Source organism: Protopterus annectens, chromosome 5.part0 (genome assembly GCF_019279795.1).
Source record: "Protopterus annectens isolate FY-2018-M chromosome 5.part0, PAN1.0, whole genome shotgun sequence".
NCBI classification, from domain to species: Eukaryota; Metazoa; Chordata; order Ceratodontiformes; family Protopteridae; genus Protopterus; species Protopterus annectens.
Window position 1 is genome coordinate 1787117554 of NC_056735.1, and position 144179 is coordinate 1787261732.

Consider the following 144179-nt stretch of genomic DNA (forward strand, 5'->3'; position numbering starts at 1 on the left):
CAATATTTTATTCTATTAGCAATAATGAGTTTGAGTAAATGCTCATATACAAGCAATTCAAGGTTTTTTTTGGAAGCTGTTAACTGTATTTACATGACAGAAAATAGATGCATCCTAATATATGTAATGTCTGAATCATATTAGCCAAAGTTTTTGATTTAAATGAATGTTAGAACTTATTTTTCTCTCCTCTTGATTTCTAACATCAAGATTATTTGAATACAAGTGTTTTATATTACATGGATGTATATAGTAGTATGAACAGTTTTTTTAAAAAAAAAAAGGTTTATTTTAGTTTATATGATGCTGTTTTACCAAATGTGTAGTCTTGTCTTGCTAGATAATTGAATTGAAAACTGTTAACTTCAGTTAAATATAACTAGTATTAAATTGATAAGGTGGTAGCTGACGTACTGCTGCTTAGGGTAGGGGGTTAACTTGAGTGGTAAATACTACTCTAAGTTGGAGTTTATAACTCCAGGCTGGATGCAAGGTTTAATCCTTACATTATTTTCACTTGTTCATTGTTATTTGTATATAGTTTTGACATCCACAATATATTTTGTACATTCATTGTCACTACAAACAAAATTTAATCCTATCTAAATCCCATAAGAGATTCAATAAATACAGCTATATTTAAAGGTACACCTAAAGGAGGAGATGTAACATTACTTATCTTGTTATTTGTTATTTTGATCATAAGATTCTTAAGTTTTAAAATGCCAAATGACATCTTTAAAAGAAATTTCTTTAAACATTAATGGATTGAATAATCCATGTAAAAGGGCAAGCCTAATAAGATACATTAATTTACATAAGGCTAACTTAGTCTTCCTACAAGAAACCCATCTCTTGAAAAAAGATATTGATAAACTAGCCACAAACAAATATACAGTATTGGTTAGTTCAAGACACTCAGAAAAAGAGGAGTGGCTATTTTATGGAATAAAAGTATGCCCATTCCTAAAACCATTAAGTCTTATCAGGATGACAAAGGAATGTTTTGTATGGTTACAATACAAATTAATGGGAAGACTTACACTTTAATTAATGTATATTGGATACCTGGAATTGGTATTAATACAGTGAAACATCATCTTGATAAGATCATATCATTCTCCATAGGATATATTATTTTAGCTGGTGACTTTAATTGTATACTACATGAAAGTGATACTACCACTATAGGAAAGAGAAGAATTACATCTAATGCAAAACATTTAAAGGATTTTGCTAATTCTTATCATTTGAATGATATTAATAATCAGATAGATTCAAAATCATTACCATACACCTTTTTTTCTAACAGATACAAAACTTATTCAAAAATAGATAGGGTCTTTATTTCTAACCAGATGGTAACAGATTTAATTAATTCCAAAATCATTTCATGTCCTATATCTGATCATAATTCAATTGTTTTTGAATTCATGATAAAAATACTCATAATCTTCAGATCAAAAGGATACCAGCATACTTAACTCAACTAAAAGACTATAAAGAATATATACTTTCAGAAGTAAAACATTTTTTAGACATAAATAACACTCCTGAAGTCTCCATTGTTTATGTTTGGGATGCCTTAAAATCATATCTATATGGACAAAGTATCAGATGGTATAATAATAAAAGGAAATCTTGGGATAAGGAATTGTTAGATATTCAAAGTAAATTAGACTCTTATAAACATAATAATAAAGAAAATATTATGGACAAGAAAGTTATTGAAGAAATAAACAAACTAAATGAGAAATACAAAGAAATTTTAACTCATAAAGTTAAAATAACTTTAGAGAATACAAGTTTTTGTCTTATTCAATAAGCCCCAAATACTTACATAGACTTAAAAATAAAACAAAAGGTTGAATAAACAAAACCATATCAAAGAAATCTTTTCTCTAAGGAAAAGAAGAATGTTTCTAGTATACCAGAAATACTAGATGAATTTAGAAATCACTTTCACAAAATTAACCATAATAATATTAACATGGAACCTAAAGATAAAATAAAGGAGTTTATAACCACAAATATGAATAAAAAGCTTAATAAACAACAGATTAAACTATTGGACAAGAGTATTTCATATACAGAAGTTATTACACAAATAAATAAGCTTAAATCAAACAAAGCACCGGGTAATGATGGTATTATACCAGAGATATATAAAATCCTTTCTAAAAATACATATTCATTAATACATAAGGTTTTTATTTTGGCCCAAACTGAGTTAATAACCCCCCCCATCTTGGCAATATACATTTATTTCGCCAATTTTAAAACCTAATAAAGATCCAACTAGATGTTCTTCATATCGGCCCATCTCATTACTTAATGTTGATTATAAAATGTTTATGAATATCTTTGCTGATAGATTGAAGACAATCATTCCCGGCATTATAGATATAGATCAGACAGGCTTCATTGTAAATAGAAATACTTTTGATAACATAAGAAGAACTTTAACATTAATAGATTTTGCAAATAGGAAAAAGAAAGATTTAACACTTATTAGTCTTGATATAAGTTCAGCATTTGATTCAGTAAGTTGGGACTATCTGTTTACCTTAATGAAGTGCACAAACTTCTCGGATGCATTTGTAAATCTAATTGAACATTTATACAAAGGAATGTTGGCTTATATTAAGGTAGGAACATATGTTTCATAAAAAATACCCATTCTTAAAGGTACAAAACAAGGATGTCCACTTTCTCCACTATTATTCACTTTAGTAATGGAGCCTTGGGCTAATTTGATCAGAAACAGTACTGACATAGAGGGTTTTGAAATAGATGAAAATACAACATCCAAAATTCAACTTTTGCAGATGATGTTCTAATTACATCAGCAGGATCTAATTCTTCTATACAGTCTCTATTTGATAACATGATGAATTTTAAAAGTATTTCTGGTTTAATATTCAATGAAGAAAAAACTAAAATACTACCTATATATACACGAACAAATATTCTCATTAGTGATTTTACTAAATATGTACCCAATTCAGGTCAGATAACTTATTTAGGTATAATACTATCTAAAGATATTAAATCTATTATATATAATAATTATAATACCTGTTTTCTTAATATACAAAATCTTTTTAATACCTGGAATAATATGTTTTTTACTATGGAGGAGAGACTTACAATTATTAAAATGATAATATTCCCCAAGATTTTATACTTAATACAATCAATAATACTTCCACCTACAAAAATAATTATCAAGAAACTGAACACACTAATGTTAAATTTCTTATGGGCACCTAATAGACCTAGGACTGCATTAAAGAAACATACTAATAGCTGGTCTCAAGGGGGTATTTCTTTTCCAGACTTTAATTTATATACTATCTCTTCTATTGTAAAAGTTATTACTTTATTAATAGATCAGTCATATGTCACAAAATGGAAAGATTATTGGGAGCTAATTAGTATACACTTCATGAAAATCTCCTTAACACATAAAAATATGATTGTAAATAACTCCATGTTATGGTTACTAAAGGAATTTTGTACTTCACCTATTACACCTAAACATATGGTTTGTTACCCATTAAATATTATTATTAGTTATCGTAACTTTATATTTATACACCCTAAGTATAGGGAATGGAATTTTATTGTATTTCCTATAATGTATACTCAGGGTATGCTTTTGTCATCTACTTCTGAAGGAACTCATTTAGCTATAGATAATGATCTAAAGTACTGGTATCAGTTGATATCTGATAATAAAGTTAAAAATCTAGATTTCTTAAAACAAGAATTTGATCTAAGAGAAACTTGCTGGTTAGAGGTTCAGACCTTTAGACAACATCTCATTAATAAAATAGATTTAATGTCTATAACTGTTAAAGAATCTATTCCAACACTGATTGATTACTTGATAAATTTACAACATAAAGTTTCTGATAAAGGTAAACTTTCATACATACATAAAGTTATCAGACAAGAAACTTTTTACAGTGTAGATTCATACTGGAATTATTTCACTTCTATTAATGGGGACCCACCAAATCAACAAGATAAACAATATATATTGGAATCTGCTTATAGAACTACGTCTTCCATTGTCTGGAGACTTTATACATGGAATTTTTTACATAGATCTTTTTATACACCTTTGATGATGAATAAAATAAATGATAAAGATAATCTATGTAAGAGATGTAATGTAGAAATTAATGCTGACTGGGCTCATATGTTTTATGACTGTATAAAATTGAAAGAATACTGGAAGTCAATTAATGAATTTTTGCAGGCTCTTTTTACAGATAATTTCATTATTTCTAAATCTCTTATATTATTCAACACACCTGGACCTCAAAGTGTTAAAAGGTTAAGCTTCCCTTGTTATGGTCTATTCTAGCAGTGGCTAGGAAAATAATAACTAGAAATTGGATTTCAGATACACCTCCTTCGTTCAATGAATTTAAAAATGTTATGAATATAGTGTGCCATATGGAAATAAACCCAATTAGGACTAGAACAAATAGAAAAACATCTTATTTTATTGTATGGGATAATTTACAAAATTTGTTAAAAAAATTTTAATTTCAATAACATGGTATTTTAGTTTAATTAATTGATCTGATTGTAGTGGATGTCTTTGTAAATACTTTAGTTGTTTTGTTGAATATTATAATAATACCTATTTTTAATTACTTGTATAAAATTGTTATGATATTTCTCTTGTATGTTAAAACAATAAACCTGTTTTGGAAAACAAATGCCTCAACCAAACAGATGCCCAAGATCCAACTTCCAAAATCTTATTGATCTACACAAACCCATTCATCCACCAGGCAAACATCTCCTATCCTTCTCTGTAGCATGCCATTGGAACTCCCTGCCACCACATATCTGTACCACTAGCAAACTCTCTGCTTTCAAAACTTTACTCCACTCCCATCTAAACACCGTGGGAATGCTCCTGCTCTCACCATACATAGCTTTCTCAACCACAGTTACTCTCCGCAAGCTAATACATCTGCTATGAGCATTCTGTTATGCAATACTCTTAACAAGGAACACCCATATCTTACAAGAATTGCAATCTAAATTTTTATTTAAACTTGCTTCTCAGTATCTTCTTGCAATTATATTTGTATCATATTGTATTTGTCTTATTGCTATGTATAATATATTAATTTGTTGTTGTATATTTTGTACTACTCTGGAGCTTTTCTCCCCAGGACTCCATTGAAAATGGGCTCCTTGTGGACCAATGGACCATCCTGGCAAACAAACAAATAAATCAAAACAGCCTCATTTTACCATTTTCAAGTACACAACTAACCATTTACAGTGATGCAGATACACAAGCAATCTCAGCAAAGAAAAGTTCAGTCCAAGATGAAAAACTTTTTTCCAGTTTTTAGTTGCAGTGTTTGTTTGTTTTAATAATACACACTGACAGTCAATAAAACAAATGTATTCCAAGATTAAATACATAAATACGGTACATTTCATGACTGCAGTGTGCAACAGGTATAAAAAAGCATATTGAAGGAAGGAGACAGAAGGTTTGGATCAGGCAATAAACTTTGTTGCTACCCTGGTCAAAAAGAAAAACACCCAAAATTACCATACAACATGCCTTTCAACTGTCCCTAATTTTTATTGCGCTCTTTGATGTACCTCTTATTTTCTGATAGTTCACCAAGGACTAAATCTAGACAATAATTCCAGACATATTTTTTGTAATTATAGGTACATAGGTTGGTACTAGGGTATTGGCCCTAGGGCCTATACAAGCCTAGCCATAACAATTCCCTGGCTATTTCTTCCCACAGTATTTACTTCCTGGAAAACACATATTGACACAAAACACTGTTGTATTTAGTTTAAGTAAATTAATGTTATGTTTAGCATCCCCTCATTGTACCTCTCAACTGTCTACATTTGTGCAGAATGCCCAGATTTTTGCATTTTCAGTCTGTTCCCCATAGAGTTTTGCTTTTCTGGGCAATCTTTGGCAACTCAGTGAGGACCAAAATCTGAAAATACTGACAGCCATTTAGTTTCAGACTTCATGTTTATTTATTTATTTTATTTTACATTTGATTACCGGGATGGTCCAACTGGACACAAGTCCATTTTCAGCAGAGGCCCGGGCAGAAAAGCTCCACATTAGAACAGTTTAGACAAGGAAAAATACAGTATACAGCAGTCTGGAGAAACAAGACATGTAGCATACAGCAGTATGCAATAACAAGACCTATGGATTACAGCAGTATACAGTAGCAAGACAAATATATACATATATATTTATTTATTTCCAGTTTGATGACTGGGGAGGTCCACTGGGCTCAGGGAGCCCATTTTCAGTGGATGCCTGGGGAGAAAAGCTCCACATTACATAGTTTAGTTACATATACAATCATAGTAAAGAAGACACAATTACAATTTCATGCTAGAGAACACGAAAAATTTCTTTGGTTACATAGTATCTAAATATTTAGGATGGCAGTGGTAACTTTATTTATTTTATTTAAATTTGTTGACTGGGAGTGTCCGACTGGACATAGGTCCATTTTCAGCGGAGGCCCGGGGAGAAAAGCTCCACAGTAAAATAAACAGACAGTAGTTACATTGGATTACATAGCGATTAACAATTTAACATAGCAATTACTTACAACATATTTACAAATGAAGAACATAGTACATCTGTGAAGTACATAACGGACATTAACAAATGTTAAATGAGAAGTTCCTGCTGTATAATAAGTACTAGGCTTATGAGCATCTGAGCTTGCTATAATCAAGGTAGTTAGTGGAGTGGAAAGAAAGGTAGTGGTTGGATGGGGTGGATGATATTAGAGTGGGAGTTGCAAGGGCATAGCCAGCATGTTTTTAGGTGCGCTTTTAGTAAAGTTTTGAAGTGGGTGCATGATGGTACGGAGGTAATTGTGGGTGGGAGTGAGTTCCATAATTTGGCTATGGCGCAAGAGAATAGTGCTTCACCAGCAGAGTTATTAGCGATCTGCAAGTGATTTTTGTTTCTGGATCTTAGTGGTCTGGTGGTGCGATAGGGTTGGAGTAGATTCTGGAGGGATGGGACATTTAGTGGAAGGTTTACTAGTTTGTGGGCGAGTGAGAGTTGATACCACTGAAGGAGGTGAGGGAGTTCAAGCCAGTCCAGTTCAACAAGTGAGAGAGAGTGGTGACTATGGTAGGATACCCCTGTGGCGAATTTGGCGATTCTGTTGTAGCAGGTCTCTAGCTTGTTTAGATCACATTGCCTTAGGTTGGTATATATTGGAGAGGCATAAAGTAGGGTGGAGATAAGATGGGAAATTGCTATTGAAATCTTTGCTGCTTTGGTGAGAAATTGCTTATTTCTGTATAACGCTCCTAGTTTTTTTTGTGGAATTTTTTTATGGTCATGGATATGTGAATGTCAAATTTTAGTTTATTGTCTATTTCCACTCCTAGCAATTTGGTGTGTTCAGTTGGGTATATAGTGGTGTTGTCTTTTGCTGTGATGTTAAAGTGAGAGTTGTTTTGAGTAGGTTTGGTGGGTTGGAAGATGAGTAGTTTAGTTTTGTTTGGGTTGAGTATTAATTGGGCATTGGATAACCATGTTTCAACAGAGGAAAAGGCTTCCTGTGTGACTTTTTGCAGTTTGGGTAGGGACTGGGCTGAGCAGATGATGGTCGAGTCATCTGTGTATTGTATGAGTGTGCCATGTTTGGTGGCAGAGGCTAGATTATTGGTGTAAACAGAGAAGAGTAGGGGTCCAAAGATGGATCCTTGGGGAACCCCTATGGAGACAGGTAGTTGGGGAGATGTGTCATTCTGCCATACAACGGATTGTTGGCGGTCAGACAGGTAACTCTGAAACCAGTTGGTGACCGATTGTGAGAAGGATAGGTTATTGAGGACAGAGATAAGTTGTGTGGGACCATGTCAAATGCGTTAGATAGGTCTAGGAAAGTAGCAGAGGAGAGAGAGACATTGTTTTTATGCTGAAGGATAGTGTTAGTACAGGAGAGTAAGGCAGTGGTGGTGCTATCGTTTGGTCGGAAACCATGCTGAGTACTGGAAAGGAGGTTGCTAGTAAGGAGGTAGTCTGAGACCTGAGAGTGTATGCATCTCTCTAGTATTTTGGGGAGTGGAGAGAGAATAGCTATGGGGCGGTAATTGGTTAGTTCTTTGGAGGGTCCGCCTTTGTGGAGGGGAATTATATGTGATACTTTCCACAGTGTGGGAACGTAACTTTCTGACAGAGATTGGTTAATCAAGATGGATACTGGGTAGGCCAGAGCATCAGCTGCGATTTGTAGGTATTACCTTGGGAGGTTGTCTGCTGCTAATTTGGTGGGTTTAAGTTTAGTTAAGAGGTTTTTTTATGTTGGAGGTAGGTACAGGAGAAAAAGAGAAGGCAGTAGGGAGAGTACTAGTTGAAGGTGTGGGTTGGAGGGGAGGGGGGTTGTGTTGTTTAGCTAGTGATAGTATGGTTTGGGTGAAGTGTGTGTCGAATGAGGTAGCAATATTTTCTGAGGAGTGAGGGATGTTAGGAGGAGGGGTACTGACTTTACCTGGGTGGAGGATGGAGTTTATGGAGGACCAGAATTGTTTGGGGCTGTGTTGTGAGGAGTCTAGGGCAGACTGGTAGTATTGGAATTTGTCCTGTTTTATTAGCTTTTTGACTCTACTGCGTAGTTCTAGGAATTTCTGTCTAGCTGAGGGGGTTTTGGTTTTGCGCCAGTGCTCCCAGGCTTTATCCCCATTTTTCATTTCTGACTTAGTAGTTTTCTGTAGCCATGGGGAGGGTTGTGCTTTGGTTCTGGAAAATCTTATGGGGGTATGGTAATTAAGGATGTTCAGGAAGGTAGTATTAAAAAATTCAACTGCGTCATCTAGACTGAGATACTTTAGAGGTTGCCAGTTACATTCTTTGAGGGATGAGATGAATGTGAGTGGGTTAAAGTTTAGTTTTTTACGTATTTGACAGTAGATGACAGGTTTAGCTTGGTATAGGTATTTTTTGAGTAGGAATGTTGGGGAGTGATCACTGAGGCTATCTGATAAGCAGCCTGTTATATATGACTGGGGGCTCTTACTGACTAGTATCCAATCCAGGGTAGTGTGCTTGCTGGAGTTTTTATTTATCCTGGTTGGTGACTGGACTAGTTGGGTGAAGCCATGAAGGTGTACATGATGGGTTGGATTGGTGCCAGAACAGGATTGCCAATCAATATTGAAATCACCTAAGATGATAGTTTCTTGGGGGAGATGGTGGGTAGACCAGCTGAGGAGGTTTTCTAGTGGAGGGATGTTTTGGCCAGGTGGGAAGTAGCATCCAATTATGTTGATTGTTTTGTTTTGGTTAATCTTGAGGTTGGTATATATTACTTCTTCATTGCCTATTTGTGGAGCTGATGATTTTAAGATCTGGATGTTTAGATGCTGTTTAAATATTATAGCTACACCACCTCCTTTTTTGTTTAGCCGGTCTACTCTTAATATGCCGTAACCTGTAGGGAGTATTTGCTCACTGGTAATGTGAGGTTTTAGCCAGGTTTCTGTCAGGATGACTATATCTGGGGAGTACAAGTCTATGGTGACATGGAGTTCATGAACTTTGTTATACTTCTAATATTTAGGCTTAGTAGAAGGAAGTCACTTGGCTTTCTATTGGCTGTAATATGGGAGAAGTTGTGGTTTCTAGTCTAATTATGAGGACTGGGGTTGGAGATGGTAGGGCCAGGGTTGGAGGTCTCCACTTAGGGCTAGTTTTGATATGCATGAGATTATTAGTTTTCTCAGTTTTTGAATGGGTTTGTTTATAAGGGAAACTTTATGATTGTGCTCTGTGGGTAATAGGTATGGTGGGAGGGTTACTATGTTAAGTTGTAGGGATGCTTTATGTTTGAGTAATATAGTTGGTAGAATATGTGCGGGGTGCATAGGAATGGTTCTTGAGCTGAGTGTGGGTGAGACATGAGTGGTGGTGTGAGTAGTAGTGTAGTGGTAGTGGTTGAGTGGGGGAACGATGGAGCTTTGGTAGGATGTAAGATATGCAAGGAGAGTGCATGCAGTGAGCAAAGGAAATGTATGCTTGTACAGGTTAGTTGAGGAGGTATGATAGTAGAGGGAAGAACTTGAAAATAAAGACTTAGAAGAAAGACAGAGAAAAAAAAAGGTGGGATGGGTTATTTATAATACCTTCAATTGTGTTGTTTACAATTTGTACATTTGTGTTATGTTAGCTTGTACTCAGAATTAGTTAGGAGTTTAAGGGGTGGGTTGATTATTAGACTAGGTGGGGAGAGTGCAGTTGAATTTCCTGTTAGAGAAAATGTAGGAATGTAGCGGAGTTTTAAAGCTTTCACAAGTCCTTAGAGAGGAAAGAAACAACTCAAGTTAATAGAAAACACGGTAGTCTAACGACTTTCTACATTTGCAAGAGCAATATGCAGCCATCTGAAAATAAACAGTCTGCGTAGCTTTCAAACAATCGGGGATCGAGGAAAATATCCAGAATTTAGTGCGGACATCAAGGGATACTTTTACAATATTAGTACTATTAACTTCAAACACTGACAGAATAAGACAAATACGAATTACTGACCTTTTCGAAGGTAAAACAAATACATAACTCTAGCTATCATAATTAAGTGCAATTCACCACCTTATTTTCAAAGGTAAGTAGTTGGCGGAAGTAGTAAAAGAAAGAGAGACAGCTAAAATGTGAGTAAAAAATCAGGAACAGTCGAGAGTGACAGACTCTCAGCAATCTACATTTACCACCAACGTGTAACGGCAGCATAAACGAGTTGATTAACAAATATACAATACGACTTAAGAAATCATACAAATTTAATGACTTGATCTTGATTAAACGTTACATTTAAACGCAGCCCTTGGGAAAGGGGTTAAACGGTAATTATTATTACAACAAAGACATACATTAAAAAAAATACTACTTTTCAAAAATATAGTAACAATATTAATCATGAGACAGAAGAACCATAATATGCCCAATCATAGACACTTGAAATTCCTAGGATCTTCTCCAGCACGTAATAGTACTTGCCTTCTCAACAAAACAAGGCCACACTCAAACCCTACTTAAAAAAAAAAACTACCATTCCAACCAACGTCAGCAAACAGGCGGGAAGGTAATCAAAGAAGGACATATTTTTCATCCAGTAAGTCAGTAGAAAGGCGGAAATACTTTGTATACTGCTGTGCCAATCATGTCACAAAAATATGTTTCTTGGGGAATAGTCGTTATTATTAACCAATAGCGCAAACAAGAGTGTTGCGGTCCTTTTAGATACGAGCCAATTGTAGCGGGCAGAGGGCGGAGATTTCCTAGCGCTTTTCTGAGATTGTTGAGAACATTATTGCCAGTTCGATCGGTAGAGGGAGCGGAAACAGGAGAAAAGAGTGCCTGACGGCAGCAGCCCCACCGCCGGCCGAAAGTACCATCCAGCACCGGGAAACACCAACGAGCCAAGCCGGCCCGAGTCACCATCACTGAACATGAGCAGCGAGGCCGAGACCCAGCCACAGCCAGCAACCGCCGCCGCCAGCAGCGAGGGCAAGGCCAGCCCGGCACCGGCTAACGGCAATGCCATCGCCGTGGGGGAGAAGAAGGTCATCGGTAAGGGAGGGAGGGTGGGGATAAAATAATTAATTGTGGTAATGTCGTGTTATGTGAGGGGACCGTTTGGTTTTATAGCACTAGTCTTGTGCTGTGCGACGAGAGCATGTGGCTTCATTTATCGTCGATAAACGGCCATTCTATTCTGTTATTTGCGCGTGCGTGACTTATGCTCGTACCCGACAGAAGAAGTCTAGTTCTCTTTGCGAGGCCTTTGTTAATGAGATTTTTAACAAGCAGGCCAGAGCCATGTGGTATACTTTTGAGCTTTGAAGTTTGTATAGATGGCTGTTGGTAAAGTAAGGATATCTTGCTTGTTTCAAGGCGGCTGAAGTAACTAGAGGGTGAAGGTGTATAATTTAGCTGAGAGTTTGTACTCGCGACTAATAAATGTGATAGCCTTTTAGTGCTGAAAAGTTAGTCTCTTGAAGACCTTTTCAGTTCTCAGTTGGTGTGCTGGCGCTTTCTGCATCAGCTACTATGGTGGTAGTATAATGTTAACTTTTGTAGTAGATTAGTTACTTTCATTTTACCCTGCCGAGACGCACTTTTAAGTGCTGGGGGGTGTGTTTGTGGTGTTTATATTAAGTATGTGTGGTCTGTGTACGACCTCATACGCTCAGAGGGACGTGAATAATTTTGGGTAGTAACAGATGTTTCATGTGATGCTATGTAGCAAGTACTGTAGTTAGTTGAATTAAGCCATTCATTTAATTCCTCTGTTCTGCACAGTCCTGAGTGAGCAATGTTGAGTGGGTGTTTGACATATGTGTTGATCCTTTAGTAATCGGTAATATTACTGTTGCTATACCGATCTAATGGTAGTACAACATGTACGTGTATGTATAAATATATATATATATATATATGATGTTTCTATGGTGCTTGTCTCCACGCTTTTAAAGTGAGTAACGTGAGCTAAATGGACTAGTAAAGTCTGTAGTTGAACTGGACGCTGTAATATCCATTGTGGGCGGGGTCATAGTACAGGAATGTCACTAGTCGTGTTCGTTAAGCTAAGATGGCGGTTGTACTGTCTACTGTTGGGACAACTACTTTTCAGTAGTAGAATGTGATAGGGGTGGGGCAGTGATGATTGCTGAATTTCGATGTTACACTACTAGATAAAACAACACTTCAACATGAATGTCAACTTTGAGTTTATACTTTTTTTTGCGGCTCGCAAGTAAGGTATTAGGAGTGTCGCATACATTCAGAAGCTTCCGAGTCAATGTTAAGTTCAGGTATTACAAACTTGACACTGGCGAGAGTTTAAGGGGCGTTACTGCCCCTCCCCTTAACGGGCAAACAGCAGAGCTGGTTGCTGCATCTTGTCCTGTGTTGAAGTCCTACAGTTGTATTAACATTCTTTGTTCTACTCGCGTTGCACGTTCAAGTTTTATGAAAAGTCAAATCTATACTTGTCTCTCAGTTCGTGAGTAATGTAATGGGGAGGCAAAAGACCCCCAAAACGGTATACGAACAATACTAAAATTAAACATTTTGTTAGAATAACGGGTTTGTGTTGACATGCATTCTCTGAAACATACGAAGTCTGAAACGCATGTTACTGGCTAGTGATTTACCAGTGAACCTCAAAATTTTGAGAAGACCGAAAATGCAGAATACCCATATTTTTCCTTACAAATGTTGCGTCGACTAGTAGGAGTACAGCGCTGTAATACTTTTGTCAAGCGGTGCTGCTGTGTATTGTTTGGAAAAGGCGTTCGTGTGGTTCCGCGAGGGGCGGTGCTTGTTACTGTAGGAGGGGTGCTACTGTGTATTGTTTGGCAAAGACGTTCGTGTGGTTCCGCGAGGGGCGGTGCTTGTTACTGTAGGAGGGAGTGTAGTGCTAATGTGACTTGGTAATGTCATCTGTTCATGTTTTGAGTCAAGATCTGCATCAACATTTTCTGTATTTTAGATTGCTGCGGTTGTATTGATTTTATTTTAGGGTTTTCTTGTGATACACAGTTGTATGCAAGTTTGGCACGTTATTTGTTAATGCCAAATCTGCCACCTGTCAGTGGGGTACGTTTGAGGTAGCAAAGTAGGTACCGTGGAGAAGCTTCAGTGCTTTTATCTTGGTTATTGTTCACCAGGTTATTTGTCGATTTATTCCTTGACTTTAATCAAATTTATTCTGTTAGCTGTATTCATTTTTTTTCCATTGTGCGTGTGTGCGCTCATACTCTTAGGTTTGTAAGGTTTTAAGTTTGCGATGCCTCTTACTTTTTATGGGGATGCACTTCATCAAGCCTGCTCTGACCTCTCCTGAGCCTGTTGCTTTGCTTGACTTAAATTTTATTTAGTGCCGTTCCTTATTGGATGGTAATGCCGCTGGTCAAATTCTGTTTGGCGCAGGGTACCGTGATCTCTGGGGATGCATGATGATGCAAGGTTAGGAATTTGATTTTGTAGCTGTGGAGATGTTTGCATGCCTTTATTATTGTGGCCTGATGGCCATGTTATTACCTGCATCCTTTAAGGTGCCTGTCTATTTTTTTTCTCTGCTATTCAACCAAGTTTTTGTGAAACGCTACTGGTATTAAACTGAACAGAGTCGCAAAGTTGATGCAAGCAGATAATCTGCACCAACTTGAAGACCAATTTTAATACTCGATGTATGGACTTGCAAGAAACGCGACCGCACTGCAACAGCAAGAAACGCGACCGATACAGGATAAACTTACTTCTCAGAAGAGCCACATTCTCATTGAGGCACCTTTTTTAGAGAAGCTGGGCATGCTAAAATATGGAACCAGTTGTTGCCAGACGTGTCACTAGATAAGTTTAGTGATGTCTTGTTGAAAAAAATAGCTAAGTAGTCTCTCGTGTCAGTAGTAAAGCAGTCAACATAACATTGCTCACACTAAGGGTGTGTGACCTTGTAGGTAAACCCTGCTACTTGTGTGGAATATTTTGATGACCTTTATTGTGATGGGGATGACCACCACACTGAGTCCACCCTGTGTGTCTATTGGGTAAGTTAACTGGTTTACAGCACAAAGGATTAGTAGGCTGATTCACAGTAGCTATTTTTTCATGTAGGCTGATTCACAGTAGCTATTTTTTCATTGGCAGAATGGTGTAGGGCGGTAGGCTGATGTTGCAATGTGGAAGTTTTAATGGTTAATGTCATGCAGCCTGAAGGTAGTGGCACACTATATTACAAAGTCAACAGGGAGCCCCCTCTCACACACAGTCCATGATTCTAGCAGGATTGAAGATGGGTCAAATGTTGCTTCCTAGGTTTTGCCTTTACCAGGAGGGTTGAATGCCCACCTCATTGCAGCTTGACAGTCATAGCTGGCTCCAGGTGCAGACAACTAAGATGATTGTAATAGTGAAAAATGTCAGGGCATTGTCCAGGTACAGGCTGTTATACTGATAGAGTAGTGAGGACTTTTTTCACTGGTATTTGAGAATGGTGGAGGGCAAGGAACAGTTACACAATTTTTCTTCCTGTGGTGGTGTGTAGTTGCTTACACTGCACCTGTGTCACATCTCTGCACGTGTGAGAACCTTGCCAGACATGTCCGGAGGGGGCCGACGTCTGGTCTGCATGCATGAAATCCGCATCAGTTTGAAGGGGTAATACCCAATTAACACGTCCTGCTGAGAAATTTGTGCCCCACCATATGCTCAAAAATATGCCAAAGCCAGAACCTTTCCTGATGCCCTCAGTGACCATCTCCCTGCCTATATCCAGAGAACCCAAGTTCAAGTTGGTAAACCACGGTCTATGAATCTCTAGAAATCTTCCACATTTCGACCCACAACTGGTACCCAGCCAAAATACTTCCACTAGATGCATCAGCTACTTTAATGCTCTAAATATCCTTATCCCCTATACATGCAAAAAGAACAAAGCCTAACCACGACCCCTGACTAATAAAACCGACTAAGCAACTAACGCCTGGAAAGAATGGTACCAGAATAAAACCTCACAAAACAAACTGAAATATAAGCAACTTCGCAATGTCATGTAGTGGGGGCTGCTATTTCTCCTCAAAACTTTCGATCCAACAAATCAACCCCAAAATGATGTTCTGGAAATCAGTTTCCTCTCTCAAAACCTGGAACTCAACATAACCCTTTCCATCTGAATATCTCATATGTCCCACAACTCTGGTAAAAAGTACTCCTTTACTTAGAGGTGATAATACCAGTGACCTTTCTATCTCCATACTTTTCACCTCTGTCCAAAATCCTAGAAAAGAGTGTATTCACTTAACGACTGCTCAAACATCTGACAATCTCCTAGCACCGGGTGTATACCACTACGTCTAATAAGGGTGAATGCTCTTGTATTGCACCCTTAAACATTGACACACGGAACAGAGCTCCCCCCCCCCCCCAGGACTTTGCCATTTCCTTCACTGTGGTGTGTGGTGCGATCTCTGAGTTGGTATGTTTAAGTAGGGGGGTATGGCGGGCAAAGCCCCCCGCACTTTTCTGTTGGGATTTTTGTAGAGCAGCACCCCCCCCCTGTAAAGAAATCCCTGTTCCATGTGTTTGACGTTCAGTGCTCTCTATTTTTAGGGTTCAATCTTCACAACAGAGAACATATTCTGAATACCTTATCAATAATACAGGAGTCTCCCAAGGGTCAGTTCTTGGACCCCCTCCCCTGCTCTTTAATGTATTCATCTCTCTATAAAGCTTTCCAGCTAAGTGTACTCATTCAATACAGACTATTTGACTAATTCTCTAACAACTTCCCATTCTCAATAGGCTCTCCCTTTTCTCTCCTCTATGCTACAGTGCAGTGAAGTATTTGCCCCTTCCTGATTTCTTATTTCTTTGCATGTTTGTCACACCGTAAATGTTTCAGGTCATCAAACTTAAATATTAGACCAAACTAACCCAAGTGAACATGCAATGCAGTTTAAGTTATTTAGTTTATTTATTTATTAAGGGAAAGATATATCCTACATGGTCCTATGTGAAAAAGCCCCCCCCCCTTAAATCATGAAAACTGTGGTTAATCAGATTTTTGGGAAAGCTGTTCAATTTCACTAGCCGCACCCAGGCCTGATTACTGCCAGACCTGTTGAATCAAGAGATCACTTAAATAGAACCTGCAAAATGAAGTAGGCCACAAGATCCCAAAAAGGGAGACATGCCTCAATCTAAAATTCCAGAACAGATGACAAAGTAATTGACATCAGTCTGGAAAAGGTTACAAAGCCATTTCTAAAGCTTTGGGACTCCAGCAAACCATGGTAAGAGCCATTATCCACAAATGGAGGAAACCTGCAACAGTGGTGTACCTTCCCAGGAGTGTCTGGCCTACAAAAATTACCCCCAAGAGGTCACAAAAAAACCCAGAACAACATCTAGAGAACTGCAGGCCTCAGTTAAGGTCAGTGTTCATGACTCAACCATAAGAAAGAGACTGGGCAAAAATGGCATGCATGGCAGAGTTCCAAGGCGAAAACCGCTGCTAACCAAAATTTGCCAAAAGACATCTTGATGATCCCCAGCACTTCCGGGAAAATGTTGAAACAAAAGCTGAACCTTTTGGGAGGTGTGCATCCCTTTACATCTGACACAAGTACGCATCATTTCAGAAAAAATATCATACAAACAGTCAAATGTGATGGTCTGGGGCTGCTTTGCTGCTTCTGGCCCTGGCAAATTGCTGTGATTGATGGAACTATGAATTCTGCCCTCTAACATCATGAAGAAGAATGTCTGGCCATCAGTTCGTGACCTCAAGCTGAAGCACACTTTCGAGTTCTGCAAGTCCCACCTCCTGATTTTTTACATAGACTTATGTAGACTAGGATATTTTTTTTCCTTTAAAAATCACCACTTAAAAACTGTTTACTTGAGTTATCTTTGTCTAAAATTTATATTTGCTTGATCTGAAACATTTTAAATGTGACAAACATGCAAAAAAAAGGGGGCAAATACATTTCCATTGCACTGTAGCACCATTTTAATTACACACTCGTCTCCAATTACAGTCATACTACTACAAATGTTGGGTCTCCATTACGCCAACACGCACTCTTCACTGCCTGACCAATTGGTTCGAATTCCCCCTCTACCAGTTTTATACCCAACTAACTATTGACCATAAATTACTTTACAATCCCAAATATTGCCCTTCTCTTCAAACCACGATAATGCACACTCCAGCTAGAACTGATGTTCTAGCAAACAATACCTAACCGTAACGTAACCAAGCCCAATAAAAGAGCTGGCTGCCTTTATTCCTGTGCTGTCACCAGTTAGACTCTAGTTTCAAAACAGCACTGAAAGGTTTCAAAACAGCACTGAAAGACCACTAACTACCATCTCCGCTACTGTTAACACGATTAAACCACCCTGAGTTTTTGGTCCTTGGTCTGCGACCCCTACTGTACTCCATTTCTATAAACCATTGTCTGTTAGCATTCAAACAGGTGTGCACAATTAGAAAATTATGTATCTGATTTAATTTGTGATTATTGTGTGCATCTGCATATGGATAGAGATTGCATGGCTGTGTGTGCGTGTGTATGATGTATATATGTGTGTGTGCGTGTGTATGTTCTACGCATTTGCTCGAAAAAAGTAGATACCCACTTCAGCGAAAGTGCACTTTTGCTGAAGTGTACTCGGCAGATCCCTAACAGAAACCACAAACACACAAATCTTAACCACAAACACACAAATCTTTTGCAGGGGGGAAGTCCCCCTGCACCTCCCCCACACCCCCTACTTACTCCGAGATTGCACTACAGTGGTGGGGGGGGGTATTCCCTTATCCCATCCCCACTTAACCATCTCTGCTCTAGTTTGCTTAATTGTACATCAACACTAAACATTGATGTACAACTAAGATGACCTACAAACTGCATGCTTTTATAACTAATTTAATCTTTGACAAAATGCCCTTTTGCGGAAGTGCGCTCGCAAATTTGTTTCTTTGAAATGTAAATTCGTTGTGACCAGATCCTGTGTAGAAGGAGAAAAATATTTTCTGTAACTGTTTTTTGGAGCTTTTCTCCACTGGAAATGGGCCCTTGGCTCAGTGGACTTTTACTTTCCCAGTCAACAAATGTCAAGTAAATGTTTAGTTCTTGTCTGTTTTGTGACTGCTGTCACTGCTGTGTTGAGTGACTTAGTGGATGCAGAAAAGCATCTAGTGGATTTTTATTCTCTTATTTGGAGGGTACTCCTGAAACATGTTTTGAAAATGTTAAATGCCTTTCAGGTTCAAAGATGACTGCCGTTCTGTGAACATCACTAATCTACAGCTCTCCATACAATCGGAGGAAAATCTAACCCTGAGGATTTATTTAACATTCTTTTTCACAGAAAATCTAAACAAAACCACTAACTTCAACCGAATAACATACAGGAGGTGATCGGAACTGAAAAGCAAACTAATCGGGCAGGATTACAACAGATCTTTTGTCTCTGAAGAGAGTCTCAGACAAAGGAACCTTGTGCTCAGGAGTACTGACCTAACTACACTGATCTTACACCAAGTTTCTTTGTTGATCTAGGATGTCGAAAGAAGTAAACATATCAACACAACAACTTCAAAAACTAAACTTTCTGAACTTTTATCGCCAGAAAAAGATTTAAATTCGAAAAGACAGTTACAAAACAGGAACCTTTAAAGCCAGGGAATAAAAATAAACCGGAGCAAATGGCAAACATGGAGGATATTAAAGCAGCTTTACTTCCCATGCAAGATGCGATCAAATGACTATATAATCAAGTGCAATCATTTGGAATTTCTTGCAGTCAAATTCTGGAAAGAATGGACAAAAATGATGCTCTAATTGCTGAGAATGAAGATAAACTAGCACTGCTAGTCAAAAAATCTTGAGTCACACGAACAGGACATTCGTTCTATACAAGCCAAAATCATTGACCTAGAGGCGAGAGGTCTAGGAGGAATACCGGAATCTGTTAAAATGATTTAATTTCCATCAATCATGCAAATAATTCACAGCATTATTCAGTGACTCAGTAACAGCACAATAAATAGAGCGAGCACACAGAGCCCTGAGGGAATTACAAGCTTCCAACATGCCACAACCTGTTTATGCAAAAATTCTATAAACTTTCAAGATGTAAACAAAAAAAAAAAAACCTGCCTCTGCAGATTAGGCAAGCTGGAAAATATGAAGGTCTCTCCAAGCGCCATTATATTGGGCGACTTCAACTACCCAAACATAAACTGGGAGCATTACTCTAGCTCCAACACCCTAGCCCAAAGGTTCCTAGAATTCATAAACTCAAATGCTATGGAACAACTTGTTACCACTCCCACAAGCGGGGTAAACATACTGGACCTGATCATCGCCAACATGGGGACTCTATGCTCCAGACCAGAAGTGTATCCCTCGCTGGTAAGATCAGACCATAAACTGATCTCACTGGATATTCATATCCCGACACCACCCCCTGCCCAGAAAACCACAGTGAAAAACTTCTCTAAAGCAAATTTCACACTCCTCAAAACCGAGGTGGAATCCTTCAAAGCCCCTGGGCCTGTGGAAAATACGGCCCAGACCGCAGAATCCTTTATAAATGCATTCTATGAACACCTTCAGGAATGCATGGATCATGCAATCCCAAATAAAACCAAAAGCAGACGTCCTGTCTGGTGGACCCCAGCCATAAACAAACTATACAATAGAAGGGGGAAGCTACTACACGATAGAGCAAAATCCCAAAAAGGGAAGGCATCTCTGATCGGTATTAGCAAAAAACTACGGGCACTCATAAAATTGCCAGCTTCGAGAGAGAAATTGCGCATGACACTAAGGATAATCACAAGGCTTTCTTTAGTTATGTTTGGAACCTGGGTGGGAATTCCCAGATATGCTCAGAATTAGTCCAAAATGACAAAATACACCAAACCCACAGGCATTGCCAACATCCTAGCTGACAGGTTCAGCGCAAACCCCCCCCCCCCACCAAAAGGGCAAATGTCTATCCCAGCAGAGTGCTGCGCCCCTGACATCTCAGATGCTCAGGTAAGAGCCGCCCTCTCCAAAGCGCAAAATACGGCATCAATGGGACCAAACGGTGTCCCGGGCTGCGTCCTACATGAACTCCAAGAAGAGATAAACCCAAACATAAAACTACTGTTCAATCTCAGCCTTACTACAGGATATGTACACAGAGTAGCGTACAGCAACAGTGGTCCCTCTCCACAAAGGTGGTGCCTCCACGGCCTTCTCCCCATAAGCCTGACTAGCTTGGTCTGCAAAGCTATGGAAAGGATCATCATGGACCTCATAAATAAAGATATTGGGGACCTACAGACACTGGATCCTACCCAGTTCTGCTTTAAGGGCAGATCCTGCCTCTTAAACCTGGTCGACTTCTTTGAAACAGTCACCAAGGCCATTGACTAAGGGAAGGTGGTCCACACAGCCTACCTGGACCTCGCAAAAGCCTTTGATACAGTACCCCACTCGGGCATTATAGATAGGGGTTAAACCCCTATGTCACTAGATGGGTTGCAAACTGGCTCAAGGACAGAACCCACGTGGTTAGAATTGCTGTAACCATATCAGACTCCAAATCAGTGGCGTCCCACAAGGCTCAGTCCTGGTACCTCTCTTGTTCGGTATATATTTCTCGGAGGTACAGGCCAACACAGAAGGACTGTGGCTGACCAAGTTTGCAGATGACTGCAAACTGGGCGCCATAATTGCCTCTCCAGCCGACAAGCATCCTCCAAAAGGGCATCATAGAAACAGACAACTGGTGCCAGAGCCGGCCTCAAGCTAAACGCCAGAAAGTGTATGGTCATCCCCTTTGTCAAAAAGTGCCCACAAATTACCACATAGGTGATAATCCATTAAGTACAGAAAAAGTAATTGGGGAACCTGGGGACCCAAGTTGATGTCAATCTCATTTGACAACCACGTGGCCAAAGTGGTTAGAAAAACATTTTATATAGCCCACCTAATCCTGAAGGGATTCACATCTAGATTAGGGGGAGGTCATCGTGCCTCTTTACTCATCCCTCATCAGGCCCATAATAGAGTACAATGCCCCTTTTGGGATGTACCTTGCCAAACACCTGCAGCAACTGGAAAGACCCCAAAAGTACCTCACCAAGAGGATCAAAGGGCTCAAACAGATGCCATATGCTGCCCGGTTAAAGAAACTCCAGCTCTACTCAGTGGCATACCGCCTGCTCAGAGGCGACCTGTGCCTGACGTATAATGTCCAACCCTAAGGGACATGTTGCACCTCCAAAAATCCAAATCCCATCGAGCTACACGCTCGACAGACTAACCTCAGCACTGAAATAAATAGGACATGCTGGAGGGACAGATTCATAACCCCCTTCACAAGAGTGGATTGGAGATCGTAGATTTACCCCGGGTATCACTTAATGTGGTCTAGAGTAGACTTTTTTTTCTAATTTCTGAAACCTTGATTAATTATGATCCCGTAGTAGCCATACATGCTCGTCTTATCAGATCATTCAAAAATTTCATTAAGTTTTGCCAAAGGTCTTAGAAATAGTAGAATACACAGTTATAATTGGTCCTTAAATCCAAATTTCTTAAATAAAAAAAGAAATCATGGAAATTCAAGAAATTTAAAATTCTGCACTTGATAGATTACTTAAACATCAACATATAACTGATATTGAATGGGCGGCAACTAAAGCTCAGGTAAGGGGGGGGGGTTCCTTAAAAAGCCTCTTATTATAAAAAATTCAGCTCAAAGAAGAACAAATCTTAGAGGCTAAAATGGATCAGGAATTAAGGCAAAATCATAACACAAACAGAATTATTTAAATGTCAGGAAGATCTTTTCCTAAGTCAAAATAATAGGTTAGCATTTCATGAAACCAAAATGCTGGCAAGATATGCTAATCGTATTCAAACTCCATCTAGGGCTTTAGCTCGAATTATTAACCAATCTAAATCGCCCTCTCAAATTACTTTACAATGATACAATTTATACAAGATCTGAAGATATTAATTCATTTGAATTGATATACTCTCAAATTTATGGTGAGTTAGATGAGTCGCGTATAAATGAGACTTGAGTATTTTATTCAAATTTAATTTTCCGAAATTAGAAGACAATTTCCATAGAGATTTAACCAAACCAATTTCTACAGAAGAACTATCAACAATAAACAAGTTAAAATTACATAAGGCTCCGGGTCCAGATGGTCTTACTTCTGAGTTTTACAAAACGTTTAGTGATACGATTGTGAAAATACTAGCATACACTTTTAACTATATTAAAAATAAAATAAACAACCCTCATTTTAATGCATCCAAAACTTATTTTAATACGTAAAGAAAATTCGAATCACCAAAACCCGGATAATTATAGGCCTATTGATACTAAATATAGGCCTATTGATACTAAAATTATGACTACTTTTTTAGCTAACAGACTGAAGAAAATAATGAAGTTTATAATTTCAAATGAACAAACAGGTTTTTTTAACTTCGAGGCAAACTTGTGACAATACTTTAACTCTACATACATTAATCGCTTAATCAGAAGAACTAAGTTTGTATGCTCTCATTATTGATGCACAAAAAGCCTGTGATGGTGACCCATCAAGGTTGTCCTCTATCACCTCATATTATTTAATTTATATTTGGAGCCATTATTTTTGCATATCAAACAATATACATCGTAATGCCCAATACTTTGATACCAAGATTTCTACGGCAGCTTTTGCAGATTATCTCTATGTATATTGTACAACTCCAGTTACTGATACCAAGAAATTATTAACTGCTATCAAAACGTACAACTCCAGTTACTGATACCAAGAAATTATTAACAGCTATCAAAACTTAGCAGTAATATCTAACTATATAAAATAAACCTTAAAAAAAAAATCAAGATATTTCCACTAAAAACTCCGAAACCCTTTTCGCTTTTACCATTGGTAGGGCAAATAAAATCGGAGGAAAAGATTACATATCTAGGTATTACATTTTCCACAAAGACTTATGTCAAATTGATTTGGGATAAGACCTTATTGGACCTAAGGAGATGGAATAAACTAAAATTACCACCGTTGGTTAAGATTTCAATTATTAAAATGAATATATTCCCCAGGTTATTATAGATCTTTAGAGCTGCTCTGGTTTTAATCCCGAAGAAGCTCTTTAAACAAATACACACGGAAGATGCTACATTTATTTGGGAACCTAGGAAACCTAGAATTTCATACGATAAAATTGACAACCCCTAAAGACAGAGGGGGTTTAAAATTACCCAATTTTGAAAAATATTATTTAATTGTAAATGCCAATAGAATTTTAAGAATCGCTAATCATGATACACATAGCAAGAAATGGTCCCCGAATTGGTTAAAATTGGACCATAAACCTGTTGAGAGTCTGAATATTAATCCTAAAGCATTACCCGTTCTAAGGAAAGTTGCGTTTAAATCAATGGCTTTAATGGAGCATATTAAAATACAAATCACTCTATTACAAAATCTTTTCACTTCATTAAATCTCGCCCAATACCTTATGATTTTACAACCTTTTCATAGAAATCCAAACTTGAGAATTAATAATCAATTTAATTGAACTAAAAAACTTCCCGCTTATTATTAATTTAACATTATGGGAGATATACCCTTATTTGAAAAATTCACCTCATGAAATAAGACAACAATGGAACCTTCCCAAATCATACTTAATATCGAGACAGATCAAAGATTTATCTATAAATAATTAATAATGAGGGTTTAACGAAATGTACCTATCTTTGGCATGCCCTCCTGCAAGAGAATAAATATACATCTTTATATAAACTAATAAAAGAAATAAAATATCAAGATCAAGTTCTTATCAAAGTATTGGAAAGAAAAAATACCTTTGATTTTCTAGTTAAGTTAATTGCTTTTAATATTTTACTATTTTCAACCAAATGAAACGGCAGATCTCCTCCATATGTTCTGGAGCTGTAAGTGTGTGTATATAAACTATGGAATTCCTTGAAACTACAATTGCAGAAAGTGGGTTATCAAGCTTCTAGTCCCAAATGACCATACTTCTTTTTGTTAAAACTCTATATAGCAACCAATTGGTTGAATCCACTACAAACTTCATGGGATAACTTTAAGATTCTAGTGATAAAAGGCATTCTAGCCCACAAATTACTAATTACTGAACATACCAAACACATTGATCGGAAAATTTGGGAACAAATTTTTAATATATTGGCTTAATGTGTAGAACCCAGGATAACCCTTGGATACGAAGACTGTAAAGTAAACTTTAAGAGTAACCAAATTATTATAGGATATATTACTTATTGTTTAGGCTCTTCAGATGTCTTTTCGGGTGTAAGTGAAAGCATTCATGTATATATATGTTCTTTTTTTTTTTTTTTTCCTCCAGTAATGTGTGGAAACTTACTGTATACATTAAGCTCAAATGTATGTTTGATCAATTGTAAAAGCAATAAAGAATTATTATTGGGGGGGAGGAAAGAAAATGTTAAATGCCTTTGATATCCTTCTCGTTCCATGCTGTAAGATGATGATCTTTCTAAGGCTGTCCCCCCCCCCCCTTTTTTTTCAGTATAATTTAATGCTGGTGTGGTGACATCTGAAAAGCCTCACATCTTCGTGCTCTAATATGGATTGGCTATTTTGAGCTGAATTTTAATGCAAATTTTTTTTTTCACACCATGATGCAAGTTGGTAAAACTTTTAAGATCCCATGTGGTGGTAGTCACTAGACACGTTGACATTGATTGCATTCAGTCTGCTGATTTTTAACGTGTTCATTTTGCTGTGTAGCTGTAATAAGCTCTCAGCTGTTTTCCTTTTAAGCATTATTGTTTGCATAAAGTAAGGCATGATTTGGTAGTGCCCAGTGTTTAACAACTTTGAATAGTTTTCAATGTTAGTTTAGGCAGCAAAAGCTTAAAATGACTACCCTTTTTCCCCTTAGCAACAAAAGTCTTGGGGACCGTGAAATGGTTCAATGTGAGGAACGGCTATGGATTCATAAACAGGTGAGTGGGTTCTACCTTATTGCACTAACATTTGCTGACCATGTACAGGTGGAAAATGTTTTTGCATGACTGCTGCTAACACTTACTACTTTTGCTTAAAATTTCACTCTGTAGGCCTGATTTCTTTTCCTCGCATTCTTATGTTCTTTCCTGCGCTACTTGTCTGTTTCCCTTGTGTCCAGTTTGTCTTAATTTCTCATTACATTCCTACACCTCAGTGCTTTGCACCCCCCACTTATGATGTCCCCCAATACATGGTGTTATTACACTTTCTGACAACTTCTCCACCCACCAGGCCAGTATTGCACCTTTCTTTCCCACTTCTGCCTCTTATGTAGAGCAGTGTTGTTCCGCTGTCCTTTGGTTCAGTCAGCTTTCTTTACATCCTTTTTGTAAGTTTTCACATGACTATGCACACAAGGTGTTCCAAGTCCACTTGTTTACTGCTATCCCCCTATTTCTGCCTAAGCTTACTCATTTTAGTCTGGCATCTTCTGCCTTTTGCAGTCTACATATATGAATCCTCCATATGAACTGAAATGCTTCTTCCTCTGTAGCAGTGCTGGGACTTATCATATTTTATATATATATATATATATATATATATATATATATATATATATATATATATATATATATATATATATATATATATATATATATAATATATTTAGTAGACGCCAACTAGCATTTGGCAGCCGCTACCTTGAGTGGGGGGGGGGGTGGCGTTGCTGAGCATACTGCTGAACATCAAAATCAAAGTAGCATGGTTTGAGAAGTTTTTTGCCTTGTGCCCATGTCAACTATTGTAATACTACTCTTTAACCCAAAAGTACAGTGCTCCTTAGTATCTTAAGAAGTATCTGTCAATTTATTTGTCATGGTCTTGCCAACTTATTCAGTAATCCCCACACACACCTTGCTCCCCTGGCCCCGGTTGATCCAGGTGACATTTTTCTAAGACCTTAGGGCTTTTGTCTTTTTGGAAATTTATCTTCAGCCCATGGTCTAGTTTCTCCATCTTGACTTAGTTGCAAAAGCTTCTACAAGCAACTTCAGGTACTGTGGCTGTTGCTTTCAGGTTTCTTTTAAGGCTGTAACCATGGATGACTATTTTTCTAAATTGCCTTGAATTGTTACACAGCTTTAGTCTCCCACTTAGTCTTGCATAGCCTGAGTTCATGTCTGCCTTATTTTTGTCAGTGTGCCTCTGACTTCATGTAACTTGTACAGCTGTTAGTTGTATTCTGCCAAGCTCAATCATTGGGGGGGGGGGTTTCATTCCATTAGGGGTCCTTGATTGTATGGTTTATTAAGTCTTGGAAGGTGAAGTGTGATGGCACATCTGTACTGGAAAGAAGCTTTGTATATGGAGCTTCTCGTGAGATTTGAATTGTCCAGCGTTGAAGCCCTTTTTTCCTCTCATCCAAGCAAAGTCCTGTTTAAGTGCTGTGGAATCTCCTGAATTTAAGCCTTAGCTGGTAGTTGGGCTATGTTGATGCAGAGGTGACTACTGCAAGCTGTTAACGCTATGTGCCATGGCATTTGCTGATCTTTGCAGTATACTGTTACTGTCTAGGTTTTGAGATTTTCTAGAAGCTGTACATATGCCCCATTCCTGATTGTCTGCAGATGACTTGGATTTTTTATTCCACTGTTTGGTGTTTGAGGGTCATTAGGCTAAGCCAGCATTTCATCCCAATTACCGGCATGAGCCTACCAAGCAGGGCCAATAGTAACTGGCTTTGCAGGCTCACTGTATGTACAAGTACCTAAGCACTGTACAATAAGCAGCAAGTCTGGAAGAACAGCAACTAAAAAAATGAACTGCACAACTCCAAAGCCAATAATAAATAGCTTAGTACATCACCCCTTTCACTTTTTTAATTGTGTAGTCTGTGTCCGCTGTGGCTCGGTTGCTTACCTGGTTGTCAAGTGAAGTGGCACTGTCCATGCTGAAGTGGAGCTTTTTCACACTACTAATCCAGTGTGTTAACAGTCTTGACAGGCTAGATCAGAGTTAAATGAAGTTTAATTCTTCAGTGAGCGAATTGAAGAAAACTGCAGTACCCAGGGAAATCCTGTGCAGGCAGTGAGAAGAGCACAAAACTTTATTAAATTTATTTTTAAAACACTTCCTGGTTGCTCCGTTTTTAGATTTTGGTACTTGAAAACAAAGGGAATGGCCATCTCTTAACATTCTAGAAAATTGACTTTTGTAAGACTGGCTTTATGTTGGTCTAAAATCCCTCGACTGCCTTTAGAGGCACCCAAGGATCACTCTGCTAAACCCACTACTGCTAGTTTGCAACTTGGTGTGCATTCCCATTCTGCCTGAAGTCACCTGCAAGATAACTCTGCTAGCACCCCTTTCTTTTTTAGGTGTTTACACTCCTTTAACCATCATAATGAAAGTCTGTTCAGGCAACTTGAGGAAAGAGGTGGTGCTGTGAAGGTGGTAGTTTTGAGATGCAACAGTGTGCAAAGTGGGAAATCCTGACTCTTTGGATGCCTCTCAACTTGGTTGATTAAACAGAGTTTGAAAACTTGTAAGGTAAAATGTTTTGAACAGTAGCTGTATAATTTGCTGAATGAAGTTTTTACATATGCCTGAGCATAGCACATTTCGTAAGTACAATCAACTGACTTTCTCCTTTCTTTTTAGGAATGATACTAAAGAAGATGTATTTGTTCATCAGGTAAGTGACTGCGGTTTATTTGGTGTTTGTGATCTGGATGGACTGCTTAGATCGGCTTGGTTTTTCTCTAGTGTGTGTGTTTAAGCCTTTTGGTGAGAAACTTCCCCAAATTAAAAAAAAAAAAATCCTGAGGTCAAATTCCTTGTCTAAGGGACAGGGATTGAATTTAACCCGAGTGACTGAACCCCCCCCTCCCCCATCCTCAGTTCCCTCATGAAGTTAGCTTTTCGTGATGCTTTTGCCAGGATGGAGTTAGTGGGATTAAAACAAATTTGCAAAGGTTCCTCAGACCCATGTTTCTCTTTCAAACTGTATACTACACCCCACAGTGATTTCTCTGACAATCATCTGACACCTCTTTTGGCAGCTAGCTATATTCTTCATACAACAAAGGAAAGTATAAACTTCCTAGTCGTAACAATAACGACTTGTCAGGCTCATCTGTCTGTGTCTGCTGGCTTCCTTTGACAACCAAGAAGCATCTGAATTCTGTAATTTCTTGTGTTTAACCAAACACGGAAATACCCTTATGAATACTGGTGGTGCTGTTGTCTTGTTGCTACTGCCAGTGATTTTGCATGGGTATGTTCAACGATCTAGCAAAGCTGATAATTGCAGTCACTAACTTTACTTTCACAGACTTAGATCTGCTTGTAACACCAGTATTAAAAGGGACAACCTACATTTCTGTTAGTCTTAAACAGACCAAAATAAGCATACACAGCACTCTGCTGTGAGGAATGTGTATGCACCGAGTGAATGTCTTCCATCACAGAAGAGAATCCTTACAAAAAACTGCTACCTGGAGTTGTAGTTCGGCAGATGGTTAACATTTGTGGACTGCCTGGATAATGCATACTGGAAGTAACAGTAGGATGCTTTGCTGTTTTAAATTCTGTGTGAGTGGCTGAGATGTCCTTGTTTAGTGTGAACTGTTGCCTAAGCAATTTAGTTTGAAAGGTCTTCAGAAGAGTAATCTTTTTTTTTTTTAATTTCATCTTTTTTTATTGCATCAGATGTAGCTTTACAGTAGAACACATTTGAACATGTAACCTGGGGTTGTAGTCCGTTTTGTGAAAACGGTGTGTTCATTTGATTAGTACTACAGTAGCCATAGCTGTACAAATTGTGTCCTGCCAAGGATACAAAGGCCTGCCATTCTTAAAGCTTTCAATCATGTGTCCAGACTTCTATGCCTTGAGCTCTTGTGTGGAGAACAGTAGCCTGTGTGCCAAAATAACTATTACTTTCTTGCCTGCCATAAGAGCATTTCCTCCTGGATTTGAGTATTGACTCCTGTCTTCCATTGCTAGGTGGATCTTTCCCTTTTGGGGAGACCCCAAGTGTACAGGCGCTGTCCAACAATACCATTGCTGGACTGTTGTATGGGGGGGGGGGGGGTATTTTATGGCAGAGTAGCTCTGATTGTGTTGTGTGGAGCTGGTATTCTAATTTTGAGTTTTTTGCTTGTGTACACTTATAGGCACCTCTAAATATACTCCTCCTAGGTCTCTTCAGCAGGGTTCAGACTTTAGATCTTTGCTTGAAAATGATTTTTACCCACTGTACAGAATGAGTCCTTTCCAGTCCTGTGTTCATTCAGTGCCTTGGCCATTGAGCGACTGGCTGTTTTGTTCCTCACGCCAAGACTCTAGTATAGTCTCTGTTAACAGTGGCCAAGGAGTTTGCTATGTTTCATCAGAAGGTAGGTCAGAATTTTTTTTTCCTTTTCATCGCACTTAAATGTTTTCGGATCATCTAACAAATTTAAATATTAGAATTAAAAACAAAATGCAGTTTTTGATTTTAAGGGGGGAAAAAACTATCCTTCATGGCCCTGTGTGAAAAAGTAATTGGCCTCCCTTAAGTCGTGAAGTAACTGGTTAATCACATTATGGGGAAAGCAGAGTTCAATTTCACTAGTCACTGCCAGACCTGTTGAGTCAGGAGATCACTTAAATAGAGCCTGTCAAGTAGGCCAAAATATCCCAAAAAGGAAAACAGTCGTGCCACGATCTAAAGAAATTCTGGAAGGCTCCGACTCGGCATGCTTATGCTATAGAGCGAGGCCTCTTATTGGCTGAGCTATCTTTATCCCAGGATGCACCACCACTAATCCCCCAGATCTCGTTTGCCGCTTACAAAGCTTAGACGTGGTCTCAACTTGGCTGGGCTAAGTACTAATTATTTAGGCTTTTTCCTGTCAGAAATTTGCTTGATTTAAATCCAAAAGCTGTTTTAACAGCTATTGTTGTTATATGAGTGTGCATTGGTAGTTTTGGTAGAGGATTTCGTGTTTTTTCCTGTCAGGGAAGGTTTCCCGTTCCCCTGTTGTTTCTACTACCTTGGTTTTTTGTGTGTGGGTCAAGTACCCGTTTAAGTTAGAGGGTCTTGACCCTCTCTATCTCTCTTCTGTAAAAAAAAAATATATATAATATATATATATATATATGTATATAATGTGTGTGTGTGTGTGTGTGTATATATATATATATATATATATATATATATATATATATATGTATGTATGTATGTATGTATGTATATATATATATATATATATATATATATATATATATATATATATATGTTTTATTTAAAATATTAAAGTAGGGATATTTTATTTGCTGTAACCCTTCTTTTTGTTGTAGACAACTGTTTGACCTTTTTGGCTAGGTCTAAAGAACACAAACCCTCCGGGTTTAAGAAATGCACGAGGTGTGGTTTCAAAATGTCCATAACTGACTACCACTCCTCGTGCGTCTATTGCTTAGGCACCAAGCACCTACAAGAATCGTGTAGCGTGTGTCACGCCTTTTCATCAACAGTCCTCCAGGAGAGGAAGAACAAATTAATCCTGAAAGGGTTAATCAAGCCATCCTTCGAGGAGGCTTTATCTTCCTCTCCTTCTAAAAAGAAGAAAGCGTCTGCTTAGACCAGTCAGTCGGAACCGACTGCAAAAAAATCTAAGCGGACTTCTCCATCGGCTCCACGGACTTCGGAGCCGAGGGCGGAACGGTCTGCCTCGATGCCTCCAGCCTCGACCCCTCTGGTTTCGGAGCCGAGCACTCGACCCCTCTGGTTTCGGAGCCGAGGACTGATATTGGAGCCGATAAGAGTTACCGGCTCAGACTCTTCCACTTCGGAGCCGAAGTCCTTATCGGCACCGAGGGAAATTACCTTGAGATCTCCCTCGGAGCCGATAGTGGTAGAGTCCATTCGGAGCCGATGGAGAAATCGGTTCGGGCCCAATCGGTATCCTCTAGATCATCCAAGATGTCTGATTCGGACATCGACAGGGTGCTCCTTAGACTCTTCCAGTCTCCGGTGTTCCAAAAGCTAGTTTCGGCTTCGGAGCCGATGGTCCAGTCCCCTACTGTGGTTCCTCCTCCAACAGCTTCGGCACCGTTGGAGCCGGCACTGATGGAACCGGTGGAGGTTTTAGGGTCTGGCCCGACCCTTGCTCCAACTCCGGCTCTTGGGTCGGAGTTCAGTACACGGACATCTTCCTTCGGCCCTGGGGGGGGGAGGCTTCGGGATTGATGCTTTTGGTCCCAAGTCTCCCTCTTGGTGCGACGGCAGGAGTGCCGTCCACTGTCGTGGTGGTCCCGCCTTCAGGGCTATGAGGAGTGCATTAGCCAAATCTTCCTTGGCTACCTCCACGGTTTCCCCAGCGCCTTCCCTGCATACGGAGACTGGGTCTTTGGCAGTCCCCCTGTCCTTAGACAGCGGAGCCCCTGGGCCTCAGGTTACCCCCGCTGGGGTCCCCCCCCCCCGGAGGTCCTTCTGAAGCCTCTTCGGAAGAACCCCCCAGGAAGAGATCGTGCAAGAGGAAGCACGTGGACTCCCCTGATGAGTCTCTTACATCAGACACTGATCGCGATGATGCAGAGGGGTCCCCTAAGTCGTCCTTGGATGATGTCTCCTTTGTAGACATCCTGGAAGCCCTAAAACAACGAGGCGGCTGGCAGTCCAAACCTCCCTCTGCTGATGAGTCAGTGTTCCTGAAGGCCTTCGGGGCTCAGCCCTCCGCCTCCTGGGGGTGTCTGCCCTCCGATGAGCTCTTGGATTTGATCTGTCGAAGGGCGTGGGAACACCCAGACTCTGTGGAACCGGTGCCTGCTCGTCCGAATAAGTTCTTCTCGGCACCCCCTGAAAAAGAGTTTCTAACTAAAGGTGTGGCTGTAGATTGGCTTCGACGTCCGTCCATCCTCCTAATAAGGAGTCTAGGAGCATGGATCGGTACGGCAAGCGCACCCTCAGTTCAGCGGCCTTTACATTGAGGTCCTTGAACTACCTTACGCACTTACCAGATTTCAGAGGGATCTGATTAAAATCCGATAGCCTCTTGGGTAACCTGCCTGAGGAGCTGGCCCAGACGGTTGGCTCTCAGCTGGCTACAATGTCAAACTCGTCCATGAGGCTCATTTCTTATGTGGCCGAAGGGGTGAATAGAGCGGCGGGTACAGGCATTGCTTTACGGAGACAAGCCTGGCTCCGCCTGTGTCATTTCGCGGAGGCCTTCAAGTCTTCCTTTGCCGACGCCCCCTTTAATGGGTCCTCCCTGTTTGGACCCAAGGTAAAGGACACACTAACCCGCTGTGAACAGGAGGGTAAGACTCTGACTGCCGTAGGGGCACGATTTTCCACTCCCTTTCGGCCTTATCCCAAGGCTAAAAGAGGAGGGAAGATGTGGTTCCGTAGATCTCAGAAGCCTTACCCCTCTCAGCAGGAGGATTCCCCTTCCAGCAGCAGAGGAGGGGGAAATTCTTCCGGAAGACGCCGTCCCAGAGGCGGCAGAGGCCCTCGCAACACTGGAGACCATGAGTCCTTTTCGTGGCTCTTCTTCATAGTCCCTGAGGATTGTCCCGCTGTTGTGCTCGGTGCTGGGGGGGGTCGAGCCAGTCGGGTCCCTGGGAAGGTATCACTCCAGGACCGATGGGTGCTCAATTATCGCCGGAGGTCCCCCTTTCAGTCCAAAAAAATCTCCAACCGCCACCCAGTCAGCGGAGGATGCAGGATACTTTAGGTTTAAAGCTGCTGCAAAAAGAGTCATCAACCCGTCCTCGCGAGCGGATTAGGGACTTACTCAAGATTCTTTTTGGTGCCAAAAAAGACCGGGGACTGAGGCCCATTTTGGACCTCAGCATCATAAACCGTTCAGTCAGAAAGTCCAAGTTCCGAATGGTCACCCTACAAACCATTCTCCCATTGCTGGAGAAGGGTGTTTGGATGTGCTCCATAGATCTCAAGGACGCTTATCATATCATGGTACATCAAGCTTCCAGGAGACATTTGCGCTTCAGCCTAGGAGGCAGTCATTTTCAGTTCCGTGCGCTGCCCTTTGGTCTCACCACAGCCCCCAGGGTGTTCACCAAGTGTTTGGCAGTCGTGACTGCTCACCTGAGAAGTCTAGGATTCCAGGTGTTTCCATATCTAACTACTGGCTCCTAACTGCCACCTCCGGACATCTACTACTGCAGCCTCCAAGCCACTATATCACTGGGCAGTTCCCTTGGAATCACCTTCAATTGGCCAAAGTCTGTGTTGCTGCCATCTCAACGCATAAGATTCATAGGGGTAGAGAGAGACTCAAACGAATGCAGGTCTATCTACCGACGGACAGAATACAAACTATACAGACTCAAGTTCGAGCCTTACTTCCCAGGCCCAAAGCTCCAGCCAGGATGGTCCTGCAGCTATTGGGATCCATGTCCGCCACGGTTCTTCTAGTCCCCTTGGCAAGGTTGCACATGAGAAGGCTTCTTTCAGCTCAGTGGTCCTTTCAAGAACTCCCCCTCAGTCACCTCGTATGGATCACGGAATCTTGCAAACAGGACCTTCGCTGGTGGCTAGTGCCCTCCAACTTGGATAAAGGACGACCCTTTGTTCTACCTTCTCCGGCAGCCACTTTGACCACGGATGCCTCCCAGATGGGGTGGGGGGGGGGCATTCCCTGGGCAGGTCAGTCCAAGGCAAATGGCACCCGGAAGAGACTTTACTTCATATCAACATCTTAGAAATGAGGGCAGTACTTCTGTCCCTTCAAGCCCTTCACGATTATCTCCCTCAGGGCGTAATTGCTGTTCACTCATAGTTGTCTGGTACCTGAACAAACAGGGAGGGACCAGATCCTATCCTCTTTGCAGAGAAGCCATGAGAGTTTGGGAATGGGCAGTCTCGACCAAACGCTTCCTAGTGGCTACTCACATACTGGGCAAGTCCAATGTGATAGCCGACAGATTGAGCAGAACCATCCTCTGTCCTCACGAATGGTCACTGAATATGACAGTTGCAAGTCAGATTTTCAGCAAATGGGGAGTTCCGTGTTGCGACCTCTTCGCGACTCCTCTGAATGCAAAGTGCAAAGAATTCTTCTCCCTAACCCCGGCTCCGGGGAAGAGCCCCATGGATGCACTAGTCCGTCCTTGGCCCACCGGCTTGCTTTATGCCTTCCCTCCAGTTCCTCTCCTTCCCAAGGTGATTCAAAAGGCATCTCTCTTGGGGAGCAAAATGATCTTAATTGCTCCTTACTGGCCTCGTCAAGTGTGGTTCCCCTATCTTCGGAAACATGCTCTGGAAGGTCCATGGTTCCTGGATCAGATCCCAGACCTATTGGTTCATCAGTCGGGACTATTCCACCAGTCCCTACACACCTTAAAATTGACGGCTTGGCTCCTCCTCGTCCGACGATAGTCAGTCATACATTGGATCCAGATGTTGTGCACATATTATCTTCGGCCCATAAGTCTGCTACAAAGAAACTGTATTCTAGCAAATGGAAAAGATTTGCTGGACCCCATTTCTGTTCCCGTGGCAGAAGTACTAAAATTTTTGACTTCTCTTTTCAATCAAGGTTCTTCAGTTTCTACCATCAAGGTACAATTGGCAGCAATTTTTAATTTTCACGAATCCATAGACCCACCTTTAATGAGCAACAGATTGTGTAAGACCTTCTTGAAAGGTGCTGCTCTATTAAGACCTCAGATTTCTCATCCTGCACCTCCATGGGATCTCGATATAGTGTTACGCGCCTTGACTTCTTTCCCCTTTGAACCGGCAGCTACATGTGATCTAAAGTTTCTATCATGGAAGACAGCCTTTCTGGTGGTGATTACTTCTGCCAGAAGAGTTTCAGAGCTTCAGGCTTTGTCAGTAAAACCCCCATACTTGGTTTTTCACAAAGACAGAGTATCCCTCAGGCCAAATCCTTCCTTTGTCCCTAAAGTTTGTTCTAGTTTCTGCTTACAACAATCGTTGGAGCTTCCAGTTTTTTTCCCAAAATACTCTTAACAAAACGGGAGTTCATATTCCACACACTAGATGTCCACTGACTGCCAAATGGATCAGGGACTGTATTACTCAAGCTTATTTTTATTCTAACAAAGAGCTTACCACCTCTGTCAAAGCTTATTCTACAAGGGCTATGGCTACTTCGATAGCATTTCATTCTAAGCTTGCCATTAGTGACATTTGTGCTGCGGCTACATGGTCTTCCCCGCACACTTTCATTTCCCACTACAAATTGGATGTGGCATCTAGAGGACGAGCTTCATTTGGTTCCACAGTGCTCAGGAGTGTTTTCCAATGAGCCACCCGGGATTCGGGTGCTAGGGACGCTGTCCCATCAGTACAGAATGTAGGCGAGATAGGATCACATAACATCTTTTAGTTATGTACTCACCATAACTTTAGATGTTTGGGATCCATCTCACCTACATTCCTAATAACCCACCCTCCTTCCCCCTTCCTTGGAGATCAGAGGATATCAGAAGGTCCGAATCCTGTTTCATCTTGAAACCTCTAACAATGTTATATAAACAAGTTGTGCATGTGTGCATGAATGCGGACAAACAAGATCTGGGGGATTAGTGGCGGTGCATCCTGGGATAAAGATAGCTCAGCCAATAAGAGGCCTCGCTCTATAGCATAAGCGTGCCGAGTCAGAGCCGAGGGATCGGCTCCGAGCCCATCAGTACAGAATGTAGGTGAGATGGATCCCAAACATCTAAAGTTATGGTGAGTACATAACTAAAAGTTCGTCTCACTTTTGCCGAAAAACATCTTTATCCCCAAGACTTTTGGGAAAACTTTTCTGTGGACTGAATAAACAAAACTTTTTGGGAGGTGTGTGCATCCTGTTGCATCTGGCCTGGGGCTGCTTTGCTGCTTCTGGACCTGGGCAACTTTCTGATGTTGATGAACCACTGAAAGGAGAATGTCCGGCTAGCAGTTCGTGACCTCAAGCTAAACTGCACATGGGTTCTGCAGTAGGACAATGATCCAAAACACAAGTCTACCTCTGGCTTAAAAACAAAATGAAGGTTTTGGAGTGGCCTAGTCCAAGTCTTGAATTCGATTTGAGATGCTGTGGGAATGAAGGTTTTGGAGTGGCCTAGTCCAAGTCTTGAATTCAATTTGAGATGCTGTGGGATGACCGTAAAGGCAGTAATGCTGTGAAACCCATCAATATGGCTGAATAAAAACAATTCTGCAGAGTGTGGGCCAAAATTCCTCAACAGTGATGTGAAAGACACCTTGTCAGTTATCGCAAACACTTGTAGTTGCCACTGCTGCTGCTAAGGGTGGCGCAGTCAGTTATTGGGTTTAGGGGGCAATTACTTTTTCACATAGGACCATGAAGGTTTGGATGATAAGTGGTCATCACTTAACTGCATTTTGTTTACTTGGGTTATCTTTGTCTAATATTTACATTTGTTTGATCTAAAGTGTAACAAATGTGCAAAGAAAAAGAAATCTGGGCAAATACTATCATGTGTGTGTGTGTGTGTGTGTGTGTGTGTGTGTATATATACACACTTTCACTAATACCAAAACAGCTGCAGTGCAAACTTTGTCCAGCAAAGCGGCTAATGTGATTATTCTATTCGTATGCCGCTGTGCCCATAACATGAGGGAGTCTGCCTCTGGTTGACTTCACACTTTTGCCCATTTTACAAAAGATGGCTGCTATTGTGACTTGTACATGCAATAGTCTGCATCATTCAGTGGACGTTTGGTATATAGCAGATGTTGGTGCACACCTACCTTGTAACTGCCAGCTCCAGTCGTTGCTCGCTTAGGTAAGTGACTGTCCTCTATTCAACCATACCTCTCGAGGTCGGTGAAGGCCTGGAGTCTGAGTCGGAAGCTGCGGACCTTCCACTGACTGGTACCTGGGAGAAAGCAGTCAAGCTGCCAGCATGTCCAGAGGTAGTCGCGGGCATCCAACTGCCCTTGCATAGGACCTTCTGTTCCACCCCTAAGGGGAAACGTCTGGCTGATACACCTCCAAAATTGCATCCTCTTGGCCATGCTTCTCCAGAGAAACTATTGTTCAAGTGAAGGACTTTTTTTTTTTTTTTTTTTTTTTTTTTTTTTTTTTTATAATGGGACTGCAGTCAGGTTACCGAGACTCGTGCGGTATTACTTACAAGCGAGTCCCCAAACCAGTGTGCAGTTATCCTGCCGGAGCCCAGACACTCCTCTCTGCCAGAGTCTGTCTCTGTCCTTCACTCCTCTCTGCTTGGAAAAGGATAACCCTGAGTCCTCTCAATCATAAAGGTTTTATTTCATGGTGTTGAGCCCAGACCAACCCTCAGGCATTCTCTTCCCCTTCGAGACCAAATGGCTTTCTTTCCCCTGGTACTGCAGGCCGTTCTTTCACAAGGTGCATCAGGAAGTTCCCTCCCAATTAAGAGGACAAGGATTGTACTCCAGAATGTTCTTGGTCCCCAAGAAGGAAGGTCCCTGGAGACCAGAGTTGTCCCGCTTAAATACCTTCCTTCCACAGGATTGCATGGTGTGCTTGGATATAAGGGATGCATACCTGCATATCCCAATTCACCCACAGTGGGTTCTGCACATTTTCAGTTCTGTGCTTTGCCATTTTGGTAGGCCCCAAGCATACCTGGACTTGGCTAAGGCCTTCGACACAATACCCCACTCAGGCATCATAGATGAGCTAAACAGCTTAAAAGTAAACCCTTACGTCACTAGATGGGTTGCAAACTGGCTAAAGGACAGAACCCATAAAGTTAAAATCGCTGGAGCAATGTCAGACTCGAAGCCAGTCACAAGTGGTGTCCCACAGGGATCTGTCCTGGGACCCCTCTTGTTCGGCATTTATTTCTCAGATGTTAAAGCAAACATTGGAGTGCTGTGGCTGAGAAGTTTGCAGATGACTGCAAACTAGGCGCCATAGTCGATACACCAGCAGAGAGACGCATCCTACAAAAAAGGCCTCACTGAAACGGACAACTGGTGCCATAGTCACGGCCTTAAACTGAATGCCAAAAAATGTATAGTCATCCCTTTTGGAAAAAACAAAGTACCCACAAATTATCACATAGACTGCAACCCACTGAGTATGGAAAAAGTAATGAGACTTGGGGACTCAAGTAGACGGCGACCTCTCATTTGACACCCACGTTGCCAAATTGGTTAGAAAAACATTCTACCTTGCACACCTCCTCATGAAGGGATTCACATCCAGATCCAAGGATGTCATTGTACCCCTATATTCCTCCCTCATCAGACCCATGATCGAGTACAATGCCCCATTTGGTATGTACCTCACCCGGCATTTGCAACAGCTGGAGAGACCACAAAAGTACCTCACCAAAAGGATCAAACATATGTCTTATTCTGCCAGGCTAAAGAAACTTCAGCTCTATTCAGTAGCATACCGCCTGCTCAGAGGTGATATCTGCCTGACGTACAAGGCCATGTCCAATCACGATCTGATGGACATGCTCCACCTCAAAAATCCAAATCCATCAGGACCACGAGAGCTAAAGACTTAAAACCTCGGCACAAGTATGAATAGGACATGCTGGAGGGATAGATTCATAACCCAGAGGCTTCCCATGCTTTGGAACAGGATCCCAGTTCGTATTGGGCAGAGCCCCTTACTGACTCTCTTCAAGAGAAATCTTGAGTGGATGGGAGATCGTAAGTTTACCCCAGGGGTCACATCTGTGTCACTGCTAGACAGGGGCACAGTAAATTAATTCTATTATATAAGGAGACCTTCATTGTGTCACTACTAGACAGAGGCACAGTATTCTAGATTTATTCTGTACATTTTTGTACCATTTCATGGGGTGGCAAAAGCCGCATCACTATGGCTAGGCTTACAAAAATGCCCCAGGGCAGATGGCCTAGAACTACACTATGAAACTATGAAGAGTGTTCATGAAGTATCTAGCCCCAGTCATTGCTTTTTGCCAGAATGCAGGGGGTCCAACTCTTACCTTATCTGGATGATGCCTTCATCATGACATTACCTGTACAGCAGCATCTGCACTTCACCATCTCCCTCTTGAGGTGCATGGGGTTTATTGTAAATCTTCAAATATCCTCCCTGACCCCCCTGTCAGGCTTGTGTGTTCCTAGGATGCAAGATTCTAACAGGACAAGTGATGCCCCCCCCAATCATGTCTCACCCTGTCTGCTAGAAAGTTTGAGGCTCCTGGGATTCATGGCCTCTGTCATTCCCATGGTACACTTAAGGCTACACATGAGGTTTCAATGATCGAGGACAATCTGGAAACACCTGTACCCTTGCTCCCCTGCCTTTCCAGGGAACACAGTTGGTTGATTGCTCAGATCTCTGCCAGTCCAGGTCTTCCCCTACTTCCCCTCTCCCCAAAGCAGGATCTGTGCACAGATGCTTCAGACTCTGGGTAGGGAGCAACCTTAGGAGAGTGGGTTTCTTGGACCGGATCTGTGCACAGATGCTTCGGACTCTGGGTAGGGCGCAACCTTAGGAGAGTGGGTTTCTTGGACCATTTCCCAATACTGGGAACACATCGGTATCTAGGAGATGAGAGCCTTGAAAATTTATCCTTCAAGTTCAAAGCTGATTCTCTCAGGTGTGCTGAGATGGTACACAGACAATACCATGGTGCTGTGCTACGTCCAACAGGGGGATGGGGACAAAGTCTGCAGGAGTGGGAGATGGTCCTTCACAGATGAGTAAGCCTAGAATGGGATGGCAGATGTTTTAAGCAGGACCATAACCCAATCCCACAAGTTGATGCTCAACAGGGATGTGTCTCTGGACCTGGTGATGGGGGGTATACCTCAAGTAAACCTTTTTGCCTCCCCAATTAACAGGCAACCCCCAAACGTCTCCAGGATACCCTCTGCCTTGGCATGGAAGGGTGGATCCTCTCCTTCCCATGGAAGGGGATGTTCACTTATGCATTCTCCCCTTCTCTCTCATTCAAAAAGATTCAGAAGTGCCTCGAATCTTGTTGGTGCCCCCCCCCCTCCCCATTGGCCAAGGCACCATGGTTTCCCTCCTAAATCTAGCCAAGGGCACTCGCCGCACATTAACCCACAGGAAGGACCTGCTCACACAGGAGACAAGAACCCTCATACACCCCTGATTCCAGCCTGCATCTTACACTGGGTGATTGCATTGATTTCCTTTGGACGCGTGCATCAGGTTCTGTCAGATGCCAGAAAATCCTATATCCAAGTAGATTGTTTTCTGTTTTTAAAACAATTTTCAACCACTGGCTTGTACGGCCCCCTGTAATGTCTTACTTTAGCCAGAGTTCATACATCTGCCATCTCAGCATGCTTACTTCTCACCCCTCTAAAAGTGGTACTACACATTTGACCCCCAAGGAAACCAATCTTCCCTTCGCCACAGACTTTAGGAGAGAGGATCCTTCACTCCTTAGTATCTCAGTTGTCTGAACTTTTAATTGGCCAGTACCAAATCCATTTGTAAATCAGAAGGGGGGGGGGGGGTCCATTACCCAAGAGCCCTGGGACTCCCGGTTTCCAAGCAAGCCATTTTTTTTCCCCTGGATCTGTCTGAGGGAAGGATCTGGCGATGGCTTCTCTGCATAGCCGGACAGGGATGGCTTTCCCTGGGTTTGGTTTGACCGGAAGTCTACTTGTAAAACTTTTTAAGGCTTGGTTCAGGCTCTCTGACTCTTCTGGTATTGCTGTTAAGTATTTGTGTGTAGAGTACTTTCACCAGGATATTTTTATTTTGTGGGGTCAACTACTGTTTTTTTTTTTTTTTTTCCCAGTTTTGAAGTGCTTTTTCTGGTAGTCCTTTTAGAATTTTAACTCCATCCAGAATGAATCTCTTCAGTGGGAACATGAAAATGTTTCCTATTAAATTATTTGTCTTATTAAAATCAAGGTTGAGGTTCGCTCTTCGGCTTATTAGAAAGGGTTAAATTCTAAAAGCAGTAACTTGGTCCTGTACTAAAAAGTACTGTCCTCCAGGTCTGACAGTTTTTGCTAGGACTGTTCTCCAGGAGCACCTCACCCCCCATCCTTCTCTTCCAGCTATTTATCTTAAGTTGATGCAGCTGTGATGGGTGAAGTACACTTGCCATAATGGTGGATGTTCTAATGGTTACTGTGAGTAGCTACCCCACTCTTTCATCCTCACTTTTGCCCATTTTTATGCCAGGGTGAGCTCAAGGTAATGGTTTGGACTTGTGGAAGGTGCCCTTAAGCTCAAAGCTGGCCAGCTGTTGTATCCTATGCATTACACATAACTAAGGCTGCATCAGCAGTGATCTTTCGAGTGTCTGCTGTTGTGGTTTAGTTCTCCCAACTCTACTTTTTTGGCTTTGGGGAGAAGAAAAATGGTTACTTGCAGGGAGCACTACTCGAGTTGTGAATTTTCTTTGGTATGTTTTTGGGGGGTGGGTGTTGTCTGATTTTGTGTGTATCAAAGAATGTTAGTTGCAGCTTTTTTTTTTTTCTGATTTTATTTTTTTTATCTTCAGACTGCCATTAAGAAGAACAACCCAAGAAAATACCTTCGCAGTGTAGGGGATGGAGAAACTGTAGAGTTTGATGTTGTCGAAGGGGAAAAGGTACTGCTTTTATTTTTTTCCCAGGTAGTGGCTGACCTAGAAGACCATAAAGATGTACTTGGAAGCAGTTTTGAAAGTCCTTGCACAGGTTTTGCAGATTTTTAACAAATGTATGTAGTTGCTATTGATTCTCCATTTTCACTATTGCCTCATTACCATAGTGTAATGGTCAAAATTTCTGCATCATATTTTTAGGTTCCCATCATTGGTTTGTTGGTCTGCACTTGTTCTTTGGATGTGTTAGTTTGGGCAAAATATCCATAGATGCTTATAAATTGTATATGAAATATTGTATTTGTATATTGGCAGTGTTTTGTAGATGCACATCTTAATTCTGATGCTTGCTTTTTTTAGTTCCTTTCCTCATTCATTGCGTCTGTCTAGCCCACATTTTAGTTGCTAATAACACCAGTTGGAATAATTTGTGCTAATTTGCAAGCTAACCATTTCTTTTGACCCTGCACCCCACCCCAACAAGGGCAGAATCAGTCTACCTACAGTTTGTGTACAAATTGGTGCCAAAGATTTTTTTAAACTAATGCTGGTTCGCACGCTGCTTGTTCTGACTGCAGGCAGAATGGGTAGCACTTAATAGCAGCTTTTGGCAGAGGTGCAAAAGCCCACCCAGAGGCTGTTATGATCAACCCCAGTTCATTGCACCTGCTGAAATGTGTGGTGGTGTGTTTTCGTTTTGCCATTCGAGAGAGGTCTCTTGATCAGATGGGGGATGAAGGCCTTCCTTCACTTTTTCACTACTGTGGAAGGCAGAGAACTTCTAGAGGGATGAGCTCTCAAAGCTGCACTATAGGTTACATTTTGGTCCTCAGTCTACAGATCTCTAAAACGTGAACTAGAAGCAGAGTGGGGTTTCCCATTGTATCTCCACCCAGGAAAGTAACCTCTGCCCACATTGCTCAGCTGATCTCCAGTGCCTACTACACAATAGTGGGCCATTCTAGAACAGGTCACAGCTCAAAGAGCCGATCTGATCACGTATCGTTTTACTCTCCCCGTCCTTTTTTTCATCACTTGGGGTATCCGGGAGCTGAGGTGGGTTCTTGGTCATCTTGTTTCTTCCCGAACTCCACGTTTACCTCAGATACAGGTTCTAGTCTCATGTTAGCAGATGGGTTTGAGCTCTTATTCCCCTGAGGCCTGCTTGCCTCTGGAAGGAGCAACCAATGGAAAGGTGGGTCTTGGTAGGGCCTTCTTTGTCACAGGAGGCCCGGACCTCGCAGATGAGCCCCCACCCTCTCCCAAGGCAAGTTTTTTTTTTTTTTTTAACAGAGCCCAAGTATCTAACTGCCTGCCTAGACGTGTGTTTACTGGAACACCTTTGGGCTTTTTTGCTGATGTTTTAGCAATATGCTTTTGTTTTATGTGATTGTGTTTTTTTTTGTCTCTTGTTTGGCTCTTGTATGCCATGTGTAATTTCTACTTTCTGGCTTGGGTGGATTCTTAAGTGCAGCTTGAATGTTGTAGCCATCTCAGTTGGATATCTTGATATTAAGTGAGGCCTAGTGAGTAGAGACTGAATTTTATACTTGGCAACAAAGGTAGTAACTCGAGGACATTGGTCTAAAATAAGTGAGTAGTTACACAAAATGCTTAAGTCACCAGTCCATACACGCACAGAATGGAACAGCATTTCATAACAAAAATACATTATAAACCAGCGGTAGCAGACACCATAGAATTTACAATCCACTAATTCAGAGGTGTGTTTGTATGAAACAGATTTCTATAACCTTTCTTTTTAGCATTTTCTAATGGTGATTTCAGTAAGTTTGAAAACTGGAACCATTTAAACCTTGAAACCTTATATTCACTTGTTCCTCTTTGTGTGTAAATAACTCCCTCTCTTCTATTGTGAAAATGTTAATTCTGATATACTGAATTTAAACCCATGTATCCTAAAATCTCCAACTTGTATGTTGAGAATCAAGTCCCCCTTGAGAAGATCCTGTTGTGGAAAGTTGGAAGATAGCTTGGGAACTATTTTTTTTGTAATTTGAAGTTTTAAAATTGATTTACTGAGTAGAGAGTTTGGGCAGCTAAAGCACCCTATAATCCTCCACTGCATGGTGGATAACTGAACCCATTTCCATTTAGCATTTTAAAGGCAGAAATGGTTTTCGATGAAGTCCTATTAACAATGGTTATTAAGGATTTAACAGTGTGGTTACATACTTGTCCAGAATGGCCACTTTGGGCATGGGCACTATTTAGAAGAATATTGGACTATGGTATACAAACCATTGAGTAATAATTTTATAAGTAGTATAAAGAATGTATTCGTTTCGGGATGAATTTTCATTGCGTACAGGTGTACTTTGCATTAGGTGCACCCGTTGCTAACGCATGATAATATAGCTGTGTCTCTATGGGGAGTAAAAATTGCTCATAAGAGTAATGACCCCCCCCCCGCATGATAATATAGCTGTGTCTCTATGGGGAGTAAAAGATTGCTCATAAGAGTAATGACCCCCCCCCCCTGTAGAGAGAATGTATTTAAATGTTTTGTAGATTTTTTATTTTATGGGGTAGTACTAAGGACTTTCCACATCTGTCCTGACAAGTTTTGTTCTTTAGATATGGTCATTCTGAAGGGCACATGATTTATAGGGAAGAAGTGAGGAAGATTACATTGACATAGCAGTGATATGCACTCTTAAGCACACCTTTTTGATGTATAGTATGAGTGAAATATAGAATGGCCGATTCTAGTATATCTGCCTGTAGTTTTGAAGTTGGGAAATTTGGTTTTGGCGATTTTAAGTACCTCCAGTTAAAGGAAGAATTACTACTTTTTGTCCCTGTTGCATGTAATGTGTGTAATACATATTCCTGAAATTTTATAGAATTTGAAATTTATCTGATTATCCCTAATTCCTAGGCTTGTTTTTTGTTGACCGGGATAGTCCGACTAGGCTACACAAAGCCTTTTTTCTGCCGAGGCCCAGGGAGAAGCGCTCCAGTCACTTGTCTTTAGAATGTGGGAGGAAACCCACGCAAATGCAGGGAGAACAGGCAAGCTCCGCACAGAAGGCACCCCAGCCGAGGTTCTAACCAGAGAACCTCTTTGTTGTGAGGTGACTATGTTAACCGCTGCACCACTGCACCACCCAAGCTTTCAAAATTCTATGAAAATTAAAGCGTATGCTTTATTTATAAAAAAGCGAGTCTTTTTCTGTCTACATTGTTACATGTATAAGTTTTAGTTTCTGATGCAGGTGAGAGAACTAGAATACAAAATTTAGCTTGTGTAGCCAGATGCATTAACTGCACTTCCTGTATTACCAACAAAGAATGATCACACGTGAGCTTATACATAGACTGAGGCTAATGCTGCATATAAATGCACACAAAGGTGATGAAATCTTTTCTTCACAATGGAAAAGGGCAAGACTAAGGTGAATTTACATGCATAGAGAAACAAGATAAGTGGATATGTAAACTTTGGGTATATCCATTTCCAGGTTGTCATGATTCATTAGTAAACTTTCTTTGGTATGGGGATGTAGTGTTTTGAGTTGCACATTTGTAATTGTATGAGGTATTGGTTATAGTCATGATTTTATGATGCCTTCATAATTTTTACTTGTGCACATTTTTGGCTTTGAAAAATTGGAAGCACATTGTGTGAAAGCTTCTATAGCTGTTAACTTTGATTTTAGACTGGTGTCCTTGAACCATTGTTCTGTTGCTACCCTTGCTTTTGCCAGCTTGAGCTACTTTTTTCATCTTTTATACTTGCCATTGTTTAAAAAAGGGGGGGTATTCATGTGCAGTAGATAATTGTGAGCAAGCTACAGCCTTTCCTTTGCACATACCTAAATGTTTTCATACGCGGGCTCTATTTCCGTAGTAGTAAAAAGTCTGCAATGGTGCATTCCTGTTGCCTTTTTTCCCCCTATTCTTGCAGGGTGCAGAGGCAGCGAATGTTACTGGGCCTGGTGGTATTCCAGTACAAGGAAGCAAGTATGCTGCAGATCGTAACCAGTATAGACGCTACCCTCGTCGTAGGGGACCTCCACGCAACTACCAGCAGAACTACCAGAATACAGAAGGTGGAGATAAAAGTGAAGGCACGGAGAGTGCACAAGAAGGGGATGGCCAAGCTCAACAGAGGCCTTATCGCAGGAGACGTTACCCACCACCTTATTATATGCGTAGACCCTATGGCCGTCCTCCACCATACTCCAACCCCCCTTCTCAGGGTGAAGTTTTAGAGGTAATGTATACTTTGTGGTGGTGGAAGTTTTGTATATAGTATAAAGTATTGTGCGAGACCAAAATGACGCATTTTTTTCTCCCCCCCCCTGTTTAGGGTGCTGATACAGGTGGCAGTGGCGAAGCAGGTGCTAGACCTATGAGACCAAATATGTACCGAAGATACAGACCTCGATACCGCAGGTGCAGAAGAGATTACTTAAACTTTTGGAGAAAGTGGTTTTAGCTAAAGATGCTTTTTCTCTCAGATTTTCACTGTATAAAAGGAAACTAGCCATAGTAGCATGTTCCTAGTTGCAAGCCTTGTATATCACAGGTGGTATTTTGAATAATTGTCATCAATCCAACATCACAAATTGTTCAATTCCTTTCCTCCAAACCCTTGGTTTGCATATATTGTTTCCCCAATTCACTTTTTTATGTAGTTTGCTCCTGCCCTGTCATTCAGTACTTTCAGATACAGTTGGTTTAGTAATTGCTGTTTTGACACCCACAAGGATTAAACTTAATGAGCGGTCTCAACAATTCTGATATCCCAACTAAAAAAAATTCTCATTCTGGCAGATTCAGTAGACCAACTCTTGCCTATTTTGTGTCCCTTAATTGCAATTGCATTCATTGCTGTCGACATCTCCTTTCTCCATCCCCATGTTGGCTTAATTCTTGGGATACTTTTTTGCTATTTTAAGAATATAATTTAAGTGGCTTTTCTTAAGGATCTGCATCCAAAGTACCACTCTAATTTCACCTGTTATTTCTGCTAGTGTTACGCATGAGCATTTTAACTGTAGCTCTAAAACATCCCTTCAAGTCGGGTAATTCTAAACCACATTGTAAGAGCTTTTTTCTTCATATTTAAATTTTTGCCAGTTTAGTGTAGGTCCCCTTGCTTGGTGCGTCGAGTTTTAGGATAGAGTAGTTTGTACTGTTGTGTAGATTGTATCCCCCCCAACACCTTCTCTGTATAAAAGTCTGGTGAGTGGGTGTGGGTGTCAGAAAGGCCTGCTACTGTCTGGAGGCAGAGCACTTGGAGACTTATTGGCTTGTGCTTCTTTCAGTGCTGGGGCTTTTCAACAGAGATGTTAATGGTTATAGGTGTCTTGCCTGCTTGAATCTTTTTAATCAGCTAAAGAGAAGAATGGGGAATTGGACAAGTCTAAATCTACAGAAATCAAAGGATATGGATACTGAAAAACAAGGGTAAACATCCGATTCCTGCTTCTGACTCTGATCTGAAGATTTTTGTTTGTATCAGCGTCTGTGATCCATGTATCTCGTGATTGGACCAGATTCTCACCAGAATTTCACCTGAATTGGTGAGTCCTAAGCTGCATTCACCAATATTACAAGACGAGATCTTCGGACTTTCTCTAGCTTCCTTCTCCTGGTATTAAAGGAACCTTTTCGGAGCAGGGCATCGACAGGGTGATGAGAATTCTGAGAGCTTGGAGTTCTCTCTACTGTCACCATTTAAAGTACCAAGTACAATGCAAACTACTTCCGACACTGGTCCAGCATTCAAATCTAATGGTATCTATGCTGGTGTGACTGGGTTGGCGTTGATGCCATCCTCTACTTTGACCCTGACTGGATCCCTTCCTCTGTTGGCCCTGATGCACTTGGAGTCTTGGGACTGACTCTTTGGCACCAAGGTCTGGGAGTTCTCAACAGACTCTGGAGGCCATCCTTGCCTGTTCAGCTTTGAGGTTCAGCCCTTTCCGTTCCAAGGGGTCCCTTCAAGTTTAAAGCAAAGGCGTTCCTTGGTGCCACTGGCATCTTTGGCTTTTGAGGTGTTTAAGAGGGATCTTTTGACTCCATGGGATAAGCTGCCTTCACCCAGTCCGGCACCACCCAAACTGCATGCTGAAGCTGGCTAAGTCACTCTCTCTGAAGTCTAGACCTCCTTGTCTGATGTGTAAACCCCCCCCCCCTTTCCAATCCTGTTTGTGGGTCCAAAGGGCCACATGTATATGCAATGGTGATAGTTGCAGCAACCAAAAGTACTTGTGCTTTGGCATCCTTTGCCTTGCGGACACTTAACTAGCTCAGTGTCCCTCTATTTCAGATAGTTTTGGCTAAGGAGATTCCCCAGATTTCTCGAGGGTGGGGGGGGTTAGGGTCCTGCCTGCAGTTATCGAGAAAAAAGTGGGGTCAGTTTTTGATCTTAGTCTGCTGACTTGGCTGTGTCCAATTTCCAATGCAGCTGATGGGACGTAAAGAGCAGCAGGCACTGGCATTGGTGTCCACTGACCTGCTTGGATGTGTCTTTGACTTTGTGGAAAATTTCAGGATGTCTTTAACGCTCCCTATATGCATCTGTCATTCAGACCAGAGGTAAAAGAGACTTAAACTAGGAAGTCTGCAAGATGGCAAGACCTTCTCTGCTGTTGGAATCTGGTTTTGTACTTAACTTTTTCCAAGAATCCGAGGTCTGATTTGAAAATATGGTTTAGGAAATCGCTGGGATCTTGAATCTTCTAGTGATGGGCCTCCCTGAGGGAGAAGGACGTCTTGACAGACATCACTCAAGAGGCAGAAACTGAACACAGTATGGGTATCTGAGGACCTTTCTCAGAGAAACCATTGTATTAGGATGCCAGACTGCTGCACTAGTCAGTCCTGGGTGTTTCTTTGCACCCCTCAGCCTGGCACAGTAAAACAGCAGATTCCTGGGTGCTAGACAGTTCCAGAGGCTAGAAAAATTCAATTTTCCATTTATCCAAAACAAAAAGTTCCTGATATTTACCCATTTGGCAGAAACTGGTTTCAAAGCTACTAGAAAAGTCCTCCAACAAGTCCCCAAAGACCAGCAAATATTCCGAATCTACTCCAGGTTCTTTAGGTCCCAAAGGAGTTTGAGGTCCCTTACCTTCTTTGGGACTAGAGTTTTATATAAACCAGTTTGTAAAACAGAATTCCGGAGGTTCGCAATTCTGCCCATTTTACTGTCACACAAAATTCCACGTGTTTGGGGGATTTCTGTTTGGAAGCCAGTCACTTTCATTTCTGAGTTCTGCCCTTTGTTCTCACCACAGCCCCCCCAAGTGTTCAGGAAAATGGCATTAGCATGACTCAGTCTTCTGGGGTTCCAGGTCTTTTTTATATTTTAGACTATTCCCTCCTGTTACTTGAGAGGCTTGTCACCATCACTTGGGGAAAAGTCAACTCGCTCCTCAAACTTTGTATCTAGGTGGCATCTGATGATCTAGTCAGCCTACCTTCTCACAGAGCATTTTCCATCTGCATGCCAGGCTCTGCTTTGCTAAGTGTCTTTTTCTCACAGCAAGATTTAATCGTTCAGATGCTAGGCCTAATGGTGTCCATTATACTGCTTGGTACCAAGTTTTCGCATCTGGGTTCTTCAGTGGGCACAAGTAATCACTCGCTTATGCAAACTGGCATGGTTCTTAACTTTTGTATGAAGTCGTGTCCTATTGGATAACTTCCCCTTTTCTTAGTGAGGGTTTCCCCTTTGTGAGAAATTCCCTGGCAGTGGTGACCACAAATGCTTCCCTTGTAGCGTGTGCGAGGGATTGAGGGGAAAAATTGTCACTGGGGCAGCTTTGCTTCAATCTCAACCAATGCAGAACTTTTGCCTGATCCCTCCATACGGACAGCCACCAAGGGACTCTTGTCCATCATAATGAGTAAATTCTATAGAAAGCTAGGATGTGCAAGGCCAGCGTAAACCTCAAAGCCCCCTTTTGGCCTGGACAAACATGGTTCCCCTTCCTGTAGCCTCTATTAGTTAATCATCCCTGAATGATGGACAATTTTCCAGATCTTCTCATCTTTCTGGCTTGCCTACTCCGGATCAGTTCATAAAGCTAATCCCTAGGTTCCTCTAGTCGAATGCCAGGCTGTTCCCCTGCAGAACTTTGAACAGTCTCGCAGAATGTTTCTTCTACTAAGGTCTACCAATAAGTGGAGAAGACTTTCTATATGGGTTAATTCTAGAAGTGTAGACCCATTTTTCAGTTTCTGTTTCTACCATCTTCCTTTCAGAATTACTTCATGCAGGCTCCAGCTTCCTCCACCATTAAAGTACAGTTAGCATCCATTTCCAATATCCATGCAGGCATTTACTATTCCTCCATAGCTTCCTTTAAGATTTCAAAAGCCTTCCTTAATGGGTCCTTACTTCTCAGACCACCTATTAAAAATCTGATGCCTCCTTAGGACGTTACTATGCTACAAACCTTTACACAACTACCATTTGAACCAGCAACCGCAGCACATAACAAATTTCTCTTACAATGTTGTTTTCCTGTTTGCAATTTAAACCTCTCATCTTCCATAAAAGTAGTTACTTTTGAAGACTAATCCATAAGACTACATCCTTTCCACCTAAGGTGATGTCTGAATCAAACTTAAATCAATCTATTCATCTGCCGGTTTTCTTCCTGTAGTTCCTCAAAGGGGAGTATATCTTGCATGCTTTGCCGGCAGTCACATTTTTACCTGTGCAGAACACTATACTTGGAAATCTGTTCATAGGTAGGTACTTGGCTATCGGCCCAAGGGCCTACATAAGCCTATCCCGCAAGGTACCATGGCTTATGCCACCCAAGAAAGATATTTTCCTGTGCCCTTGTCCAGCAGAGGCCGAAGCAATCCCCAGGGTGTATTTCCTATTTCCCATCCACTCAAGATTGAGTGCTAATGAAGAACTTTGCTCGACATAGATGGGTAGCTTGTTCCAGAGTATAGGAAGTCTCTGGGACAGGAATCTATCCCTCCAGCATGTCCTGTTTATTGTGGTGACAAGGTATAGGTCCCTAGAGCGTGTAGCTTGGAGGGATTGAGATTTCTTTAGGTGTAGCATGTCCAACAGCTCTGGGTTTGACAGAGCTTTATATGTTATGCAGAGATCACCTCTGATTAGGCGATATGCTACGGAGTAAAGCTGGAATTTTTTTTTTTTTTTTTTTTTTCCTGGATGAGAACTCTTTTATGATGAGGTGTGCCACGGAGGACTTCCTGGCTACTGTGGAGATGTGACTATCAAAGGAGAGACTACTGTCCACCTTGGCCCCAAGGTCTCTCTCACACATTCATTAAGTAGATTGCTGCCTATGTGGTAGTTCATGGGTAGAGTTTTTACCAAAGGGGATGACACTGCACTTTTTGTCATTGAGCTTGAGGCCATGGCTCCCACCAGGCATCTGTCTCAGTGAGGCCCTTCTGTGGGATGTCCACATCGTTTGGGACTTTACTGCAAAGTAGGAGCCATAGTTATCTGTGAACTTAGTCAGCCAGAGGCCTTCTGCGTTAGCCTGTACTTCAGAGAAGTAGATACCAAAACAGAGGCCCCAGGACCGATCTATTGTTTTCTCTTCAAAACAGAAACCCGGAAAAGCAGTTTCCAATGTTACTTTATCCCATTGGCTCTCGATTTATTTCTTGTGTATACAAAGAAGGGATTACCACTGTCGTCCTCCAAACCAAGGCTACATTCAACTGTAGCAGTAAGTACATCCATAGCATTTACAGGTTCATAGGTGTGCACTAGGCTAATGGCCCTGGGCCTTTACAAGCCTAGTCCATACTTACCATAGTGCCACCCGACCTTGGTTCCCAGTGCCTCTTAGAGCCACTGGAGTGATCCTGGGGTGAATTTTTTTTTATTTCCCATCCACTCTTTCAAGATCTCTCTTGTGGAAGGCCATTGAGGTGCTCTGCTTGACATGTATAGGGAAGTCTATTCCATAGCATGGACAATCTGTGTGTTATGAACATGTCCCTCCAGCTTGTTCGGTCAGTTGTAGTAATGAGGTCTCTGGAGCGTGTAGTGCAGAAGGATTGGGTTTTCTTTAGATGTAGCATTTCTAACAGAGCTGGGTCAGACGTGAAGCATGTCGAGCAGAGATTGCCTCCAAGTAGGCGATATAAGACAGATAGGAGTTTGAGTCTGTCCATATAGGACCAGTGTTTAAGGCCTAGGATCCTCTTTGTGAGGTACTCTTTCGGCCTCTCCAGTTGTTGCAGGTGTCTAGTGAGGTACATGCCAAAGGGGGGCATTGTACTCTGGCCTAATGAGGGAAGAGGTAGAGGGAGAAAATTGCCTCCTTGGATGCAAAACCCGTAGTAATGAGATGTGCCACATTGGCCTTTTCTGACCACAGTGGCAATGTGGTGGTCAAGAGAGATTGCTGTCAACCTGTGTTCCCAGATCTCTTAACGCCTTCTGTTTTTCAGTGGACTAAACATCATTGTGGTAATTCATGGGAACTGGGTTTTCCAAAAGGGGTTGCCACATTTTTTGGCATTGCTTAAAGCCATGGTTCTGACACCAGTCATTGGTCTCGGTGAGGCCTTTCTGTAGGATGTCAACATCACTTGGAGTTATGACTCCCAACTTGCAATCATCTGCTAACTTTGTCAGCTGGAGTCCCTTGTTGGCCTGGACTTAGTAGATACCAAAACAGAGTACCCAGGACCGAACCCAATGGGACTCCACTTGGTCGGCAGTCTGACAGTCAGCTACTGGGTTCTATCTGTGAGCCAGTTTGCAAGTAGTGGTAATGCTACTCAATTGCTAAGCCTAAATCTCAAAATGCACTCACTCGAGGCACTACTTAAATTGGAAAACATAGATGTCTGTGCAGTGACCAGAGACCTGGTACAAGGCTCCAGAGAGCACCCCTGCACTTCCAGACTATAACTCGTACCACACTTTTTGGACATGTAACCTAGAATGTTACACCAAAGGCAGAGGTGTGTCCATATTCATTAAGGATATCCACACCTCCAGGCTAGTTGCTCAGCATAATGTATCCCAGGTTATTTAAGTGCAACTACTCCGGGCAAAACTGCAATCCAAATTATAGCTTGCTACAGATTCCCCACCGTGCCCCAGGAACTATTAGGGTTCAACCAAACACCCTAATAATGGGCAATTTCAGCTCCCCACCATTAACTGGGAAAACTAACTCGTGTACCAACTCGCTTTCTGGAATTAATAAAACTCCAAAGCCCCGGATCAACTTATCCACACCCCCACCAGGGGCAACAATGTCCTAGATCAACTTATCCACACCCCCACCAGGAGCAACAATGTCCTAGACCTAGTCATTACCAACATGAGTGATCGATGAGTGGCCGGTGTTCCACACCTAAAGCAGACTCCTCATTGGTCTGATCTGACCATAAGCTAATCGCCCTTGTATCCACATCCTGCCCCCACCCACTATTAAGGAAACCATGGTAAAAAAATTTCTCCAAAGCCAATTTAATGTTTCTTATCTTAAGACAGAAGTGGTGAACTTCATGACACCCATACAGATGGACAATACAGTTACGACGACTGAATCCTACACAAAATCACTCTGTAAATACTTGCACGAGTGGTCAGCCTCATTAAGCTGAGATCCCTTATAAGATCCTCCAAAGCTAGCTAAGAAAACAAAATCGCCACCGATTCTAAGGACAACCATAAAGTATTCTATAGCTATATCAAGAATCTCAATGGCAGCACCCAGATCTGCTCTGAGTTGCAGCACAACTGCACAGAAATTACAGAATCAACTCATCTTGTCAACATCCTGGCAGGTTCACTGTTAACTTTACCCCCCCCACCCCCACCCCCCAAAAGGCCCATATCTATGTAGGAAGAATGCAGTCTCCCGCACAACTACGCAGGTAAAAACTGCACTCTAAAACCAAAAACACAGCATCCATGGGACCGGACCACATCCCAGGCTGCATTTATATGAACTTCAGAATGAACTGGCTCCCCACCTAAGCACCATGTTGAATCATAGCCTCACATCAGGCTTTGTGCCCACTGAATGGCATACAACAGTTGTCCCACCTCACAAAGGGGGAGCTGGCAATGATCCCATTGCTCCATTTGCCTGACGAGCCTGGTCTGCAAGGCCATGGAACGTGGAACGTATCCTTATAGACATTGGTAACCTCCAAACTTTGGATCCCACCCAGTTCGGGTTTGTGAAAGGCAGATCATGCTTTCTGAACCTGATCGTTTTTTTTGAGGCAGTCACCAAAGCTGTATATGAGGGTAAGGTGGTTTACACAGCCTATCTTTACCTTGCCAAGGCTTTTGACATCCTCCCCCATTCTGGAATTGTAGCTAAACTCAGTAAACTAGGTATAAATCCCTACGTCACAAAATGTGTTTCCAACTGGCTCATTGGCAGAACCCACACTAAAAGTTGCACACTCCAAATTGAAGTACCACAGGGTTCAGTCCTGGGACCTCTCCTGTTTGGTATCTACTTCTGTGAAGTACAGGCTAACACAGAAGGCCTTTGGCTAACGAAGTTCTCAGATGACCGCAAACTAGAAGCCATAGTCAAGTCCCCAAATGATGTGGACATCTAACAGAAGGGCCTCGCTGAGACAGATGCCTGGTGTCCGAGCCATGGCCTCGAGATCAGTGCCAAAATGTGCATAGTCACCCCCTTTGGTACGAACTCTGTACCCATGAACTACTACATAGACAGTCTACAACACCGAATGTGTGATGGAGACTTTGGGACCCAGGTGGACAGTAGTCTGTCCTTTTGATAGAAGGACTTTGACTACTGTGACGATTCGACTGTGTGGCACACCTTAATCATAAAAGGGTTCTCATCCAGGAAGAAGGTCATTGTTTCCTTCTACTTGACACTCATTAGACCCATTGTAGAGTACAACTCCCCTTTTGGAATGTACCTCACAAGACCTCTGCAGCAGCTGGAAAGGCCACAAAGTATCTCAAAGAAGAGTACTGGCCTCAAACAGATGCACTACACTGACTGTCTCAAACTCCAGCTTTATTCCATAACATATCGCGTACTCTGAGGTGATCTCTGCCTAACATATAAAGCTGTCAAACCCAGAGCTGTTGGGACATGCTGCACCTAAAGAAATCCCAATCCGTCCGAGCTGCACGCTCTAGGGACCTAAACCTTGTCGCCACAATAAACGGGACATGCTGGAGGAATAGATTCCTGTCCCAGAGACTTCCCATAATCTGAACAGGCTACCCATCTGTCAAGCTTGGCACTCTTCAAGAAAACTGAGTAGATGGGAAATGCATCCCGGGGATCACTTCTGTGTGTCTGCTAGACAGTGGCACAGGAAAAAACTTTCTTGGGTGGTGTAAGCCATGGAACCTTGTTGGCTAGCTAGTACTTGCCTATGAACATATGAACCCACCTAGTGATATATAGGGGTTGATGGTTAGCTTAGTGAGTTTTTTTTCTGAGATTCATGAGTGGGGAATGGTATCAAAGGCCTTGGCCAGATCAAGGTAGGCTGTATGAACCACCTTTCCATCATCCACAGCTCTGGTGAACTGACTCCAGTTGTTGAGCAGGCATGATCTACCCTTCACAAAACCAAACTGTGTGGGATCCAGAGTTTGGAGATTCCCTATATCCTTGTTTAAGTCCATGATGATGCGTTCAATAGCTTTGCATATCAGACTTGTCAGGCTAATGGGGCAATAGTTCCCAGGGTCTATAGTCGCTCCTTTGTGGAGAGGGATGACTGTAGCTGTGTGCCATTTGGTAGGGACAAAGCCTGAGGTAAGGCTGTGATTGAACAAGGCACTCTGGTGCGGTACCAGTTCACTATAGTTCCTGTAGAACGCAGCCAGGGATATTGTCAGGTCCCATAGAAGCTGTATTGGTCTTGGACAGTGCTGTTTTTAACATGTGCAGCAGTAACACTGGGGGCCTGGCAATCTACTGTTTTTGTGATTGGTCCTTTGGGGGAAAGATGGTTGAAGTTGGCACAATCTTTCTGCTAGTATATTGGCAATATCTGTTGGCTTTGTATAGGAGGTACCATTGTGCAGTAGCACCGAACAAATCTGTGTATTGCCATGGAGATTATTTTCATAACTATAGAAGGCTATGGGGTTGTGCTGCAGTTCTGTTTTCATAGCTAGCTTTAGAAGCTTTGAGGGATCTCAATTTTTTGTTGAGGCTGTTTTTGAGGAAAGTGTCTTGGTTCTACTGAGTATGGTGAGATCCATGCATTTGTGCACATGTTTGTACAGGGCATTAGTGCGTGATTCGGCGGGCATGCAGCTGCATGGGTGCCGTGAAGTTAGCCATCTCTGTTTTTAGGAGCCCAGTTAGCTTTGGAGAAGTTGTTTTCATGGTTGTTTCCTTTGCAGGGGGTGGAAGGGGATTTGGATTTCCAAGGTGATTAGTTTGTGGTCATATCTAACCAGCGAGGTGTTGACTGTTGAGCAACGGTTGCCCATGTTAGTGATGACCAGGTCAAGGATGTTGCTACCTCTAGTGGGGACAAGAACGAGCTGGTCCAGGACATTGACATTAATGAATTCCAGGAAACATTGGGCAAGTATATCTGTATAGGAGTAGTTTTCCCAGTTGAGTGTTTAGGTTGTACCCTAATATTCTCCAGGGTGCTTAGGAATGAGAGTGAGAGTCTTGGGACATGGTTGGGAACCTATAGCAGGCTACGACCTGAATCGCTGTCTACCCAATGTTAGCTGCACCTGAAGTATCTCATGCATTATGTTGGGCTACCAGTCTGGAGGTGTGTGCATACTTTATGAATATGGAAACACTGGCTTTGGAGCTCTGGTCCAAGTTCTGGAGCTGAAAGGTATGGCATGGGTTGTAGCCTGGTGGTGCAGGGGTACTTTTTCCTGCCTTAAACCAGGTCTCTGTTACAGCACAAATATCTGTGTTCTCCATTTTAAGGAGTGCTTCGAGCAAGTGCATTTTGAGATTTAGGCTTCGCGTTAGCAGCATGACCCTCGGATAGCATTTTTGTAGCCATTACAGTGGTAATTTTGGTCTTTGGAATACCACCTAAAAAAGGCACTATAGGGGTGTCAAGAGCTTTGGCCAGTTTCTGGAAGCCTAGGGGTGTCAAGAGCTTTGGCCAGTTTCTGGAAGCCCAGGGGTTATGGATAGAGGTTATGGATACAGACCATCTCTGGCAAAGTCTCAGTCTGTCAATCCTGTCATCCTAGGCAGACTGGTAATGGATCCCTTTGACACCAGAACCTTGGCCAGTTGTTGAAATCGATAATTTAATTTTCTGCTTGTACTGTATCATTCTGGGTGATGGTAGGGAGGCTGCTCAGGGCTAGGGTCACACCTGCCTGGGCTACATAATCAGAGCTCCTCCATGTAGTCCAGGAAGGTACGTCTCTGGTCATTCACACCCACATGTACAGTGACAATCATTTGTACCTGTTGAGGGGATCTGAGTTGCTGGCAGACTTCCCATCGACACCTGCGCAGCAGCTACTTGGTCAACATTACACACCATTTCTCATTACACATTAGATGAACAAAAAAAATCTGGTTTTTACTTTGCCGCCACAATTCGCCAGAATGCTCTGCCCATGAATCCACCTGGGATTTACTTGAGAATCTGCCCCACAGTTGAGTGTAGACTACACTGGATATACAAAATTCTGTACCATAGCAATAGATTCATATTCTTTGTTTGGTGCATATTCTTTGTTTGGCTCAAATTCCTTCCTTCCCACCAACCCCTTCCAAGTTATCCTGTCATACCGGGAGGACTGGGTTAGGATTATAATTGGTTCTTTTAGGAGCTTAGACAGGGTTTATGGCCATGAAACATGTTTACTCCTAGAATGCTGTTTGGCCATGTCTTCATGTACAGTAGAAACTTGATTTGAGGTGGAGGGCAGAGGATTATTTAGGTGTTTGAGGTGGAGGGCAGAGGATTATGTAGGGGAGGGTTTGGAGCCAAGTGTTCTAGTCTGTGCTGAGTTCGGATCAAACAACCCACAGTTGAACTGCTGAATACACCACATCTGTTGCCATGGTAAGTACATAACTCTATCGCCTTTTAAGGAGATTCTCTGATAATGTACCAAGAAAGTAATTTGTAACCTTAATTTTCATATAGATGCATTGCAATTGCAGTCTGATTGCAAACAGAAGTGGAAATGTGGTCTTTCAGTCTGAGCATAGCAGTCTGAAAGGAGTGTTAAGATACTGTGCAGATTTTGAAGAGTTGTGGCTTTTTTGCTTAATTCTGCTGTAAATAATTGTAGGCTGTGTGTTAAAGCATTTTCTCTCCCCATACAGAGGTCCACCTGGCCCTAGACCACAGAGAGATTCAGCTAATGAAGAAGACAAGGAAAATCAAATAGAAGGTTCCCAGGTTCAACAGACACGCCCTCGTCGGTACCGCCGCAATTTCAATTACAGGCGTAGGCGGCCCCAAAATCCTAAACCAAGAGATGGCAAAGAGAATCAGACAGCCGAACCACCAGCTGAGAATACGTCCGCTCCCGAGGCTGAGCAGGGCGGGGCTGAGTAAATACCGGCTTTCCATCTCTACCATCATCCGGGTAGGTAACCATTTTTATAATGAGTTATTAAATGAAAAAATTGCACACCATGGGAAAAGTTTTGCTTTAAAGAGAGTTTGCAGTTTACAACACAAGAAGGGCTGAAAAACCAAAGGAAAGACTACACAAATACAACTGACAGTCCTCTGCAGATTGAAGTGGAAATTAAAAAAAAAAAAAAAAAGTGACAAATGTGGCTAGTGTGGTCAGTGTTTCTGTTCTTATGGTGTATCCATTTTGTAAACTTGGTACTGTTCTTATGGTGTATCCATTTTGTAAACTTGGTACTGTACTTGATGCTCAGTAAATATTTATTAGATCGGTTACATTGAGTTATGTGATGCCAACATTTTTTTTTTCCTGACAATACCTCAACAGATACCATATAGCTGGTGCATCATATCGATCACTGCTGCTGTATCCTAAGCTATATGGGTCCTGACCTAAATAGAATGTAATGGCCAGCTTCCAAAGCTTCTAAGCTGAGCTGACTAAGACAAGTTTTAGCACAAAGCCCTTAAGGATATGCCTGCCTGTGAAGGGAGTGTTCCTTTTTACAGGCTTTCGAGGTCCACCCACAAAACTGAACAGCCACCACAATAGGCTACAAATTTGCCTCTGCCATAGGTGAACGATTGCTGTGACCAAAGCTGGTTGTATTCCTCTCCAGATTTCTCTGGTAATGCTATAAAGCCGATATGGAGTGGGGAGTTGGTTACATCCTCTTTGGCTGTTGGTTCTCTTCTATGAGCAAGGGAGAGCCACCTTTGTCCATGTGAGAATTGACCAGAATACTGTGCACATCCCTGGAGAAGCATTTTAAGTCTGGCTTTGTGTCTGCAAGAAGGCATTCCTATTTTCCTGAAGCAATTTGTTCTGAATCTTCTGAATCTAAGGAATGTGATGGGACAATGTTATCAGACTCTTCTGTCAAGGATGATATTTTCTGAGACTTTGTATAATGTGTTTTAGTGGGAGACCGCAAATGTTTCAGTTCCTCAAAATATGAATCCCTAAAATATGAATCGCTAAAAAGGAACTCCTAAAACCTACCCCATCCCCAGTGCTGCCAGCATTGTTACAGCCTGATGACATGCTGTACGTAAGAATGATGACGGAACTTATGAAGTTCTCAGTCTTAATGTCTGCTTATCCCAGACCTGACCTAGTAGTTGTAGTGTTGGTTAATCCATGTCAAGGATTCTAACTTTTAGAATTCCGAATTGTCTGGCTCTTGTATAATGCTTTGGGTATAGTTTTTGGAAAACCTCTGCAACAGAGAATCCCAAAGTGTGCTTAAAGGGATAAGCAGGTGGTTTCAGCCTTCCTCAGAAATTACCAAGGTATTTTTGTCTGCAAAATTTTTGCAGGCAAACTGGTTCCAAAAAGAAAGCAGGACACACACACACACACACACACACACACACACACACACACACACACACACACCAAAGGGACAGACAAGTCGGAACAAAAAAATCTTTTGGGAAAGAGCCTTGAGACAACCTCTGGAACTTTGTGATGGAGCCAAACAAAGTTCATAATGCTTTCACTTCGCAAGATTCTTTTTGGTAACCTTATGTCCTATTCTCGTGTTGCAGTATTCATAACCTTAGGGAGGTTGCTGCCTGCAGCTCCACCATCCAGCCAGTATACATTTCAGGAGGGTACATATGATGTCCCTTACCCGGGCATAAACCGACTTTGGGTATAAAATTGACATCTGCACGTACCCTCATCAGAATTTTTCTGCCACAGTGGACGTCTGACTCCTGTTTGCCAGTTCCAAAGCAAGATTGTGTTTCCTCAGACCGGTTAAGATTCTGTTCAAGACCAGATGACTGCTGCTTCGACTGATACAGATAAGTACCCTGTTGTGTTTCTTTCTTGCTTTTGATTACAGTTTAGACTTGCATGTCAGCTAGAAAGTGGAAGTGTGCTTGTGGGAGACAAATTCCTCAAGGACACACTTGTATTTTGCGTAGAGGCCCACGACCATATATCCTGCCCCATTTGCACATCTTTCGTCCCCAAAACTCTTTGCAGCTGCCTGGTGACACTTAAAACTCTTTAGAGAATCAAAGGCTACATTGTTTAGTGCTCTATGGATGGACGAGTTGGCCTGTCTGAGCCGCTGAGGAAGGCCAAGAAAATTAAGCCGGAATCTCAAGCTGCACCTCAGGCATCCAAGCAGGTTCATGAGGTGCTTGAAAGCCTAGAATTCTCTCAAGATAGATGTTTCCAAACTAGGCCCGGGAACCTTAATGGAAGCTGGGATTCTGGAAACAGCATGTACGTCCGCTGAGGCTAATCGGCCATCAGATCCTGATGGCAAAAGTTATTTGTCACTCCATTTGTAAAAAGTCCAATCTCCATCTGCTGTGCCTGCCCCCTTTTATTACCTGCTTTCCAGGATTCTTTTTTGGCTGCTTCTCAGTCTCCTGACTCGCAACCACCAGCCTCTAAATGCCCAGACTTTTTTTTATAAGGTCCCCATGACACCCTATTTAGAAACCCACCAGCAGACCCAACTGTTATAGCTGTCTCTGCTGACAACTTCAAGACCATTACCTTCTGCCCTTTACCCAATGGATAAAGACGGCAGATGTTCATCGTGCATACAGCTGCAGTCATAACAGATGGGTTCTCCTGCAGTCAGGGTCCTCGGTCGGCCGAATTCCAAAGTCTAGGTCCGGCGTCAGTTGTCGTCGCCTTTTCCCTGACATCAGTGTGGCATTGGTATAAAAGAACCAGCAGACGCCATTTTCTTCAGTCTCTCTTGCTGCGCGGTGCCCGAAGCAGAAGCAGTTCGCAAGTGCCGGTCGGCCAGCTCCTGAGATTACAAATGCTACAATATTTGGCTGAACTGCTAAGCAGTGGACTTGTCGTTCTCCATCAAAATCCATGCCTCTGCCATTTCTGCAGAATACAACACTGATCCACCTTTATTCTCTCACCCTCTATTAAGACAGTTCCTCAGAGGGGCTAAGAATTTAAGACCTCCAAGAAAACAACCAATACCTGCTTGGGATCTTAATTTCATTCTGGAAAAACTGACTTTGCCTCCTTTTGAGCCAGCTGCCTCATCAGATTTACAATATTTGTCCGCTGCCTCATCAGATTTACAATATTTGTCCTGGAAAACAGCTTTCCTTCTGGCTATCACTTCAGCTCGTAGAGTTTCAGAACTACAGGCTCTTATGGCTGTCCAGCCTTTTATAATCTTCCATCAGGACAGAGTTTCATTACGTACCAACCCGTCCTTTATGCCTAAAGTGGTATCCAGGGTAGCATTAAATCAGGCCATACATTTACCTACTTTTTATCCTAATCCTCAAAACAAAGGGGAGAGATTACTGCATTCCTTGGACATCCACAGACAACTGCGTTATTATTTGGACAGAACAAAACCTTTCAGAAAATCAGAACAGCTTTTTGTGGCCTATGCGGTAGGAGCTCAAGGAAAGTCAATATCCAAGCAGACAGTCTCAAAATGGATAGCCCACTGCATACGCTTTTGCTATTCCTTTCATGGCAAAACTGTACCTACAGGCATTAGAACTCATTCGACCAGGGCCACAGCCACCTCTGTAGCCTTTCTCAGAGGAGTTACTACCAAGGATAATTTTAGAAGCAGCCACTTGGAGTTCTGTGCATACCTTCTCCAAGCACTACAACCTACCATTATACTCCAAATCTAGAGCAGGCTTTGCCACTGCAGTCTTGCAGGGCATTTTGGCTCCTCCTAGCTCCACCTAGTACCTACCACCCCTTTCTTAGCTTTGGGATTCTATCCATCTGTTATGACTGCAGCTGTTTGCACGATGAACATAGTACAGTTTTGTACCTACCATAAATGTAGATGATCGAGTGCTAATACAGTTGCAGTCCAGGTTTCCCTCCCTCCTTCCCCTCTAGGGGTCTTCTTTTATGGTGCATTTGCTTGCAACTACTGGTCTTTGATTATATTGCATTATTACATAATTTTATGTATTGCCTTTCTGGGGGCACCTGACATCTGGGGCAAGAAAACCTGAAGAAAATGGCGTCTGCTGGTTCTTTTATACCTGTCGCACTGACGTCGGGGAAGAGGTGACTACAACCGATGCCGGACCTAGACTTTGGAATTCTGCCGACCGAGGACCCGCCTGACTGCAGGAGAACCCATCTGTTATGACTGCAGCTGTATTAGCACTCTAATGTCTACATTTATGGTAGGTACAAAACTGTACTATTCATGGACTGACTAGGGAAGAATACCTCTACTCGGGCTGTAAGGGCCCTCGACTGTCAAACACACATGGCTAGGTATGTCCTAGATACCATATTCAAAGTCTCTACCCTCCTGTCCGAGGTGCCAGATTCTCCCATAAAAGCCCATGTCAACACTCTTGCTTTCCACAGCATCCCAATTTATTAGGCACAAGTGCAGTTATGATGTTGTGGAAGCTTCATCTAAATCGTCCGCTTCAGGATTAAGGCGATACTCCTGGGTAAGGCTTCAACCTTTCCCCATGATGTACAGACAAACTTGACACACCCTTGGACAATAGGGACCTCTTTGGACAGGCTTCTGCTGAGCTCCTCAAATCGCTACAAAATCTCAAACATCTTCTGGTATCCCCTATTCCCAGGTACCATAGAACTATCCACAGAAACGGTCCTTTCACCCAGCTCCTCCAATCTAAGGGACATAGACAACCCCGAAAGAAAATAATCCCATGTTTCCCACTAGCTCCTCCACTGCATCCTTTCGGAGTCTGTCTGACCAATCCAGACCACCTCCACTGTGACTCTCCTCACCACTCCCTGCCCTCCTGGCGGATAATACACCAGAACAATGTGTCCTCTCCAACATTCAGAGAGGATATTTCATGACTTGGTGGATGCTTCCATCTTTCCAAGGTATTCCCCAACCACCAGAAAACCAAATCCACCTGTTTCCAACCATCATTCAACCTCTCCTAACTCAGAGTATCATAGCAGTTACCAGCCCCACAAAGAAACACAGGCTTTTACTCCAGAATGTTTCTTGCATCAAGGAAAGACTGCTCTTGGAGGAGGCCAATCCTAGACTTATCTTTCCTAAACTTCAGTGATTATCTTACAACTCGTACCCTCCCAAGCATTCATGGTAGCCCTGGATTTGAAGGATGCCTTCCTATCCTTTCAAATTACAGGAAATACCTCTGCTTTGCTATAAGCTCTTTCCATTTTCAGTTCTCTGCCTTGCCCTTTAAATACTCTAGGGGCAGTGGAGAGACCAAAGTGCCTAGCCTCCTTCATTGCTCACTGCAGTGCTCTGGGTATGCACATACCCATACCTAGATGACCTGCTCATCCTTCAAGACTACCAAGTTCTTTCTACTTCACCTACAACAGGTTACCCTAACTCAACTAGGGTTCACTCTAAATCAAGAAAAATCTCACCGGACTATTTTTTTCTTGGGGTGCAGGATCAGAACAGACTATTAAAGCCTTCATCCAAGGCCAAAGGATTAGACACTTAGACAGATCTCACCCACTCCTCTTTGACAGCTTGGGAATTTGAGAGGCCACATGGCATCTCTGCCCATCTTACCTCTGGCAAGACTCCATGTGCAAAATCTAGTGGGTCTCGAAGAAACCTATGGAGCCAACACTCCCGACCCATGGACTCGCCGCTTCCACTATTTCTGTGCCTAAACAACTAAATCAGTGGTGGGTGTCATGACTGCCATATGGTATACAGTCAAGCGGGGGGGGGGCATGGTCCTACCCCCTATGCAGCATGGCCATCCAGATTTAGAACTTGGCATAGTCTCTCCAGGTCCACCTGGAAGGAGTGAATATCCTCAACTGAGAAGGTTATGGCTTCTACACAAGGGATCCGGATCCACAAGCTTGGAAAGTGGACGCATTCTCCTTTTCTTGGGAGGTAATGTACCTTTTATGCCTTCCCTCCTTTCACACTAATTCAGAAAGTCCTTCTGAAAATTCTGGACAAACCCAAAATCCTACTGGTGAACCCGATTGATATGTGATCCTATCTCGCCTACATTCTGTACTGATGGGCTCGGAGCCGATCCCTCTGCTCCGACTCGGCACGCTATGCTATAGAGCGAGGCCTCTTATTGGCTGAGCTATTTCTTATCCCAGGATGCACCACCACTGATCCCCCCCCCAGATCTCGTTTGCCGCTTACAAGCTAGGACGTGGTCTCAAACTTGGCTGGGCTAAGTACAGTTTTATTCAGACTTTCCTGTCAGAAAATTTGTTAATTTGAACCCAAAAGCTGTTTTAACAGCTATCGTTGTTGTACGAGTGTGTTTAAGAAGATTTTTGTTGAAAATTGTGTTTTTTCATTAAGGGAAGGTTTCCCGTTTAAGTTAGAGGGGCCTTCCCCTATTACTATCTAGCGTTTTGTGTTTTAGTGGTCAAGTACCTGCTTAAGTTAGAGGGTCTTGACCCTCATTTTATGTGTTTGTGCTACTAGTTCGTCAACTGGAAAAAAAAAAAACTTAAGACGTAAAACTTTCTTAGTTTTGCTTTCTGTGTACTTAAATCTTGTTTCTTAGGGTTAGTCAACATGTCTAAGGAACATAGACCCTCTGGGTTTAAAAAGTGCGCGAGGTGTGGTTATAAAATGTCCAAGCTCTTGGCCCCGGGGGGCCTTTTACTTCGGGGGGCCCCCAGGTTCTTTTCCCCCCTTGGGGGCTAGGGAAGTTACCCAAATCAATCATTCCCACTTTCCCTATAAAACGGGTTTTGGGCACCCCCTGCCTTAACAGCCCCCCGGGGTATTCCCCCACTTTTCCCCCCGGGGGCCTTTTGGCGGGGCCCCCCGGAAAGATTCAAAAAAAATTGACCCCCTCTTCTGCATTTCATGGCAAGGGGTCCCTAAGTGCCCTAAATTCCCGCAGCACCTGAACCCCTTTAAAAAAGGGGGTCACCAAAATTTGGAATGGGTTTTCCCTTAACCTTCCCAGCCTCCCCTCCTTTCTTTTTGGATTTGGGGGCGGGAAAAAGATTTGGCCTCCTGCTCCCCTAAAAACCTACCCCTGGGGTTTAAATTCTGTAATGTTTTGGGGGGGTTGCCCCCAGAAATGTACGGGTTTTTCCATTTAATAAGGAGTCAAAGGGAGGGATCAAACCCCTTTCAGGTTTTCTTAAGGTCCTTGAACTACTGCTTTGATTTAAGGGATTATTAAAAATTTTTGATCCTTTGGGGGAACCTGCCTGGGGGGGCCCCAGATTGGCTCTGCTGGTCTTCCCCTTTCCCGCCCAGAGGCTCACATGCGGGGGCTAAAAGGGGCAGGCTTGCTCAGGAGAAACCTTTTTGTGCATTTTGGGGGCCTTTAATTTTCCTTTGGAGCCAGGGGTCCTTTTTGGCCCCAAGGAAAGGAACCTACCGGGGAGGGGACTTTAAAAGGGGCAGTTTTTCCATCCTTCGGTTTAAAACCCCTGGGGGGAAAATTTTAACCAGAATTTCCCTCCACGGGGAACCCCCTTAAGGCAAGGGGGGAAATTTTTGGAAGCCCAAGGGGGCAAGGTGCAACCTGGAGCCACCTTTTTCTTTCACCCTTTTCACACCCGGGGGGGAATGGCCTGGCCAGCCTTTCGGGGCCCTAAAACCTAATACACTCGGACCATTTTTCCCCGGGATTCCACCCTTTCTTTCACCCCACCTCTCCAAAAAAGGACCCCCCACCCGAAGGGGAAATCCCATTTCAAAGCTCTAAAAAGGAGTCCCCAACCCCCCCGCCCAAATCATTGGACTTCTAAAATTTCTTTTGGGAAAAACCCGGGGACTTGGGCCCATTTTGGAAGTTTTAAAAAGCTGTAAAAGCCCAAATTCAAGGTCACTAAAACCACCCCACAAAATGTTTTTTAAACCCCCCCCCCCCCCCCCCCCCCCACCCCCCCCCCCCCCCCCCCCCCCCCCCCCCCCCCCCACCCCCCCCCCCCCCCCCCCCCCCCCCCCCCCCCCCCCCCCCCCCCCCTCCCCCCCCCCCCCCCCCCCCCCCCCCCTCCCCCCCCTCCCCCCCCCCCCCCCCCCCCCCCCCCCCCCCCCCCCCTCCCCCCCCCCCCCCCCCCCCCCCCCCCCCCCCCCCCCCCCCCCCCCCCCCCCCCCCCCCCCCCCCCCCCCCCCCCCCCCCCCCCCCCCCCAAAAAAAAAAAAAAAAAAAAAAAAAAAAAAAAAATATAAAAAAAAAAAAAAATAAAAAAAAAAAAAAAAAAAAAAAAAAAAAAAAAAAAAAAAAAAAAAAACAAAAAAAAAAAAAAAAAAAAAAAAAAAAGAAAAAAAAAAAAAAAAAAAAAAAAAAAAGAAAAAAAAAAAAAAAAAAAAAAAAAAAAAAAAAAAAGAAAAAAAAAAAAAAAAAAAAAAAAAAAAAAAAAAAAAAATTTTTGGGAATGTCTTGGCAAAATTTTCAAATTTTTAAACTTTCAGCTTCGGGGACCCCCCCCGGTTTTAAAAAGCTAAAGAAGGCCATATTTTTTTTTTAGTTTTTTTTTTTTTTCCAAAAAATTTTCTTTATTTTTTTTTGGGGTCATTTTTTACAAGGATCAATTCTTATTTTAAGGGTTTTTTGTTATTTGTAGACCCCCGGAGATTTGTTTTCGGGGCCAAATGGGCGTTTTTTACAAAGGCCCTTTTTTTTATTGCCATATCAGCCTGATTTTAAAGGGTTTTTAAATTTTAGGGCTTAACTTTTTCCCCCCTTAAAGGAGCCCCCTAGCTTTAAATTAAGTGGCTTTGGAATTTTTACTTGGTCTTTTTTTTTTGGGATGGGCCCCCAGGGAAGTTTTATTGTTCCCCCAGTGGGGGAATTTGGTTTCATTGGCCCCATTTTTGGTGTGGACTTTTTACCCCCCCTTTGTGGGGATGGTACTTTTTTCCATCATTTATTTTATGAATTCCAAATTTTGGGGATGTTTGGGTTTGGGTATTTCCCACTTTTTTTGAAGTAAAGTATGAGGTGTTTTGTCATTTACCCTCTATGTTTTAAACCAGTGGGTTCCTGGTTTTGAGGGGGCCGAAATGTTTTGGAAAAGGTCTTCCTTTGGTTAAGATAGGTCCCATAAAGGCGTTGCCCCTTTGAGTGGGGGCCCTTTGAATGGATCCCCTCTTTTGATTTCGAATTTGGGCGAGCAAATAGGAAACCTGATGCGGGGCTCCGGGCCTTAACCAGTTTGTTTCAGAAAGACATGGTTCTCCAACTAAGGGCGATGGTGCATTTTTAGACTTCTCATGAGCAGCATTCCCTTTTTTTTTTTCGGGGGATTTAAATTTGGTAAAAAGGCAATGGGGGAAGACCTTTCAATCCAACCCCAGGGGAAGCAAGCCTTCCTTGAACAGCTGGTAATTCATCCAAAAGTTTGGCCCCATAAGGCGGTTTTGAAATGAATTTCTTTTTTGTATTGTCTATTTTTGGGTTTTAAGGAATCAGAGTTTCGAAACCCTGGGAAAACAAACCCTTTTAATGTTCTTTCAAAGCCCTTCGGCTTTTGGGGGCAATCGCCTAGTTTGCCTCTTTGAGCTGAGTCTTCTTTTTGGGCTAGCCAACCAGTTCGTTTCCCTTCAGGGTGGCGGGGTCATGGTTAGGAGTCCCAACTTGTTTTTTGATTTGGCTAAGTTTTAAGTACTTTTTTTGGGTCTAGGGTTTGTATTGGTTTTTGGGGTTCCTTTTGGCCCCTTTTTTTAGTTTTTTTAACCGTTTTTTTTAAGTTAGTTGATTTTTCTATGTTGAGGGGGTCTATTTTTGGGAACTTTCCTTTTTTCTTGAGTCTTTTGAGGGTTCCGTTCCATGTTCTATTTTTGTGTTTTTGGGGGGGAATTTCTTGAAGCATTGAAAATTGCCCAAATCGGAATGAGCAGCACAGACACCTACAGGGAGAAGGAAAAAAACTTAAAAATTCCGGGAGGTACCAAATGGGTTCCTTGGGGTACTACAGAAGATCCAAATTAAGATTTAAGCGGTCCAGGTTTACGGGAAAAAACCTTGAGTCAATAGAACCTTGTTTGGATCGGGATTAGCATAGTTTCTTAAAGGTTCTTAATGAAGGGGAGCAACTTTTTTCCCGTAATACCTTTGGGTAAAAGACTTTGGACTGGTTTAAATTTCACTTCTACAGGGAAATTTTTGCTGTTTTCTCCCCGGCCTTCCCCTTTGGTCTCGATTAAAGCCCTCCTTGCTTCAGCACCCCGGGGATAAACATTTTCCCTTCCAACCTTCAAGCCAAAATTCTAAAAAGGAAACTAAGGGCATTTAAACTCCGTTTTTCTTGTCAGGCGCCAACAAAGCCCCCCCGGGTTGACCAAGCTTCTCACCCCTTTGGCTTGATTTGGGCCACAATTCTTTCCCCCCGGGGGGGAATTCCCAAAAAGCCCCCCCCCCCAAAATTTCCCCTTCGGGGTAAAAAACCCTTTCCCCCCCCGGGTTAAACCGGGTTTTTCCCCCCACCCCCGGGTTTTACCAAAAATTAAAAAACCCCCAACGGTTTCTAAAGAATTAGGGGGAAAGGCCCGTTTGGTTTTTCAAAAAAAAAATTTAAAATTTTTTTCCCCCTTCGGCAACTTTCCTTTACGGGAACCCTTTTTGGGTCCCCTTTTTAGGGCCCCACCCTCTGCCCCTCCCCGAAAAATTTTTGGGGGAATTTTCCCGGGGGGCCCCAGACCCTTGTTTTAAAACCTGGGGGAAAACGGGGTTTTTTTAATAAAAAACCCTAAAATTTGTAAACCCCCCCCATTTTTTAAAAATTTTGTCTTTTTAAAGATTTTTTAAATTTTTAAAAAAAGGGCCCCCTTTGGGAAGGGCCTTTTTTTCAGTTTTTTTGGGAACCGGTTTTTTTACCCAATTTTTTGATCTTGCTGCCCTCCCAAGCATTCATGGTAGCCCTGGATTTGAAGGATGCCTTCCTATCCTTTCAAATTACAGGAAATACCTCCGCTTTGCTATAAGCTCTTTCCATTTTCAGTTCTCTGCCTTGCCCTTTGGTCTCTCCACTGCCCCTAGAGTATTTAAAGTGCCTAGCCTCCTTCATTGCTCACTGCAGGGCTCTGGGTATGCACATACCCATACCTAGATGACCTGCTCATCCTTCAAGACTACCAAGTTCTTTCTACTTCACCTACAACAGGTTACCCTAACTCAACTAGGGTTCACTCTAAATCAAGAAAAATCTCACCGGACTATTTTTTTCTTGGGGTGCAGGATCAGAACAGACTATTAAAGCCTTCATCCAAGGCCAAAGGATTAGACACTTAAGACCGATCTCACCCACTCCTCTTTGACAGCTTGGGAATTTGAGAGGCCACATGGCATCTCTGCCCATCTTACCTCTGGCAAGACTCCATGTGCAAAATCTAGTGGGTCTCGAAGAAACCTATGGAGCCAACACTCCCGACCCATGGACTCACCGCTTCCACTATTTCTGTGCCTAAACAACTAAATCAGTGGTGGGTGTCATGACTGCCATATGGTATACAGTCAAGCGGGGGGGGGGGGGCATGGTCCTACCCCCTATGCAGCATGGCCATCCAGATTTAGAACTTGGCATAGTCTCTCCAGGTCCACCTGGAAGGAGTGAATATCCTCAACTGAGAAGGTTATGGCTTCTGCACAAGGGATCCGGATCCACAAGCTTGGAAAGTGGACGCATTCTCCTTTTCTTGGGAGGTAATGTACCTTTTATGCCTTCCCTCCTTTCACACTAATTCAGAAAGTCCTTCTGAAAATTCTGGACAAACCCAAAATCCTACTGGTGAACCCGATTGATATGTGATCCTATCTCGCCTACATTCTGTACTGATGGGCTCGGAGCCGATCCCTCTGCTCCGACTTCGCACGCTATGCTATAAATGAGGCCTCTTATTAGCTGAGCCTATTTCTTATCCCAGGATGCACCACCACTGATCCCCCAGATCTGGTTTGCAGCTTACAAGCTAGGGCGTAGTCTCAAACAGCTGGGCTAAGTACAGTTTTATTCAGACTTTCCTGTCAGAAAATTTGTTAATTTGAACCCAAAAGCTGTTTTAACAGCTATCGTTGTTATCTGAGTGTGTTTAAGAAGATTTTTGTTGAAAATTGTGTTTTCATTAAGGGGAAGGTTTCGTTTAAGTTAGAGGGCCTTCCCTATATTACTATCTAGCGTTTGTGTTTTAGTGGTCAAGTACCTGCTTAAGTTAGAGGGTCTTGACCCTCATTTATGTGTTTGTGCTACTAGTTCGTCAACTGGAAAAAAAAAAAACTTAAGACGTAAAACTTTCTTAGTTTTGCTTTCTGTGTACTTAAATCTTGTTTCTTAGGGTTAGTCAACATGTCTAAGGAACATAGACCCTCTGGGTTTAAAAAGTCTTGAGGTGTGGTTATAAAATGTATAGCAGTGACCACTCCTCGTGCGTTTATTGTTTAGGCGCCAAGCACCTACAAGAGTCCTGTAGCGTGTGTCACGCCTTTTCATCGAGAGTCCTCCAGGAGAGGAAGAATAAATTAATTCTCAAAGGGTAAGCCATCCTTCGAGGAGGCTTTATCTTCTTCTTCCTCTCCTACAAAAAAGAAAAAAGCGTCGTCTCCGACCAGTCTGTCGGAACCGACTGCCAAAACCTAGGCAGGCTTCTCCATCGGCTCCACGGACCCGGGCGAGGGCAGAGCAGTCTGCCTCGATGCCTCCAGTCGACCCCTGTGGTTTGGAGCCGAGGACTGGGGGCATCGAGGCGGAGTCACCTTCATCGGCTCCACTGATATTGGAGCCCGATGAGGATTGCCCGGCTCAGACTCTTCCCCGCCGGTGCGAAGTCCTCGCCGGCACCGAGGGAAATACTTTGAGATCTCCCTCGAACCGATAGTAATCGAATCCATTGAAGCCCGGTCCCCTAGTCCTATGGAGAAATCGGTTCGGACCAGTGTCTTCTAGATCCTCCAAGATGTCTGATTCGGACATCGACAGGTGCTCCTAAGACTCTTCCAGTCTCCGGTGTTTCAAAAGTTAGTTTGGCTCCAGCCCATTCGGCGTCGGAGCCCGATGGTCCAAACTGCTTCTTTGGTTCCTCCTCCAACAGCTTGGCACGTTGGAGCGGTGCTGGTGGAACCGATGGAGGTTTTAGGGTCGGGCCGACCCTTACTCCAACTCCCGCTCTTGAGTGAGTTGATGCAGCGGACTTCTTCGGCCCCGAGCGCCGAGACTGATGTTTTTGGTCCCAAGCCTTCCTCTCTGTGCGTGGCGGGAGTGCAGTCTACCGTGGCCGGAGGTGGGACCTTCCCAAGTTCTGGTGGTCCCGCCTTCAGGGCTATGAGGAGTGGGATTAGCCAAATCATCTTTGGCTACCTCCGGTCTCCCCAGCTCCTTCCCTGCATACCGAGACTGGGTCTTTGGCAGTCCCCTGTCCTTGGGCAGCGGAGCCCGGGGCCTGAGGTTACCCCACTGGGGTTTCCCCACCTCCTGGAGGTCCCTCTGAAGCTTCTTGGAGGAACCCCCAGGAAAAGATGTGCAAGAGGAACGTTGACTCCCCTGAGTCTCTTACATCAGACACTGATCTCGATGATGCAGAGGGGTCCCCTAAGTCGTCCTCAGATGTCTCCTTTGCAGACATCCTGAAAGCCCTTAAACAACGGCTGGCAATCCAAACCCCCTTCTGCTGATGAGTCGGTGTTCCTTAAGGCCTTCGGGCTCAGCCTTCCGCCTCCTGGGTGTCTAGGGCTCTTGGATTTGATGTGTCGAAGGGCGTGGGAACACCCAGACTCTGTGGAACCGGTGCCTGCTCGTCCTAATAAGTTCCTGTCGGCACCCCCGGAAAAAGAGTTTCTGACTAAAGGTGTGGCTGTAGATGCTTTGGTGGTGGCATCTGCTACCCAGCAAGATGTAGCAGAGGCTTCGACGTCCGTCCATCCTCCTAATAAGGAGTCTAGGAGTCTCAATTGGCAGCCATTTCCAATTTTCACGAATCTATTAACCCACCTTTAATGAGCAACAGATTGTGTAAGACCTTCTTGAAAGGTGCTGCGCTTTTAAGACCTCCGATTTCTCATCCTGCTCCTCCATGGGATCTCGATGTGGTGTTAACTTCCTTCCCCTTCGAACCGGCAGCGACATGTGATTTAAAATTTCTATCGTGGAAGACTGTCTTTCTGGTGGCGATTACTTCTGCCAGAAGGGTTTCAGAGCTTCAAGCTTTGTCTGTAAAACCTCCGTACTTGGTTTTTCACAGGCTGAGTGTATCTCAGGCCAAATCCATCTTTTGTCCCTAAAGTTTGTTCCAGTTTCTGCCTACAACAATCATTAGAACTTCCAGTCTTCTTTCTGAAGTATTCTAACAAAGCGGAATTCATATTCCACACATTAGATGTCCACAGGCAGTTGCGTTTTTATTTAGATAGGACCAAACAAACAAGGAAAACAGATCAGTTGTTTGTATCCTTTGCGGACAATAAATTGGGCAAAGCCATCACAAAGGTCACTATTGCCAAATGGATCAGGGACTGTATTACTCAAGCTTATTTTTATTCTAATAAAGAGCTTACCACCTCTGTCAAAGCTCATTCTACAAGGGCTATGGCTACTTCGGTAGCATTTCATTCTAAGCTTGCCATTAGTGACATTTGTGCTGCGGCTACATGGTCTTCCCATACACTTTCATTTCCCACTACAAATTAGATGTGGCATCTAGAGGACGAGCTTCATTTGGTTCCACAGTGCTCAGGAGTGTTTTCCAATGAGCCACCCAGGATTTAGGTGCTAGGGACGCTGTCCCATCAGTACAGAATGTAGGCGAGATAGGATCACATAACCACATAACATCTTTTAGTTATGTACTTACCATAACTTTAGATGTTTGGGATCCATCTCGCCTACATTCCCAATAACCCACCCTCCTTCCCCCTTCCTTGGAGATCAGAGGATATCAGAAGGTCCGAATCCTGTTTCATCTTGAAACATCTATCAATGCTATATAAACAAGTTGTGCATGTGTGCATGAATGCGGGCAAGATCTGGGGGGTTAGTGATGGTGCATCCTGGGATAAGAAATAGCTCAGCCAATAAGAGGCCTCGCTCTGTAGTATAGCGTGCAGAGTCGGAGCCGAGGGATCAGCTCAGAGCCCATCAGTACAGAATGTAGGCGAGATGGATCCCAAACATCTAAAGTTATGGTTGTTGCAGTCATCCTATTTAGGTCATCTGCCTGCAGGTAGCCCTTGGCCGGCCAGAATACCAGAGTCTTCGGATTTCTGCATTGGATGCTGTCGTTTCTTCCATGACGTCAGGTCGTCTGGTATAAAACGTGCAGCCGATGCCATTACATCCGTCTTTCTATGTGCAGTGCCCGAAGCAGAAGTAGTTGGCAGGTACTGGTCGGCTGACTCCTGAAATTTTCGTTTTCGAGTTTCAGACCTGAAGTCTTCAAAATGTACCCCATTGGGGATACTTTTTTCTTGCTCTAACCGATGTAAGAAAAAAATGACAATTGTCTTGCCTGTGGAAAGCCAATACCTTAGATTTTCATTCTTACTGCATCCTGTTTAGGCACAGACCATGACGTCCCTCGCTGTTTTTGTGCCTTGTTCAACACCTGAACTATTCGGGCTTTAAGTAGTTTCGTTCTTGGTCCCCGTACTTCGAAATGGCTTTAAGCCATCAGACTACTGATCTTCCGAAAAATCGTAAGGATAAAGACACAGACCGTATAGGTCCAAAAATGCAGATGACTCTTCTGATAAGCTAGTCTACTCGGTGAGGTACTTTTTGCAGCCCATGATACCAGCTACTACAGATTTGCAGGCCTCTACTGAGACCTGTTCGGAGTCTGGTATACCGTGAGATGCTTAGACTATGGAACCTGCAGGTGTCTCTACCATGGATGGGTCTGGAGCCTCTGTGCAGGCACCGGCTTCTGAGGGTGTGTTCAGGCATACCGATTTTTTTATTTTTTTTTTCTCATATCAAGCCGGCTACTTTGTTTCAAGGCAAGAATACCAAATTCCTCTGGCCTAAAGCTCGCACTAAGCCTAGAGAACAGACGACCAAAGCGCATTCTCAGGCCCATATGCCTCACACAAGTGATTAGAATGGCTGAAGACCTTATTAGGGGAAGCCAGCCTTCCCCCTCCAAGAGACCTAGAACTGATTTTCTTTTCTTCTGATCATGAATCTGATCTCTCTTCCTTCTGACTACCAGGATTTACCCTTTGTCTACTTATGAGGATTTTGATGCAGAGGATTCCATTCCCACTGCTTCCCCTCCAGAAGATTTTTCTTTTGGTGAAACCTTGCATACCCTTGGGGAATATTTCCGCTGGGAAAGCCAGGACTATTCTCGGTCCAAAAAGAGACTTGAGGGAATTTCTTAAACCTGCCTCAACACAGGGCCTCTAGCTAAGTTGGAGATTGTAGAGGTTTTCTTGGAATCCAGCCTTACCCCAGACACTTTCCCTCCAGCTCCCAGGAAACCTGACAGGTACTACAGAGTACCTGAATTTCACAAATTTCTTGTCAAGAATCCTAATGCGGATCCAGAGACCATTTCCCAAGGACCAAAAGGCATTAAGGCTACTACTGCCAAACCTATCCCTTCTGATAGGGATTAAAGAGTTGTAGACAGATGGGGTAAGAAGGTATATACTTCTACTGTGGCCATATTAGGGCTTATTGCCAGTTTCATATGTTAAAGTATCAGCAGGATCTTATGGGTTTAAACAGAAAATGACATTGATGCCAGATTCTGCTGAACACACAGATTTACAAGAGTTAATGCATTCTGCTGACCAAGTAGGTAAACCTACTTTGCAGTGTGGTTTTGATGCTTTAGAAGCATCTTGCAGGACTGCTGTCACTGGGTCTGTACTTAGAAGGCATGCTTGGCTTAAGGAACAAAACTTGCCAGATCATGTTGAACCTAAATTACTGGATGCACCCTTAAACCAAGAGTGCCTTTTTGTCAGCAAAGCAGAAGTCCTCAAAAGGATGGAGGAGAAAGCTAAATCTATGCAAACTGTAAGATTTCATGCAGGCATTGGCCTTTCCAGTCCCTTCCAGGCCTTCGGTCCAAACCCAGGAGCAGCACTGCCCTCTGGCTTACCTACTGCGCCCACGGTATTCACAAAGTGCCTAGCTCCTGCCATTGCATTTTGCAGGCAGAGAAATATTCAGATTTACCCATACTTGGACGATCTCAGGCAGAGTCTCAGGACTTGCTATTACAGCACCTGGCAATTGTAAAGAGACTTCTAATTCACTGGGGTACACAATCAACGAGAAGTTGCACCTATTACCCTGCCAACAGATTATATTCCTGGGAGTAAGCTTAAACACAACTTCCCAGATGGCATTCCTCATTCCAGAGAAACATTCATTTGACAAACTACTACTGGCCACAAAAAACGCTGTCTGCAAGGAGAATCCTGCAAGCCCTGGGGTTCATGGCCTCTTGCATTCTGTTGATTTCCTCATATTCAGTTTTGCATATAGAAACTTCAGTGGTATCTAAAAAGTCTGTGGTGTCATTTTCAGGACCTGGAAGCAATGATTCCTATTATTTCTTGTCCAAGGGCAGAGTTCCTTTGGTGGACAGAGGCCTGCTACCACAAGGGACTCCCTTTCACTCAACCCTCTGCCACCCATACCCTAACAGACACACCAGACTATGCATGGGGGGGCTCACATGGCAGGGGAGTGTGACAATCTTCAGAGACCTTAGTCTTGCAGAAGAACTATTGGTAAAGACAGAACACCGCAGTTATGTGGTACATAAGCAGGGGGGGAACCCATTCCTACCCACTCTACAGACTAGCCATGGCTCTGTGGAACACCGCCTTGAGCTTCCAAGTGAACCTACAAGCTCAGTTCCTGCCAGGCAAACTAAATTCACTGGCCGAAGACTTCAGCAAAAAATCTCATGGACCCACACTAATGGAAACTGGAACCAAAAATATTCAAGTTCTCTCTTGAACAAAGGGGGACCCCAGAGGTAGACCTCATTCTTGAGGCAAGGAGGCCTAGTACTAGAAAATCCTATTCAGAAAAGTAGAAAATATACTGTTCCTGGAGCTAGGCTCGGGGGATGGGCACAACGGTGCCCAGCTTACCTCATATATATTCTTGATTTTAACAGAAATGCTCCACAAGGGCCTGTTTTTCTTCTCTTCAATTAAGATTCATGAATATCAGTACATTATAATACTGAGCCCACCCCTCTTCTTTCATCCCCTGCTAAAACTTCCTTAGAGGGGCCAAAAATTAAGACCCCCCCCCCCCCCCCCCCCCCCAAGAAGAGCTTCTCGCTCAAGACTGGGACCTTAACTTTGTATTGGAAAAACTCACTCTTCCCCACCTTTGAACAGCCTTTGACCAGACTTTTCCTCTCTTGGAAAACTGCTTTACTTCTAGCCATCACTTCAGCAAGAAGAATGTCTGAACTGCAGGCCCTCATGGCAGTGAGAACCCTTCATTATCTTCCATGTGGACAGGGTTTCCCTCGGGACTAATCCATCCTTTTTACCCAAGGTGGTGTCTAGTGTGACTCAAAACCAGTCCATTTGCCTACTTTTTTCCCCCTAATTCTCAGAATAAAGGGGAAAGGAAGACGCAGCCGACGCTTTGCCGCGCGGTGCCCGAAGCCGAAGCAGTTCGCAAGTGCTGGTCGGCCAGCTCCTGAATTTATGAAAAATTGGAAACCGAAGTCTTCTTTAAAGCTAAGTACCCCGTTGGGGAAACTTTTCTTGCCTCAGACCGATGTCAGAAAAAAAATTGTATTTCTTGTGGGAAGCAAATACCGCATAAGGATTTCCATTCCCTCTGCATACCTTGTTTAGGCCCAGACCACGACGTCTCGGGCTGTCGCTTTTGCGCTACTTTCAATAAACGCAGTATTAAGCGTCGGGCAGAGTTCGCCCAACACCTTTTTGGTAAAGCCTTTGATTATAAAATGTCGTCTGAGACTCAGACTACCGTTTTTTCCAAAAAACACAAGGACCGACATGCGAGGCCCACAGTCTCCTCCGACACCACGCCAAAACCGGCTGCACGTGGTCCTGTTCTCAGCGAGACGCATATGCAGTCCCTGACTACCGACGACACTTCTTTGGCGGTGTCTTCTGTAATAGAGACCGCAGGTACCTCGGCCCATACCCAGACTACAACTGTGAGCGTTGAGCCTCCTAATGTGGACAGGTCCACTTCCACCCATGGTGTCTTCAGACCCTCCACTTTTCCATTAAGGCCTTTAAGTCCAAATCAGCCAGGCATCCCAAGAGGCCTGTTGCACAGGGCCCATCTCCAAGCCCCATGCCTAAAAAGCAGATGCTTAAAATGGCTGAGGATTTAATTACTCTTATCAGGGGTTCCCAACCCCCTCCAGACACCCAGAGTGGAGGAAGATTCTCCCTCTTCTGATCAGGGCTCCATTTTTTCAGAACATTCTGATGTAGAGGAACACTCTTACTCCCCTTTTGAAGATTCTGATGCAGAGCAGTCCATTCCTTCTGCATCTCCTCCAGAGGATTTTTCTTTTGGGGAAACCTTGCACACCTTGAGGGAACACTTCCATTGGGAAGGCCAAGACTTTTCTGATTCCAAGAAAAGACTTGGGGAATTTCTTTTGTTACCTCAACACAGACCTCTGGCGATACCTCCTGTCTTGGACATACTTTGTTTATTCGGAGGCTTGCCTTAATCCGGATTCCCTGCCTCTTGCCCCAGTCAAGCCTGATAGGTACTACAGAGTTCCTAACTCCCACCAATTTCTTTACAAAAGCCATAATGCTGACCCTGAAACCATTTCTCAAGGCCCCAAGGGAATGAAGGCCTCTACTGCTAAGAATCCACTACCTTCCGAAAGAGTCAAGATCCTTAGAAAGGTGGGGAAAAAAGGTATATACCTCAGCCACCCTAGCCATGAGGGCCTTAAATTGTCAGTTTCATATGCTTAACTATCAGCAGTTTCTGTTATCACAATTAAGAAATAAAATGTCTCAACCTTAACAACCAGATTTGAAGGAGTTGCAGGATATGATGCATAGTGCAGAACAAGTGGGTAAACACACCTTACAATGTGGCTATAATGCCCTAGAGGCCTCAAGTAGAGTTGCTGTTACAGGATCAGTCATTCGTAGACATGCCTGGCTTAGGGAACAAACCTTGCCTGATCATGTGAAAGCTAAACTACTAGATGCTCCTTTACAAAAGGATGTGCTATTTAGTACTAATGCCGAGGAGATACTACGGAAAATGGAAGAAAAAGCCAAATCTATGCAAACTGTCAAAGCTTTTCTACAGGTTCAACCACCACGTTTTAGCAGAAATTGGCCTTCTAAAAACTGGTCCTTTCCAGTCACGGACAAGCCACAAAGAGGTAGATACAGGCGCACAAGGGGCAGAGGACAATCACAAGAGGTGGCGAAGACAGTGCACAAAAATACAGGAAACAAACTCTACTCACGAACAAGGTCAAGGTTTTTATTCCAGGCTATTTCTGGTACCAAGGAAAGGAAACTACTGTAGACCCATTTTGGACTTACCCATCCTAAACACATTCTTACTCGTACCAAAATTCAAGATGCTCACATTACAGCAGCTTCTTCCCATGCTGGGCAAGGAGTTTTGGCTGGTAACATTGGACCTCAAGGAGGCATACCTGCATGTCCCAATCAGACAAAGCTGCAGAAGATACCTCAGATTTCTTGCAGGTTCAATCCACTATCAATTCTCTGCATTGCCCTTTGGCTTATGTACTGCGCCCGGAGTATTCACGAAATGCCTGGCATCAGTAATTGCCTACTGCAGACTTCAAGGGATACAAATTTACCCTTATTTGGACGACTGCCTGATCCAAGCGGACAGCAAGCACATACTTCTGGAACATCTGGCTTATGTAACACGGTTACTGAATTCCCTGGGATACACGGTCAACAAAGAGAAATCCAGGCTAACACCATCTCAGAAAATAACTTTCCTGGGTGCCAACTTGGACACAAACACCCAGATGGCCTATCTTACGCCAGAAAAACAGGGGCAACTAACTCAGTACTTCAAAATACTAGCAAATTGTACCAGGCTTACTGCAAGGAAAATCCTGCAGGCTCTGGACTTCATGGCATCTTGCATTCTTTTAATCCCATGTGCAAAGTTGCATATGAGGAAACTTCAATGGTACCTAAAAAACCTATGGTCTCAACACAGCCACAGTTTGGAAACAATAATACCGATAATTCCATGTTTGCAAAAGGAATTTCTATGGTGGGCCCAAGCATGTCAAACACAGGTGTCCCATTCTGCAAGCCTCAAGCAAATCAAGTCATCACAACAGACGCCTCCGATTACGCCTGGGGGGCGCACATGACAGGTGCATTCAGGGCAAATGGTCCCAAAAGGAAAAGCACCTTCACATCAATCAAAGAAATGCTAGCAGTGATAAATGCAATTACAGCTTTCAAGGACCTCCTGCATCCAGGACAATTATTGATAAGAACAGACAACACCACAGTAATGTGGTACATAAACAAACGAGGAACACATTCATACCCCCTGTGCAGACTAGCCATGACACTTTGGAACTTGGCTCTGGAATGGCAAATCGAACTTCAGGCATAGTACTTGCCAGGTTTGGAAAACACGCTGGCAGACAATCTAAGCAGAAATGACAGATCCACACGAATGGGAGTTGCATCCTCAAGTGTTTACAAAGATAATCCAAGCGTGGGGGAGGCCAGACGTAGATCTCTTTGCCTCCCACAGGAATCAATTGGAAAAGTTCTGTTCAAGGACCTTTCATCCAAAGGCCTGGAGAGTGGACGCCCTTTCATTCAGTTGGACAGCATGGACAGTTTACGCTTTCCCACCTCTGCCTCTTCTGCCCAAGGTGCTCTTGAAAGCAAGCGCAGACAGACCGAAGATGATACTGATTGCTCCAGGCTGGCCAAGACAACACTGGTACCCACTCCTGAGGAGCCTAACACATACTCCTCCCTGGTCCCTACCTCTAATGCCTCTTCTGCTGACTCAGCACAGCTACAAAACTCTTCACAGCCAGCTGAAAACGCTCCATCTCGCTGCATGGAAAATTGCTTAACACCACAACAGACCCTACTCCCCAAAGAGGTGCAGGATGTCATTTTGGAGGCCAGAAGGCCATCTACTAGAAAAGCTTACTCCGCAAAATAGAAACTTTTTTGCTCTTGGAATGAGAAAAAAGGCCAGGACCCTAGAAAACTGAATTTGCCTCTGGTATTACAGTATCTAGCTGAGCTGCTGAACAGTGGACTTTCATTTTCCATTTCTGCAGAATACAACACTGATCCACCCTTATTCTCTCACCCACTCTTAAGACAGTTCCTCAGAGGGGCTAAGAATATAAGACCACCAAGGAAACAGCCAATGCCAGCCTGGGAATTTCATTCTAGAAAAATTAACATGGCCTCCCTTTGAACCAGCTGCCTCAACAGATTTGCAATATTTGTCCTGGAGAACAGCCTTCCTTCTGGCCATTACCTCAGCTCGTAGGGTTTCGGAACTACAAGCCCTCATGGCTGTGCAGCCCTTTCTCATCTTCCATCAGGACAGGGTTTCCCTTCGAACCAACCCGTCATTTATGCCTAAAGTGGTTTCCAGGGTAGCTTTAAATCAAGCCATACATTTACCTACCTTTTACCCCAATCCTCAAAACAAAGGGGAAAGGCTGCTACATTCCTTAGATATCCATAGACAGCTACGTTATTTGGACAGAACAAAGCCTTTCAGGAAATCGGAACAACTTTGTGTCCTATGCTGTAGGAGCTCAAAGGAAGCCAGTTACCAAACAGACAATTTCAAAATGGATAGGCCACTGCATACGGTTTTGTTACTCCTATCATGAAAACTGTCCCTACAGGCATCAGATCCCACTCCACCAGGGCCACAGCTACCTCTACAGCCTTCCTCAGAGGAGTTCCTACCAAAGATATTTTGGAGGCAGCCACTTGGAGTTCTGTGCATACCTTCACAAAACACTACCACCTGCCTTTATATGCCAAAACTAGAGCAGGCTTTGCCACTGCTGTGTTGCAGGGCATTCTGGCTCATCCTAGTTCCACCTAGTGCCTACCACCCTGTGCGTAGCTTTGGGATTCTACCCATCTGTGATTACTGCAGCTGTATGCACGATGAACATAGTACAGTTTTGTACCTACCATAAATGTAGATGTTAGAGTGCTAATACAGCTGCAGTACAGTTTTCCCTCCCTCCTTCCCCTCTTGGTAAAGGCCTAGGGCCTAACCCTTCATACAACCTGATTGGGTTATCCTTCTATGGTATATTTGCTTGCAACTACTGATTTTTGATTATATTGCATTGCATGTATATAAATATATAGCTTCGCATGGGACTGCTTGCACCGGTCACCCCTGGGCTTCCGGATATTGGCAAAAGGCTCTTGCCACCCCCATAGTGCCTTTTTTAGGCAGGGCTCAAATGATAAAACCGCCCTAGAAAACAAAAATGGAGAAAAACTAAGGGTAATACTGCTCAATGCCAGAAGTCTAAACCTCAAGATGCACGCCCTCGAAGCCCTCCTCATTATGGAGAACATCGATGTTTGTGCTGTGACTGAAACCTGGTTAAAGGCTCCTGAGAGCACCCCAGCACTATCAGGTTATACCTCATATCATGCCCGCCCCAAAATCCGGACCGAACTACAAAAGGAGGGGGAGTATCCATATTCATAAAGGATACCCACACCTCCAGGTTAGTGGCAACGCTACAGTTTGTAACATGCTACAGACCACCTTCTCAAACTCAGGAAACCCACACAGCCTTCCTGAAGACACTGGAGAGTATAAATGTCTCTCCAAACACCATCATATTGGGTGACTTCAACTACCCAAACATAGACTGGGAACATTACTCAAGCCCCAACACCCTAGCCCAAAGGTTCCTTGAGTTCATAAACGCAAATGCTATGGAACAACTAGTCCCCATTCCCACAAGAGGAGAAAATATACTAGACCTGATCATCACAAACATGGGGACAAAATGCTCCACACCGGAAGTATATCCCTCATTGGTGAGATCAGACCATAAATTAATCTCACTGGAGATCCACATCCCGCCCCCACCCCCAGCAAAAAAGACCACAGTGAAGAACTTCGCAAAAGCAAACTTCACACTTCTTAAGACTGGAGTGGTATCCTTCGAGGCCCCCGAGCCAGAGTGGTATCCTTCAAGGCCCCCGAGCCAGTGGAAACCACAGCCCACGCTGCTGAAACCCTTACAAATGCCTTCTACGAGCACCTCCAGGAATGTATGGATCAAGCAATCCCTAATAAAATCGAGACCTTTTCCACCAAAGGCAGGCGCCCGGTCTGGATGACTCCAGCCATAAACAAACTCTACAACAAGAGGAGAAAGCTATTACATGACAGAGCAAAATCCCTAAATGGGAAGGCATCTCTGATCAATACTAGCAAAAAACTACGATCACTCATAAAATCATCCAAGGCCAACTTTGAGAGAAAAATCGCTGATGACACAAAAGACAATCATAAAGCCTTCTTTAGCTATGTTAGAAACCTGGGTGGAAACTCCCAGATATGCTCAGAATTAGTCCAAAATGATGAAAAAATCACTGAACCCACAGACATTGCCACCATACTGGCAGACAGGTTCAGTGCAAATTTCTCCCCTCCCCAAAGGAGAAATATCTATCCCACCAGAGTCTAGCCTCCCAAACTTCTCAGATGCCCAGGTGAGAGCTGCTCTCTAAAGCAAAAAACACAGCATCAATGGGACCGGACGGTGTCCCCGGCTGTGTGCTACACTAACTCAATGAGGAACTAAACCCACACATAAGGCTGCTGTTTAATCTTAGCCTTACTACAGGATACGTACCCAAAGAATGGTGTACGGCAACTGTGGTCCCACTCCACAAAGGCGGTGCTTCTACAGACCCTGGAAATTACCGCCCCATAATCTTGACGAGCCTTGTCTGCAAAGCTATGGAGAGGATCATAATGGAACTCATAAAGACATTGGGGACCTACAGACACTGGATCCTACCCAATTTGGCTTTGTCAAGGGCAGATCCTGCCTCTTGAACTTGGTCGACTTTTTCGAAACAGTCACTAAGGCCATTGATGAGGGTAAGGCAGTTCACACAGCCTACCTTGACCTAGCAAAAGCATTCGACACAATACCCCACTCGGGCATCATAGAAAAGCTCACCAGCTTAGATGTAAACCCATATGTCACAAGATGGGTTGCAAACTGGCTCAAGGACAGAACACACAGGGTTAGAGTTGCTGGTGCCATGTCAGACTCTAAGCCGGTCACGAGCGGTGTCCCACAGGGCTCAGTCCTGGGCCCCCTCTTGTTCGGCATTTATTTTTCTGAAGTGCAGGCAAACATAGGGGGATTGTGGCTGACAAAACTTGCAGATGACTGCAAACTGGGCACCATAATTGACACTTTATCAGACACAGACATCCTCCAGAAAGGTCTCATAGAAATGGATAACTGGTGCCAGAGCCATGGCCTTAAGCTAAATGCCAAAAAATGTATAGTCATACCCTTTGGGAAAAACAAGGTAACCCCTAATTACCACATAGGTGGTAATCCATTAAACATGGAAGAAGTTATCAGGGACCTGGGGACCCAAGTTGACAGTAACCTCTCTTTTGACACTCACATTGCCAAAGTGGTTAGGAAGACCTTCTACATTGCCCACCTGATCATGAAGGGATTCACATCCAGATCAGGAGAGGTCATTGTACCCCTGTACTCTTCACTTATCAGACCAATGATTGAGTACAACGCCCCATTCGGAATGTACCTTACCCGACACCTGCAGCAGTTGGAAAGACCCCAAAAGTTCCTCACCAAAAGGATAAAGGGGCTCAAACATATGTCATACGATGCCCGACTGAAGAAACTCCAGCTCTATTCAGTCGCATACCGTCTGCTCCGAGGTGATCTGTGCCTGACATACAAGGCCATGTCCAACCCGGAATTAATGGACAATGCTCCACCTCAAAAAATCCAAATCCACCAGAGCCACGAGAGCAAGAGACTTAAACCTCAACACGGATATAAATAGGACGTGCTGGAGGGACAGATTCATCACCCAGAGACTCCCTACACTATGGAACAGAATCCCAGTCCATGTGAGGCAGAGCCCCTCACTGACTCTGTTCAAGAGAAATCTTGACGAGTGGATGGGAGATCGTAGGTTTACCCCGGGAATCATCTCTGTATCACTGCTGGACAGAGGCACAGCAAACTAATGGGTATAGTATTCTCATCCTAAGGGGTGGTGAAGGCCACACACACACTCTGGCTAGGCTTATAAATGCCCTAGGGCAGATAGCCTAGTATGAACCTATGAACCTATGTATTGCCTTCCTTCGGGGGGCACCTGACATCTGGGGCAAGAAAGACTGAAGAAAATGGCGTCGGCTGTGTCTTGTATACCCCTGCCTCACTGACGTCAGGAAGGAAAGCGACAACAACCGACACCGGACCTAGACTTTGGAATTCGGCCGACCGGGGACCCGCCTGACGGCAGAAAACCCATCTGTGATTATTGCAGCTGTATTAGCACTCTTAACATCTACATTTATGGTAGGTACAAAACTGTGCTATTAATTTCATATGTTGTGAATAAGAAAATCAGTGCTGAAACTGACTTGGCTGTTTTTGTTGCCACCATGGTAAACCTGTTCCAGGCAGTATGGCTTTCTACTGAGCTTGGGCTTGGAGTAGATTCTAGAAGCAGCAACATAGTCCCCTGTAAATGCTTTTTACAAAGCATTGTAAGAGCCCAGACATGTTTTGCTTGGTCCACCCCTACCCCCTTTTCTTTTTTCCTTTTGTTACTTGTTGTTCAGGATAACTGCACTTCTTTATTCAGGATAACTACACTTCTTTTTAGGTAGGCAAGTCCAGAAGAATCTTCATGAAAAATGTCTGCAGTCGGTGAATGTGTGGGAGGAGCTTTTGGAACTAGACAGTTGTCTAGGCAAGGCACAACCCATGTAGCTTAAAGGCTATTGCAACAGTAAGAAATCCGGACTTTTACTTTCTCAACTGCATATGGTATTTAGACCAGCCTCAGATTTCTTCAAGGCAGGAAATCCCAAGGCACTACTACAGTAGTGAATGAATCTACTCAACACATACACATTTTATGGCAAGTTTAGTTTTATTCCCTGCACAATTGCACTTCCCATTCTTTAAAGGTGGGACATAAAATGAACAGCATGGCATTAGATGGTATTGTTTTGCTCTGGTGGTTGCAGGGTTGCTTCTGCAGATGTTGCTCACTGTAAGGTAAAAGCTACATCTTGACAAAGGTACAGCTGTTGGTCTGTAAAGCATTTTATTTCTGTAGAATCTTTAGTTCATACATTTTTGAGTGGCTGCTTTCTAACAACAAAGATGGAAAAAAGGAAGAAATTAGCTGACCAGTTTGGTTTTGACCGGCAAAACTCTACATGTTTTTATGTGGGGAGTTAACTGGTAGTGTTAAAGCATCTTTGTTCAGTGATTTGCTTAGAGAAGCATAGTTAATCACACTGGGACTGCCTTATTGGAAAATGTGATTTGTTGTGAAACTTAAGTGAATAAAGTTTAGTATGTATTCACGTTACTAATGGGACACCTTTTTTTTGTTTTAGTTTAGCCATCAAAGTCGTGAAACATCTGAAGAATTTAACTCCAGCAATAAGAAGACAGAAAAACAGACTTCCTGAAGTGCTTGCTTCTAACTTGACCAGATGCCAGATCTGTCTGCAATACCTATGCAGCATTTGGAGTTTATTACTTTTGCCTAAATTTGAAACTTCCTTTGGGAATGTTTTTTGTAAACCTATTTTTTTTCTTAATTTGATACCTGGTCAAAGTAAACATTTTTAAGAACTTCATTTTTAATCTTTAAGATGTGAACTTGGATTTTAAATAAATGCAAGCACATGGTATTTTAAAAGGTTGTATGCATGTAGTGCATTCATTAAGTGGAAGACATTTCAACTAACTGTGAGTAGTTGGGGGGGGGGGGGTTCTGAAAAAAAAATTAATCATGGCAAAGCATAAACCGTTTCCGGGTTTGTAGAAGTGTGTGGTAAAAGCAAACATTTTGCTGCCATTTTCAAGACCAAATCCCCAGTAGGTTAATTCTGATTAGCATGGACTGTTCTGTCATTGTATAGCTGTTGGTCTGGTCTCATACCAAGGAGATGAGCACAGCTTGAAGCAATTGTAATATGGCCCCTCAGTCAGTGGGGAGTAAATGCTGCTTGTGCAGTAGTACTTGAGACGATGCTAAAATTGTCTCATGTACACAGACAACCCTCTCCTCCCAACAAACACAAATACATGAGAGATGCAACTATATAGCCAAACTGGAGGCTGAACTCTCTCAACTCAGGGCTGGCATGACCAGACAGGAGGAGATGGCAACCACACACACAACAATCCCAGTCCCACATAGACCTACCTACCACAACTGCAAACCAAACACATAAAAACACAAAGACATACTCGGAGGCTCTAATAAAAAACTTACCAAAACAACAGAGGCTCCCAAAGCAGACATCCAAAAATCCACCACCTCAAAACAAAAACACATGCAACACATACTTCAATAAATCAGTGTGTCGACCAATCACAGCCCTTGAGGCCAAACACCTTGCCTGATACACTAGTAATAGGCGACTCCATAGTCAGACACACTGATGTCCCACTGACCAGGCTGAACAAGGAGAAGGTGACTGAGCTGTCTATCGGGAGCTAGGATCCGCCACATAACACACGCACTCGGGTCACTCCAAAGCAAGTACAAATAGGACTCCGTCATTGTCCATGCTGGTGTGAATGACCTGAGACGTACCTCCCTGGACTACATGAAAAGAGACATAGAGGAGCTCTCCGATTACGTAGCCCAGGCTGGTATGACCCTGACCCCCTGAGCAGCATCTTGCCCTCACCAAGAATGATACCACAATACAAAGACAAGATGATCCGCTTTAACAATTGGCTCATGTACTGGTGTCATTCTAAGGGGATCCAATGTCTGTCTGCCTGGGATGATACGTTGGACAAGCCATGCTGCTTCGCAAGGGATGGCTTACACCTGTCACCACTGGGCTTCCGGATATTGGCTAAGGCTCTTGCCACATCCATAGTGCCTTTTTTAGGCAAGGCTCAAAAGACAAACCCACCTCCTTAGAAAACAAAAATGGAAGAAAACTAAGGGTAATGCTGCTCAACGCCATAAGTCTAAATCTCAAGATGCAGGCACTTGATGCACTCCTCAGCATGGAGAACATCGACATCTGTGCAGTAACCAAAACCTGGTTCAAGGCTCCTGAGAGCACCCCGGCACTACCAGGCTATACCTTGTATCATGCTTTTCGGCCCCAAAACCCGGGCTGAACCACAAAGGGAGGGGGAGTGTCCATATTCATAAAGGATACCCACACCTCCAGGTTAGTAGCAACACATGAAGCATCAGAGACCATACAGGTGCAACTAACCATAGGCAAAACTGTTATACAACTGGTAGCATGTTACAAACCACCCTCCCAATCTCAAGAACCCCACTCAGCCTTCCTGAAGACATTGGAGGATATGAATGCATCACAAAATACTATCATACTGGGAGACTTCAAATACCCAAACATAAATTGGGTACATTATTCTAGCCCTAATACCCTAGCCCAAAGGTTCCTGGAATTCATAAATTCAAATGCACTGGAGCAACTAGTCACCTCTCCCACTAGGGGAGATAATATACTAGATCTGATAATCACAAACATGGGGACAAAATGCTCCACACCGGAAGTATACCCCTCACTAGTGAGATCTGACCACAAACTAATCACCCTGGATATACATATCCCACCTCCACCCCCAGCACAAAAGACCACAGTGAAAAACTTCTCAAAAGCAGACTTCACTCCTCTTAAGACTGAGATGGTATCCTTTAAGCCCACTGTGCCAGTGGATGCCACATCCCACAATGCCGAATCCTTCACAAATGCTTTCTGTGGACATCTCCAAGAATGCATGGATCATGCAATCCCAAACAAATCCAAGTCCCTCTCCACTAAATGTAAGCGTCCTGTCTGGTGGACCTCAGCCATAAACAAATTGTATAACAAAAGAAGGAAGCTACTGCACGTCTGAGCGAAATCCCATGAAGGGAAGACATTTCTGATGAACATTAGCAGAAAACTACGTTCTCTCATAAAAACATCCAAGGCATACTTTGAGAGAAAAATCGCTAAGGACACTAAAGATAACCACAAAGCCTTCTTCAGCTATGTTGGAAACCTGGGTGGAAACCCTCAGATATGCTCAGAGTTGGTTCGCAACGAAAAAGAATACACTGAACCCACAGATATTGCTAATATTCTGGCTGACAGGTTCAGTGCAAATTTCTCCCCTCCTTCACCCCCAAAAGAAGAAATACTTATCCCAGCTGAATGTAATCTCCCTGTCATCTCAGATGTCCAAGTGAGAACCGCCCTAAACAAAGCAAAAAACACAGCATCAATGGGACCCGACGGTATCCCGGGGTGTGTGTTACGTGAACTCCAAGAGGAGCTAAACCCACACACAAAAATGCTATTTAACCTTAGCCTTACTTCAGGATATGTACCTGAACACTGGCCTACAGCAACAGTGGTCCCACTCCACAAGTGGGGTACCTCTACAGACCGTGGAAACTACCGCCCCATAAGCTTAACTAGCCTGGTCTGCAAAGCTATGGAAAGAATCATTATGGAACTCAGAGACATAGGGGACCTACAGACACTTGACCCCACCCAGTTCGGCTTTGTAAAGGGCAGATCCTGCCTTTTAAACCTGGTTGACTTTCGAAACTATCACTAGAGCCATTGATGAGGGCAAAGCAGTCCATACAGCATACCTGGACTTGGCTAAGGCCTTCGACACAATACCCCACTCAGGCATCAAGCTAAACAGCTTAAAAGTAAACCCTTATGTCACTAGATGGGTTGCAAACTGGCTAGAGGACAGAACCCATAAAGTTAAAATCGCTGGAGCAATGTCAGACTCAAAGCCAGTCACAAGTGGTGTCCCACAGGGATCTGTCCTGGGACCCCTCTTGTTCGGCATTTATTTCTCAGATGTTAAAGCAAACATGGGAGGGCTGTGGCTGACAAGTTCGCAGATGACTGCAAACTAGGCGCCATAGTCGATAACACCAGCAGACACACACCTCCTACAAAAAGGCCTCACTGAAATGGACACACCAGCAGAGACACACCTCCTACAAAAAGGCCTCACTGAAATGGACAACTGATGCCGTAGTCACGGCCTTAAACTAAATGCCAAAAAGTGTGTAGTCATCCCTTTTGGAAAAAACAAAGTACCCACAAATTATCACATAGACAGCAACCCACTGAGTACGGAAAAAGTATCAGACCTAGGGACCCAGGTAGACAGCGACCTCTCATTTGACACCCACGTTGCCAAAGTGGTTAGAAAAACATTCTACCATGCACACCTCATCATGAAGGGATTCACATCCAGATCCAAGGATGTCATTGTACCCCTATATTCCTCCCTTATCAGACCCATGATTGAGTACAATGCCCCATCTGGTATGTACCTCACCCGGCATTTGCAACAGCTGGAGGGACCACAAAAGTACCTCACCAAAAGGATCAAGGGTCTCCAACATGTCTTTTTCTGCCAGACTAAAGAAACTTCAGCTCTATTCAGTAGCATACCGCCTGGTCAGAGGTGATCTCTGCCTGACTTACAGGGCTATGTCCAATCAGGATATGATGGACATGCTCCACCTCAAGAAATCCAAATCCATCAGGACCATGTGAGCTAAAGACTTAAACCTCGGCACAAGTATGAATAGGACATGCTGGAGGGATAGATTCATAACCCAGAGGCTTCCCATGCTTTGGAACAGGATCCCAGTTCGTATTAGGCGGAGCCCCTCACTGACTCCAAGAGAAATCTTGAGTGGATGGGAGATCGTAAGTTTACCCCAGGGGTCACATCTGTCTCACTGCTAGACAGAGGCACAGTATTCTAGATTTATTCTGTACATTTTTGTACCATTTCATGGGGTGGCAAAAGCCACATCACTATGGCTAGGCTTACAAATGCCCCAGGGCAGATAGCCTAGTACTATACTATGAAACTTAGAGCCTATTGCTTCCCGTAATGTCTACCTTGATGCTATGTGCCTCATTCTCACTGTAACGGGAGAGGTCAGTCACCTTCAGTTCTTCCTTGCCTTAATTTTGTCTGGACATCAGTTTGTCCCATGTGACTTTCTAAGGGTTTCTCACCGCATTATAGGTTCATAGGTTCATACTAGGCTATCTGCCCAAGGGCATTTATAAGCCTAGCCCATAGTTATTTGGCTTTCGCCACCCCTTTAGTTTGAATAAAACTATGCCTATTATTTTGCTGTGCCTCTGTCAAGCAGTGACACTGAAGTAATCCCTGGGGTATATCTGCGATCCCCCATCCATTGGTCAAGATTCCTCTTGAACAAGGCCAGCGAGGTGCTCTGCCTCACATGTACCGGGATTTTGTTCCACAGCATAGGGAGTCTCTGGGTGATGAATCTGTCCCTCCAGCACGTTCTATTAATAACTGTGCCAAGGTTTAAGTCTCCCGCTCTTGTGGTTCTGAGGGATCTAGATTTTTTGAGGTGAAGCATATTCATCAAATCAGGGTGTGACATGGCCTTATGTCAGGCACAGGTCACCCCTGAGCAAGCGGTATGAGACTGAATAGAGCTGGAGTTCTTTCAGTCGGGCAGCATAAGACATATTTTTGAGACCCTTTATCCTTTTGGTGAGGAACTTTTGGGGCCTTTCCAGCTGCTGCAGGTGTCTGGTCAGATACATTCCGAATGGGGCATTGTACTCAATCATAGGTCTAATGAGTGATGAGTACAGGGGGACGATGACCTCCCTTGATCTAGATGTGAATCCCTTCATGATCAGGTGGGCAATGTAAAGGTTTTCCTAACTACTTTAGCAACATGAGTGTCAAGCGAAGGCTACTGTCAACCTCCAGATCCCGGATGACTTCTTCTGTGCTCAGTGGATTGCCACCTATATGGTAGCTAGGGGTAACCTTGTTTTTCCGAAGGGTATGACTATGCATTTCTTGGCATTTAACTTTAGGCCATGGCTCTGGCACCAGTTATCCGTTTCTGTGAGGCCCTTCTGAAGGATATCTGTGTCAGATGTGTTTTCGACTATGGCACCCAGTTTGCAGTCATCTGCAAACTTTGTCAGCCATAACCCTCCTGTGTTTGCTTGTACTTCAGAAAAGTAGATGCCGAACAAGAGTGGTCCCAGGACTGAGCCCTGTGGGACACCACTTGTGACAGGCTTTGAGTCTGACATGGCTCCAGCAACTCTGACCCTGTGGGTTCTGTCAGCCAGTTTGCCACCCATCTTGAGATGTATGGGTTTACATTCAAGCTGATGAGTTTTTCGATGATACCTGAGTGGGGTATTGTGTCTAAGGCCTTTGCCAGGTCAAGGTAGGCTGTATGGACTGCCTTTCCCTCATCAATGGCCTTGGTGACTGTCTCGAAAAAGTCAACCAAGTTTAAAAGGCATGATCTGCCTTTGACAAAGCCAAACTGGGTTGGATCCAAAGTCTGCAAGTTCCCTATGTCTTTATTTATGAGTTCCATTATGATCCTCTCCATGGCTTTCCAGATAAGGCTTGTCAAGCTAATGGGACGGTAATTTCCAGGGTCGGTGGAGGCACCGCCCTTGTGAAGTGGGACCACAGTCGCCGTGCGCCACTCCTTGGGTACGTATCCTGAGGTGAGGCTAAGATTAAACAGCTGTCCTAACTGCGGGTTTAATTCCTCATTGAGTTCGTGGAGCACACAGCCGGGGACATCATCCGGTCCCATGGATGCTGTGTTTTTTGCTTTGGAGAGAGCAGTTCTCACCTGGGTGTTGGAGATGCTACAATCCTCTGGTATAGATCTCTCCTTTTGGGGGGAGGGGGGGGGGGAGAAGTTTGCACTGAACCGGTCAGCCAGTATGTTGGCAATGTGTGTAGGTTCAGTAATCTTCACATCATTTTGAACTAATTCTGAACATATCTGGGAGTTTCCTCCTAGGTTTCTAGCATAGCTAAAGAAGGCCTTATGATTGTCTTTTGAGTCCTTGGCGATTTTTCTCTCAAAATTTGCCTTGGATGATTTTATGAGAGCTCTTAGTTTTTTACGTATAGTGATCAAAAGTGTCTTACCTTTCAAGGATTTTGCTCTATCTTGTAGTAGCTTCCTCCTTTTGTTGTAGAGCTTGTTTATGGCTGGGGTCCACCAGACTGGACGCTTGCCTTTGGTACAAAGAGTCTTAGTTTTGTTTGGGATTGCCTGATCCATGCAGTCCTGTAGGTGCTGGTAGAAGGCATTTGTAAATGATTCAGCGGTTTGAGTAATGTTTACCACTGGCTCAGGGGCCTTAAAGGAGACCACACTAGTTTTTAGAAGTGTGAAGTCGGCTTTTGAGAAGTTTTTCACTGTGGTTTTTTTTATTTCAGGTGGGGGCGGGATGAGGACCTCCAGCGAGATTAGTTTATGATCTGATCTCACCAGTGAGGGGTATACTTCCGGTGTTGAACATTGCGATCCCATGTTCGTGATGATGAGATTAAGTATGTTTTCTCCTCTTGTGGGGATGGTGACTAGTTGTTCCATGGCATTTGAGTTTATGAACTCCAGGAACCTTTGGGCTAGAGTGTTTGGGCTTGAGTAGTGTTCCCAGTCTACATTAGGGTAGTTGAAGTCACCTAGTATGATGGTGTTTGGAGATACATTTATCCCCTCCATTGTTTTCAAGAAAGCCATGTGAGGTTCCTAAGTTTGAGAGGGTGGCCTGTAACATGCTACAAATTGCAGAGCAGTCTTGCCTATGGTTAATTGCACCTGGATGGTCTCCGATGCATCGTGCGTTGTCACCAACCTTGAGGTGTGGGTGTCCTTTATGAATATGGACACCCCCCCCTCCTTTCTTGGTGTCCGGATTTTGGGGCCGGAACGCATGATATGAGGTGAAACCTGCTAGTGCTGGGGTGCTCTCAGGAGCCTTGAACCAGGTTTCTGTCACAGCACAGACATCGATGTTCTCCATACTGAGAAGGGCCTCGAGTGCGTGCATCCTGAGATTGAGACGTCTGGCATTGAGCAGCATTACCCTTAGTTTTTTACTTTTTTGTGTTCTAGGGTGGTAGGTTTAGAATTTGAACCAGAATTTTATATGATTGGAATCGGACCATGTGTCCTTGGGACACTACTTTATCCATACCCAGCTTGCAGCCATGGTAACTATGGATGCTTCGTTTCTGGAGTGGGGTGGGCATCACAAAGGGAGAATGGTCCAAGGTACATGGTTCCAGTTAAGTACCGCACCCACAGACTCAAAAAAAAAACATGTTTAAAACATCATGGCATGAGGTTTCCAACAGCACTCTGGGATTATTTACAGAATTTTAAATGTTTTTATATGCAATTCCAGACTCTGACCACCTGGAGGCTGGCATATTGACGTGGTTTGGATAAATCAGGTTGCCATCCATTATCCCAGAAATCATTGATGTTATGTGATCCTATCTCGCCTACATTCTGACTGATGGGTTCGGAGCCGATCCCTCTGCTCCGACTCGGCACGCTTATGCCAAAGAGCGAAGTCTCTTACTGGCTGAGCTTACTATATCCCAGGATGCACCACTACCAATCCCCCAGATCTCGTTTGCCGCTAATCTGCGAAGACGTGGTCTCGAGCTGGCTGAGCTAAGTAGTAATTTTACTAACTTTTTTCTGTCAGGAATTTCTTGTTCTAGTCATAAAAAGCTGTTTTCACGGCTATTCTTCTATTTTGTGTGTGTTTGGAGTTTATCAAAGACTTTGTTGTGTGATTGGGTTGAGTTTGGTTAGGTCTCCTTCATCTAGGGCCTTCCTGGTCTTTCAACCCTCCTAAAACTTACAGGGTTTCGAAGTACCCTTAGTATTTTGTTACCTAAGCGATAACTGTAGTAGGTAGTGTCAGTAAACAGAAAGTTGGTGATTTTTTTCTGTCAAGTTACTGATTCTTTGCCATAATGTCACAAAATCCTAGGCCTTCGGGCTTCAAAAAATGCACCAAATGCAATTTCAAAATGTCCATCACAGACTATCACTCGCTCTGTGTGTATTGTTTGGGTGCTAAACACTTACAGGAGTCATGCAGCGTGTGTCACGCTTTTTCCTCAAGGGTCCTCCAGGAGAGGAAAAATAAATTGATTCTTAAGGGGTTAATAAAACCTTCTTTGAAGAAGCCTTGGCATCCTCTCCTTCTCCGGCTAAAAGAAAAGGGTCTGTTCCGACCAGTCCGTCGGATCCGACCGCCAAAGACATAGGCAGGCCTCTCCTTGGCTCCAAGGACTTGGAGCCGAGGACTGAACGGTCTGCCTCGATGCCACCAGTCTCGACTCCTCTGGCTTCGAGCCGATGGCTGGGGCATCGAGGCGGGTCACCTTCGCCGGCTCCACTGGTCTCGAGCAGACAAGGGCCGCGCGCTCAGACACTTCCTCCTCGGCGCCGAAGTCCACCTCGGCACCGATGGAATCTAGTGTGTGTATTCCTTCGGGGCCGTTGGAGAGGCCGTCTCGAACCCGTTCAGTTTCCTCTCGGTCTTCGAGGATGTCAGATTCTGATATAGACAGGGTGCTCCAAAGACTGTTCCAGTCCCCAGTCTTCCAAAAATTTGTTTCGGTTCCGACCCAGTTGGCTTCGGAGCCGATAACCCTGGCCCACCCCATTGCCATTCCTCCTCCGACTGCTTCGGCTCCGTCGGAGCAGGTGCTGTTGGAGCCGGTGGAGATCTTAGGGTCGGCTCCGACCCTTACTCCAACCCGGGCCTTCGGGTCCGAGTTTGGTACACAGACTTCTTCGGCTGGACACGGGGGTGATGTTTCGGGACCTATGCTTTGTTCCGAGCCTCCCCTCGGTGCTTCTGCGGGACTTCCGTCGGCTATCATGGCTCCGGGGACCGGACACTCCCAGGATTCTGGGGTCCGGCTTTCAGAGCCATGAGGAGTGCCTTGGCCAAGTCTTCTCGGCCATCTCCGGCTTTACCGCACCTTCCCTGGGCGTGGAGACTGGGTCTTTGGCAGTTCCCCTGTCCGTAGTCAGCGGAGCCCCTGGGCCTGAGGTTACCCCATTGGGGTTCCCTCCTCCTGAGGGTTCTTGAGTTGTCTTGGAGGAACCCCAAGGAAGAGATCGTGCAAGAGGAAGCACGTGGACTCCCCAAGTCTATTACATCGGACACTGATCTTGATGATGCAGAGGGGTCCCAAGTCGTCCTCGGATGATGTCTCATTTGCAGACATCTTAGAGATCCTCAAACAACGAGGTGGCTGGATATCCAAACCCCTCTGCTGATGAGTCAGTGCTCCTCAAGGCCTTTGGGGCTCAGCCCTCCGCCTCCTGGGTGTCTCCGCCTTCGACGAGCTTCTGGATTTAGTTTGTCAAGGGCGTGGGAACATCCAGATACCGTGGAACCAGTCCCTTCTCGCCCAAATAAATTTTTGTCTGCTCCCCGAGAAGGAGTTCCTCACTAAAGGCGTGGCTGTAGATGCCATGGTGGTGGCATCTGCTACACAACAGGACATGGCAGAGGCTTCAACGTCCGTCCATCATCCTAATAAGGAGTCTAGGAGCATGGACAGGTGCGGAAGCGCACCCTGACTTCAGCGGCCTTTACTTTAAGGTCTCTGAATTATTTGGCACATTTTACCAGGCTTCAGAGGGATCTGGTCAAGGAGTTGTCAGATTCCCTCTCGGGTAACCTACCTGAGCAGCTAGCCCAGTCGGTTAGCTCTCAGTTGGCTATCCTTACGTCAATTTCTAACTCGTCCATGAGGCTCATTTCCTATGCGGCCGAAGGGGTAGAGCGGCAGGCACAGGCGTGGCTCACGGAGACAAGCCTGGCTCCGCTTGTGTTAGTTTGGAGGCCTTCAAGTCTTCTTCCGACGCTCCCTTTGATGGGTCCTCTTTGTTTGGACCAAGGTTAAAGACACCCTTACCGCTGTGAGCAAGAGGGAAAAACTTTATCTGCCGAGGTGCCCGTTATTCCACTCCCTTCGGCCTTACCCCAAGGCTAAAGGGGGAAGATGTGGTTCCAAATCTCGCAAGTTTTTCCCCCAACAGCAGGAAGATTCCCTTCCAGAGGCAGAGGACGGGAAATTTTTCTGGGAGACGCCGTCCCAGAGGCGGCAGAGGGCCCGCAATTCTGGAGACCCGAGTCCTTTCGTGGCTCTTCAGCCTCCCACATCATGAGGGATTGCCCGGCTGTGCTGCCCCGAGCCAGTCGGGTGCCGCTTGCCAAGCACCTAAAAGCCTGGGAGTCAATCACTCAGGACAGATGGGTGCTTCGGATCATTGCCGGAGGTTACACCATCCCATTCACATACTCACCCCCACCGTCCAAAAATCCCGGACCCACCACCCAGTCAAAGGGAAATGGCAGCCGCAGAAGCTTTAAAGCTGCTAGAAAAGGAGTCATCCAACCGGTCCCCACAGACCAGATCGGATCAGGAAATTACTCCAGGTTCTTTTTAGTGCCAAAAGACAGGGGACCTGAGACCAATATTGGATCTCAGCAGACTGAACCAATCCGTCAAGAAATCCAAATTTCGAATGGTCACGTTACAATCCATTCTCCCATTGTTGGAGAAGGATGTTTGGATGTGCTCCATAGACCTCAAGGACGCCTATTATCACATACCGATACATCAGGCGTCCAGGAGGTATCTGCGCTTCAGCCTGGGAGTCAGTCATTACCAATTTTGTGCTCTGCCCTTTGGTCTCACCACAGCCCCAGGGTGTTCACCAAGTGTTTGGCAGTAGTGACGGCTCACCTGAGAAGTCTTGGATTCCAAGTGTTTCCCTATCTGGACAACTGGCTCCTGACTGCCACCACCAGGCATCTACTAATGGACAACCTCAAAGCCACCATCTCCCTGGGTGCTACCCTGGGATTACATTCAATTGGTCAAAGTCTGTCTTGCTGCCCTCTCAGCATAAGGTTCATAGGAGCAGAGATAGACTCAAAATTGATGCGTCTTTCTTCCTGCCGAAAGGATCTAAACTTTACAGGGCCAAGTTCAAGCTCTGATCTCGAGATCCAAAGCCCCAGCCTGGATGGTTCTACAAGTTTTAGGTTCAATGTCTGCCACGGTTCTTTTAGTTCCTCTGGCAAGATTGCACATGAGGATTCTTCAGTGGCTATTGTCAACTCAATGGTCCTTTCAGGATCTTCCCCTCAATCATCACATCATGATTACGGAAACATGCAAATGGGACCTTCGCTGGTGGCTTCAGACATCCAATCTGAATCAAGGAAGCCCCTTTGTTATTCCCTCTCCAGTGGTTACCCTGACGACAGATGCCTCCCAGATAGGGTGGGGGGGGCATTGTCTGGGCAGGTTAGTTTAGGGCTCCTGGCTTCCAGACGAAGCTCTTCTCCACATCAATGTGTTGGAGATGAGGGCTGTACTTCTATCCCTACAGGCCTTACACAAGTTTCTTCCTCAGGGCATCATCGCCATCCACACAGACAACATGTCGGTGGTCTGGTATCTGAACAAACAAGGAGGGACCAGATCTTACCCCCTTTGCAGAGAGGCCATGAGAGTGTGGGAATGGGCTGTAGCTACCAACCGCTTCTTGGTAGCGACCCACATTCCGGGGAAATCAAATATATTGGCAGACAAATTGAGCAGGACAATTCTCTCTCCTCACGAGTGGTCTCTAAACCAAACAGTAGCAGCTCAGGTTTTCAGGAGATGGGGACGCGTGCTGCTGCGACCTATTTGCAACTCCACTAAACACCAAGTGCAAAAGGTTCTTCTCCTTGATTCCACATCAGGGAGTACCAGCTATGGATGCTCTAGCACAACCTTGGCCAACAGGGCTACTTTATGCCTTTCCTCCGATTCCACTTCTCCAAAGTCATTCAAAAGCTTCTCAATTGGGGTCCGCAATGATACTGATTGCCCCATACTGGCCTCGTCAGGTATGGTTTCCTTACCTGAAGAAGCATGCGTGGACGATCCGTGGACTTTAGACCTAATTCGGACCTGCTAATTCATCAGTCGGGACATCAGCATCAGTCCCTTCGATCTTTGAAGTTGACAGCTTGGCTCCTCCACTTCCGACTTTAGTCAGAAGTCACACATTAGACCGAAGTTGTTCACATTTTATCTTCGCCCACAAACCCACCACTAACAAATTGTACCTCAGTAAGTGGAAGAGGTTTGCTATCTGGGCTCAACTCAAGGGCTTAGACCCTATCTCTGCTCCTATCCCAGAGGTTTTGAAATTCTTAACATCCCTGTTTAATCAAGGATCTTCTGTCTCTACTATTAAAGTCCAACTAGCGGCTATCTCTAAATTCCACGAATCCATGGATCCTCCATTGATGAGCAGCAGACTATGCAAAACTTTCATTAAAGGTGCGGGCCTGTTAAGACCCCAGTTTTTCATCCTGCGCCTCCGTGGGATCTTGATTTGGTGCTTGGCATTAACATCTTCCCTTCGAACCGGCTGCTACATGTGAGTTAAAATATCTGTCTTGGAAAACTGCCTTCTTAGTTGCAATTACTTCTGCAAGAAGAGTTTCAGAGCTTCAAGCCCTGTCTATTAAACCACCGTTTGATTTTTCACAAGGATAGAGTATCACTTAGGCCTAATCCATCCTTTGTCCCAAAGGTCTGTTCTAATCTCTGTCTCCAACAATCTCTAGAGCTACCAGTTTTCTTCCCAAAATTCTCCAATGAAGCAGAATACACTCTCCATAAATTGGATGTTCACAGGCAATTGCGCTTCTATTTAGACAGGACTCAGCAATTTCGTAAGTCAGACCAGTTGTTTGTGTCCTTCTCAGACAATAAATTGGGTAAAACCATCACAAAAGCTACTATCTCCAAATGGATTAGAGATTGTATAACTCAGGCTTATTCTTCTTCGAATAAGCAACTTACAACATCTATCAAAGCTCACTCTACCAGAGCTATGGCGACTTCTATAGCTTTTCATTCCAAGCTTGCTATATCTGAGATTTGTGCTGCGGCTACTTGGTCCAATCCGCACACTTTCATTTCCCACTATAAATTGGATGTGGCATCTAAAGGGCGAGCATCATTTGGTTCCACGGTACTCAGGAGTGTTTTCCAGTGAGCCACCCAGGATTCAGGTGCTAGGGACGCTGTCCCATCAGTCGGAATGTAGGCGAGATAGGATCACATAACATCTTTTAGTTATGTACTCACCATAACTTCAGATGTTTGGGATCCATCTCGCCTACATTCCTAATACCCACCCTCCTTCCCCCTGCCTTGGAGATTAGAAGAGATTTAGAAGTTATGTACTCACCATAACGTTCCATCTGAGTAGGTGTATTCATTTGTCTGCAACCTGTGGGTTATGGATCCGATATCGGATCCGAACCGGCATGGTTTTCCAGCTATGGATCCAAGCTCTCAGCTCCTCCCCTCACCCATAATGCCCTGCTCTACCCTCATGACCTCAGATCGAGTTTGCCAAAGCAACAATACCCTAAAAAGGGTAACAAAGAATATGCAGGAAACTGAAAGGCCAGGGGGATAGGAGGGCGGATGGTTGCAGACAAATGAATACACCTACTCAGATGGAACGTTATGGTGAGTACATAACTTCTAAATCTGAAGTAGGATATTTATTTGTCTGCAACCTGTGGGACAGAGTCCCCAGCTACCTGAATCTTGGGCCATCATGGAAGGATATTCGGAGCACACATGAGCCAAAGGATGCTCTACCCCTAGATGCAAGATCCAACTTATAGTGGGAAATAAACGATGAGATGAAGCCCACGTGGCTGCTGCACAGGTATCATCTAGAGGAATCCCAGCCTTGAAGGCTGCCGAGGTAGATGCTGACCGGGTTGAATGGGCATGAACACCTCCAAAAGGGCCTTCCTGAAGCTTGATAAGCCAATAAAATGCACTGTGAAATCCAGCGGACAGAGAAACTTTAGAGATTGGCTTGCCCAAATTGAATTTTGCAAAGGAAATAAACAGCTGGTGACCAGCTGTCCTGTTCAGATAAAATCTAAGTTGCCTGTGAACATCTAGTGAATGTAGCTTATATTCACCTTTGTTTTCATATTTAGGAGGTTAATGGATTGATTGATGTTTGCTTCAGAAGCGATTTTAGGAAGAAAGGGGTTGGTCCTGGGAGACACGTCCGGATGAAATACCAAGTAAGGAGGTTTAGCTGATAAAGCTTGAAGTTCAGAAACTCTCTTGGCTGATGTAATGGCTACCAAAAGGCTGTCTTGTAGGACAAGAATTTGAGATCCACCGCTGGCTCTTCAAGGCCTGTAGGACCAAAGAAAGGTCCCAAGGAGGAACTGCTTGTTTTATAGGGGCCTGAGAAGAAAAGTACCTTTAAGAAATATTTTACACAATTTGGCTGACATAAGAGGATTAGAGTCATGGCCAATGTGATAGTGAGAAATTGCTGCCAGTTGAACTTTGACTGTGGAACTACTGGCACCATCGTTAAAGAGAGAGGTTAGAAAGTCAAGCACTAAAGGGAGAGGAACCGTGAAGGGATTCAGGCCCGCTCCGCCCACAAAGAGAACGTTTCCATTTGCTTCGGTAAACCTTTCTAGTGGATGGTTTGAGCCGCCACCAAAATAGCCTTTACAGGTGAAGAAATACCGGGAGTCCTTATCAAGAGTGGAACTGGAGCAGCCAAGCGGTCAGCTTCAGGTTGTCCAGGTTCGGAGGAGGAATGCAGGATGGATGGGATATCAGATCCGGGATGGGATCTAGAATCCAAGGAGGATTCACCGAGTGAGACCTTAGGAAGGGGAACCAGATCTGTCGAGGCCAGAATGGAGCAATGAGAATCTTCTGCAACCCACCCGAGAGGCTTTCTGAAGAACTTGCAGCATCAGAGGCAAGGGTGGATAGGCATACAGAAGACAAGCATGCACCAGAGCATCTCTCTTGGTGTTTGAGGTCCGCTACTTGACAGTTGACGTAAGGGGTCAGAATGGCTGAGCTTGTCCGCTAGGATGTTGGACCGAATTGGTGGAGATTGCCCATTCCCAAACTCTCATGGCCTCTTGACAAAGAGGGTAAGACCTTGTTCCCCCTTGCTTGTTGATGTACCAGACAACAGACATGTTGTCCGATTGAATCGCAATTGTTCCCAAGGGAAGAAAGTCCTGAAGTGCTAGCAACGCTAAGAGCACTGCTCTCATCTCTAGAACATTGATATGCAGTAAGGTCTCTGAATCGGTCCGGCCATAAAGTGCCCCACCCGAGTGGTCACCGTGGCGAGAGGGGAGAGCACAAAATGGGCGGCCTTTGTGGAGATCCGGGAGTGGAGCCACCACAAGAGGAAGCCTTGCTGATCGCTATGGGATGATGCATGGGAGAGCAAGGTATGACCACTGTACTAAGAGCGTCCACTGTAGAATGCATATTGAGCCTGGCAAGAGGAAGAAGTGCTATAGCCGATGCCATGGACCCTAGAGCCCTCAGGACCAACTCCGCTGGAACAGAACTTGAATGGAGAATGGCCAGCTGCAGATTTAGAACTCTGTCCGCAGTGAGAAAGGCTCAACTCCTTGTGTCTAGCCTGGCCCCTATAAAATCTAAGAGCTGTGTGAAGCCAGGTTGGACTTTTGTATTTATTGTGATGCCCAGAAAGGGAGCAAGATGGAGAAAGGAGTCTCGCCAATAGAAGTAGATGCCTTGTTGGGGGTAAGAAGCCAGTCGTCCAGGTAGGGAAAGACCTGCACCCCTGAAGCCTCAGGTGGGCCGCTACCACTGCTAATACTTTGGTGAACACCCTGGGGGCTGTGGTGAGACCAAAGGGAAGGACCCGAACTGGTAGTGACTGGCTCCCAGCGGAAGCGGAGAAACCTCCTGGAGCGCCTGTCCATCAGGATGTGGTAGTGAGATCTATCGAGCACATCCAGTGATTTTCTCCCAGAAGAGGGAGAATAGATTGCACACTGACCATTCGGATTTTTTCTTTGGGGACTGCCAGATTCAAGAGAGAGAGGTCTAGGATTGGTCTTAGTTCCCCGTCTTTTTGGCACTAAAAGAATCTGGAGTAGAAGCCTGATCGGAAGAGGTCTGCGGGAACGGGCTGGATGGCTCTTTGCAGATGGCCAATTTCACAAAGCCTCCCGCTGACCGGGTGGGACGCCTGGGAGGGACTTCAACTTTGGAGGGTGAAGGAAAGGAATGCGATATCCCTGGATATGATTTGGAGAACCCAGCGGTCCGATGTTATGGACTCCACTGCCTCCAGAGTAGAGCAGTCGGGCAACCAGAAAGGTTCCCTGGACCAAGTTTCTGGGAGCCCTCTGCCTCCTCCCTGTCCTCCTCTCCCACGGAAGGACTGGTTGTCCGAGCAGGCTGGGACTGCTGCGACTGAACCACATCTTCTTCTGACCCTTTTGGTTCCTAGAATAGGGCCTCTGGGCAGAGTCAACGCGGTCTTGCCAAACAGAGCAGAACCATCTGACCAGTCCTGTCCCTCAGCCAGGCTGGCGCCCTTGCATGGGGAGGTAGCCGTAGAGAAAGTTTGTAACTGACCTAAAGAGGGCCATACGGGGTGGAGTGCAGAACTCTGTCCTCCGGCTAAATGGACTCGGGGGATGCAGCGTATTCCTTAAGATCTCGCTGCATCCGAATAACATGCCAAAAAGTTCAGCGCCCTTTACCGAAGGTCGCCGAACTGAACATCCGCTCCCCAAAGCGGTCCATCATCATGGCGGACTAAGGATCGGTGTCGGTTCCTTCCACGCTGGTGGTAATAAGGTCCACCAGGATGTCTCCAAAGGAGACATCCTCGGGAGTGACCGGGGAGCCCTTCCCTTCCTCCAAGTCCGTGTCTTCAGTGAGAGACTCGGGAGTCAATGTGCCTCCTTGCCGCGTGCGTGTGAGGGAGGACCTCTGGGGGGGGGGGCAGAGAGGGAGTCGCAGCAGCAATTTGCTCCATAGGAGCAACTTGGGGCACCAGGGGCCGGATGGTGGAAGCCTGGCCCAGTGCAGAGGGCCGTGGGACAGAGCCGAACAAGTGCCGGGGTCCGGAGACCCTCAACAGAGCCACCAAAGGATCCGATCATCCAGGCTCCGAGAGGTCGGGTCCGACCGACTGAGGGCAGGGTCGGATCCGGTACCAGTACTATCGCGGGCCCAACCCACCCGGCCGCGGCGCTCGGGTTCAGCTGCTCCAACCCGGATAGCGGGTCGGAGAAGGAGCAATAGGCTTAAAAGGGTGTTGAGTCTCCGAGGGGGGAGGCAACACTCCCATCTGCATCTGGGCCTGGATGAACCTTCTCATCATCCGTCCAGATCAGCATCAGAAAGGCTATGGGTAGATGAGGTAGGCCTGGAGTGCCTCCTCGATAGCCTCTCTCCTCCTCCTCAGGACCCGTGAAAGCACACAGGGGACCGGAGCCGAGAAGGAGGAGGGGAGAAGCCCTTGGCTGGTGGGGCGAAACAGAGGTCTCGCCCGCGCTGTGGTGCTTCTCCTCCGTCCTTTAGCAGCATCCCTCTCCTCTCCAGAAGCGGGAGGTTGAGTCCCAGGAGCAGGAGGGGTGCCACAGGGGAACAACTGTAGCCACAGTAGTGAGTCTGGCGGTAAAGACCCGCCAAGACAAGCTTGGACCTCCGCTCCTCAGTGCCCTGGGGTTGAACCCTGCACATATGGAACAGCCAGATGTGAGGTGTTCAACCTGAGTGTGGCCATCAGCCGGTGAGAGCTTATGGCCACATGAAAGATAGATTTTGGCTGATCAGCCATAATCTACAAGCTACTAAAGTAACTTAAAAGAAAAGACACACAGGCCTACACACACACTCTACGGAACAGCGAGGGAGGGAAAAAATTACTTAATTTAACTCAAACTAAAACTATTAATGAGGGAAACCTAAACTTTCACACAAAAATACACAAAAAATTTAAAACTTTCTGTTTTAACAGGTAAATAAACTACCACTTAGCTGAGAGCAAAGAACCCAAATCCAGTCACCAGCGCGGCAAACGAGATCTGGGGTCATTAGGGTAGAGCAGGGCATTATGGGTGAGGGGGGGAGCTGAGAGCTTGGATCCATAGCTGGAAAACCATGCCGGTTCGGATCCGATATCGGATCCATAACCCACAGGTTGCAGACAAATGAATATCCTACTTCAGATTGAACGGTTTTGAGTTCTACTGTTTTATCTTGTTTCATCTGACGATGTTATATAAGCAGGGCATGCATGTTTGCGGACAAACTAGATCTGGGGGATTGGTAGTGGTGCATCCTGGGATATAGTAAGCTCAGCCAATAAGAGACTTCGCTCTTTGGCATAAGCGTGCCGAGTCGGAGCCGAGGGATCGGCTCCGCCATCAGTCAGAATGTAGGCGAGATGGATCCCAAACATCTGAAGTTATGGTGAGTACATAACTAAAAGTTTGGCTCAATGTTACATCATGCAGGCCTCAGTTTGCCTAAAGTTCCTGTCATTTCATAGATGTTGCTTGCGTACAATTTACTGAGTAAAATAGAACAGTGTAAGTAACATTCCCTGCTGCTGGATGACTTACAAACAGTGCAAATGCCACAGAACACACAAAGTGCTGTTTACTGCTGCTTTTTTTTCTAATTTAGTTTAAATGGCACTAATTTGTGAGAGAATGAATTCTAGTCCATTTACTTATCCCCTCCCCCATAACACTTAGCTTCCCTAGCTGTCAAAGTCCTGAGGGTAATTTGACCTGGTAATTCCATTGATTGGCAGATCTCAGCAGGGTGCTTGACTCGTGTAATTTAATCTTTGCTCTAGCATTTCCTTTAGGGGACATTTTTTTGCTGCACTATAGCCATGGCCTTACTTGACTGCAATCACATCCAGTACGGTCTTGCACCAAGGAGCTAAAGAATAAAACATTTATACTATTAACCAGTTTAGATCTTTAGTGTTGAGGTATCACTTCATGCTTCCACCTTGTTAAAAATTGAGATTTACATGTGCAAAGTGTGTTGGTATGCAGTGTTTGCCTTCATATGTTTACTCCATTGGTTGGTTTGTAAAAAAAAAAAAAAAAAAAAAAAAAAAACCTTTTGCAGTGTCCCTGGATTTGTCTTTGTACATACAAACCACATTGCTATATTTTCCCCTTCCTTTTTTCTTGTGTCCAGAAGTCACTTATAACAAATTATTTAAAAAAATCAATAAAAAATGTAAAGGACATCAAGGTAAACTTACCTTGAATCAGATAGTGGATGCCACTGCAAAGAATCACTGTTGAAATATTATATTTGTGCAAGGACAAAATCCCTTACTAAATCTATTTGCCAGCCTCCAGTTCAATTGGTGCTATGGCTTTAATATACTGGTGTGTTTGCTCATGCCTTCCAAATATCTCCACCATTACATACCACCTTTGCAGTGTAGTAACCACCTGACATGCCTATACACCTTTAGCCATCAATATGCAGCTACTCCTGTTTATGTGAGTATGTGAATTCATTTTCAGACTTAAGGTGTGGAAGCTGCACTGAGTAATTCTAGGTGCTTGTTCAGGTTTCACATGGTGCTTGCTTGGTGCTACTCTCATGTTAAGCCACTATGAATATGTTGCACTGCCACCTCTGATACCAGGGTAATGTTTTACTCTCTATTCCCGCACTGCACACTAGCAGTATCTGGTGCAAATACAACAGAGAAGTATGCAAGCGATACACCACCTAAGCATCATTTGCCGTGCAGAATGTACAAGTATGCCTACCAAATTTCTCTGTTTCCAAACATCAGTGTTACTACACTACTACTGAATAAAATGAACAGCACTCAGGCTGGGGTAAGGACAAGGGAGCCATGACATCACAGAATGGGTGGGTCTTATTATTTTAGTTAGAATCAGATAATGGCTGTGGTGATGTCACTTTGGGGGAGGGAACTGATTAAAAAAGAAAAAAGTACCTGTACTGCCTGGCCTCGATGTCAGTAATTGGGCGACTCCAGCAAGCTTTATTCAAACGAGAGAGAATCATTTTGTAAGTGAAACCATCACAGTATGAGAAGGTAGGCTTCTGTTACAGAAGTAAGGGGAATTATAAAAATTGTAAATGCTTTATTGTTGCTTTACAGAGGACAATGTAAATAGGGAGGAAAAGGGCCGTGAAGTTGAGTAATACATTGGAGAAACCTGTTTTGCTTCTTTAAGAGGCCAACTTGCACATTGTTTGAGAGAAGTTGCGTTTCCAGCATTACAGGCTTTCTGTAATTGTTTCACCAAAGCTGTGATTTATATACAGAACGGTTTGTCTCTTGTGGTGTGGTAGATGTTTCTCGTGTTTCACTGTTGCAGCGGTCATCACATTTGGGTTATCTGCTTGCAGGTAACCCTCAGCCGGCCTGAATACCAGAGTCTTCGGATTCCTGAGTCTGCGGTCGCTTCTTCCAGGACGTCTGGCCATTAGGGGTATAAAACACGTAGCCGGCATCATTGCATCAATAATGTTAGTGTTTCACTGTTGGGGTCATTACATAATCTGCTGGGAGGTTGCCCTCAGTTGGCCTGATTAACAAAGCCTTGGGTCCTGCGTCGCTTGCTGTCCCTTCTATGACGTCAGATCGTCAGGGGTATAAAACATGCAGCCGACGCCATTACGTCAGTCTTTCTTGCTGCGCAGTGCCTGAAGCAGAAGCAGTTTGCAAGTGCCGGACGGCAGACTCCTGAAGTTTTCATTTTAGAGTTTCAGAACCGAAGTCTTAAACTAAAAGCTTTTCTTGCTCCTTACCAATGTCCGTAAAAGTTAATTGCATTACTTGTGGGAAGCAAATGCCTCAAGGATTTTCATTTGTACTGTATTCCTTGCCTAGGCCCTGACCACAACGTGCCTTGCTGTCTGCTTTGTGCTAAATTTAATCAGCGCACGATTAAACATCGGTATATTTTGCTTCTAAATATTTTGGCTTTGGATTTAACTATCCAGAAATGTAGTCTGTTAGCAAACCAAGACCGTCTAGGTCCAAAACCGCTTATCCTAAGCCAGTCGCCGGTACTCAGTGAGGCGCTTTTCCAGCCCCTGATACCCACTACTACTGATTTGCAGGCCTCTACTGAGACCCTTTTGGAGTCAGGTATGCCGCGAGATGCTTCAACTATTGAACCCGAGGATGTCTCTGCCTTAGATGGGTCCGGAGAGCTGCTGTGCAGGCACCAGCTTCTGAGTGTGTTTTCAGGCCAACAGATTTGTATATTAGATGCCATCTTCAAAACTAAGGCCAAAATCTGTCTAAAAAATCCGCCTGGGCCACGTGCATGCCCCTATGCCTAAAAAACAATCAAAATGGCTGAAGATTTAATTACTCTGATCAGGGGTAGCCCTCCTTCTAAGAGGCCTCTGCAAGACATTGATTATGAATCTTCTGAACAGATTCTTTCTTCTGAATTCTAATTACCTGGATTTGTCTATTCCTACTTATGAGGACTCTGATGCAGTGGATTCCTTTCCTTCTGCCTCTCCCCCTGAGGATTTTTTTTTCTGGGGAAACTGTACATTCTTAAGGGAACATTTCCACTGGGAAAGTCAGGATTTTTCTGAATCTAAAAAAACTTGGGGATTTTCTTCTTCTTCAGCATAGGCCTTTGGCTATATACCTCCTGTTCTAGACATTGTTTTTTCATAATCTAGTATGACTCCTGATTCTCTGCCTCCAGCTCCTTGCAAGCCAGACAGATACTACAGGGTTCCTGACCCCCATAAATTCCTTTTCAAAAACCCTGTTGCTGATCCTGAAACCATTTCTCAGGGTCTCAAGGACATTAAGGTCTCTTCTGCCAAAAATCCGACTCCTCCTGATGGAGATTCCAGGGCGCCGGATAGATTGGGTAAGAAGATTTACATGTCTGCAACCTTGGTAATCCGGACTTTAAACTGTCAATTTCATATGTTTAAATATCAGCAGCATATCATGGGACTAATTAAACAGAAACTGATAATCTCTGACTGTGTGGAAAATAAAGAATTGCAGGACTTGCCGCATTCAGCTGAACAAGTTGGAAAACTTACTTTGCAATGTGGTTTTGATTCCCTGGAGGGGCTGCTGTAACTAGATCTGTGCTAAGAAGACATGCTTGACTCAGAGCAAACTCTGCCTGACCATGTTAAGACAAAATTACTGTATGCTCCCTTACAACAGGACAGTCTCTTTGGTAATGAGGCTGAAGTGTTAAAGATGGAAGATGAAGCTAAATCTATGCACACTGTGAAAGATTTCTTAAAAGTGCAACCTCCAGATTTAGTAGGCACTGGCCTACTAAGAACTGGTCCTTTCCAGTCCCCTCGAGAGCCACTCAGGTCAAATCAAGACATTCCAAAGGCTCCAGGTTTCAGTCGCAAGGAACTTTAGAACAGAGCAACGGGGTGCCTCCCTCTCCAAATCTGGAAGCAACAAGGCACCTCCCTATGGTAAACAGTCTGACTTCCCACTACAATCACCAAGCACTTGCCTCTTAGCTGCCCCTTTGGGGGAAAACTAGCACTTCATGCAGAAAACTGGCAACTTATTACCCAGGACAAATGAGTTTTAAATTTATTCCAGGGATATAGATTTCACTTCCACACATTGCCAGTCCCAAATGGATGGCCACATCTGCCCCCAAATCGGTGGGCAGAGGCCCAGAAGCAAGTTCTGTCCCTCATGAACATGGGGGGCTATTCAACCAGTACCAGAAGAGGAAAAGGGACAAGGTTTCAAATCCAGACTTGTCCTGGTACCCACAAAAGACAAATTGTGTCCTATTCTGGACTTATCCACTCTAATTTCTGGACATACCAAAGTTCAAGATGCTGACGCTTCAACTCTAGACTTTACCTGCATATCCCAATCTGGGCATCTTGCAGAAGATGCTTCTGCTTCAAAGCAGGCTAGTTGTTTCACTGTTGCAGTCATTACATTTGGGGTAATCCTGCTGGCAGGTTGCCCTCAGTGCCTGAATTCCAAAGTCCTGGGTCCTGCGTCGGCTGCTGTAGCCCCTTCACGTCAGGTTGTCAGGGGTATAAAAGATGCAGCCGACTCCATTTTCTTGTCTTTTCTTGCTGTGTGGTGCCCAAAGCAGTTCGCAAGTGCCGGTCGGCTGACTCTTGAGATTTTCATGTTAGTTTCAGATCCGAAGTCTTCTATAAAGCTAACTACCCCGTTGGGGAAACTTTTTTTTTTTTTTCTTTCTTGCTCCAGACCAATGTTAGAACGTTAATAATTGCATTTCTTGTAGAAAGCAAATACCTCATAAGGACTTTCACTCTTACTGTATTTCTTGCCTAGGCCCTGATCACAACGTTGCTGGTTGTCTGTTTTGTGCTAGATTTAACCAATGCACTAATAGTCTGCATGATTTTGCTTTAAACTATTTTGGACGCCGGTTTAATTATCCAGAAATGTCTGATAGCCATCCGACTACCGGAGTTCGCAAAAAACGCAAAGAAAAGGAGACACAACTGAGGCCCAGAACCAACTAAGCTTCTCCCAAGCCAGTCACCGGTTCTCAGGTGCTTTCGCAGCCCCTGACACCCACTACTTTTAGTGTCAAAGCCCGCTACCTACATGCTGCTGGAAACTCAAGGTATTGGAGCCTCTGATACTATTGCTTCAGATGGGTCCAGAGCCGCTGAGTAGGCACTGGCTTCTGAGGGTGTATTCAGACCCAAACATCTTTACATTAAGCCAACCTCTGCTTCAAAGGCAAATACTAATGCACCTTCTAAAGTAAAGAAACTCAAGAGCCACATGGACAGGCCTCTATGCCCAAAAAACAAAAAACAGGTGCTTAAAATGGCCGAAGACTTAATTACCTTGATCAGGGGTTCCCATCCCCCTCCTGATAAGAGTCCTAGGCAAGAGACTGACTATGAATCTTCAGATCAGATTTCTATTCTGATTCCTCTCGATCAGGAATATTCTTTCCCCTTATGAGGATTCTGATGCTGAAGAATCTATACCTTCAGCTACTCCTCCTGAGGACTATTCTTTTGGGGAAACCTTTCATACCATGAGGGAGCATTTCCACTGGGAGAGTCGGGACTTTACAGAATTAGAGATTCAGGGATTTCCTTTTACTACCTCAACACAGGCCACTAGCCATCCCACCTGTGTTAAATATTGTAGATGCGTCTTACCCCTGACTCCTTACCGCCAGCTCCTGTTAAGCCTGACTGATATTACAGGGTTCCTGACTCTCATAAATTCCTTTTTAAAAACCCTGCTGCAGACCCTATTTCACAGGGTCCCAAAGAGTTGAGGCTTCTGCTGCAAAAAACCCTACCCCCTCCGACAGATTCTAGGGCACTGGATAGATAGGGAAAAAAGGTTTACACATCTGCAACCTTGGCTGTAAGGGCCTTAAACTGTCAAGTGTCATATGCTCAAATATCAGCAACATGTGATTGCTTAAACAGTTGCAATGTGGTTTTGATTCTTTGGAGGCCTCCTGCAGGGACACAGTTAGGAGTTCTGTAATTAGGAGGCATGCTTGGTTAAAGGAACAAAATCTGCCTGATCATGTCAGTTAAATTATTAGATGCACCTTTACAGCATGATAATTTGTTTTGGTGTTAAGGTAGAGGAGGTGTTAAAGAAAATGAAGGACAAAGCTAAATCTATGCAGACTGTCAGATTTTTTTTTACAAGTACAGCCACCTAGATTTTAGTAGACACTGGCCTACAATGTCCTTTCCTGTGTCAGACAGACCTCAAAGGGGCAGATCCAGACGCCTTAGAGGCAGAACCCAGGTGCAAGGTTCCTACCGGTCAAAGCAATGGGGTGCTTCTACCTCCAAAGTTGGAGAAGACAAATCACAACCATACAGAAAACTGTCCCAATGACTTCCCCCTTCCTGCACAAAGCACTCATCTCCTGGCAGCACCCTTGTGGGGGGGGGGGGGGATTAGCACTTTTACTCAAAATTGGCACATTATAACCCAGGACAAGTAGGTTCTAAATATCATGTTACAAGGGTACAAATTCCATTTCCGTACCCTGCCAAAGGCAAACGGCTGGCCAGATCTGCCAAAAAATCAATGGGCAGAGGCACAAAAACAAGTCTCATCCCTCATGGACATGGGGGCCATTCAACAAGTACCAGAGCAAGGATTTTACTCTACTGTTCTTGGTACCCAGAAAGGACAAGACCTGGAGACAAATACGGGACCTGTCTATTCTGAACGCATTCCTGGATATACCAAAATTCAAGATGACTTTGCAGCAGCTTCTGCCCATGCTGGGCAAGAACGCTTGGCAGATGACTCTAGACTTGAGGCGTACCTGCATGTCGCAATCAGACAATTATGCAGAAGATACCTCAGATTCAAGACTGACTCTATGCATTACCAGTTCTCCACACTGCCCTTTGGCTTATCTACTGTGCCCTGGGTCTTTACAAAGTGCCTGGCACCAGTAATGCATTCTGCAAATGGAGGAATACAAATATATCCTTACTTGGATGACTGCCTAATTCAAGCAGAGAACATGGACATTCTTCTACAGCATCTGGCTTTTGTGAAGACTTCTAACATGCCTAGGGTACACAGTCAATGAAAATAAATCAAAGCTAGTACCCTCTCGAGAAAATATTCCTGGGTGCAAGGTTAAATACAACTGCCCAGATGGCTCATCTCACGCCAGACAAAGGCAACTGACTACCTATTTCAAAATGTTGGCAACAAAGACCCAGTTATCTGCAAGAATATTTCTGCAGGCTTTGGGCTTCATTGCATCCTATTAATTCCATATGCAAGACTGCATATGAGGAAGCTTCAGTGGTACCTAAAAAGTGTTTGGACTCAACATTGACACAGTCTGGAAACAATGATTACTCTTATTACCTGCCTGCAGCAGGAGTTTCGATGGTGGGCAAAGGCTTGTCGCCAAAACAAGGGACAGCCATTCACATTATGCCTGGGGGGCCCACATGGCAAGAAGATGCATTCAGGGCACATGGTCCTCCACCCAAATGCATCTACATATCAAGCAAAAAGAGATGCTAGCTGTTCAGAATGCCCTGACAGCCTTCAGGGACCTACTTCATCCGGGACACTACTGATAAAGACAAACACCACCATGGTCATATGGTACATAAACGAGCAGGGGGGCACACATTCTTACCCCCTTTGCAGACTAGCCATGACTTTGTGGGACACAGCATTGACTTACCAAGTACATCTGCAGGAACAATTTCTGCCAGGAAGGAAAAATACTCTGACAGACTAAGCAGAAACATCATGGATCCCCACGAGTGGCAGCTGAATCCACAAGTCTTCAGCATGATAACAAGGAAATAGGGATGCCCGGACATCGATTTGCCTCCCCTCACAACTACCAGCTGAAAAGATACTGCACATGTGCTTATCACAGACGAGCATGGAAGGTGGACGCCCAGTCAGTATAGGTCTTCCCCCTCTGCCTCTCCTCCCCAAGGTACTCCTAAAGGTCAGACAGGAAAAGCCAAAAATGATACTGATTGCCCCAGACTGGCCCTGCCAGTACTGGTTTCCAATCCTAAAGAACTTGTCTCAATGCCTGGACCTTACCTCCAATGCCTCATCATGTCCCAGCAAAACAATGAGATCCTGCACAGCCAACTCAGGACTTTAAACCTGGCAGCATGGCAGATAATGTAGTCCTACAAAACACACCTCAATAAAGCTGTGCTGAATGTCATTTTGGAGGCCTGAAGGCCTAGTACTAGAAAATCTTATGTTGGAAAATGGAAGATTCTGTGCTTGGAACCAGGCCCAAGGAACTGATACAGCAGTGCCAAATATTCCTCAGATTTTGCAATACTTAATTGAGATGCTGGACAAAGGCCTATCTTTTTCATCTATTAAAATTCATGCCTCTGCCTTTTTGGCTCATTACAATACAGAGCCACCAATCTTTTCTCATCCCTTAACAGTACCTCAGAGGAGCCAAAAATTTAAGGCCTCCAAGGAGATCACCAATGCCTACATGGGACCTCAACTATGTCTTGGAAAAGTCACCCTACTTCCTTTTGAGCCAGCTGCTACTGCTGATATAAAGTTTTTATCTTGGAAAACAGCTCTGCTCCTAGCAATAACGTCTGCAAGACTAGTTTGAGCTACAGGCACTCATGGCTGTCTTTCCGAGGACAAACCCAACAGTTTTGCCTAAGGTGGTGCCCAGTGTGGCTCTTAACCAAACTATTCATCTGCCAACTTTTTATCCAAATCCATAGAACAAGGGGGAGAGAATTCTGCATTCTTTGGACGTACACAGCATAGATTCTTCTTGGACAGAACCAAAGATGTAATGTGGTCCTATCTCGCCTACATTCATTATTGACAGGCTCTGAGCTGAGAATCTGCTCCAACTCGGCCGCTATAACTAGCACAAAGTCTCTAATTGGCTGGGCTAAGCCTATATCCCAGGATGCACCACTCCCAAACCCCCAGATCTCGTTTGCTGCTCGAGTGAAGATGTGGTCTCTAGCTTGGCTGTGGCTAAGTACCTTATTTAAACTATTTACTTAGTTTTCGGAAAAGTCTTTCCAACCAAAAGCTATTTTAATAGCTACGTTCTCTATAGTGGGGTTTTTTTTTGTGATTTCCGTCGTTTAAGTTATAGTTGGCATACTTGTGTTGGCAGGCTAGGCCCGTTTAAGTTAGAGGGCCTTAGCCCTGTTCGGTGTGATGTTATGTGATCCGATCTCGCCTACATTCTGAATGATGGGTTCGGAGCCGATACCTTGGCTCCGACTCGGCATGCTTATGCTATAGAGCGAGGCCTCTTATTGGCTGAGCTTTCTTTATCCCAGGATGCACCACCACTAATCCCCCAGATCTCGTTTGCCGCTTACAGAGCTTGGACGTGGTCTCAACATTGGCTGGGCTAAGTACTATATTAATAGTATCTTTTCCTGTCAGAAATTTTCTTTTTTTCAACCCAAAAGCTGTTTTAACGGTTATTATTTGTGTATGAGTGTGTTTCTTGGTGATTTATTGATTTTTACTTAAAATTTCCTGTCAGAGAAGATTCCTTTCAGTCAGAGGGGCCTTCCCCTGTTCTAACTACTTTATTGGTTGTGTGTGGGTCAAGTACCCATTTAAGTTAGAGGGTCTTGACCCTCCTTGCTTGCTTTCTTTTTTCTTACTGTGTAAAAAAAAAAAAAAAAAGGGGAAAAGTTTCTCTTTTTTTCAGTATTTATATATTTTTTGGCATATTTGTTGTACCTGTGTACTAAGCTGTTTAAAGTTTACTGTTGTTTCTGTTTTTACAACAATGTCTAAGGAACATAAACCATCCGGTTTTAAGAAGTGCACGAGGTGTGGGTTTAAAATGTCCATTACGGATGACCACTCCTCGTGCGTCTATTGTCTTGGCGCCAAACATCTCCAAGAATCCTGCAGTGTGTGCCATGCGATGTTATGTGATCCTATCTCGCCTACATTCTGACTGATGGGTTCGGAGCCGATCCCTCGGCTCCGACTCGGCACGCTTATGCCAAAGAGCGAAGTCTCTTATTGGCTGAGCTTATTATATCCCAGGATGCACCACTACCAGTCCCCCAGATCTCGTTTGCCGCTAACCTGCGAAGACGTGGTCTCGAGCTGGCTGAGCTGAGTAGTATTTTTACTAACTTTTTTCTGTCAGAATTTTGCTGTTCTTGTCATAAAAAGCTGTTTTAACGGCTATTCTTCACTTTTGTGTGTGTTTGGAGTTTGTGAAAAGACTTTGTTGTGTGATTGGGCGTTGATTTTGATTTTAGGCCTCCTTCATCTTAGGGCCTTCCCGGTCAGTCAACCCCCCTTAAACCTTAGAGGGTTTCAAAGTACCCTTAGTAATTTGTTACGGTTTCTTTATTTAAACGGCAACTGTAAACCTATTATTAGGTAGTGTCAGTAAACAGAAAGTCAGTGGATAGTGTATTTTCTGTCAGGGATTACTGATTTTTTTGCCATAATGTCTCAAAATCCTAGGCCTTCGGGCTTTAAAAAATGCACCAAATGCAATTTCAAGATGTCTATCACAGACGATCACTCGCTCTGTGTGTATTGTTTGGGTGCAAAACATTTACAAGAGTCATGCAGTGTGTGTCACGCTTTTTCCTCAAGGGTCCTCCAGGAGAGGAAAAATAAACTTATTCTTAAAGGGTTAATAAAACCTTCCTTTGAAGAAGCTTTGGCATCCTCTCCTTCTCCAGCTAAAAAGAAAAGGGCGTCGGCTCCGACCAGTCCGTCGGATCCGACCGCCAAAAGACATAGGCAGGCTTCTCCTTCGGCTCCAAGGACTTGAGCCGAGGCGAACGGTCTGCCTCGATGCCACCAGTCTCGACTCCTCTGGCTTCGGAGCCGATGGCTGGGGCATCGAGAGGCGGGTCACCGTCGGCTCCACTGGTCTCAGAGCCGACAAAGGTTGCCTGCTCAGACACTTCCTCCTCGGCGCCGAAGTCCTCCGCGGCACCGATGGAAACTAGTGTGGGTATTCCTTCGGCGCCGATAGTCATCGGGTCGCCTCGAGCGGTCCCCTAGCCCTTTGGGGCCGTTGGAGAGGCCATCTCGAACCCGTTCAGTATCCTCTCGGTCATCGAGGATGTCGGATTCGGATATAGACAGGGTGCTCCAAAGACTGTTCCAGTCCCCAGTCTTTCAAAATTTGTTTCGGCTCCGACCCAGTTGGCTTCGAGCCGATAGCCCATGCCCATCCTATTGCTATTCCTCCTCCGACCGCTTGGCTCCGTGAGCAGGTGCTGTTGGAGCCGGTGGAGATCTTAGGGTCGGCTCCGACCCTTACTCCAACCCGGCCTTCGGGTCCGAGTTTGGTACACGGACTTCTTCGGCTGGACCGGGGTGATGTTTGGGACCTATGCTATCGGTTCCGAGCCTCCCTCTCGGTGCTTCGGCTGGGACTTCCGTCGGCTATCATGGCTCGGGGACGGACACTCCCAGGATTCTGGGGTCCGGCTTTCAGAGCTATGAGGAGTGCCTTGGCCAAGTCTTCGCCATCTCTCCGGCTTTACCGGCACCTTCCCTGGGCGTGGAGACTGGGTCTTTGGCAGTTCCCTGTCCGTAGGCAGCGGAGCCCCTGGGCCTGAGGTTACCCCATTGGGGTTCCCCTCCTCCTGAGGGTTCTTCGGAGTTGTCTTCAGAGGAACCCCAAGGAAGAGATCGTGCAAGAGGAAGCACGTGGACTCCCCGAGTCTATTAGAGGGGACACTGATCTTGATCATGCGGAGGGGTCCCCGAAGTCGTCCTCGGATGATGTCTCATTTGCAGACATCTTAGAGATCCTCAAACAACAAGGCGGCTGGATATCCAACCCCCCCTCTGCTGATGAGTCAGTGCTCCTCAAGGCCTTTGGGGCTCAGCCCTCCGCCTCCCGGGTGTCTCCGCCCTTGACGAGCTCCTGGATTTAGTTTGTCAAGGCGTGGGAACATCCAGATACCGTGGAACCAGTCCCTTCTCGTCCTAATAAATTTTTGTCTGCCCCACCCGAGAAGGAGTTCCTCACTAAAGGCGTGGCTGTAGATGCCATGGTGGTGGCATCTGCTACACAACAGGGCGTGGCAGAGGCTTCAACGTCCGTCCATCCTCCTAATAAGGAGTCTAGGAGCACGGACAGGTGCGGGAAGCGCACCCTGACTTCAGCGGCCTTTACTTTAAGGTCTCTGAATTATTTGGCACATTTTACCAGGCTTCAGAGGGATCTGGTCAAGGAGCTGTCAGATTCCCTCTCGGGTAACCTACCTGAGCAGCTAGCCCAGGCGGTTAGCTCTCAGTTGGCTATCCTTACGCCAATTTCTAACTCGGCCATGAGGCGCATTTCGTATGCGGCGAAGGGCAGGTAGAGCAGCAGGCACAGGCGTGGCTCTACGGAGACAAGCCTGGCTCGCTTGTGTCAGTTCGGAGGCCTTCAAGTCTTCCTGCCGACGCCCTTTGATGGGTCCTCTTTATTTGGACCTGAGGTTAAAGACACCCTTACCCGCAGTGAACAAGAGGGAAAAACTTTATCTGCCGTAGGTGCCCGTTATTCCACTCCCTTCGGCCTTATCCCAAGGCTAAAGGAGGAGGGAAGATGTGGTTCCGTAAATCACGTAAGTTTTTCCTCAACAGCAGGAAGATTCCTTCCAGAGGCAGAGGACGGGAAATTTTTCTGGGAGACGCCGTCCCAGAGGCGGCAGAGGGCCCCGCAATTCTGGAGACCGCGAGTCCTTTCGTGGCTCTTCAGCCTCCCACACCTCATGAGGGATTGCCCGGCTGTGCTGTTCCGGAGCCAGTCGGGTGCCGTTTGCCAAGCACCTAAAAGCCTGGGAGTCAATCACTCAGGACAGATGGGTGCTTCGGATCATTGCCGGAGGTTACACCATCCCATTCATATGCTCACCCCCACCGTCCAAAAAAATCCCGGACCCACCACCCAGTCAAAGGGAAATTGCAGCCGCAGAAGCTTTAAAGCTGCTAGAAAAAGGAGTCATCCAACCGTCCCCACAGACCAGATCGGATCCGGAAATTACTCGAGGTTCTTTTTAGTGCCAAAAAAGACAGGGGACCTGAGACCAATTTTGGATCTCAGCAGACTAAACCAATCCGTCACGAAATCCAGATTCCGAATGGTCACGTTACAATCCATTCTCCCATTGTTGGAGAAGGATGTTTGGATGTGCTCCATAGACCTCAAGGACGCCTATTATCACATACCGATACATCAGGCGTCCAGGAGGTATCTGCGCTTCAGCCTGGGAGACAGTCATTTCCAATTTTGTGCACTGCCCTTTGGTCTCACCACAGCCCCCAGGGTGTTCACCAAGTGTTTGGCAGTAGTGACTGCTCACCTGAGGAGTCTTGGATTCCAAGTGTTTCCCTATCTGGACGACTGGCTCCTGACTGCCGCCACCAGGCATCCACTAATGGACAATCTCAAAGCCACCATCTCCCTGGGTGCTACCCTGGGAATTACATTCAATTGGTCAAAGTCTGTCTTGCTGCCCTCTCAGCGCATAAGATTCATAGGAGCAGAGATAGACTCAAGATTGATGCGCGTTTTTCTTCCGACCGAAAGGATCCAAACTTTACAAGGCCAGGTTCAAGCCTTGATTTCAAGATCCAAAGCCCCAGCCAGGATGGTCCTACAAGTTTTAGGTTCGATGTCTGCCACGGTTCTTCTAGTTCCTCTGGCAAGATTGCACATGAGGATTCTTCAGTGGCTATTGTCAACTCAATGGTCCTTTCAGGACCTTCCCCTCAATCATCCCATTATAATTACAGAAACATGCAAACGGGACCTTCGCTGGTGGCTTCAGACATCCAATCTAAATCAAGGAAGCCCTTTTGTTATTCCCTCTCCAGTGGTCACCCTGACGACAGATGCCTCCCAGACAGGGTGGGGGCATTGTCTGGGCAGGTTAGTTCAGGGCTCCTGGCTTCCAGGCGAAACTCTTCTCCACATCAATGTATTGGAGATGAGGGCGGTACTTCTATCCCTACAGGCCTTACACAGGTTTCTCCCTCACGGCATAATCGCCATCCACACAGACAACATGTCGGTGGTCTGGTACCTAAACAAACAAGGAGGGACCAGATCTTACCCCTTTGCAGAGAGGCCATGAGGGTGTGGGAATGGGCGGTAGCTACCAGCCGCTTCTTGGTAGCGACCCACATTCCGGGAAATCAAATATACTGGCAGACAGATTAAGCAGGACAATTCTCTCTCCTCACGGTGGTCCTTAAACAAAACGGTAGCAGCTCAGGTTTTCCGGAGATGGGGGACGCCGTGCTGCGACCTATTTGCAACTCCACTAAACACGAAGTGCAAAAGGTTCTTCTCCTTGACTCCACATCAGGGAGTAGCAGCTATGGATGCTCTAGCACAACCTTGGCCAACAGGGCTACTTTATGCCTTTCCTCCGATTCCACTTCTCTCCAAAGTCATTCAAAAGCTTCTCAATTGGGGTCCAATGATACTGATTGCCCCATACTGGCCTCGTCAGGTATGGTTTCCTTACCTGAAGAAACATGCGTGGACGATCCGTGGACTTTAGACCTAATTCGGATCTGTTAATTCATCAGTCGGGACGACAGCATCAGTCCCTTCACTCCTTGAAGTTGACAGCTTGGCTCCTCCACTTCCGACTTTAGTCAGAAGTCACACATTAGACCCGGAAGTTATTCACATTTTATCTTCGGCCCACAAACCCACCACTAATAAATTGTACCTCAGTAAGTGGAAGAGGTTTGCTATCTGGGCTCAACTCAGGGGCTTAGACCCTATCACTGCTCCTATCCCAGAGGTTTTGAAATTCTTAACATCCCTGTGTAATCAAGGATCTTCTGTCTCTACTATTAAAGTCCAACTAGTGGCTATCTCTAAATTCCACGAGTCCATGGATCCTCCATTGATGAGCAGCAGACTATGCAAAACTTTCATTAAAGGTGCGGGTCTGTTAAGACCCCCAGTTTTTCATCCTGCCTCCGTGGGATCTTGATTTGGTGCCGTGCATTAACCTCTTCCCCGTTCGAACCGGCTGCTACATGTGAGTTAAAATATCTGTCTTGGAAAACGGCCTTCTTAGTTGCAATTACTTCTGCAAGAAGAGTTTCAGAGCTTCAAGCCCTGTCTATCAGACCACCGTACTTGATTTTTCACAAGGATAGAGTATCACTTAGACCTAATCCATCCTTTGTCCCAAAGGTCTGTTCTAATTTCTGTCTCCAACAATCCCTAGAGCTACCAGTTTTCTTTCCAAAATTCTCCAATGAAGCTGAATACACTCTCCATAAATTGGATGTTCACAGGCAATTGCGCTTCTATTTAGACAGGACTCAACAAATTCGTAAGTCAGATCAATTGTTTGTGTCCTTCTCAGACAATAAATTGGGCAAAACCATCACAAAAGCTACTATCTCCAAATGGATTAGAGATTGTATAACTCAGGCTTATTATTCTTCGAATAAGCAACTTACAACATCTATCAAAGCTCACTCTACCAGAGCTATGGCGACTTCTATAGCTTTTCATTCCAAGCTTGCTATCTCGGAGATTTGTGCTGCGGCTACTTGGTCCAATCTGCACACTTTCATTTCCCACTATAAATTGGATGTGGCATCTAAAGGGCGAGCATCATTTGGTTCCACGGTACTCAGGAGTGTTTTCCAGTGAGCCACCCAGGATTCAGGTGCTAGGGACGCTGTCCCATCAGTCAGAATGTAGGCGAGATAGGATCACATAACATCTTTTAGTTATGTACTCACCATAACTTCAGATGTTTGGGATCCATCTCGCCTACATTCCTAATACCCACCCTCCTTCCCCCTGCCTTGGAGATCAGAAGAGATTGAACGGTTTTGAGTTCTACTGTTTTATCTTGTTTCATCTGACGATGTTATATAAGCAGAGCATGCATGTGTGCATGTATGCGGACAAACTAGATCTGGGGGACTGGTAGTGGTGCATCCTGGGATATAATAAGCTCAGCCAATAAGAGACTTCGCTCTTTGGCATAAGCGTGCCGAGTCGGAGCCGAGGGATCGGCTCCGAACCCATCAGTCAGAATGTAGGCGAGATGGATCCCAAACATCTGAAGTTATGGTGAGTACATAACTAAAAGTTTTCCTCTCGAGTCCTCCAGGAGAGGAAAAACAAATTAATCCTTAGAGGATTAATCAAGCCTTCTTTTGAGGAGGCTTTATCTTCCTCTCCTTCTAAGAAGAGGAAAGCGTCGGCCCCGACCAGTCAGTCGGACCCGACGGCTAAGAAAGGCAAGCAGACTTCTCCATCGGCTCCACAGACTTCGGAGCCGAGGTCGGAACGGTCTGCCTCGATGCCTACCTACCCCTCTGGTTTGGAGCCGAGGTCTGGAGCATCGAGGCGGGTCATCCTCATCGGCTCCACTGATATTGGAGCCGATAGGTCACCGGCTCAGACACTTCCCCTCTGAGCGAAGTCTTTATCGGAGCCGAGAAATTTCGGTGAAGGCTTCCTCGAGCCGATAATAGTGGAATCCTTTCGAGCCGGTCCTCAGGCCCTTCGGAGCCGATGGAGAAATCGGTTCGGGCCCGATCGGTATCCTCGAGATCTTCCAGGATGTCTGATTCGGACATCGACAGGGTACTCCTTGACTCTTCCAGTCTCCGGTGTTCCAAAGATGGTTTGGCTCCAGCCCATTTGGCTTCGGAGCCGATGGTCCACTCCCTTACAGTTCTTCCTCCTCCAACAGCTTCGGCACCATTGGAGCGGGTGTTGGTGGAACCAGTGGAGGTGTTAGGGTCAGACCCGACCCTTGCTCCGACTCCGGCTCGGTCGGAGTTCAGTGCACGGACTTCTTCCTTGGCCCTAGGGAGAGGCTTGGGATTGATGCCTTGGTCCCAAGTCTTCCTCTTGGTGCGTCGGCGGCGGGAGTACCGTCTACTGTCGTACACGGAGGGGACCTTCCCAGGATTCTGGTGGTCCCGCCTTCAGGGCTATAAGGAGTGCTCTAGCCAAATCTTCTTTGGCCACCTCCACAGTTTCCCCGGCTCCTTCCCTACTCTTGGAGACTGGGTCGTTGGCAGTTCCCCTGTCAGCAGACAGCGGAGCCCCTGAGCCTCAGGTTACCCCCGCTGGGGTTTCTCCCCCTCCTGGAGGTCCTTCTGAAGCCTCTTCGGATGAACCTCCCAGGAAGAAAACCTGCAAGAGGAAGCACATTGACTCCCCTGATGAGTCTTTGACATCTGACACTGATCTCGATGATGCAGAGGGGTCCCCCAAGTCGTCCTCGGATGATGTCTCCTTTGCAGACATCCTTGAAGCCCTAAAACGAGGCGGCTGGCAATCCAAACCTCCCTCTGCTGATGAGTCGGTGTTCCTGAAGGCCTTCGGGGCTCAGCCCTCCGCCTCCTGGGTGTCTCCGCCCTTCGACGAGCTCTTGGATTTGATCTGTCGAAGGCGTGAACACCGGACTCTGTGGAACCGGTGCCCGCTCGTCCAAACAAATTTCTTTCAGCACCCCCAGATAGAGAGTTCCTCACGAAAGGTGTGGCTGTGGATGCTATGGTGGTGGCATCTGCTACACAGCAGGATGTAGCAGAGGCTTCTACGTCCGTCCATCCTCCTAATAAGGAGTCTAGGAGCATGGATCGATGCGCAGCGCACCCTTAGTTCAGCGGCCTTTACTTTGAGGTCTCTGAACTACCTAACGCACTTTACAAGATTCCAGAGGGATCTGATTAAGGAGCTATCCGATACCCTCTTAGGTAACCTGCCTGAGGAGCTGGCCCAGACGGTTGGATCTCAGCTGGCTATGATGTCATCCATCTCAAACTCGTCCATGAGGCTCATCTCGTATGCGGCCGAGGGGGCGAGTAGAGCGGCAGGTACAGGCATTGCGCTACGGAGGCAAGCCTGGCTTCGCCTGTGTCATTTTGCGGAAGCCTTCAAGTCTTCATTCGCCGACGCCCCATTTGATGGGTCCTCCCTGTTTGGGCCCAAGGTGTAAGACACACTTACCCATTGTGAACAGGAGGGTAAGACTCTGACTGCCATAGGGGCACGATTTTCCACTCCCTTTCGGCCTTATTCCAAGGCTAAAAGAGGAGGGAAGATGTGGTTCCGGAGATCGCAGAAGTCTTACTCTTCTCAGCAGGAAGGTTCCCCCTCCAGAGGCAGAGGAGGGGGAAATTCATCAGGAAGACCCGTCCCAGAGGCGGCAGAGGCCCCCGCAACACTGGAGACCGCGAGTCCTTTCGTGGCTCCTCAACTTTTTGTTGAAAAGTTCCTGGATTTCAGCAAACTAAGACAAAATCAACTGGAAACCAGCAAGAAAAATCCAGGCAAGGATCCAAACACAGCTCACGTATTTTATTGTACAAAAAGTCAGCAGTTGTTAAGCGCTTTCATCCAAATAGATATGGACTTCATCAGAACAACATTACTAAGCCCTCACAGTCATTATATACATAAATTTCCCGCCAAAAACCCCAATTATTCCATCATGAATTCAATTAAAAATATATTGGTTAAAACACTGAATAGAAATACTATATCATACACATCTAGTGTTTAATAAAACAAATTACCACATGGTTAACTTCAAGTTAAAAACTAGTTAACCATGTGGTAATTTGTTTTATTAAACACAAGATGTGTATGATATAGTATTTCTATTCAGTGTTTTTAACCAATATATTTTTAATTGAATTCATGATGGAATAATTGGGGTTTTTGGCGGGAAATTTATGTATATAATGACTGTGAGGGCTTAGTAATCTTGTTCTGATGAAGTCCATATCTATTTGGATGAAAGCGCTTAACAACTGCTGACTTTTTGTACAATAAAATACGTGAGCTGTGTTTGGATCCTTGCTCCTCAACTTTTCATAGTCCCTGAGGGATTGCCCGGCTGTGCTGCTCCGGAGCCAGTCGGGGGTCGTTTTTCGAAGCACCTAAAGGCCTGGGAAAGGATCACTCAGGACCGATGGGTGCTTCGAATTATCGCCGGAGGTTACACCATCCCATTCTGTTGTCCCCCCCCTCAGTCCAAAAGAATCCCGGACCCGCCACCCAGTCAACGGGATACCGCAGCCATAGAAATTTCAAAACTGCTGCAAAATGGAGCCATCCAACCGGCCCCCGCAGACCAGATCGGATTAGGGACTTACTCAAGATTCTTTTTAGTGCCAAAAAAGACCGGGGACTTGAGGCCCATTTTGAACCTAAGCAACCTAAACCGTTCAGTCAAGAAGTCCAAGTTCCGAATGGTCACTTTACAAACCATTCTCCCGTTGTTGGAGAAAGGTGTTTGGATGTGCTCCATAGACCTCAAGGACGCGTATTACCATATCAAAATACATCAAACGTCCAGGAGACACTTGCGCTTCAGCCTAGGAAGCAGTCATTTTCAGTTTCGTGCGCTGCCCTTTGGTCTCACCACAGACCCCAGGGTGTTCACCAAATGCTTGGCAGTAGTGACTGCTCACTTGAGGAGTCTAGGATTCCAGGTGTTTCCGTACCTAGACGACTGGCTTCTAACTGCCACCTCAAAGCATCTACTTCTACAGAGCCTGCAGGCCACAACATCACTGGGCAATTCCCTAGGAATCACCTTCAATTGGCCAAAGTCTGTGTTACGGCCATCTCAAAGCATAAAATTCATAGGGGCAGAGATAGATTCAAACCAGATGCGGGTCTATCTACCTGCAGACAGAATTCAGATCATACAAAGTCAGGTTCGAGCCCTACTCCCCAAGTCCAAAGCCCCAGCCAGAATGGTCTTGCAACTATTGGGATCGATGTCTGCCACAGTTCTGCTAGTTCCCTTGGCAAGATTACACATGAGAATCCTCCAGTGGCTTCTCTCAACTCAATGGTCCTTTCAGGAACTCCCTCACAATCATCTAATATGGATCACAGAATCTTGCAGACGAGACCTTCGCTGGTGGCTAGTGTCTTCCAATTTGGATCAGGGACGACCCTTTGCTCTTCCTCCTCCGGCAGCCACGTTGACCACGGACGCCTCCCAGAGGGGGTGGGGGGCATTCCCTGGGCAGGTCAGTCCAGGGCAAATGGCATCCGGAAGAGACCTCTCTCCACATCAACATCCTAGAGATGAGAGCAGTACTCCTGTCCCTTCAAGTCCTTCACTGTTACCTCCCTCAGGGCGTAATTGCTGTTCACACGGACAACATGTCAGTTGTCTGGTACCTGAACAAGCAGGGAGGGACCAGATCCTGTCCTCTTTGCAGAGAAGCGATGAGGGTCTGGGAATGGGCAATCTCAACCAATCGCTTCCTAGTGGCAACTCACATACCGTAGCCGACAGGTTGAGCAGGACCATTCTCTCTCCTCACGAGTGGTCTCTGAACATAACTATTACAAGACAGATTTTCAGCGAATGGGGAGTTCCTTGTTGCGACCTCTTCGCGACTCCTCTGAATGCGAAGTGCAAGGATTTTTTCTCCCTATCCCCGGCTCCGGGGAAGAGCCCTATGGACGTGTTAGTCCATCCTTGGCCCACCGGCCTGCTTTATGCCTTCCCTCCAGTTCCGCTACTACCCAAGGTAATTCAGAAGGCTTCTCTCTTAGGGAGCAAGATGATCTTAATTGCTCCTTACTGGCCTCGTCAAGTCTGGTTTCCCTATCTTCGGAAACATGCTCTGGAAGGTCCATGGTTCCTGGACCAGATCCCAGACCTACTGACTCATCAGTCGGGACTACTACACCAGTCCCTACACACATTAAGATTGACGGCCTGGCTCCTCCTCTTCCAACCATAGTCAGGAGACATGCACTAGACCCAGAGGTAGTGCACATATTGTCTTCAGCCCACAAGTCGACTACGAAGAAACTTTATTCTAGCAAATGGAAAAGATTTGCTATATGGGCTCAACTCCGGGCCTGGACCCCATTTCAACTCCCGTAGCAGAAGTACTCAAGTTCCTAACCTCTCTTTTCAACCAAGGCTCTTCTGTTTCTACCATCAAAGTACAATTGGCAGCAATTTCTAACTTTCATGAATCCATAGACCCACCTTTAATGAGCAACAGGTTGTGTAAGACCTTCTTGAAAGGTGCTGCTCTATTAAGACCTCCAGTTTCTCATCCTGCACCTCCATGGGATCTGGATATAGTATTACGTGCCTTAACTTCTTCCCCCTTTGAACCGGCAGCTACCTGTGATTTAAAGTGTCTATCATGGAAGACAGCTTTCCTAGTGGCAATTACTTCAGCCAGAAGGGTTTCAGAACTTCAAGCTTTGTCAGTAAAACCTCCCTCCGTACTTGGTTTTTCATCCAGACAGAGTTTCCCTCAGACCGAATCCTTCTTTTGTTCCTAAAGTCTGCTCTACTTTATGCTTACAACAGTCATTAGAGCTCCCAGTGTTTTTCCCAAAATACTCCAATGAAGCGGAATTTATTTTCCACACACTAGATGCCCATAGGCAGTTACGTTTTTATTTGGATAGGACCAAACAGTCAAGGAATACAGATCAGTTGTTTGTGTCCTTTGCAGAAAACAAATTGGGCAACGCAGTCACAAAGGTCACTATTGCCAAATGGATCAGGGACTGTATTACTCAAGCTTATATTTTTCTAACGAGGAGCTTTCCACCTCTGTCAAGGCTCATTCTACAAGGGCTATGGCTACTTGTAGCATTTCATTCTAAGCTTGCTATTGGTGACATTTGTGCTGTGGCTACATGGTCTTCCCCGCATACTTTCATTTCTCACTACAAATTAGATGTGGCATCTAGAGGACGAGCTTCATTTGGTTCCACAGTGCTCAGGAGTGTTTTCCAATGAGCCACCCGGGATTTAGGTGCTAGGACGCTGTCCCATCATTCAGAATGTAGGCGAGATCGGATCACATAACATCTTTAGTTATGTACTCACCATAACTTCAGATGTTTGGGATCCATCTCGCCTACATTCCTAATAACCCACCCTCCTTCCCCCTTCCTTGGAGATCAGAGGATATCAGAAGGTCCGAATCCTGTTGTTTCATCTTGAAACATCTAACAATGTTATATAAACAAGCTGTGCATGAATGCGGACAAACAAGATCTGGGGGATTAGTGGTGGTGCATCCTGGGATAAAGAAAGCTCAGCCAATAAGAGGCCTCGCTCTATAGCATAAGCGTGCCGAGTCGGAGCCGAGGTATCGGCTCCGAACCCATCATTCAGAATGTAGGCGAGATGGATCCCAAACATCTGAAGTTATGGTGAGTACATAACTAAAAGTTTTCTTGTTCAGGGGTGTTAAGAGTCCCTTCTCTTCCTTGTCGTGTCTCTTTCCTGTGGTATCCTTTTGTGTGAAGCTTTAAAATGTCAGGCAAAGATCAGAAGGAGCATAGGCCTTCTGGGTTTAAAAAGTGCGCCAAATGTTCCTATAAGATGTCTTTGATAGCCACGCCATCTGTGTGTACTGTGTGGGCGCGCTATACACTTGCAAGAGTCCTGCAGTGTGTGTCATTCGTTTAGTTCCAGGGTCTTGCAAGAGAGAAAAAATAAGTTGATCCTTGAGGGCCTGGTAAAACCTGCCTTTGAATAAGCTTTAGCCTCTTCTCCCCCTAGCGGGAAATCTAAAACTAAAAAGAGATCTCTGGCTCTGTTCAGTTCGTCGGAGCAATCTAAGAAAAGATCAGACTGTTTCACCTTCCTCTGCTCCATTGGTCTCGGAGTCGCAGGAGATGTCGGTACCGGAGACAGCTTCCTCGGTTCCACTGCCTTCGGAGCCGAAGGAGGTTTTTGTTGTGTTGGAGCCAACTTCGGCTCCAATTGTCTTGGAACCGATTCGGAGCCATTCTCCTAGCTTTGCATTGGATCCACTAGAGAAGACTTCTCGACCCCCTTCTGTGTCCTCCCAAGTCCTTGTGTCTGTTCCGATTATTCCTCCTCCAACCACCTCTGTGTCGTTGGAGCCGGAGTGTTCTTAGTCGAGTGAGGTCCTTGTGTCGGCTCCGACCTCGGCTCCAACCCTTTCGGTTCCATTTGATGGTTTCGGCACTCTGGTTTCATCGGTCGGACACGAGGGGGGTACATCAGGGCTCCAGACTTTGGCACAGAGTCTCCCTCTCGGTGCTTCGGCCGGGGGAACCCCTGTTCTGATTGTGGTCTCTGAGATGGGTCGCTCCTCGGATTCAGGTGGATCCGCCTTCGAGGCCATGAGGAGCGCACTGGCCAGGTCTTTGGTGACATCACTCGCGTCAACCACTCCTTTCCCGGACACTGTGACTAGAGCCTCTGAGGCCCCCTATTAGCAGGCAGCGGGGCTCGAAGGCCTGAGTATACCCCCATGTGTGGTCCCCTGCTTTCTGAGGGCCTTTCAGAGTCCTTGCCGGAAGAGCCTCTCAGAAAGAAGCTGTGTAAGAGGAAGCACATAGACTCCCCAGATGAGTGTCACCTCAGACACCGACCTCGATGATGCAGAGGGGTCCCCAAAGTCGTCCTCCGATGATGTCTCATTCTCAGACATCCTGGAGATTTTGAGACTGAGGCGAATGGCCCTCCAAAATCCCCTCTGAGGAGTCTGTCTTCCTCAAGGCCTTCGGAGCCCGACCTTCCGCCTCCTGGGTGTCTTCCCCCCCTTCGATGAATTGTTGGACCTTATTTTGTCGAAGGGTGTGGGAACACCCTGACTCCGTGGAACCGGTTCCCAGCTGCCCCAAGTTTTTGTCTGCACCTCCTGGGAAAGAATTCTTGATGAAAGGAGTTCCTGTAGATGCCATGGTGGTGGCGTCTGCCACTCAGCAAGAAGTTGCAGAGGCTTCTGCTTCCGTTCATCCTCCTAACAAGGAGTCTAGGAGTACGGATCGGTATGGAAAGCGTACCCTGTCCTCAGCTACCTTTACTTTACGGTCGCTGAATTATTTGTCATTTTACGAGGCTCCAAAGAGATCTCCTCAAGGAGTTGGGGAGATACTGTTGGGTAACTTGCCTGAGGTGGTGAACCAAGCTGTCAACGCCCAGCTATCTACCCTGTCTTCTGTTAACTTGTCCATGAGGCTCTTATCCTATGCAGCCGAGGGGGCGCGTAGGTCAGCTAGCTCAGGCGTAGCCCTTAGGAGGCAAGCCTGGATGCGCCTGTGTCACTTCGCGGAGGCCTTTAAGTCTTCCTTCACAGACTCTCCCTTTGACGGGTCCTCCCTTTTTGGACCCAAAGTGAAAGACACTCTCACCAGATGTGAGCAGGAGGAGACTTTGTCTGCTGTTGGGTTTTTCGCTTCCCTCTAGACCTTATCCCAAGGCACAGAGGGGAGGAAAGATGTGGTTCAGGAAGTCTCAGAAGTCTTATCCTAACCATCATGGTGACCCCCCCCTCCAGAGGCAGAGGAGGGGGGAATTACTCTGGAAGACGTCGCTCTAGGGGCGGGGGAGGCCCCCGCAACTCAGGAGACTGCGAGTCCTTTCGTGGTTCCTCCTACCAACGTCCCTGAGGGACTGCCCGACTGTGCCTCTCCGGAGCCAGTCGGGGGTCGTTTCTCGAAGCATCTTCAAGCCTGGGAAAACATCACTCAAGATCGTTGGGTGCTTCGAATTATTGCTGGAGGTTACACCATTCCCTTTATCTCACCCCCTCCGCCACCCAAGAGAGTCCTAGATATTCCACCCAGTCAAAGGGACCAAGCAGCGTTAGAAGTCTCAAAATTGCTGGAAAAAGGAGTCATCCAACCAGTCCCCTCAGACCAGATCGGATCAGGAACTTACTCAAGGTTATTTTTGGTGCCCGAAAGAACAGGGGACTTGAGACCCATCCTGGATCTCAGCTGTTTAAACCGCTTCATCAGGAAGTCCAAGTACCGAATGGTCACTCTTCAAACCATTTTCCCATTGTTGGGAAAAGGAGTATGGATGTGCTCCATCGATCTCAAGGACGCCTATTATCACATCAAGATAAACAAGGTCTCCAGGAATCACTTATGCTTCCGTCTGGGAGCCAGTCATTTCCAATTCCGAGCCCTGCCCATTGGTCTCACCACAGCCCCCAGGGTGTTTACCAAATGTCTGGCAGTGATGACTGCTCACCTGAGACGTCTAGGATTCCAGGTGTTTCCTTACCTAGACTACTGGCTTCTCACCGCCCCCACCAGGCATCTACTTATTCGAGCCACGGAGGCCACCATCAACTTGGGTCAACTCCTAGGGATTACTTTCAACTGGCAAAAATCTGTCTTGCTGACATCACAACGTGTTGCATTTATCGGCGCTGAGCTAGATTCTGTAGAAATGAGGGCTTTCCTTCCTACAGAAAGAATAAAAGTGCTACAGGCTCAAGTTTTGGCCTTATTACCTGTGAAAAAGGTACAAGCCAGACTTGTTCTTCAGTTACTAGGTTCCATGGCGGCCACCATCCTACTAGTACCCCTGGCCAGGCTACATATGCGGACACTCCAGTGGCTTTTTTCAGTCCAGTGGTCCTTTCAAGAGCTCCCCCTGTCTCACCCGATTCTTATAACTGAGCGATGCCAACGGGACCTGCGTTGGTGGCTTCATTCACCCAATCTGAAGAAAGGGAGATCCCTGAACCCCCCGCCCCCTACTGCCACAGTGACCACAGACTCCTCCCAGACAGGGTGGGGGGCATTATCTGGGCAGGATGATCCAAGGCACGTGGCAGGAACACGAGGTACACTTGCATATAAATGTTCTGGAGATGAGATCGGTGCTACGAGCGTTGCAGGCACTTCACAGCTCTCTTCCCAAGGGGACTATCTCAATTCTTTCCGACAACATGTCCGTCGTGTGGTACCTGAGCAAACAGGGCGGAACCAAGTCCTATCCCCTTTGCAGAGAGGCCATGAGAGTGTGGAATTGAGCGGTGTCTTCCCAACGTTTTCTAGTGGCAACGCACATTCCGGGGAAGTCCAATGTGATAGACAGGCTAAGCAGAGCTATTCTGATGCCTCACGAGCAGTCCCTGAATGATCGAGTTGCTGCTCAGATCTTCTCCAGATGGGGTCTACCTTGCTGCGATCTATTTGCCAGTCCCCTCAATGCCAAGTCCAGCAATTACTTCACTCTGATCCCCCCTCAGGGGGAGTCACCCAGGGACGCTCTAGTCCACGATTGGCCCCCTGGTCTGGTCTACGCCTTCCCTCCATTTCCTCTGCTGCCAAGAGTGATTCAGAAGGCAACTTCCTTGGGAAGCAAAATGATCTTGATCGGACCACACTGGCCCCGTCAAGTTTGTTTCCCCTTTCTCCGGAGATATACTATGGACGATCCATGGATTCTGGACCCAGTTCCAGACTTATTGACTCATCTGTCAGGGCAGTTCCACCCATCCCTGAGATCCCTCCAGCTCACTGCCTGGCTTCTCCACTTCCGTCCTTAGACAGCTTTCCTTGACACCGGAAGTGGTACATATCCTATCTTCTTCCCACAAGCCATCCACTAAGAAGATATATTCCAGTAAATGGAAAAGATTTGCTATCCGGGCCCAGTCGCATAACCTAGATCCCTTCACAGCCCCTGTGACGGCAGTTTTGAATTTTTTAGCTACTCTTTTCAGACAAGGTTCCACTGCCTCCACTATTAAGGTTCAGCTGGCGGCTATTTCTAATTTTCACTTTTCATGTAAGCCTTCCCTCATGGCCCATAAACTGTGTAAAGCCTTCCTAAAAGGAGCCTGGTTACTTCGTCCCCCAGTTTCTCAGCCAGTCTTGCCGTGGGATTTAAACTTGATGCTTAGAGCCGTAACTTCTTCTCCCTTTGAGCCTGCAGCCATTTGTGAATTAAAATATTTGTCTTGGAAGACAGCCTTTCTGGTGGCCATTACTTCAGCCAAAAGAGTATCAGAGCTTCAAGGCCTTTCTGTCAAACCTCCTTATTTGATTTTTCAGAAGGATAGAGTATCCTTGAGACTCGACCATTCCTTTCTTCCTAAGGTTTCTTCTACCTTCTGTCTTCACCAATCCATTGAGTTGCCGGTGTTCTTCCCAAGCTTTTCAAACAACGCAGAATTCAAATTTCACCAGTTGGATGTACATAGACAACTGAGGTTTTACTTGCACAGGACAAAACAAGAGAGGAAATCAGATCAGTTGTGTCCTTTTCAGACAATAAGAATGGTAGCCCTGTGACCAAAGGCACTATTGCAAGGTGGGTTAAGGACTGTATCTCATTTATTTACACATCAGCAGGTAAAGATCTACCTTTCCCAGTTAAGGCGCATTCTACCAGGGCTATGGCTACCTCAGTGGCCTTTCATGCTAGGCTCTCTTTGGATGAAATCTGTGCAGCAGCCACCTGGACTTCTCCACATACCTTTATTTCTCATAAGTTGGATGTGGCTTCTAGAGGCCGGGCTTCCTTTGGTTCCACAGTGCTCAGGAGTTTTCTCATGAGCCTCCCAGGATTTAGGTGCTAGGGATGCTGTCCCGTCAGTAATGAATGTAGGCGAGATAGGACCACATTACATTTAGTTATGTACTCACCGTAACGATAGATGTATGTGGTCCATCTCGCCTACATTCTTACGTACTCACCCACCTTCCCCCTTCCTGGTGGACTTGGAGGAAATTATATTCTTAGACCCTTCTGAGGATATTATTTTTCCTCTCTTCTTGCCATGTTGTTCGGTGGGGTTATGCATGTGTAATGATGTTTTTGTGGCAAACAAGATCTGGGGGTTTGGGAGTGGTGCATCCTGGGATATAGGCTAGGCCAATTAGAGACTTCATGCTAGTTATAGCGGCCGAGTCGGAGCCGATTCTTGGCTCCGAGCCCATCAGTAATGAATCTAGGTGAGATGGACCACATACATAACTGTTTTCAGAAAGAGCAATTACTAGTGGCATATGCTGCAGCATCACAAGAAAAGGCCATCTCAAAGCAGACTATTTCAAAGTGGGTAGGCCACTGTATTCATTTCTGCTACTTAACACCATGGCAGGCCAGTGCCTAAGGGCATTAGGCCACATTCAACCAGAGCTGCAGCCTTTCTCAGGGGAGTACCAACCAAGGACATTTTGGAGGCTGCTACTTGGGAGTTCAGTGCACACCTTTACAAAGGTATCTGCCACTCTACTCTAAATCCAGGGCAGGCTTTGCCACTGCAGTTCTTTATATATTGACTACCCTTTGGGGGCACAAGAAAAACTAAAGAAAATGGTGTCAGCCGCATCTTTTATACCCCTGATGTCAGGGAAGGGGTGACAGTGGCCCACCAGGGACTTTGGAATTCAGGCCGACTGAGGGCAACCTGCCAGCAGGATTACCCAAATGTAATAGCTGCAACAGTGAATACACTCTAACATCTACATTTATGGTAAGTGTACACAACAGTACTTTCACTGCACTGTCCTTTGGCTTATCTAGTACACCCAGGGTCTTCACAAAGTGCCTGGCACCAGTAATTGCATTTTGCAGGCAAGGAAACATTCAAATATATCCATACCTGGGCGATTGCCTAATTCAGGCAGAAAACAAGGAAATTCTTAAGCATCTGGCGTTAATTTGTCCAGGGTAGACCATAAATGAAAAATCACAACTGGTACCCTCTCAAAAATATTACATACCTGGGTGCTAGCTTGAATACAACTGCCCAGATGGCTTACCTTACGCCAGAAAAGCAAATTCAATTGATTTACTTCAAACAGGTGGCCACAAAAATCCTGCTATCTGCAAGACTGCAGGCCTTGGGGTACATGGCCTCCTGCTTTCTTCTAATTCCATATGCAAGACTGCATATAAGGAAACTTCAGTGGTACTTAAAATGTTTGAGTAAACATTGTCACAGCCCGGAAACGAGGATTCCTATTATACCTTGCCTGCAACTACAGTTCCTATGGTGGGCAGAGGCCTGCCACCAAAACAAGGGACTGCCACTCACTCTACCTCCTGCCGCCCAAACCCTATCAGACGCATCAGACTATGCTTGGGGGGCTCATTTGGCAGGGAAGTGCATTCAGGACGAATGGAGCCCAACTCAAACGCACCTACCTATCAATCTGAAAGATGCTAGCTGTACAGAATGCTCTGATAGCCTTCAAAGACTACCTTAATCCAGGACAGCTACTGAAGACAAGAGAACACAGTTGTGGTACATAAACAAGCACGGGGGTACGCATTCCTACCCCCCCTTTGCAGACTAGCCATGGCATTGTGGGACACGGCCTTGACCGATAAGATACTACAAGCTCAATTCCTGCCAGGAAAGCTAAATACTCTGGAAGATGAACTAAGCAGAAATCTAATGGACCCACACAAATGGAAACTGGAGCCACAAGTTTTCAACATGTTGACATGCAAATGGGGGAACCAGACATAGATATTTTTTCCTCACCCCAGAACTTTCAATTGGACAAATTCTGCACAAGAATTCATCACAAAAAAGCTTGGAAAGTGGATGCCCTATCATTCAGCTGGAAAAACCCAATCAGTCTATGGAAAGCAGAGGGGGAAAAGCAAAGTTCTAAAAGTCAAACAGGACAAACCAAAAATGATTGATTGCTCCAGACTGGCCTTGCCAGCACTGGTACCCACTCCTGCGCAATGTGTCACACCTTCCTCTGTGGCACCTGCCTCAGACACCTTACCTACTGTCTCAGCAGAACTACAAAATTCTGCATACTCTCCTCCAAACTTTGAATCTTGAAGTGTGGCTAATCAACTAATTTCACTCTTGGCATCCCTCAGCAAACCAGTCATGGATGTCATTTTAGAGGCTGGAAGACCTAGCACTAGAAAATCTTATGCTGACAAATGGAAAAGATTCTGTGCCCGGAACCAGTCACAAGGAATAAGCATAGCAATGCCCAATATTCCTCAGATTCTGCAATACTTAACGGAGATGCTTCACAAGGGCCTATCTTTTTATTCCATAAAAATCCATGCCTCTGCCATTTCAGCTCATTACAACACAGAACCTTCCCTCTTCTCTCATCCTCTGTTAAAGCAGTATCTCAGAGGGGCCAAAAATTTAAGACCTCCCAGGAGAGCACCAGCTTCTGCATGGGACCTCAATTTTGTTTTGAAAAAAACTCACTCTCCTTCTTTTGAGCCAGCTGCTACTGCAGACTTAAAATTTCTCTCCTGGAAAATGGCTTTCCTTTTAGCAGTCACTTCAGCTAGAAGAATTTCAGAATTACAGGCTCTTATGGTAGTGGAGCCTTTCATTATTTTTTATCCAGACAGGGTGGCTCTCGGGACCAATCCATCTTTCATGTCTAAGGTGGTATCCAGTGTGGCTCTTAATCAGACCATTCATCTGCCAGCTTTCTTCCCCAATCCACAGCACAAGGGTGAGCAGATTCTGCATTCATTGGATGTACACAGACAACTTAGATTCTACTTAAACAGGACAAAATCTCTAAGAAAATCTGAACAACTACTGGTGGCATTTGCTGCAGGGGCAGAGGGAAAGGCTATTTCAAAGCAGACTATTTCCAAATGGATAAGCCATTGTATTCATTTTAACTATATGCACCATGGTAAACCTGTCCCCAAGGGGATCAGGTTTCATTCCACCAGGAGGGGTTCCTACCAGAGACGTTCTAGAAGCTGCTACCTGGAGCTCAGTTCATACGTTCACCAGACATTACCATTTACCTCTTCTCTAAATCCAAAGCTGGCTTTGCCACTGCTGTCCTGCAGGGCCTTATAGCTGCTCCTAATGCTGTATAATTCCATCCTCCCAACCATAGCTTTGGAATTCTACCCAAATGTAGTGACTGCAAAAGTGAAACATGGCGAATGTAGTACAGTTGTGTACACTTACATAAATGTAGATGTTCGAGTGTATTCACTGTTGCAGTCCTGGTTACCCACCCTCCAGACCCGTTTTTTCTGTTAATGTACCTCTTCTGCTATGCTTAAGCCTTTTTGGTGTATTTGCTTTGGTTTGGAGATATATTTTTGTGATTTTAATTATATATGTAAATATATATAAATATATATTTTATATATTTATATATGTGTATTTTATATTTTTTTTATATATTTATATTGTATATATGTATTTATATGTATGTGTATATATGGATATATATGTATATATATATTTATTTGTATATGTATATATTTGTGTATATGTATATATATATATATATATATGTGTATATATATATATATATATATGTATATGACTGTTATTCAGGTCGACTGAGGGCAACCTGCCAGCAGATTACACAAATGTAATGACTGCAACAGTGATTACACTTAAACATCTACATTTATGGTAAGTGTACACAACTGTACTGTCTTGGCCTAAATACCAGAGTCTTCGGATTTTTGGTCTGATGCTGTCGCTTCCATGATGTCGGGCTGTCAGGGGTATAAAACATGTAGCCGACGCCATTACATCAGTCTTTCTTTCGAACTGTTTCTGCTAAGGGCACTGCACAGCAAGTTGCAAGAAACAGAAAGCAGTTCGCAAGTGCCGCTCGGCCGACTCCTGAAATTTTTGTTTTCGAGTTTCAGAACAAAGTCTTCAAAAAAGCGAAGTACCTCGTTGGGCAACCTTTTTCTTGCTCTTAATCCGATGTCAGTAAAAGTCAACAACTGTCTTACCTGTGGAAAGTAAATACCTCAGAGATTTTCATTCGCACATTATTCCTTGCTTAGGCCCAGACCATGACGTCCCTCGCTGTCCTTATTCAACCCCCGACCTATTCGTCTTTTTGTAGCAAATTATTTTAGTACTCTTAACTATCCAGAAATGGCTTCGGTAAGCCATCTGACTATCTTTACGTTTTTTCGGAATAAAATGTGTAAAGACCGCATAGGTCCAAAACTGCCGACAAAGCTTATTGCCAGTACTCAGTGAGGTGCTTTTTCCAGCCCCTGATAATTGCTACCTCAGATTCGCAGGCCTCTACTTAGACCCATTCGGAGTCTGGTATGCCGCGAGATGCTTCGAATATGGAACCTGCGGATGTCTCTACTTTGGATGGATCCGGAGCACTGGCTTCTGAGGGTGTATTCAGGCCTACAGACTTGCATTTCAAACAGACGACATCAAGGCCTAAAACTCTGCCCACGTCTAGAAAACCAACGTCCAAACCGCGTGGTCAGGCCCATATGCCTAAAAAAACAAATTATTAGAATGTCTGAAAACCTTATTTTCCTTCTGATGTTCATCGTGTTAACCTGCTGTAGTCATCACACTTAGGTTATCCTGCCATCAGACGGTCCCGCAGTCGGCCTGAATTCCAAAGTCTTGGTCCGGTGTTGGTTGCTGTCGCATCTTCCCTGACAGTGCGCCAGGGGTATATAAGAGGCATCCAACGCCATTTTCTTCAGTCTTTCTTGCCGCGCGGTGCCCGAAGCAGAAGCAGTTCGCTAGTGCCGGATGGCCGACAGCTGAGATTTTCGAATCGAGTTTCAGTTCGAAGTCTTCAAAGCTAAGTACCCCGTTGGGGAACCTTTTCTTGCCTCAGTCTGATGTCAGAAAAAGTTAACAATTGCATTTCTTGCGGGAAGCAAATACCTCATAAGGACTTTCATTCTTATTGTATACCTTGCCTAGACCCAGACCACGACGTCACTGGTTGTCGGTTTTGTGCTAGGTTCAATAAGCGAACTATAAAGTGACGCTTTGATTTTGCATGACACTACTTCGGTAGGAAATTTAATTACACTATGCTGTCGGAGCAACCGACTACCGGCGTGCATAAAAAAACGCAAAGATAAAGACAGGCAGCCTAGATCCAAGCCAGACTCCGAGGCCTCGGCTGGGCCAGTCACCGATTCTCCAGTTTTCAGTGAGGTGCCTACGCAGCCCCTGGCTACCGCTGAATTGGAACCCCAGACCGCTTTGGATTCTCTAGCAGAGAGTTCTAGGCCGACGCAGCCATTTTCTTTAGGCCCTACCAATGACATTGCAGAAGGAGAAGCCGGTGCTGTAGAAACACCTTTGGTTTCAGAAGGTGTCTTCAGACCGACTACTCTCACCATAAAATCTAATGTTAAGCTTAAGACTCCTCTAAAACAAAAAAGACTTTACTTCAGTCTCCAGTTCAAGGCCCCATGCCTAAGAAACAGATGCTTAAAATGGTTGAAGATTTGATTTCTTTAATCAGGGGTTCCCAACCCACCCCTCGACAAAAGGCCTAGACAGGAGGATTATGCCTCCTCTGATCAAGTGTCTATTTCCTCGGGCTCCTCTGAGGAACAGGATTACTCCTTTCCCCCTTATGAAGATTCTGATGCTGAAGATTCCATTCCCTCAGCTTCTCCCCCTGAAGACTATTCCTTTGGGGAAACCTTATATACCATGAGGGAACATTTCCACTGGGAAGGTCAGGATTACTCCAACTCAAAGAAAAGGCTCAGAGAGTTTCTTTTACTCCCCCAGCACAGACCACTTGCTATCCCCCCAGTTTTAGACATTGTGGATGGTGATTACTTAGAATCTAGTCTAAATCCAGATTCTCTGCCTCCTGCTCCAGCCAAACCAGATAGATATTATAGAGTGCCTGACACTCTCAAATTACTTTACAAAAGCCCTGTTGCTGATCCAGAGACAATCTCCCAGGGTCCCAAAGGGGCTAAGGCTTCTATGGCTAAAAATCCTATACCCTCTGAAAGGGACTCCAGAGCACTAGATAGGTGGGGGAAGGTTTACACCTCAGCTACTCTAGCTATGAGAGCACTAAATTTTCAATTTCACATGCTTAAATACCAGCAATTCCTAATGTCTCAAATAAAACAAAAGATGAGCACACACCCTCAACAGTCTGAATTCAAGGAAATGCAGGATCTGTTGCATGCAGCTGAACAAGTGGGCAAACATACTTTACAATGTGGATTTGATTCCTTGGAAGCTTCCTGTAGAGCAGCTATTACTGGGTCTGTTATACGTAGGCATGCTTGGTTAAAGGAACAAACTCTGCCTGATCATGTTAAAGCAAAGTTACTAGATGCACCCTTACAGCAGGATGTCTTATTTGGGGTTAAAGCAGAAGAGGTTTTAAAGAAAATGGGAGGATAAGGCAAAATCTATGCAGACAGTCAAAGATTTCTTGCAGGTACAGCCCCCAAGCTTCAGCAGAAATTGGCCAACAAAAAATTGGTCCTTTCCAGCTTCTGACAGACCACAGAGGGGTAAATACAGGTGCCCAAGGGGCAGAGAACAAACACAAATCCCTTACAAACCTCACCAATGGGGCACTGCAACACAGAAGGGAGGAGAAGACAGGTCCCAAACTGCTAGAAGGCAAACACAATGACTTAAAGCTCAAACTGCCAAGCAAAACTCTCTTGGCAGCTCCCTTGGGAGGAAAATTAGCACTTTTTGCAGACAACTGGCGCATCGTCACAAAGGACAAATGGGTCCTAGACATTATCTCACAAGGATACAGATTCCATTTCCACACCTTGCCAAGGATAAAAGGAATGCCAAACCTGCCACAAAATCAATGGGCAGAGGCACAAAAACAAATTACAGCTCTCAGGGACATGAGAGCCATTCAGCTGGTACCTACACAGGAGCAAGGCCAAGGATTTTACTCAAGGCTCTTTCTAGTCCCCAGAAAGGACAATGCTTGGAGACCCATTCTGGACCTTTCAATTCTAAACACCTTCTTGCAAGTACCCAAATTCAAGATGCTAACACTACAGCAGCTTCTTCCCATGTTGGGCAAGAAAGCTTGGCTAGTAACGTTGGACCTCAAGGAGGCATAACCTGCATGTCCCTATCAGACAAAATTGCAGAAGATACCTCCATTTCATTGCAGGTTCAACCCATTACCAATTCTCTGCACTGCCCTTTGGCTTATCTACTGCGCCCAGGGTCTTCACAAAATGCCTGGCACCAGTAATTGCATACTGCAGACAAAGAGGAATTCAAATATACCCATACCTGGATGACTGCCTCATCCAAGCAGAAAGCAAGGACATTCTCTTACAACATCTGGCTTTTGTAAAACACCTTTTAAGTTGCCTAGGGTACACAGTAAACGAAAAGAAATCAAAACTAGTGCCCTCAAAATATGACATTCCTGGGTGCCAGCTTGAATACAACGGCCCAGATGGCTTATCTGATGCCAGATAAACAACTACAACTAACTCAATACTTCAAAACAATGGCAACAAAGACCCAACTCCCTGCAAGAAAAATTCTGCAGGCCTTGGGCTTCATGGCATCTTGCATACTACTAATACCATTTGCAAAACTGCATATGAGGAAATTACAATGGTACCTAAAAAGTGTATGGACTCAACACAGCCACAGCTTGGAAACAATGATACCTCTCATTCCCTGCCTTCAACAGGAGTTTCTATGGTGGTCACAGGCATGTCACCTCAACAAGGGTCAGCCTTTCACCTTACCTCCAGCCAGGCAAACTATGACAACAGATGCATCGGACTATGTCTGGGGGCACACATGGCAGGTTCAAGGCATATGGATGGCAGATCAAAGAAATCTGCACATCAATCAAAAAGAAATGCTCGCTGTACAGAATGCCCTGACAGCCTTCAAGGACCTCTTACATCCAGGACAACTTATAATAAGGACAGACAACACCATAGTAATGTGGTACATAAACAAACAAGGGGGTACACACTCCTACCCTCTATGCAGGCAAGCAATGACCTTGTGGAACACAGCACTGGCTTACCAAGTTCAATTACAAGCTCAATTCCTGGCAGGAAAAAAGAACACATTGGCAGATGACCCAAGCAGAAACATCAAGGATCCCCACGAGTGGAAACTGGATCCACAAGTATTTGCAATGATATCTCAAAAATGGGGGCTCCCAGACATAGACCTGTTTGCCAGCCCCCAAAACTATCAGCTACCAAAATTTTGCACAAGGACATTTCACCATCAAGCTTGGAAAGTGGACGCACTCTAAGTTGGAAAATGTTGACAGTATATGCCTTCCCTCCATTGCCCCTTCTCACAAAGGTGCTGCTGAAAGTCAGGATGGAGAGACCCCGAATGATACTCATTGCCCCAGACTGGCCACGCCAGCACTGGTACCCACTATTAAGGAATATGGCCCAGGCCCCACCATGGATTTTACCACAAATTACTCATCTGCTGACACAGCAAGACAGTCAGATTCTACACAGCCAGCTCAAATCCTTAAAATGTTAAGTTGTCAATCTCGCCTTCATTCTTGCTGGATGGGTTCGGAGCCGATCCTCGGCTCTGACTCGGCCTATACTAAAGCTTGAGAGCTAATTTTACCGGCTCGAGGCAACCCTATATCCCATGATGCTAGGCGCTAACTACCCAGATCTCGTTTGCCGCTTTCGCTAGCGAGGTGCTTTTTTTACCGGCTCCACAGGTCAGTGAAAAATTTAAAATTTTTCTTCTCCTTTCTTAGGATTTTTCCCCTTTATTTTATAAATATATAGTCTAGTACCTGTATACCACTCCGTTGGGTCCCATTTTTGTTAATCCCTAATCCCAAAGTTATATCCCTCCCCTGTTAAGGTTAGGCCTTAGGCCCTTTCTGTTTTTTTCCCGTTCCCTTGTTTTGGGACAATTAGGTGTGTGTTAGTTGTTAACCTTTATTTTTACTTTGTGTGTGTGTGTTTTAACTTCTAAGGAAGATATTTTTCTTTCTTTGACAGCTTAATGTCTAAAGACATTAAAGGCTCAGGCTTCAAGAAGTGTGACTCGTGCTGTCAGAAAATGTCACTGACAGATGGTCACACTTCTTGCGTTTATTGCCTGGGACCCCTGCACCTGCAGGACTCTTGTTCTGTTTGTCATGCGTTCAGTCCAAGAGTCCTGCAGGAGCGCAGGAATAAGTTAATTTTGAGGGGCTTATTAAAGCCTGAAGGTTCCCCGGCTAAGTCCTTGCCGGGTAAACCTTCGAAGCCATCCAAACAGTCGGCTCCATGCTCCAAGCCTTTGGCTGGTGGCTCACCTACTGTGTCACAATCGGCTCCGGCTGGAGCCGATACGGCTATGTCGCAGTCTTCTGCATCAGCTCCGGCTGGAGCCGATGCCTCAAAGACTCTGTCTTTGGCTCCATCAGCACCACTAGTCTCGGTGCCATCGTCCACACGCAAAAGATCTAGGTCTCCGTCCCTGGAGTCCATTCACTCTGCTCCGAGATCGCCTTTGCTCTCGGAGCGGAGCCATCGGAGCCATTCCTCTCGGTCTTCCAGGCTTTCTGACCATGACCTCGAGAGGGTGGTTAGCAGACTCCTAAAGTCTCAGGCACTGGGCTCAAATGCTTCACAGCCCGTCTCAACAGACAGTGGCTTTACCCATACCATCTTCGATTCCTCCTCCGACTTTGCCCCTGAGTTCGAAGCCGGAGCTCCTCGGAGCCGTGACCGTCGTAACATCGGAGCCGATACTTCCCCCTTTGGCTCCGTCGTCTGCTCCGATCTCCTCCATGGAGGGATCCGGGCGCTTGGACTCCCTCGTCAGCTCCGAGGGGGCGAGTGGCATCGGACCCTTGTCCGACCGCATTCTCCCTCTCGGAGCTTCGGCACTGGTGAGTTCGGCCCCGACATCGTCTTTGGAGCCGTCCCTCTCGATGCCGGCTGGGGTTCCTATTTCTTCGGAACATGAACCCTCTGTCCTGCCTGATAGGGTCCCTTCGAGGTCATGAGGAGCGTACTGGCTCCTGTGCCTGCTCCACGGTCAGCTCCATCAGCTCCTCTCACTGCAGTGCCTGCTGCGGTCTCTACCCACTCTCTCTTTCCAGACCGTAGAGATCCAATGCCTCAGGTTTCCCCATTGGGAATATCCTCCTGTTCCGAGGCTTCCCCTGATCCGTCAGGTGAACCCCCTCGAAAGAGGACATGTAAGAGGAAGCATGTGGACTCCCCTGAGTCCATCACATCTGATACTGACTTGGATGAGTCGGAAGGGTCCCCACGGTCCCCCTCTGAGGATGTCTCCTTTTATGACATTCTTGAAATCCTCAAGCAGAGGGGGAACTGGTCTACCCTCAATCCTTCGGTTTACCTGGAGGCGTTTGGTTCTCACCCTTCCATCTCCTGGGTGTCTCCGCCTTTTGACCCCCTCATGGAAGTGGTGGCGCAGAAGGTGTGGACGGCCCCTGATACGACAGAACCCACCCCATGGAGGCCTTCCAAATTTATCACAGCCCCTTCAGATAAACAATTAACTAAGGGTATCCCAGTTGATGCCATGGTGGTGGCTGCAGCCACTAAGAAGGAACTGGCCGATCCTTCAGTGCCGATCCATCCTCCTAATAAGGAATCTAGGACTATGGATAGGTACGGCAAGCGGATGTTCTCTTCAGCGACCTTCGCCATGCGGTCGCTGAATTACTTGTGCCATTTCACCGGCCTTCAAAGAGACATTCTCAAAGAAATGGGTGATACCCTACAGGGTCCAACAGCTGCGGGGTCTCAGGACAAAATCAACTCCCAGCTAGGAACCCTAAATTCCATTGTCAACTCCTCCATGCGGCTTATTTCCTATGCAGCCGATGGAGCGAGTAGATCCGCAGGCACAGGCTTGGCTTTAAGGCGTCATGCCTGGATGCGGCTTTGCAACTTTGCAGACCCCTTCAAGGCGTCCTTCACTATCTCCCCCTTTGATGGTTCGGCGTTGTTTGGACCTCAAGTGAAGGATACTTTGACCAGATGCGAACAAGATGGCAAGACTCTCTCTGCCGTAGGAGTCCGTTTTTCAACCCCGTCCAGACCATATCCTAAGGGTCAAAAGGGTGGAAAAATGTGGTTCTGCAAATCTCAGGGAGTCATGCCTGACGCAAGAGGTTAGTTCCCCCGAGAGGCAGGGGGGAACAACAACAGACACCGCCCTAGAGGCAGAGGAGGTCTGCAGAATCAGGGTAACAGAGAGTCTCTCTCTGACAAACCCTTCCAGCATCCCTGAGAAGCTGCCCGACTGTCCACCTTCGGAGGCAGTCGGGGGAAGGTTATTGCTGTACCCAGAAGCCTGGCTTTCTCTCACACAAGACAAATGGGTACAGTCGATTATATGCAAGGGTTACAAAATTCCCTTTATCCACACCCCAGCTCGGCCAAAAGGGCCCCTCCCAGACGTTCCACCCAGTTTAAGG

At 44.8% G+C, this 144179-nt stretch overlaps 1 protein-coding gene across 1 annotated transcript; it reads left to right on the plus strand.

Moving 5' to 3' along the window:
* The first annotated feature begins 11351 nt into the window (after positions 1-11351).
* On the plus strand, positions 11352-86644 carry YBX1 (Y-box binding protein 1). Its single transcript, XM_044071589.1, has 8 exons — positions 11352-11623; positions 25549-25612; positions 28278-28311; positions 42078-42167; positions 46093-46401; positions 46498-46583; positions 58457-58722; positions 86337-86644. The coding sequence occupies exons 1-7, from the start codon at positions 11503-11505 to the stop codon at positions 58689-58691; spliced, it is 939 nt and encodes a 312-aa protein (XP_043927524.1). The 5' UTR covers positions 11352-11502; the 3' UTR covers positions 58692-58722; positions 86337-86644.
* Positions 86645-144179: the final 57535 nt, after the last annotated feature.

Coding starts and splice junctions, on each gene's coding strand:
- YBX1 (XM_044071589.1), top strand. CDS start 11,503: ATGAGCAGCGAGGCCGAGACCCAGCCACAGCCAGCAACCGCCGCCGCC. Junction 42,168..46,092: donor ATGTTGTCGAAGGGGAAAAG/GTACTGCTTTTA, acceptor CTATTCTTGCAG/GGTGCAGAGGCAGCGAATGT. Junction 46,402..46,497: donor CTCAGGGTGAAGTTTTAGAG/GTAATGTATACT, acceptor CCCCCTGTTTAG/GGTGCTGATACAGGTGGCAG.